The sequence below is a fragment of the Hippoglossus hippoglossus genome, chromosome 13 (genome assembly GCF_009819705.1).
Source record: "Hippoglossus hippoglossus isolate fHipHip1 chromosome 13, fHipHip1.pri, whole genome shotgun sequence".
Taxonomy (NCBI): Eukaryota; Metazoa; Chordata; class Actinopteri; order Pleuronectiformes; family Pleuronectidae; genus Hippoglossus; species Hippoglossus hippoglossus.
The window spans coordinates 4875039-4983025 of NC_047163.1; the positions used below are offsets into that span (position 1 = coordinate 4875039).

The window sequence follows — 107987 nt, forward strand, 5'->3', positions numbered from 1 at the left end:
CAACGACAGCAGGTTTTCTCCTTGTCATCAGCACATTCGACGACACTTCAGCTCTGCTAACGGCTAACATGTGTCATTGCCCTCTGCAGCCAGTTAACACGTGACTGGACAGTGGAGCAGAAATCAGTTATTTCACCAATCAGACCACCCGGTGCCACAGAGGGAAAAGAAACGCTGCTTTCGAAGGGCTAAAACCCTCAAGCATGTTTCAGCCACAACCCATTCACTGATGTCACCACTTGTTTTTTGTCTTTTCCAGCTGATGGAAAACACCTGCTGTGACATCAGTGTTTGAAACGAGGCCAGATGTGTAACAGGGTTTATCTGCCCAGAGTCCTTTTTGCATAACAAACAAACTTCTACATTTAATCTTTCAAATCTTAAATTTTTCTTACACCTTTAAAATCCATACATACAGTACATGATACACATTTTATATCTAGCGTTTCGTGCAATGTTTATAGCCATTTCTACTTTTATTTTGAAGGCTGTGTGAGTGTGGTTCTCACTACAACACTGTAGAAAAGACACTGAGTGTAACTCTGCTCTGCATAAGCAGCTTATATTGTGTTGATTTTTAGATATTTAGCAGGTACTTAGTTTACACATTCATGAATATTCTTATATGCACCCATGTGTCAATAGTCAGGTGGATTTAAATCATTATTTTCATTGTCTATAGTAATTTAACCTAATACAAAATATCTGGCTTACTTAAACATACACTTAAACTTACAGACTTGGCAAGATGCTAATTTTATGTATCAGAAAATACAAATGCAGAACTGGAAAAAACCACAACAAATATTTATAGATATGAAAATTAGTTGCACTTCATGCATGGACCACAGGTGTAGATTCCCCATTCAGTCCAGGTCTAAATGTGTATGTCTGAAATGGCTCATTTTAGGTGTCCAAAACACAGAGGCACAAGTGAGGTCAAAAACTAAAACACTATGAAAACCAGGTAATTAAACAAACTGACAGAGACAAGAGAGACACACAGGTGAGACAAATAAGAGGGAATGAAGTGAGACAGGAAGTGGAGGCCAACATAAAACAGGAAATGACATAACAGAAGGGATCACAAGAAAATAATGAAACTGAGGCAGAGACACACAAGGAAGAGTAACAATTAAACACAGAATATAAATCCAAAATCGTCAATCAAAACTCCTGGTCTTGGTCAGGACGCCTCCAAGGGGCACAGGAGAGATCCAGAACCCACTGAACTGGGAACACCTCTGGATCCCCAGGAGGTGGAAAGTGTTGCTGGGGAGAGTAATGTGTGGAAACCCCTGCTTAGCCCACTGCCTCTGTGACCTGACCTCAAATAAGTGGAAGAAACGCCTGCAGTTAATGCTTCCCCTCCTACTAGAACCATATGCATGGGAGTATCATTCATATATATATATATATTGCTGCTTCTTCTTTTCCAAACGTGTTAAATTTTGCACACATGAGGACTCTTGCTCACAGCTGGAAAACAGGCCAATGTTACAATTAGCTGCTTTTCAGTGAAGTCTTCGCATGCTGGGTTTCTCATGTGAGGATGAAAGATGTGTGAGCAGCGACCCCGCCGTCCTGCCCGAGGCCTGGAGGAGGAAGAAGAACCAGTCGCTCCGGGAGCTTCGTAATGGTGCGGTTTCTTCACCATCAACCCACCACACAGCTGCAGGAAGAGGAGAGGCTGTTTCTTCTGCTTATTGTTTTCTCCCTTTAGGTTGTTGTGTGCATCTGGTTTTGTTAGTTTTTTTGACAAACAGTCGAAAGCAAGTTGCGATCCAGTTTCACAAGTTTGACATTGACGGAAAAACTGGTTCTTAACAAACACTGTTCATGAACAAACGCAGACCTGCATTAGCCTCCAAATTGCAGGAAGCATTGACTCTTGGAAAGTGTTTTACTAAAAGCTTTAGAAGACGAGGTGATTAGTGCTTTATAAATGAAGATTATTATCATTATTAGGGCCATTAGAGGCTTTTAGAAGGTGCTGCGGGAGATTCTCGTGGTTTATAAAAGGCAAAGACGCACTGGAGGTTTCTCGTCTTACTGTCGCCCGACTGTGAAGAGTGAAATTGATTGATCAGGAGGAGGATTTCGTATTCAGGGTCAGTTTGGGGGAAAGGATTTGATTCAGAGAAGAGGACGGAGAGCAGAGAGAAACGAGAGAGAGACTTTCTAGAGCGACACCCCCTACCGCTAAATAACCTCCATTTTAGCCCAGTCTGCTGTCACCACACGCATGGACCAGCGGCCACAGGGAGCCAAACAGGAAGTGAAAAAGTGTTTGCTGATAATGAGTGGAAATGGAGAAGCTGATAAAGAGTTTCTTACAAGGAGAAGTGAAGCCTTTATCTATCAGGGCAGTGTTTCCATTAGATTAAAAGCCCAGTTTGACATGTTTTTATCACAGGAAATGTTTTAATAGTTATAATTGTAATAATAATTTGTCTGTACACGTGCACGTACATGCACAAGTTTGCTTCTCCTGGTAGCTTTATACTTTGCCTCCCTCCTCTGGTGGAAAAGGACCATTGCACTGAAAGGATGTTGGTGTGTGCAGCTGTGTCATAACAGAAACGTTCACTTCCTAGAGGAGTTACATTTAAACTGCAGCTATGGCTTCAACCTGTGCCGTCCACATGCCGCAGTGTTACCGGATGGCAAATGTTTAAGTATCGTACCAGAAGCTTAAAATGATCGTATTTTAAGGAAATTATCGTACACGACCAGTATAGGATGGACACTTAATACTGGGATGCTGACGTTTCAAAGCTGTGTCCGAAATGTGGTTGAAAACACTCATGTCACGTCACCACGAGCGCCGTCGTGCTCACTATTGGATAAATAGGATGCCATTTTCCAAAACTGAATTGATTCATATTGAGAATAAAGTTGCAATGTTGAGAGTAAAGTTTAAATTTCAAGAGTCAAACTTCTAACAATGTATCAAACTACTAATGTTAGTGCAGAAAACATTTCATTGTTGGACCAACTTAAAACATTACGTCAGCTGGTAACATACAAATGAATTAAGTTTGTTCAAGTTAAAATTAAACTTTGATCTGAAAAAAAGGGAGAAATTGCTCTTTTCCTCAGTTTTAGTAACAGGGAAAATCACGTCAAGCTCATAAACACCGTGCAGCGTCTGTATTAAGTCACTGAACTCGAGCTTTGAAAGTTGGAACAGCTCATATATCTGTCACGCCTTCTTCCAACTGGATTTCTCGAATCAGAGGAGTCAACTTTATTCTCAACATTTCACCTTTGTTCAGGGAAAGAAAACCCTGCTCCTCTCATGTCTGGCCCTGCTGCTCTTCTATGTTTTACAGACCCAATAGAGGTGAGCAGTTTGTTGATGTAGTGGAAGTCATGGCCTTAAAGGAGAAGCAGAGGTGATACAAACAGTATATTTCTGATGCCGAATGTTTTGAGTTGGTGTGAAAAAGGCCCCGGGGAGATGTTGACTCGAGCCGCTCGCACACACTCTCTTCATTATCAGCAAAGAAAATAACCGAGTGAGGTCGAGGTGCTTGTTGATCTTTCCCCAGGTGATGGCAGGACGGTCTGTGGGATGTAAGCTTTTTACATCCCACGTCGCTCCAGCTCATCTGGCAGAGACAGAACGGTTCAGTTAAAAAAAAAAAAACTGTCATGGGGATGAGTCAGCCCAGAGCGACTTTGTCTCTTTGTATCTGTGCAAAACCAAGGCCTGATGATTCACGGGCAGCATCATGACAGTTCCTTTTAAAGAGCAAGATGGATGGTCGACAGAAACCTGGTAAAGTCTGGGTTTATTTTGGGATTAGACATTGTTCAGGGTTACAATTACATAACTTTCCTTGTGCAGAGGTGCATGAGGTACGAGGACGTGTACAACTTTCTCATTCAAAATGCAACACCGACAGAAGAGTTGTAGAATCAATATTATGCAAGTGTAGGACAATAAAAGCAATAACCTCCGCCGCAGCTGACAACCTAATATCTTTTTTTCCTCTTTGAAATACACTTAGAGCGGCCATTACTCTGAATATGGAGATGCAGGGACGTCGTCTGCCGGTGTAAATCCAATTCAGAGCCCTGGTAATAAAATAACCACGTCAGATTACATGTGACGGCCGGCACGTAAGCAAAACCTCAGGGCTCAGGTGGCCTCTGGAACACACACACACACACAGACACAAACACACACATGCACACCACAGAGCGCGAGAGAGAGAGAGACAACAACTGCCCCATTTTCATACTAATCTGCTTTTATCAAGTCATGTTCCATCTATTCCCTGGAGAGATTGCACACAGCCCTGCAAAAAAACCACACACACACACACACACACACACACACACACACACACACACACACACACACACACACACACACACACACACACACACACACAAACACAAACACACACACACACACACACACACACACAAACACACACACACAAACACACATAGGAATACCCCATCTCACATCTGCACAACTAATGGCCCACGGCTGATAGGTTATTTACTTGTTTTCTTTCCTTTGATTTATGATGACAACAAACAGCACGATAACAGTTGTTCGACATGCATTAAACAAATTCAATCACACAACAGAGAGGAGCCGAGGCCACAATTAAACATAACAAATGAACAGTCGCATGTGGCAAAACATCATCTGTCAGCAACGAAGCCGGATCGCGCATTAATCCGTGCACGTGTTCAACAAGTGTTGACGCCGAGCAAGAAAAACAAGAAGCAGCGCACAACGTAGAGGTAAATACTCTTGCATTAGGTGCATAACACTGAAACAGGAGAATATAAATGATATTTTTTGCTTGGAATCTAACATATTAGTATTTTTTCTGGACATAAAAACTATATGTGACATGGGTGATATGGTCCCTGTGAACAAAACGCTGCAGGTGTTGCACTGAGGAGCTGCAGGTCTCAGCCCTGAATTCCCACTCAGACCTTTCCCCTCTGCACATGTTCAACGGGTTTCCTCTTCAGCTCAAGTCGAGCAGCTCAGGGCGCCTCAGACGCCGGTCAGGCTCTCGTTCAGGGTGGAGATGTGGCTGGTCACGCACAGCTGTCTCGGGCCGTGGTGGGCTTGTCTGGGCCGCTGGTGCAGCAGGAAGAGGCGCTTGGCCGCGGCCCTGTACTTCCGGGACATGAGGTTGTAGACGACAGGGTTGATGGAGGCGCTGAGGTAGCACAGCACCATGGAGGCCATGTTGAAGTTCTGGCTCAGCATGGCCGTCTCGTAGTCGTCCACCTGCGCGAAGAGGTTCCTGCCGATGTGGTACGGCAGCCAGCAGATGATGAAGGCCAGCACCACCACCACTGAGAGCAGAGGACGAGATAGACAGGGGATCAGTTTCATTAAAGGAATCGTTCGACCTACTACTCACTGCTCATTTACTCACTGCTGTAATTTACCAGCTCTGCCATTCACGTGCAGGGAACCCTGTTGTACAGCGACAGACGACAGGCCGATCTGCATTAATCAAATTTTAATCATGATGCATCCATCAGGTCGTTCATTAGTTGAGCACAAACGGCACAGAGCTCATGCTGTCAGACTCGCTGCCATTTGTATCCACGGTGGTTGAATCCTGAAATTAACAGACGCCTCCATAAATCAACATTAATAGAAATCTACATGCTTTTTAAGTCCTGGTCGTATTCAGCTGCTGTCGCTCAACGATCGTTGGTCCCGTATGACTAGACGTTGTCCCTCTGCAGATCTACAATATTTCTTTATTTCATAAATAACTCTTACTGCTAATTATGCAATAACTGGGTTCCCGTAGGCCGCATATTCCCCTCTTTAATTTTTAATTTGACATTTATTATCTTCAGTGAAATTGATTGTACTTTAGTCTGCAGGGTCTTTTCGATCGATAACGGTGACTCAGCGATTACCTCAGCCAGCACCGACATGTCAGGAAGCTTTCAATACCTAAAATAAAGCTTTGTTCTTCTTCCTTTTTCTGTTTTTAGATTTATGGCGTCATGCTGTGTCCTCGCTGGATGTTTTTCTGCTGCTTACTGTGTATTAGCTCTAATTAGCTCGCTGCTCCCCTGCATCGTACAAAACGTGACCGTGTTGTTGGAGCCAATCACAGGCCGCCATCACTCAGGGGGACATGACATGATTACTGGTTGTTTTCCGTTTTTGTTCACAAATTATGAAAAGAGTCTGTTCAACCAAAACATATTTTTGTAGCTATTTCTAGTCATATGTTTGTAATATGCAGTGTACTGTGTTCTGCAGGCAGAAAACATATAAAACCAATATCTGAAAACCTACACAAGTAACTCCCTGTATCTAGATACTGTTTCAGGTAATATGATAATATGTCATATTTTGTTGTTCGTCTTCTAAGTTAAGAGGCATTGAATGCACCAATTTGACATTTTAGGAAGAATTAGCCAGAGATAAATGAGAAGATTCATACTTTAAGGTAAATAAAGAAAATATGGTAAATATGAGAATGTGGATATTTTTAAATGCAAACTCTAGACGTACCTTTTTAGTGGAGCTTTTACTTGAGTTTAAGTTATTTATCTGTGTATTACTCTGAGTCAGAATACAAGAGACAATACATGTGTCTGCAGAGATTATATCTACTATCTCTCACCCAGTATCTTGACAGTTTGCCTGTGGGATCTCTCCCGGGCCAAGGTGCTGGGGCCTTGCAGGTCATTTTTGCTCTTCCACAACTTGCACCCGATGGAGCCGTAGAGGAAGATGAGGCAGAGCATCGGGCAGAAGAAGTAGGTGGTGGACACCCACAGCATGATGTGCAGCTGCCCGGAGATGATGGCGTAGTTGGTGTGCTTGCACTGGCCCGTGTTGTAGTCCGGGTGCGTGTCATTGTCGTACTCCACGCCGATCAGGAAGAGCGTGGGAGCCGCAGAGACCAGGGCGAAACCCCACAAGGCGAAGATGATGTACTGCACCCTGCGCCTGGTCACCACCACCTTGGTCTTGAGGGGGAAGCTGATGGCCAGGTAGCGCTCGATGCTCAGGGCCGTGATGTGGAGGATGGTGGCCGAGGTGCAGCCTTCGAAGATGTAGTGGTAGAGGCGGCACACGGTCTCGCCAAACAGCCAGGGCACGTACTTCCACAGGCGGTAGAGGTCAAAGGGCAGGCAGAGGAAGATGATGAGGTCGGACACCGCCATGCTGGACAGGTAGAGGTTGGTGGTGGTCTTCATGTCCTTGAAGTGCTGGATGATGAGGATGGTCATAGTGTTGCCGGTCACCCCGACGATGAAGATGAGGATGCAGATGACGGTGACGGGGATGAGGGTGGAGGTGGGGAACAGGGAGCCCTCGTAGTGGTGGTCGTCTGCGCTGTAGTGGTCCATGACCTCTGCTACAGCGGCGTGAGGGTCCACCTGGGACCTGGTCCAGGGCATGACGACCTCCAGGGGTGCGGTTATGTATGAAATGAAGACGCAACAGGCGGCTGAGGAGAGAAAATGAGACGTCTAAGGATCAAACCTGTGTTTTTAGCTCCTCAACTACAAATGATTGAGTTTAGATTTTTGTTAGTTGAGGTTTACTTCAGACTCGTGGGTTATTTCAGTCTGAAAGTAGGATGAAAATAGAAAAATTACAAAATACAGCATAAACATAGAATGCAAGCATTGCACATTATAGTGTTTCCACTTAGTGTCGCCTCGGTTTAGACAAGTATGATCACATTTTTTGAGGCAGTTAATCTGATCAAAATTCTGAATGCATCATTATATCATATGCCACATGAGGCTTTGTCAGTTTTGCATGACTGTAGATGCACCACAAGTTACTGTGTACAGTGGTGTACAGTCGGCTCCTAAAATTATATTTTAACACCATCTGTGCACATAGAACATGTCCGTGCCAACCTGTCGGCTTGTGCAAACAGTTTACAGCACTGACGCTGCACATCGTCATCACTGCACAAATCGTTCCTAATGATGTGACCCAGATATTTGCTCATTACATTCAGATTCATTCTGATCATCCTTGGTTCTAACAATCTTTTCAGTGTCATAGTGTCGCACCATAACTTAAACATACTGGAAACAGCTGCTGTAAACCAGCACCGTGAGGAGAAAACTAAATCCTCAGCATGATGGTTAATAAGACCACCCCCCACCGTACAGCTCTGACTTAAACTCTCTATCATCTTCTTAGAAAGACCTTGAGTCTGTAGACTGAAGAGAATTCGTGACCAATTTCCACCTAGTCGGACCCAAAATTTTGAACTATATTTACTTAAATTGTGTATTTATTTGAATTTTGAAGTGTATTCACCTAAATTTTGTATTTATTTGAATTTTGAAGTGTATTATTATTGAATTCTAAAGATCCATTGGTTTACATCAATCGTGAAAACCTATTAGCAGAATGGTAAATTATAAAAAACAGTATTTATATAGAACCTATCGATTCCTCAAAGCACTTTACAGCATCATCATTCACACACTGATGGAACAGACATCAGGGGGGTTCAGCGTTTCATGCAGACTGGAGGAGCCTGGGATCGAACCACCGACCCTCTGAACCACAGCCGCACAGATACATCTGTGTTAAACCCACTCTAGTTCCTTGCAGCAACAATGAAAACTAAACTAGATAACTATCAGTGAATAACTGACTTGAACTATGTGCAATGACAATAAAGCAGAATTTAATCTGATCTAATCTAGTATTTAAAAATGCAAATTTAATTTTCACTTGGTGCAGAAAAATATATTAAAAACTGTGAAACCAACATGATTTTGGTAAAAGTAGAATATAGTAAACACGTAAACTCACTTTCATCCTGAAAACTTTAAACTCTAAAAGCATAACTAAAAAAAGGAAATACTTGACGTTACCTTTTTTCAAATGAGCTGGATTTTCAATTTTCCAACTTCCTCTTGGTCTCAGTTTGTGTCGATGGAGCAGCAGCAGGAGAGTCACATGAAGTGGCAGAGCTGGTTCCTGTGGAGCTCTGGTGAGAGACGAGGAAGAAAAGAGCACCTCCTCCTCTTCCTCCTCAGCACCCTGAGGAGTCAGGGTGTGTGTGTGTGTGTGTGTAGGTGTGTGTGTGTGTGTGTGTGTGTGTGTGTAATCTGCGTAATCAAATGATGACAGGATGGATGGATGACTTTAACAGGCGTAAGAAGAAGGAGGGAATGAAAATGGAGGGAACCCCAACACCATCAACACCAACAACACCACATAAGAAATCTGATTACACGTAATAAAATATACATATGAATAATACACGACTTCATTAATGAACTCATCCATCAGGGAAACACCAGCTTGTTTGTGGAGTCACTTCTGTGTTTGCTCGATCTTCCAGGAGCCTCATCTGTCTCCATCACTCCACACCCACCAACTTCATCACCTCACCCTCCTCCTTCTCCTCACCCTCCTCCTTCTCCTCACCCTCCTCCTCTTCCTCACCTGTCACGCTTCTTATAACAAACTCTACATCAACAACAGAGCGAGGACGAGGCCTGAAAAGGTCAAATTTAATTTAATCTGTGGAATCTGTCAAATCTGAGCTGATTTGTGGATTTTTTAGATTCTTGTGTCAGTTTAAGGTTTAAAATCTGGTTTTCAATATAAAGCTACAACATTTAATCTAATGTTTAAGGTTTATGGGGTTTTGTTCATTTTCATTCATGGAATATGTTTAAGTATTATTTTATTGCTAAAATAAGCTAAGATAAACTAAGATAAACTCAGCTAATCCAAACTAAACTAAATCAAGCTAAGCTTAGCTAAACCAAGCTGAGGTAAACCAAGCTAATCTAAATCAAACCAAGCTAAACTACGATAGGTTAAACTAAGATTAGCTAAAATAAAACAAGCCACGCAAAGCTAAATATAACTAAAGATAAAACTAAAACTAAGATTAATTTAGCTGAACGAAACAAAACTAAGCTTAGAAAAAGCTGAACTAAACAAAACGATAAGATAAAAATAAGCTAAACTAAACTAATCTTAGACAAGTAAAATAAGCTCAACTAAAATAAACTAAGATAAGTTAAAATAAGCTCATCTAAACTATGTAAGTTAGACTAAACTAAACTATTGGGACTTATTGTGAGTCAGAGCACAAAGTTCTTGAATTAACATATAGAAGTAGATCAAGATTAAAAATGGAAACATGTGGTCGCTCCCTGACTAAAGCATCGTGAGTAGAGGTTTTTAATTCTTCCCTTCCTGATCGGATCCAGATCGACAGGTTTTCAGGTTGGGTCCAGACCAGCATTCATCTGGAGGCCTGGTCGACCTGCTGAACGACTGCTGTGCTCTGTTGGTTCAGAGCCACCAGCTCCATTAGATCTGAATGAACCTTTACAGGAGTCACGCTGACATCAGGGCGAGTCTGTGTGTTTACTCTGAGCTGACCCGCGGCCGGATGCAGCGCTCGGACCTGACGGGGCCACAGGATCGTCCCTCCTCTGTTTACTGCTGTCAGCCACCAGGAGAGCTTGTTTGTTCTGCTCTTTGTGTTTGAGACCAGCAGGTCCACTTTCCCCCTCGTCCATCATGGCTCTTACACCACTCAGGCGTGTTTGTCTTTTTGTACGACAGCATCACTTACATTGATTTCCTGGAGACTTACTCTCACCTTAACCACAGTTACTACATGCCTAACCCAAACCCTAAACTCAACCTGAACACAACCTCAACCCAAACCTTTTCATTAACCAAACCCTAAGCTAAACTTAACCCAAACTAAACCAAACCCAGCCTAAACATAAACTAAACCCTTAACCTAAACCCAATCCTTAACCTAACCCTGACCTAAACCTAATCTAAACGTTAGCTAAACCTAAACCAAACCCTTTATCTAAAACCTTACCTAACCCCTAACCTAAACCCATAACTTAACCTAACCTTAGAATATGTCTTCACCTGTAAATGTAAGGTTACGTTATGGGGACTTGTTTCTTGTCCCCATTATGAAAACAAGTCCCCATACTGTGAGTGTGTAAACAGATGTAAGGTCCCCACAACCTGAGTAATACCTGGACCACACACACACAGAACAGCAGCGTTGGACTGTTCCAACGTTAGACCAGATTACTACCACTCCATCATATAGATGTATTTTTATCTAGACTAACAGTCACTTGTGTTTTTGTGTGTGGTTTTATATTGTGTACTTCTTCTACTACAGCTGCACATGCTGTCAACCATTATTCCCTGTGATTGATTCTGATGAGCAGTGGAATAAAAACCTAAAACCTCAGTTCTGAGTGTTTTAGTCTGTTAATACTACAGCCACTAACCACCTTCTAGTTAGTTTTTATTTCTAAGTTTATTCAGTAAAAGTTGGAAAAAGGTCTGAAATGTGTGTATGTGCAGTTTAATGTCTCTCCCACTGATTTACAGCAGGATATCGAACTGTTTGGAACCACGTTGTCCTTGTACAGTGCCATTAGAACCATGTTATAACCAGACACACACAAATACCCAAACGATTAAGAATTATAAATCTTTTATTGTGCATGGATCCTTTGTAGATATCATGGCTATACAGATACACTTTAGATACATACCTATGATTATACATTTTTCCCATAACGAACATTTTAAAGTGATATGTCTGGTAGTATGTATAGTATAACAAATTTCTCATTTTGGAATGTACGGTGTATGAGGTAACTGCAAACATTAAAATTACATAAAAATGGTCTATTTTTGTGCATATTTTACTCATTTTTGTAGCATTTTGTTGACCCCCCCGCCCCCCAGCCAGAGGTGGTGAGCCCCCGGGTGAAGAGGTGTTAAAATGGCACACGTTGCAATCGCTATCAAAAATAGGAATTTGACTTCTTTAAATGACAAAGAGAAGACATTTGCAGAATGTCTCAAAGACCAAATCATGTAATTATCCAAGACGTTTTGCAAGGTACCTGTATTTCATTTTTCTTTTTTTTTTTAAACGGTGCTCAGCGGCAGGAATCTGCCACCGAGACCAAACGACACTAGACCCCTACAGCCAGATTACCAGTGAGAACTCCGCGTTAGCAATCTGTTACGAATACTTAAACACACAGAGAGAGAAAGGCAAATTTTTTGATTCACAGGAAGTACATGATATTTTTGTATCTGCCATTTGCGTTCCATGATTCATGAGTACTCAGGATTTATTATTTTCTCTGGAGAGTATTAACTTATATTACTTCAATATTATAAAAAAATATACTTCACAAATGTATGACCTGACAAAAAACAAAAAAGACAAAATCAAAACCAAATCATAGGTTATACATATAACTACTTTCAATATCTCGCACAATTACGTAGGTTTACTAACGTCAAATAAATGATGCAAAAAATAAAAGGAAATAAAACACAGCTTAGTGTTTTCTAACACTAAAAGAAAAACATTGAAAACTTAAGAGAAATAAAGAAATTCTCCCGAGATTTTTTTCCCTCTCCAATTAAGGCCTCTGAAACAACTGGTTCATACTTATTTCAATTAATAATTTTTTTTACATTTTTTATAGTTTTAAATTTAATTGATTATTTTTTTTTTGGCTGAGACAGATCAGCTGTTTCAGTGACATAATAATGTGGTAGTACAACTTTTAAAACACCCAAAACACAAGTAGGGCTCGGACAATCTCAAAGTGTGTTCTATAAAATGCATCACATGACCAAGACGCTGTCAGTCGAGGTTTTTCCTTCCACTAAGGTGCAAAATCAATTACTGGGGGGGAAAAAAAAAAACAAAAGAACAAAATAAAAGAAAACATACAGTTAAGCATACATTTTTTTGTGCTGAACAACAATATTTTGGAGTAAAGCAGCTGCATGATTGTAAAAACAAGCTACAGTATAACTATATGATAGTAAAAATAATTAGAATTCACTGTTAGTTTGGTTTTTGTTGGTTTTTCTAAACTTTATACCGAGCATTTGTTTTTCCTCAAACTTACAGGTCCTTTGCGTCTTCACTGTACAAAAATATACTAACATTTCTCCAGTCATTTTTGCATCCTTAAACATTCTGAACATCTAAAAGGATGGAAAGTGCTAAATGAACGTGAGCGAGATTTTTTTCGTTTGCGGTTCTTCTCTCACTAGATCCCCTTAAACTCCAGCAGGGGCTCGAGTCCCTTCATCTGGCCCTGGAGCTTCCCAGCCGTGTACCTCGGTGGCACGAACTACAAACAATACACACATCTGGACACACACACCTTCACTGTGCAAACACTGGCCCACCAGGTCCCAGGATCAAATAGCAGATAGGCTAATGACACACCTACGTACTATCTTAGGAACACACCTATCAAAAAAACAGTTTCATACTGGACACATAAATGGAAATATAAATAATGACTATATATACTGTAATCAACAAGTACATGAGTCGAAGCGCCCCCTTCCCCCCTTGACCCTCTCCCCCAAAATAAACCATTTCCCTGCTCTTTTCGGAGTTCCTTACGCACAGGAAGCTTATCGTAATTCAACAGAAATCAGAACTGAACGACAGATATCACACAAAGTTGGGGGCGGGGCTGACGAAGGCAGGAGTGTCAGGACGATATCGCAGGGGCCAAATAAGGTGTTACATCCTTGACTCATATCTGCTATTCAGCTGTCACTCACCGGCCCTTCCTCTCCCCACACACACCACAGTGAGTAATGCGATTACTCTGTCGACGACGGAAAACAAATACGTATAAAATGAAGGATACAAAACAATAGAGACCGGGAGGGGGTGGGGGGGAAGAATAAAGCTATAACCCTGCAGCTGGGTGGCGCAAAACCGCTCATTTAATGACAAAGTACTGGATGACAAAAGCGATGAGGATGGCGATGACGGCGAAAACCATGAGGAGGAGGAAAGCGCACTGCTCGTCCGTCAGGCTCCGTCTGGCTCGGTTGGACTCGGTGCCGGCTCTGGATCCCGAGCCGGTCGCGCCGCCGCCCACCGCCACTTCGTTCCTCTGAGGGGAGAGGGTCACTGTGGGGCTGTAGGAGCCGTTCAGCTCAGGGGCGTCCTGGCACTGCCTGATAGCACACACCCGGAAACGGTAGTCGCTGCTGGGCTGCATGTTCTGCACGTGGAAGGATGTGGCGGAGCCTTTGTAGGCCTGAGGAGGAGAGGAGACGAAGAGAAGACGTGAGGAGACAAGGAGAGGAAACATACATTTGAACTTAAATGTAAACATAAGAGCACAACTTTTCTGAATTGTTTATTCTGTAGAAATAAAAGTTTTTATATCAGCAAACCGATTTGTCTTTGAAAGGCTCATGTTGGCTGATCATAAAATCCGTCAGGCTCTATTTTCCTTCCATATAATCCTCATGTTCACTGAGATAATTCTTGAAAGAAACTTGATAAACTGAACCTGACTCATATCAGTGAAATGAAGTTGTTTGTATTGACCATGTACTGAACTCTGAAAGTGACAAACTTCCTCTCGTGTCACCTTTTAGCTCCGTGTCAGGAATAATGGATGAACAGTTTGTCTTCCTCTTTTAGCTCCAACTATTTTCAAATTTATTTTTGTTAGAGTTATTTAGTTTGTTGGCAGAAGTTTGGAAACCATCTGCCTCCGCTCTTCACCCAGCCGACACACCCACGAGTTTTTGGAGAGCCTTGATTTGTTCGGTTGCTAGAGTGACACTTTTTTGATTTTCCATTTTCTGAGTGAACCAACTTTTCATGTGAATTATAAAAGTGGGTGTAAATGAAAAAAAATAACAGTCTCCTCGTTTCTTGTTTATAATTTGGCAGGATAAAAACCACAGGCAACCGGAGGAGGGTACAAACCTTTTAGAATATATATTCGGACTGATAATAACCATGGAAACAAACTTGCGCTGAATGGCAGCCACATATTTCACCTCCCTGATTCGATTGCCATGTATCATGTGGTGAGATTAGCATAAACCGGCAGTAGCCATTATTCCACATTAACGTGGTGGAGGCCACAGAGCGATGGATGTGCAGGCAGGGGCTCGACACCTGGGAAACCTCGAGGATCAATGACGTTTGCATAATGGGCAATTTAAAGCCAGCAGTGACTGATGCAGGACGCTGCAGTGCCACACAGTGAAAACGTTAAGACCCCCGGTACCATCTGCATCCCGGTCTGCGACAAAAGGCCACCGTGATGAATGGGGGGTCACCCACAGGTAACAAGGGAAGGACACAACACACGAAGAACCTTCACACGACGACGCCAGTACCTGTTTGAACTCAGAGTTTCCCATCATGGACTGCAAGGTGTAGGTGATGGGGTCCCCCTTCATGGGCGGTAGGGCCTCCCATGTGACCTCACAGGAGTTGTCATCGAGACGCTCCACTTTAGGGGCTGGAGGGAGAGCATGAGAAAATAAATATGAATAAAACTTAGACTTAAAATCAACAAGAACTAAAATAAATTACACTATAACAATCAGATCAGACCTTTGACCACTGAAATCGAATCAGTCTCAGTGAACATTTGTGCCAAATTTGAAAGGATTCTCTTGAAGCGTTTTAACACGCACATTTTCTCAAGTTTCTGTTTGAATCAAAGCTTTGAGATATTTTTAAAAAATGGTTGCTGCTAAAGAAAGTGTTTGTTTTAATACAAAAGAACTTGCTTTGATATGTGAAGTGACTCAGCTGAACTAAAGAGTGAATTTCAGACATGCAACATCTAACTTTTTCGCCATGAGCACAGAGTCGTCAGTGTGAGTCATGCTCTTCTTTAGGTAGGTGGCATTTTAAGTAAAACAATAAAAAATACGTGGTTGTACTGAACTGGTGAGGTCATGATACACGATTGTGTGTGTGTGTGCGTGTGTGGGCGGGGTTTCATCCTTTGTATCATATTGATATTAAGCTTTAGACCCGATGTTCAAATTGGTCTGCATTCAAACAGTTGAGAGTCCACTTCACTGAGTGGAGACCAATTGTTGAGTAACACTGACAAACTGGCACATAAGAGCCAATCAGGGATCAAAAGAGAAACTGCAGAAACGACTCGACACGTGAGGACGACGTGAATCTCTTCCACACGAGTCTTAATCAAACACAAATCAATTACCAGAGGTTAGAAACCTTGAGAAAAGTTTGTTGAGGAAACAAGCGCTGAGAGAGAGAGAGGGAGAGAGAGGGACAAAGAAAGAGTAAATCAAGAAAGAAAGAGTAAAAAAGAAGAAAGAGTGAAAGGGAGAAAAAGTATATAAAGAAATAGTGAGAGAAAGAAAGAGTGGATAAGTAATAAAAGAGAAAGACGAATGAGAGAGAGAAAAGAGAAAGAGTGAATAAAGAAATAAAGGTCAGAGAGAGGGAAAAGAGGGAGAGAGGAAAGGTAAGAGAGAAGAGAGGGAGAGAGAGAAAGAGAAAGAAAGGATATTAAAAAAAAGAGCGAAAGAAAGACAGATATAAAAAGAGAGAGAGAAGTGTGTCTCTGTACCTTTGACAGGAGCTGGAGGAGAGCGTGGGGTGGTGAATGTGTAAACATTGGAGAAGGGCCCTTCGCCCGCCTCATTAAAGGCCTGGATGCGGAACATATAAGAGGTAGACTCATTAAGCCTCTGGACTTTGTGTGTGTGGAGGGGTCCTTTATACAAGGATATAAATCTGAGGGAGGGAGAGAGAGAGAGAGAGAGAATTTAATGAGCAAAAGGGTAAAGATGACAAAAGGCAAACAAGAGGAGCAACTCCTCTGCCAGGAAATATACAGTAAATCATCAGTTCTCCTTATAAAGCTCTTTCTGGTGCGTTATGGTCCACGTGCCCCACCCTACTCTGCCCTGATCACACCTGGTACTAACACCTCCTGTGTGATCAGGTCACCAGTGGACAGCTTGAAGTAAAACATCCAATCGGTCAGACTACATTCACAGTCCTTTCAGCACATGAACGTGCAACTGAACCACTAACATGCGCCGCCGTTAAATGGCGTCCTCTCCGTCAGCGGGAGTGCATAATTATTCTGCTTTGTTCACTATGTCTGAACATTTTTGAAAAAGCAACGGCGATATAGAATTTCACGAGTGAGTCAAACATCTAACGTGATTTGTTTTTTCCTGGAACACACCAAGAAATAGACTGAGTCTGTGTTGACACAGACGAAACACAGAAAATTGCATTGCTGCCTCCTGCTTGTTAACAACGTGAGCAAACAAGCAACATCTGATCCTCGCAAACGTAAATGATATAAGTGTTTATTTGCTTTTAGAGCAAAGAAGTGAGATCCGATCACAACTCAGCCGTAACCTAGACGTTATAATCATATCACCTAGGAAACATCTTAATCTTAATAATCAGGTATGATCAGGACCCTTAATACTTGAGGTTTATCAGTATGGAGGGGGGGGGGGCACCGACCTGCCGCTCTTGTCTCCACTCTGCAGCTGATACTGGAGGGCGTCTGAGGTGGCGGCTTTGGCTGGGCCATCGCCCCACTTGAGCCTGAGGGTCTGGTGGCTGAAGGCAGTGCACTCCAGGCGGGGTGGCTGCGGGGGCAGGGGCTTGGTCTTCAGCTTGAAGGTGTGACTAAAGGGGCCGGCTCCCAGGCTGTTCAGGGCCTGGATTCGGATCCTGAGGAGGAAGAAGAGAAGAGATGTCAACGTCAGAGGCTACATCCACATTAATGCATCCCTGTTGCTGTGTTTAAGCCTCGACACTCTTCAGTAGTTTTCTGGTGCATTAACCTGCAGTTACCCACATTCACTCCTTGATTGGCCCCTTATCAGCCACAACTCGACTACCAGAGGAGAATGCAAAGCGATGCCCACACTTCCTGTCGGTAACAGTTTCACCTTGTTGTCGGTCAAAGAAAATTAAATCCCAAATCGTACTTTTCACCACTGCTGCTCCTCGTTTATAATATTTTCTGCTACTAAGCAACCAAGACAATCTGCTTCCTGTTAACATCGAAACGTGATGTAGGTTTTCAGCGTGTTAGTATGGATCATGGAGATAATTTTTGATAAGGAGCTAAAACACTCGTCTGGACAGAGATCGTTTAAAACTGTTTTTTAAATTAGCCTTGATATGAATGTAGCCTGAGCCGACCTGAGCTGAGACCCTGCAGTGCCTGTCATCATGGTATCAACAGTATTTCATCTCACTGACAGGTGTTTACGTTCAGCCTCTGTTAATGCACAGTCTGAGTGACATTTGATATTGTTTTGACTCTGCGTCTCCTGAGAGCTAAAAGTCGGCACTTTAATTCAACCTCTGTGTTTCAGTACAAATCAAATGTGTGGGGCCAAGTCAACGGAGAACACGTCACCGTCAGACTTCACCGTGATTCTGCCACAGAGCTGTGTGGGCTTGAGACAAACAGCATGTAATTGTACATCCTGTGCAGATGACTTTTGAGATAAAAATAAATAAATTGACGAACGGGATTTTATTTCATGCAACGATGCACGAGTGTAGTTTCCCCGTAAAAATAAACCTCTTTTATAATCATGAATCAAAAACAAGCCGCTTTCATTTCGGCTTTGATGGTAAAGGAGGTAAAGTCCAAAGTCTAGTTAAGTCTAAATGTTGCCTGTCCTGGATAAACCAGACTTTACAAATGTATTGAATCATATTTGGTTTTCCTCTTTTATGCCCAGAATTAAAATTGTGTGTGTAATTTGATTTGTATCACATGTTATGCTCTAAAAGTTTCTTATCTGTTCGCTCTTGTTGACGTCTGAAAGTTGACATGTTGCGTGGTACAAATTTCGTAACCCTTTGACCTTACGACGAGGAGGAAGTTTCTACCTGTAGCTGGTGTCCGGCTGCAGATGCTGAATGATGTGTTTGCTGACGGGGCCGATGGAGACGGGCTGGCGCTCTCCGAGGTCAATCAGGTAGGAGGTAATCTCAGAGCCGTGGTCACATGGGCTGTCCCAGGAAATGCCCAGGCAGGTGGACGGCGAGTAGAGCGGCGGCGGCGGCCGGGAATCGCTTTCCTCCTCTTCCTCGTCTTCATCTGCATCCACCGGGGTCTCGTACCTCTGCAGATCGGACTCCTTCAGCGCGTAGATGTTGCTGACGGCAGCAGGCACAGAGCAGGGGGTCTGGCACAGCACTGCCTCGCTGAAGGGCCCCACACCGGCCACGTTCACAGCCTGCACAACAACAACATCAACAACACCCGAGTCAACGCCAACTCATACGTGTCATGTGAAACAACACGTGTAACACCCATATTTGACCACAAGGTGGAGTGCCAATGTAAACAGCTGGTAAGATTCAACAGGTGTAAGGTTTTAAATTTCTAAAAGGATTATGTTATGTTTTTAAACAACTTCTACAATGAAAGTCTGGATCTATAGCCTGACTAAAGTGTAATATTTAGGGATGGCACTGCCTGTACTGAGGACTGTGTGTGAGGAGGGAAACCACAGTGTGTGAGGGCTCATAAGCAGCCACTGTTCCTTCCTTCATCCCCCGTTGAACCACAAAAGAGGCTGCGAGAGAAAGAACAGCATGGTCTGAAATTTCAGCCTGCACCAGACCCGAAGGACAAAGCCGAAGTTTTAATGCCAGCCTCTAACGTCTCCTCTAGTAGACAAGTGCTGGATTCATTGGTGACCGTTGAGAAATTCATTCAGTGCAACAGCACAACTGAGATGTGGTTTAACTCAGTGTATTCATCTTGATGAGATCAAAAAATCCATTGCACAGGGTATCTACACTTTCAAAAAGACAAAATCTTTTAATACCTCCCCCTCCTTTGACCGGCTGATCTTTGCTTGAACGTAGCTGATCAAAGCGGCGAAACAAAACTGAAAGCATCAGTAGTGTGACGTTTCAGAAATTGAAGTTAAAATATACTGTATTCAACTTCCTCCATTTAAAGGAGGTGTGAATTTCCATATTTTATACTGATGTTGTTAAAATGATCTCAAACCTGTGAGAGGAACAAACTCGCTCATCTGATCAGATTAGTTTCCACAGACCCACACAGGAAATTATTTTGTTGAATTAGTGACCTTATTCTGGAAATTCCTGTATTCTATTGAATGCCCCTGAATTCTTAATACGTTCTCACTCAATATTTAAACTGAAATTACTCAAACAGGGTTTGTAAGATGAGATTTTAATGATCTTAATGTTTAATGAAGAAGCTTCACAGGACAAATCAAGCATTTGTTATTGCTCACCTGCACCCGGCAGAAGTAGTTGGTTGCAGGCAGCAGCCCCTTCATTTCATGGCCGAGCCCCGGTCCACTGTAGGACACCTGCATGCTTCCTTCAGCAGCCCCCCACTCCAGGCGAAACTCTGTCACCACTGCTCCGTTGCATGAAGGAGCCTCGAAGACAAAATCAGACAAATTACACATCAGCACTTACAGAGGAGACTGTGATGTCTTTTTAATAATGTAACCTATATGGTTCTCAGAATGATTTATGTGAAATGATCATTTGTGTGCATCTGAGGGGGAAACAGTGGAATGGAGTTGGTTTTACCTCCCAGGTCACGACAACACAGCTGGGGGACTTGCATGTGGTGGAGGGAGTTCGACACGGCTCCGGCGCCCCGGGGCCGGTTGTGACTTCACAGCGCTCTGAGAGAGGTCCGAACTATCCACACGAGAGAAGGAATAACATTTTCATACAGCTGAAGAATCTAATATTAGACGTTTCAAATCAAATTTAGTGAGAGAGGGTTGAAAGCATGAATCAGAAAAAAAAAAAAAACTCTTCCTGTTATTGATAGATCAGCTTTGACAGACGTTCTCACCCCAGCTTTATTCGCTGCCTTGAGCCGGAAGCTGTAGGTTTTTCCAGGCATTAATCCTCCCACAGAGCAGTCCAGCTCTGGACCCTGGTAAACCTCCCTGCTGTCCTCAGACTGCAGCCCACTCACTTCCACACTGTAGCAGGACACTGGGCTGCCTCCGTCTACCTGAGGGGCGCCTGGAAAATTTGTGAAACCAGTGGTTATAAACCTATATCCTTTAAAAGTGCTGTCAGATACAGTATATTTACAAAGATAATCTTACAAACTGCAAATAACTTCAAAGCTTGCAGCTTTGAAGTTATTTGCTAGACAAATAAATGCATCAACAGAAGCTACATCCCACACAGATTTGAGTTGGAGAGGAATGACTCACCCCAGCGCAGTTGCACCTCCCTGGCTTTGGGCTTGCCCACCAGCCGAGGGGGCTGGCAGGGCCCTGGGGGCACTGCGGGAGTCTGGACCTGCAGGGTCTCCGACAGCTTGCAAGGGAAGACAACACACCAATTAGGACCAAGAGAAAAAAAAAAAATCAACAATCGCACATCCTGCGTCTTTATCTCTCGCACAACACAAAGTCGATGCGTACATATTGTCATTTTCACCAGCTTATCGGATTCAGGCTAAAGCACACGAGCGAGGAGGCAAATGTGAACGCAGCATTCAGAGGTGCGTTCTGTGTTCCTTACAGAGCCGTGGGTAAAGTTAGGCAGATTTTCTGGGGTTTATTTTATTTTGCAAACTGAACTACTGTGACAAAAGGCAAACATGTGAGTGTTATGTCACATTGTGCTGCACGGAAAGGCAGGAGCTCGCCACCGTGAGTCATGTTTCTTTAGAGGCCCCATCATGAATAAATGCATGCACTAACAGCTGATGAAGAAATTAATGAAAAGGGTCTGTGAACTGAACTAATTAAGAAAAACATCCTCTGACACATGCAAGGAGGGTTAATCGATGAGAGGGCTTTGCCTTGTACTTGCACACCAGGAAGCACTGTCTCATCTCCCAACATAGGAGACTGTGAGAATGACAATTTCCTATTAAAACTCACCATAAATAGAGAAGCATATCTTGACTCATGTAAAATTGATCAGATCAACCACGGGACGTGACGTGGTGAGATTCAGAGCTTCCTGGCCTAACAACTGCAGTGTATTTAACAGCCAAGAAATGCATCAGCAATAAGGAAGCCAACAGAAAAACAGTACACAATAATCAGGGGTACTACATTGTTTAGTGGGCTGTGGTAACCAATATTAGGAGAGTGTTAGGAGAGGATGTAGATTCATTTTTTAAATAAAAATGGCTGATTTATGATCAATGTACTGATCAGCAACCTTTTTGAATTCCTGTGGCGAGACACAAGACCCATGTGTGCGGCTGTGTCTGTGCACGTGTGCTGATGCTGAGTGACTCACCGGGCTCTGCCCCCCCTCGCTCATGCAGTAAACTCGCGTCTGGTAGGAGCAGCCCGGCTTCAAACCCTCACACACGTGCTCCATCGCTGGGCCCGAGTACACCAGCTCCCATGACATGCCTGAGTGCAAAACATTTCAAATAAATTGCAATTATTTCAATGTTTTCAAAGTGCAAAACATAATTTGAATATTTCATTTTTTAAATGTAGAACTCACCACTTAAGCCCTCAGACAGCTCCACAACGAATTTAGTGACTTCTGCTCCACCATTTTCTTTTGGTGGCTCTGAATTTCAAAACAAACAAATACAAACATTTTTTTTAAAACTGCATTAACCAAATCCCTCACCTAGGTAAAGCCTCTGAATAAGAGTAAGCTGAGTTCTCGCTATGTCTGGACATCAACTCGAGAATCGATTATTTCCAGCAAAAATGTGCTTGAGTGCCTTCGAGGTAGCAGAATTCCCAATAATTCCCCCAAATCATAAACAAAAGGGAAAATATAACTGTAGATGAAGCACTGTTTTTCCAATGATCTGCAAACATTACTTTTCCCCCCCTTCAGAAAACTGGAGGCAGTGAGTGACGCGTGTGTCCAGTGAGAAGGAAGAACTCATGCTGACGTCTGAATGACAGAGACTGTCACTTCATCTTTTATACCGACTACAAGGAACGTCATCCGTCTCCAGTAGAATTATCTCTGATCAGGCAGAGCTCAATGAGAACTGTGAGCGTAACTGTGCCTCGCCATGTAAGACTTGAGTGTCTTTATATAAGAAAGGACACATGATAAGTAAAACGCTCACCCCAGGCCATCTTGAAACTGTTGGGCAGGACTCTTCCTCTGATGACAGGCCTGCAGGGACCACTGGGTCTGTCTGGGTTCGTGATGAACTCAACCACCTGGCTGGGGTTGCTCTTCCCTTCTGAGTTGTATGCCGCCACCTGGAGAAAGTACATTAATACAGGCCGTGAGAAGTCATATCACTGATGTCAGTCAGTGCATAGTGAGTGCATAAAAGGTCATTATGTTTCCTGATAACAAGCACTGACTAGACTCAGAGAAGGGTAATGAAGGGATCTGAGACACAGAGTGAGTGTAACATCTAAAATGGCCTCGGAAAAACACCACATCATCAGAAAGATTCAGCTCCTTAAATCTACAGGGTCGTTTCAACAAAACAGTTTCTGCACCACAAGCACTGCAATTGAAAAAATGAGGCAATAAGCTTTAGTGGCATTTGCATTTCAGCACGGCACATCTGCAGTTATGTGAAAATCTCTGTGGGCCTGCTGAGTGCAGCTCATATCCATACTGTACCAAGACAAACGTGCACAGCACCCAGCCTCTGCTCACACTGCACAGCTGGATAATTGGACATGAGGGAGAGAGTGAAAGGGGGAGAGGGGGGGGTGGGGGGGGTCTCGAGGGTGACTAATGAACCTTTCATTTGGGCATATGGTGGTTTGTTTGGGTAACAATAACTTTCTGTGAGTATTGTCTGAGAATGCTGTGGTGTGGGTTTTTCTGGCTATGTGAGTAAAGCCTTCTAATTCTCAGTCTTTACATTGGGCTCTAAGCAACATACCTACCAGGTTTGAAGTGGATGGGACAGTTTTTCGAGAAAGGTGAATTACATATGTACAGACAGAGATTCGACTCATTATAGTGAGATTACATGAGCAATGTAATGAAACTGAATTTATATGAGTTAGTTTAAATGTTTATATTCTTTCTTCATCTTTATTATTGTCAACAAGTCCCATAAAAAGCCCAAAACCAACAATGAATTAAACTGTGACACAACTTTCTAACTTCCCTGTATCACTCACTCTCAAGCCTGTTGGTTCTTCTTGCTAAAGAGAGTTGATCTAAAAATAGGATTACAAATGTACACTGATCACAACACAACATGAAAATCAGTTACTGGTTTTATTTTTGGGAGTAATCGATGTATAGATTCATTTCTAGTAGTAAATTAAGTATGTTGGGCAGTATTTTTCTGTACATTAATACACACAGCTGAGTACTTGCAGAAGTAAGATGGTATATGTGAGATCATCTCAAAATACAGCAGTGGTTTTCACTGGAACAAAATCACCCAGTGCGACAGAGTGCCTCATTGAAAATATTGAAATGTTTTTGGACAACAGCGACATTTGGCACAGGAGCTACACACTCGGAAATTATATAAATTGACTGTTTGTTCTGGTCTTTCCATGGGCTTTGCTAACAATAAGAAAAACTGTGAACGTTACGAGCCAAATCATTTAAAAGGCAATAATGTTTATGTTTTTTTAAGTTGTTATACATAATTATATTACAGGCCCCAGCCCTGGTTTGAACAAGTTGGCTCACGCTCAGTCTGAATGCCCTGTGGGGCTGCCAGCCGCAGGCAGAGCTGAAAACCTCAAGATACATTTATCTTAAGAGCCTTAGAGAATTATGGCTGCATATGTATTTAGCATGAATGGCCCGAATGGGGATTGAACCACTAATCCCAGCAGTGTTGGAATCACATTTGAGTCGGTTTGGTCCTCTTCAAAAATTTGCCTCAGCCCTTAAATTCATTAACACACTCTTCATTCATGTGTTGTGAGCGAGAAGCGAAACGTCTCATTCTGACACACGTTGCCGACACATTGCACAGAAAACCTGCAGCTTTTACAATGAGAAATTTAAGATTTTCGACACCTTTTACAAATCTGCCCGGAGCAGATTCTATGAGTTATTCAAAAACCAAGGGAACGAGTAAAGCTGTCAAAACCAGCTGATTTTTATATCTAATATAAGCAGTGTTAAAAAAGATATGTTGTAAAAAAAAAAAAAAGACAAAGAACTATAAATCAATCCCAAAAAATGTTTAGATGTTTAATACTGACCCTTCCTGTCAGTTGCCCCCCACCCTGTTGACACAATCCTGCACATGGATGAGTCATAGGGCCACTGTGGGCGTCTGCACTCTCCCTGGCTGAAGCCTGTCCCCCCTGCCCATACACACTAAACTGCGGTTCAAATTAAAGCCGTGGATCAACAGCTTTGACTGCAAAACATCACGGTGCTGTTTTCTTACCCTAAACTTGTACTTGGTGCTCCTGTGGAGACTCCTGACGGTGCAGGATAGCTCGTCGCCGTCGTAGCTTGGCTGGAAGCCATATCCCTGGGACACAGACAAACGACAGTGGGAGAAAGAAAACAACCAGGTGAGCAATGACTTACAAGACAACCATTGTAGCACAGAAAACAAAGTGGTCTGCTGGAGACAAACAGCTACAGGGGATAGAGGAGCCTTTTTTTGGTGATTTCCCTGGGAGGCCCTATATCTGCAGGTAGAGGTGACAGTAGGTATAAATGACATGTAACTTTAAGAGGAAACTGTGAAAGTATCGCAAGAAATAATGCGGCGTTCCATTACACCTCGGAGCCCGGCCCGTGGCATGACGTCACATTAACCTGAGTTGATGGCGCTCCAGTTGCACAGGAACAATGTTTACATTAGCCAGCGAGCAATTGTTAGCAAAAACAGTTCATAATAAAGCATTACGCTGCATTTTACACATACTAACACCGTAGTACAACGTCCACAGACAGTAATTGGACAGTACTATGTGATCAACATATTTAATGACATAAGTGCTAATAAACTGTAAAAACTACAGCTTTCACTACTGTTGATATATGGAGGGGCCATCTTGGTTTTTGAAGTCAGGGTGGTGAGTTTCCTCTGACTTTTCGAGTTGAAAATCCGACTTGAGGGGACTTCCAGTTGCAACTTCTGACTCAGGGTCGGAAATTCCGAGCTGCGAGGTTGTAACGCGGCATAAGAGGCGAGTTAGATTTTCTTCATTTGGCTGGGTTGAAATGAATAAACTAAGAAGCTGTGAGAGGATGCATGAACCAGGGACATTGATTTTGATCATTCTTTGATTATAATTGTGAAAACTGTAAGTGTACTTTGTTAATGCTGTAAATATTTAATGCAGTCAGACAATCAAAGAGAAACACTTGGCAGTTCCAGCCTCTAAACAGTAATGACTCTTCAACTGCAGAAAGCACTTTACACAGAGCGGAAACAATACGTTTAGTATTTTGCAGATGTTGCCAAGTCATTTGTGCATTTCAATCCGTTTTTTTAAACTTGTAAGAAACAAACTATGCAAGACATACCGAGCCTTCCTCCTCCATCTCCAATATATAGTAGATGTCATCCTCCTTGGGCGAGCTGGTGGGTCTCTGCCACTTCAGACACAGCCAGGTCACCCCCGCCTTCTCCAGCTCTGGAGGGAAGGGTGGCAATGGCACACTGCATGAAGTGAACAGGTCCACCACTTCACTGAACTCGCTGGGGAGGGCAGAGAGAGAGAGAGAGAGAGAGAGAGAGAGAGAGCGAGAGACAGAGGATGGGAGAGAATGGGAGAAAAGAGACAGGAGAGACAGAGTGAGAGAGAGACACACACACAGATGGAGACAACGAATGGAAGGAACGGTAACAGAAAAATGGACAAAATGGGGGATCCAGGGAGTAAACTAGTAGCGGGGGGGGGGCCTACCTTCCTCCCATGTCGTTTTTGGCTGCGAGGCAGAAAGAGTATCTGGAAGCCGGTGAAAGCTTGGTCACTCTGTACTGCTTCTGAGGTCCATAGTAGCACTGTTCATAAATCCCAGTGCCCTTCCCCTTCAGAGAGAAAGTCTTTAGTTTAACTCGAAATAGAAAAAAAGAGTTTCGTTCTATGTTTTTTTTCGTGATAAATAAAGAAAATTACCTCATCCCATTGAAGAATGTAGTTTTGGATTTTGGAACCATTGTCACATGGAGCCTGAACATAAACCGTGAACAGGTGGATCAGATAAATATACAAACAGGCATTCAGAGTGAAACGTCTTGTAAGAAGTCTTATTTCAAAATCTGATGCTAAATATTTCCTATAACTGCGACTCATCTCTGTGAAACCACTTTCACTTTACTGCTTGCAACTTTGTGACTTAAATGGAGCCACACTGACGGGGATCTTAGCAACAGTTGTCAAGGAAGGGGATATTTATCTCCGCCAAGGTGGTTATGGTTTGTTTGTTTGTTTGTTGGTTGGTTGGTTGGTTGGTTGATTTGTTTGTCAGCATGATTAAAGCAAAAACTTCTGAAACTGAAACTTGGTGGGTGGAAGGATGGGAAATGGGCTTTTTTTTTTATTGCGAGATTTGGGCCGTTTTTGTGGTTTTCCCAGGAAATTCAGGGACCTTGATTAAAAAAATAAATAAAAAAAAACCCAGACATATTTGGGGGACTGGTAACAATGATTGCCAATTGATGCCGATCCAAATCAAAAATCTCGATCTAGTAAATTCAAATGTGGTTTCATAAAGAGGGCTGTTGGGCCTCGATGAAGATATGCACTTTACTGTGTAAAGTACATCTTGTAAACCTACTTCATGTTTTTTACTCTTAGTAAAACAGTACTTTGATGTCAAATAAATGCCTGAATAAAAGTCCTGAATCCATTTATCATGTCCCCCCTGTTTTTACCTTCCACTGGAGAACGAGTGTGTTCTTGGTCCCACTGGCCTTCCTGGGAGGATTGGGAGGTTCCGGCTCACAGCTTGAAGTGGTGAAGCTCACAGCCTCCGACGGGCTTCCCTGTAAACAGTTGCACATGGCCTGCACCCTGAGGGAAGGAGAAGAAGGTAGTTGCAAAATGTTCCTCTGTGAATTAACACTGTAGTTAAAACCAAGGCAGCTGGAGGGCGAGGCCAACCTGACGTGATAGTCTGTAGCTGGTCGAAGGTCTTCTAAAGTTGCACTTATTTCTTCCCCACTGCATTGGAAGAAGAAACAGAAACATCTTTAAGTTGGTGTTGAACTTCATGGCATCCTACCGCTTGTGCTCATCCTACTGCTTGTGCTCACCAATACATGCTCTTGTATTTCCCATCTTTGCCGCTAAACGAGATGGAGACTTCGTAGCTGAGGGCCTCCGGAGGGCTGCAGTCGTCCTCCGCACTGCTGCTGTTGCTCTCTGGCCTGGAGGGCGCACTCCAGCTCACTACCACTCCTCTGGCCTGGATGTCTGACACCTATCATGTAAAAGTGGATCATTATCAAGTCTATGTAACACTTAAACTGTGTGTCTATCAAACCAAGTCATGGAAAGAAAGATCGTATTCCTCCAGCTGCAAAATCTGCCACACTTTTCCTACACTAAACCCAAAGGGCCATGTCAGGTCAATATTAATGTTTCAGGTTTCTAATTCTTATTTTTAAATATCTAAAAATATCACAAAAATCCAACTGCTTGCAAATAACAGAGGATCAAAATATTCCAGCTGATGCAACTTCTAGAGTTTTGCGCACTTGGTGGGGTTGTGCTGAGCAATCCTAGGATTTTTTATTCTGTTTTGAGGAGGTTTAAAAATAGCCTGAGCTACGCTGCAGGGGGGATTCATATGTGGAAGAACTCAATCAGGTCAAGTCTGCACCTCCTCCTCCCCTCTGCCCTAGGGAGAGGGAAGAAGGTGCTGCCCTGGTAAAGAGGGCCTTACGACTTCACTTCCTACAGTTCAATTGTAAGACCTTTAACAAACCAACGTGGCAGAGAGAATGACTTTCCATTGAAGCAGAACCTTCCGTGTATTAGACGTCCACCCTTAACCGTAACCATCAAGTCTTCAATAGACTTGTTTTTCTAGTTTTACAAGGTGGTCTGACCTTCCTGACTGTGTGTGACAAATCCATCTTATATTAGGTCAAGGATATTCTATTTCCAATTGTACTGCTTCCCACTCGGCGGCTGGTGAAACAGCAATTTCATTTATGTACACGGCTGCTGCCATTAAAGGAGACATCTTCTTTTTCAGTATTTCTTTCCTTTAATGTGGCACATATGTTTCGATGGTCGATACTTCCTGGTAATTGTGACATCACGATGCCCCACATTTGCATAATGCATAGTTTTCTAACCATCGGAGAATGTACACCTTTTCAAGTAATAACACAAAGTAAAATTAGGAACCGAAATATAAGCATAATATGTGTCCTTTAAAACTATTTGAAAAGGTGTGTCAATGGTTATTTTAAAGAAGGAACTATCTTTTGCATTTATGTATATTCTTATATTGTATTTTGGGAATAAACAAATAGTGGTCTACGTGCCGCAAAGCACAAAGCAGATGTGACAGCTTAGAATGTGCTCAGTTAAAAGTCAGTGCTTCTTTCTAAGCAAAGCTCAGACCTTTTAGTAACTGCCAGCACAGTTGTTTAGAGGCAAATTTGGGAATAGGAATTCCCACATGGATGCTAGTCAGCAGGACTGACTCCATTAGCAGGTTGTCAGCAAGAATTCATCATGGATGTTAATAGAATGTTTAATGATGCACTACATTTGCATCATTACAAGTTTTCATGAACGCAGCACTAATAGTCACATAAAATCATGCAAATTACATTAATTAGATGAAAGAAGGCGAATTGAATACTAACCACTGGTTTACTGATGGTGCTGAGCAGTGCCTGCAGGGCCTGGGCTTCCTTGTCCAGCTCTGAGAAGAGAAACAAACAGAAATGTTGACAGCAAATAAAACCCTGTTTATGAAATGAAGACAAAATTAATCATTTTGAAAAGAAATACTTCAGACATGTGACAAGCCACGTCAGCTATAGATAATACTGACTTAGTCTTTGGTTATAATTATATCTGCTTTATATTGTGAGCACTTTAAAAGCCGTTGCGTTACTTTAACACCTGTACACATGTAGTGTGGTAACTGGTGTTACTTTGCACCATCTATCCAAAATGTTATCTGGTGGTACATGTGAGAATACAGTATTTCAATGAACCTGTAGTGCAATGACAAATGTCAGTTGCTCTTAAATGAAGATTAGAAATTTCTTTCTAAATCCGTCGTTACAAATACTTTTTGAAAAAAGTTGTGGTAAGAAGTTCTCTGTTACCACCAACCTCAACGGACCTGATTCCAATGAATTGTGACTAAAAGAATGATGTGACAATAAGAGGGTTGAAGTCACAGACAATTGTTTTTTGATTTGTGTTTCGTTTTACTGAAACTTCATCTACCTTCTTTAGGAATTATCAAAAGTAAGAAAGACAGTTAGGGTTCATGGTGGTATGTTTTTCACTTTACATTTTACACAATCTTTCCTCCTTAAATTTCTGCCATCTTCATGAGGTCATGAGGTGAAATATCCCCCCACTCTCAAAATTGACAGTAATTCCTTAATTATGCACTGGTGTCGCCAGGAAGCAGTGTTAAATTCTGTGATTAATGAGCAGTCAGAGTTCTTGTAATCAAGAATAATGTTGGCCGTGTTGCTGATCCTTTGCTGCCACCGGCTGCTGCAGTTAATGAGGCAATTCTGTGTCAACCCAAACTATGAATTTTCACAAACCTCCACCCTTTAAAACATCCTTACCTCCCGACTCGCCATTTTTTCCTCTGCCTGCCGCCTTGTCAGGGCTGGCCACTGCATGACTGAGCTGCTCCTGCTCCACGTCCAGCCCTTTCCCTCCAACGCCATTGTGAATGTCCGCCGTGGGAGGGCTATTGCAAGACTTCTGCGGCGAAAGGGGAGGGCTGTCCTTCACCTGCCCTCCTCCTCCACATCCCTGACGGTCCTTCAGTTTCTTCTGCAGACGCTCGTATGTTTTGCTAGTTCTGTCGTCTCTGTGAACAAACGGCTGGCGTCCATGTTGGGAGTGAGAATCTGCAGAGACTGGAGGAACAAAATGACAAGACTTGTGAGTTTGTACGGACACAAACAAAAAAGCCAGAGCAAGAACCTGAAAATGGACACACAAATAAACAGGCCAATAGTGAGGTAAAGTCACTATTATTGAGAAACTGAAGTCTTGCAAATGAGGTGGTGAGAACAAATAAAATACATCTTAATATGATGATACAGTCCAATCACTGACGGTTCAAACTCACCCTGCTCTGAGTAGATATGAGCTGGATGGTACTGGGAGTTGTATTGAGAACTCATGTCGCCCATGCCTGTGTACAGGTGGGGTGGTGGGGGCATCATGGCAGGATGCGGGATGAAGGCAGGCAGGTGGGCGTGGGGTGGAGGTGGAGGGTGGTGAAGAGGGGAGTGCCCCCCTGGGTGGAACTCTGGCTGCTGAGGTAAAACCAGAACCCGCCGCACTCCGTTCTCTTCTATGATCTAAGAGGGAACAGGCAAAGAGCACAGGATGCAGAAATCAAATAGAATCTGGGTTAAACAAGATGCCGGTCAGATACACTGGACCGGAGGTAGGGTAGAGTGAATACCTGTGAAACGTATCCAGGAGGCACATAGATTGGAGGCACTGAACCATTTGGAGACATCATGGGAACCTGAGCAGGACCTGAGTAGAAGCAGGAGGAAGAGAGATCAGTTTTCCCTGAGGTTAAACAGCTGTTTCATCTGCAGTACATTTGACTGGAATTTCACCCGACTCCGACCAGATTCATCAAAGCCCAAACCTGAGCTCCACAGAGGAAACGTGTGTTCATACAAAACCCAATTTACAATCTACCTACACCAGAGAATGTCTCTCACATACAAATGCATAAACATGAAGTGAGCTTTGTTTATAACACCCACCAACATTAGAAAGTTTGGTTCACATGATGAGTATTTGCTTGAATAATTTCAGTTACAATACGTTAAAGGCATCAGTTGTAAGTTTGGTACAGCAATTGACTCTAAATACTACAGTTCCAAGGCTGTTTACATAAGAAATATTAATATTTTCTTCATTCAAGTTTTATATATTTGGTTGTATTTGTGTTACCCTTTTATGTTTATTTTTTTTACAATAAAGTTTTTGATAATAACACCACAGTCCATAATTATCCCAGAAACACATATTTGAAGAATTAAGAGTTTTTTAACAGTAGTACTGTGCATCCAAGCCATGATAAAGACTTTTAGTCACAGAGAGAAGACTTCTGCCTAGAAAATACTAATGATAACAACCCAGCTTGCCACATTTAGCATATGACACTTGGCAGGTTTTCACCCGCGGCCACCCTAAAATGTTATCTCTGTAAGGGGGGTGAAAATCCCCAAACAACCTGCCTTTTGACTATTGCATTTTTTTAAATATCTGAGAAAGAAATGGCAGAAAAAACACATTTAAAAAACTGGCAAATACAAGAAGACCACTTCACAAAAGTGCTGAGGGAACAACAAAGTTTCCTGCGTGGCTCTGTTTTAGGGGCCAGTGCAGCAGCTTAGCTCAGCTCAGAGAAGTGACAACTCAGCAGAAAGAGAGAGGGACCTCTGTGCCAAGTTTGCACATTCACAGATTTCTCTTGTTACAAACCTAAGACATAAGCACCGTGTGCAGAACAACATGTGTCATGCAGGAGAACAAAAGAGATCCACAACACACACTGACCTCCCCGCAGCCTGCTTGAGGAAGAGTTTCCTTCATTTTTTTTGTTAAAGTTGGTGTACGCAGAGAGGAGCTTCTAAATAAACGTCCATAATGGGCCTGGACTACAGGAGCTGGCTTGTGCAATGAGTGACTGAAACCTCCCACTTCTAACCCTCAGCACCACCCCTTCAGGTGCTGAAGTCCAGACTCCACCTCTCAGGGGGAGACAGTAAGTGAGCGCTGGTGCGGACAGCAACCTAATTCACTGAAAGTTATTGATAATTTTCTGCTACACCTGACTCTTCAACTACAACAAACAAAAAATAGAAGACAGAAGATGCACCCGCAATTTATCACACTCTCGTTCTCTTGGTTTAAAAATCATTGGGAACATACTGCATTAGTCTACCTGCTAATAAACTTCACTGGACAAGACAGATTGCAGGTACTGCTCTTAAACTGAAATCAAAAGGGCAAAGAGCCAGCAGAGTAATAGGCAGTGAGTCATTTCCCTACCTAGCTGTGAAATTCCCTCCCCTTTTTATTCCCGCACTCAGGGAACACTGGGAGAGCTCAGTCTGAATCAAGGCAGCCACACAGGCTCAGAACCCATTGATTTCAGATTACAATGTCATCTGAGTGGGAGTTCAAAGTGTGTATTGTTAGCTCCACTCACTTTTAAGACTAATAAAGTCTGTCAAGCTAATAGGCAGGTGCTGCTGTGCACCGAAGTGGTGACCGATTAAGGGGGACGTTCAAATGTAGCTACATTTGCGCACGTGCATTCACTTCGCCATCATGTGCACCTGAGAGAACTCAATGCTGGTCACTGCAACGTGCCCAGCCAAAGAGGAATATAGCAATGTTATGCCAATTCTACTGCCTGCAGAGGATGGTAATAGGTTTACGCAATGTTTTGATGGGCCATTGACACTGTGAGAGAGACAGCACATGCAAAAGGGGAGAAAAAGGATTCTGCACAATTCCAAAATTAAGTGGCAGCGCAAAACAGACATTTTCTAGGTTATGTTAATATCAGATAATTATGAATAGGGCCTGACTGATGTGGGCAACAGATATTTGGGAGTAAAACACATGTAAAAACAATAGCTTTCATATTGGCACGTATCGGGAAACGGTGATACCAATATGTCTGTGAAAGGCTCAAACCAGCCATTTTATCTGCCAGCTGATAAATTGGTCAGGCTCAAATTATGAAACATGTGGGACAAATAATACTATGTTGTTTTTTTTTTATACTCAGACCAACCTTTCACAGAGGACGGTCAAAATGGTCTTTATCAATTCTGAAATAAGCTTTGACCTCCCAATGTGGAAATGAAGCTCCTGTTTCAGTTTGCTTAAAGGGCAGGTGCAGCCAATAACCTTGGATGAAAGGGGTATTGCTGGCGTTTTCCACGTGTTTTTAGCCACACAACATATGAATGGTCCCTCGGGCAACTCCGGTTATTGCAGCTGATGCTGACTAACTAGGAAATCTGATGAATCACAATCTTTTTTACTCTCCACTACTATATATATATCGCTGTTTTTCCACTTAGAATGAAAGGCATTGTGTGTTCTTACTTGGAGGACATAGGGAGAAGAGGACCAGCAGAAAGCATAGGGTGAGGGAGGTCACACAAACACACACACAGTCACGCAACCACACACACATCTAAGAGAGTGAGAAAGAGAAGGAAAAAGAGAGAAGAGAGGTTGGGCGGAGAATCGGGAAGGGGGGGACATCCACTCTTTTACATCAGACTGACGCACGAGTGCTGACAGAGATCAGATAGAAAAGGCCACATCCCTCTCCCCCTCCCCCTTCCCCTCCCCCTTGAGTCAACTGGAGCATTGGTTGTGCTGACGTGGCTGTGGAGTACCAACCTTCCAGAGGAAGCCGCCACGGGAAAAACATCAGTCCTCCTCCACAAAACAGCAGGCTGCCACTGAGCCCAAGAATAGCCACAAACAAGCTGCCCATTCTAGCAGTGTAAAATAGAGGCTAGGTAACACTTTGGGAGCACCATCATCTCCTGTCAACATCCACACAACCCTGTTTCGCCTCTCCGCCCCCCCTGGCAGGCCAACAGGATCTTAACTCATAACTGGTGCACTCGCTTTTGAGTCAAGTGGGGGCTGGAGGTTATGGCAGGGAGATGGGGATAATTGTTTGGGTTGGGTGAACAAGCAGGGGGAGAGACTCGTGAAAAGGACACGTGTCCACACACAAAAACACACTCACACAGATGTGCGAGGGTGGTAAGACTCCCACCTGCTTCCTCTGCAAATGGATAGAGATCACAACAAAGAAAGATTTAAGTGGGACTTCACACAGGTCTTATAAGGCATACCACAAATGGAGGGAACTTGGCAGCATCAATCCAAGCAAACTGCCAGCTTTAATCAGATGTACAAATAAACCCTCAATTAGATACGGAGAATAAAAAGAAGCGGGGAAGACAGGCTAGACAGCGGCTGGCTGGATTAAGATGAGAGCGGGGGGGGAGATGAAAAAGCACACAGCTGGAGAAGGCAGGAGTAAGACAGGCAGAAGGAGAGATGGTGTGGTGTCATATGGGAGCTCTCAATAAGCTGTGAATGGCAACATGATGAACTGTGAGCCTATAAAGCAGGCTTGATTATTAATCAGAGCTAATAAATTGTCTCCATCCACTTAAAGAATAGGCGAGGGAGGGCAAGCAGGTTGACTGACAGGGTTTCATAATTACAACCAAGCAAGGGAAACGGGCTGCATTAAATTACAGACAACAAATTCCAAGATTAAAGCCTTAACCTTGATTTTTTTTTTTTTTTTGTGATGACTCCGTAGCAAATTGTTCTCTTTCTGCACGGCACATCCTTCTTGGAAGAAGGTAAGATCTTCCAGCAGTTAATTGGGTAGTAATTTGCAATAAGTGTAACATTCAATTAGTAGATTGTGGAGCCATGACGAGGCTGCCAGTCCAACCACCACCACTGATCCAGGCAGAACGAGGAGGGACGCAAAAGGGAAAAAGAGAAAACAGCCCGGCGCTATTGATCACTGTGCAAACCAGAGCCTGGGGAAGAAAGCTGTACAGTAAACAATGGAACAATTTAATTAGATTGGCTATTTTCTTTTTAGTTGTGAGAAAACTTTGTCTAAATTCCTGATATTTCAAGGCTCCTGTGTGGCTCTTATAATCCCAGCAGCGTGAGTGACGTTTTAGAGGAGGGGAGGAAATCAGTAACCTTCATGCCTAAGCTTATTACAGAACATCAGACGCTGCTGCTCTCAGCCAGACGGACCCAGAACAAGAGAAGAGCCATGACCACAGGGGCAGGGATTTTTTTTTTTCTGTTTCAATAACGAGTTATTTGGCTCAGTTCTGAACATGACGATAACACTCTCAAATGACTGTCTCCTGCTACAACACGATGTATACTTCACAAACCCAGTGGCGTTCGTGATTTTAAAGAAATTATACGATATGAGTGGGTATGAATCACCCTGCGTTGGACTTTCCACCCCTGACTAAACTTTGGCGAAAAAACAAAAAAAGGTTTTTTTTTGGAACAGCCCTCCCTCTCATCATCCTCTATGATCCTCTTTAGGCGCTCTCCCTCTCCCCTGGTATCAACGCAGCAATGGGAGAATGAGTCACAAGCTCAGTCATTCATAGAGCTACTCGCTGCAGAAGCTCTGAATGAACAGTGCCTGTGTGTGCGTCTACACTCACATGTTTGTGTACATGTCCTTGAGTTGGGTACGGGGAGGGCGGCGAGTATAAAAATAATGTGCTAATGTGGCCATTGTGTCTGATGTTGGCAGCGCAATTATGTGAACCATATGTCATGAGTTCTGTTGGAAGACGGCACTGGGGGTGAGGAAACATGCAGCCATACCATAACTGTGCACATGGGGCTAGTCAGATTAGGATATGATCATGCGAGCCCATGTAATTTATGTACTGGTGTTCCCAGTTAAAATAATTGACTGACTGCACTGGAAGCACAATTTGTGCGCCACTTGTCCCCCAGTGGAAACCACTGTTTCATGATGGTTATGAGTATATTATCTGTTCTCTCCCTTAAAAGACTATTCAACTGTATCTTGATATTTGGGCAAAGATAAAATTCTGGGATGGATTCGATTAGGTGCCAAGGATTCTATAGAATTCTATAAAAGCATTGCTTATCGTCAAATAGATATTTCATGAAAGATCAGGGAACACCAAGTATTTTCCTGTCAAACGTTTGTTTTAAAATTAACGGGGCACTGCAAAACCGTGTGGGTGTTGTCAGACATTTTAACTCACAGACAACGCTGCCCTGCTAAAGTTACTTTAACAAGTCTCGCACTGAACTTTCAAAAGGTTTGAAGGCGCGATGCAGCACAGCAGCTTCAGTCAACCGATTCATAATTGTTTGTAGATACTGAACGTTTAGCTCCATCTATGAGTATCAATGTAAAAACGTCAATACAGTGGTAGAGATTTCTAAAGGTAACTTCCAGTTGACGATACCAAGTGTATCGACAGTATGGATACCAACTCACCACAGAGTCAGATGTTCAACAGTGCACATCCTGCCTGCTCAGTTTCAGACACAGGGTACATGACAGCTCTAAGTCCCTCCGATAGAAAATAGACTGAGCATATCTGCTACACTATCAGGAATGACATGAGGTATTTCACAGCTATGGTATCAGTGATGAGGGACAAGTAGGCAGATGAGCTGGCTGACCAACCAGTATCTAACAGGGAGAAAAGCCAGAGGACACTGGAACCAGGGCCACAAACTGAGCCAGGTGTATGCATGCAGACACACGCGCACACACAAGCAGTATTGAGCTTCCTGTTGAGATGCCAGAATGGCTGCCTCGTCTTTTGTGGGAGAAAGCACATCTCTATCAGGCTCAATAAACCCAGTGAAACTAGACGGTGCTGTCAGCCATCAACTAGAGACTGAATCATCCAAAGTGATGTGAATCACCGGCATGATAAGTCAGATAAAGAAGTGGATCTAATCAACCCAATGGTCCTGATGCAGACCTGCGTCATCAGTCACCAAGCCTATTAGGTGGTCCAATGCTTGGTGCCAGAGATATAGCCTTCAAATCTACAGTGGCAGATGCTGAGAAGGCCGACCCTGGTTGAAGCTATGAGGGACTGTCCACTCACGTACAGAACTCCCATTATGGCAAGGAGGATAGCGAGCAAGAAGTTGCTTAATGGCCACTCTAATTAGCCGCCCTCGCTAAAGGCCCCTCCTCCAAGGCAGATAGAAATAATATATATATATATATATATATATATATAAAAAAGCCTCATAAACTGCATTTTACAAGAATGTCTCTTTCTATTAAACAGGCTGTCATGCACTAATACGAAGCTGTTACGCACATTAAACTGCTAAAAATACATGATTGAATAAACAAATTGTTGTGGGATGGAGCACATCCAGAAGGAAATGAATGTAAACCAGATCATCCTGGTTTTGTAACTGTGTCATGATGTACCTGTCAGTATATACTACATTTAAAAAGGTGAAAGCATGCATATGCACAACAGACAAGTGAACAGGGATAGTCTGTTGTTGCAAACACCAACAAATCAAACCAACCACCACCACATGCGCATACATGCATGCATGCTCACCCGCCCGCACGCACACTCTTCTTCCTCCTCCTTGCACCGCAAGCGGTGAGTCATCCCTCTATCACGTCACAGGGAGATGAGCGCACCCTGTGACAGGCCAGTTAGTAGCAGTCACACTGATCTATGTGGCACCTCTCAGCTCTTTGTTTCTCCTCTGATGGAAGAGACTATGTATGGCTCGCTCCCTATTAAGAGGGTTTACTCAGCTCGTAATGGGGGGCCGGTGTGGGAGCTCAGTCAAACAGGAGTAAGAAGAAGAGCCCCGGTGTGAGCAAGCGGTATGATGGCTTCTTGCCTGAGGCAGCATCACTTTATATTTCTGCTTTGGCTCCTTTGTTAGCTAAACATGGATGCCTGAGGCCTATTGTCCTGTTATTCATATACACATCACAAGCACGGTCAAAGTCTGCAAGACAAGAAATATCAGAGTCTCGACAGTGAGCACTAGTCTATACATGGGTCATTGGATTTATGCTAGAATGTTGAGCACCTGCCTGCTGCGAGTATCAAACATTATTCACACAAACCTTTTATTACACTGACATCCTTTATTTTTCTTTATCAGAAAATAAACAGTGGCTGTGAGCTCACAGAACGCGTCTGTGGAGTAAGCCATAAAAATAAATTATTTTCAGATCAATGTTTTCCAGGGCAACTGCATTTGATCATAATCATTTAAATACGAAGCGAACAGCTCTACCTCCTACAACTACTCCAGCTGTCTTCTGTTCACAATGTCAGCGACATGTTGGAGCCAGACGGCATTGTTGCCGTCACAAAGACAAACAGAATCACCAACAATCGAGAAAAGGGAAATGACAGCCGTCAGGACAAATAAGACGTGTAACACATCTTTACTCTAACACCATCGTTACTCCCCACAACAACACACACTGTAATTACAGTATGTTTAATTTACATTGTGATGGTATATCAGGTGCACAATTAATTTGTATCACCTGTCAAACAAAACAGGATATGCAGAAAAACATAGGGTTGATTGACACAAGAGTATAAGATTCCTGGGGGGGAAATGTTGCTGTGAAAAAAGTAAACGTTTGTTTACTTAAAAGAATGAAGGTGATGGTACATTTTGTGCATTTTCTGGAGTCTAGCAGCATTTTGCACTTCTGTTATTAGAGGTGTGGAAATTTCTCGATGCGAAGATGCTCCTCTTTGAGAGATTGAAAGCTGGTAGGTGGCGATAAAGTCTACGTCAACCTTCGGTCAAATACCAGAGAAGAACGCTGTGGTCCAAGTGAGAGTGGGCAAGGCAGATGTCTGTGAATGCCGGTAATGTGGAGCGATTATTTTTAAATGTAGTTGCACACTTGTAATTAGACCTATCAGTTCTAACAAAACCGGTATAAACATTGTTGTTGACTAGGGTCGGGCATTCAGTAAAACACGCTACACCCACACACATTAAGACAGCAGGGCAGAGAGGCCTCAGTGGAGCCAGTGAACCAGGTAAACTTAAGGTAACATCAAACCCGAGCTGATGTCAGCTGGGTAAAAAGCAGAAAAAGTAGAGCAGCGATGCGCAGTCTGCAGCGTACTTGTTAAGCTAATAGCAATCTGTTATGGAGAAGATAAAACGAAAGCTGTTTTTATGTAGCCTCAGTCTGTTCATCTTAGTTTCCCATGAATATTAAAATTCTTGTAAACTAGCTATTGCAGCCCCTCGCCCGCCCCCTTCCCGTCTCTACCAGCTGTACCTGCAGACAGTGAATCACACCAGCAGCAAACGGAGGAGGACAGAGCACAGACTAATACTCACGGACGTCTGCATTCTTCATTCTTTCTAAACTCAACTCAGTATTTAGATGTCAGGAATATAACTGGCATTTTAAATTTGTTTCCACTGAGATATTGCATGCAGGCTATAAAGTGATTTTGCTGATATAGAATTTACTGCTGCTGCTCTAGAAACATTAAGTTTAGTTAAACTGAAATCTAAAATCATTCTAATCCTGTTGTGAGTGAAAAAAAAAAAATCATAAAAAAAAGGGGGTATGCATCAAGATGAGTCAATAATCATTTGAGAATCACACTAACGCTTTAAATCAGAATTTAATCGAATCGTGAGGTGCCTCGTGATTCACACCCCTGGTTGCTGTAGCAGCTGTACTATTCATATTATTGGCTGGAACCATATGATGCAATTATGTCATTAAGCAACCTGGAAGCTATGAGACATGACCAACATCCTGTTGTCATTTCAATAAAAATGCATCAATGCTTTCTGGTCAACCCCTCCCCTCATTTCTCACTGCAAACACCAGGGGAAAAGAACGAGTGAATGTGGGTGAAGGTGACGCTGTATATTAGATTATACGTACACCTATTATTATTTTACACTTCACGATTCTCGATACGCAACACACACCTATATTTAAAAAAAAACAGTGTAATAAAGTAATAAAAGAAAAGACTATTAACATAAAACAGAACACAGACACACACATGAACTAGAGTGCAAAGCTGCAAGCTGTAGCTTAATGAAGTAATAGTGACAGACCATTAAAATACATATTTAAGGTGCTAATGTTATCAGTGTTTCTTCTAGGAGTTTTTTTTTTTTAGCAGCGGGAGCACCCCCCCCCCCCCGAATGAGACGCAGCACACTGTGCCAGTCAACAAGCTCCTCTCCAATCACCCACACGCAGGACCCATCTCCACAATAACCCACTGAACTCACTTCCCTGTTCCTGGATGAACATCGTCAATGTGTAAAGTTGTATCAATTACATTAATTACTTCACATGATCAAACTTGTATAACCGGTGTGACGGTAAACATCTTGAATCTTGGTAACATGTGAAGAGTTGTCGGATTCGAACAACTTATTGCACTGAACATAAGTTTTATAATCTTTATATGTGATTTTGCTTGATTGTTGATTTGCGTATTATGTGATATACATCAATATTAGGAAAAAGTGATGTTCACCTCAACTGTATGACCCATCTCTATATATTTTCTATATTTACTGTATTAATGAATATCTCCGCTTTCCATAGATGACAGGGTACAAGTTAAATACTAAGCATTTGGAACGAGCCACACATTATACAGGAGATCTGTGAAGATTGCTGCCGGGGGGGGGGGGGGGGGGGGGGGGGGGGGGGGGGGGGGGGGGGGGGGGGGGGGGGGGGGGGGGGGGCTGCTTGTCTTACCGTCACAATGCCCGGAAACTATATATGTGCGTCTCCTCTCATTGAAGTTCTTTCTGCTTTGTGAAGAGGTTTGCCTACTGAATACAGTGTTCCTCATTTCACAGTCTTCATATTGGGGACATGCCCTTGAATGAAACTTAGATAAAACTATTTCATTCGTTTCTTTCTTTTGTGTTTGCAATATGACTCACAATTTTAGAGGGAGTGGTCATTTTTGCATTTCATTTTCAATGCAAAATAAAATGATGCGAGTTAGATTTTTACATGAGTCTGTGCCATGCAAGCTTCTCTAATTCTCTAAAGACTAATGGCATCTCTTTCACATCACAACACTTAATTCATAGCTGTGAGTTGTGACATAACTTCTTTTGTATATAATGCAACTCCTGAATTTGGCTATGTTGTTATTTTAGTAATTTTTCCACAGTAAAAAACAGAAATGCTTAAACCAATGATCAATAAATATTTAAAAATGTTGTGGGAACAGCGCACACACATGATTATATAAACTTGTAAAGATATATATAAATTCGGGAGTTATTGAATGAACATGGGTGCAAACATACCTCAGATTTTGTGATCCACTGATCTTTTTACAACTGGATCATTAGACAACATGCATTTAAATCAAGAATATAACGACAGAGTAGCTTTCTCACCTGTGATACACTGAAACTGACCATCCTCTCGTCGAATAGTGAAGGCCTCACCTGGGTTTACCTGCACCAGGATTACCTGTGGAAAAACAAAAGAGACATAAGTTCATTCCTTCTGAAGAGAGAGAGAGAGAGAGAAAGAGAGAGAGAGAGAAAGAGAGAAAGAGAGAGAGAGAGAGAGAATGTGACAACTTGAACAGAAACAACTTCCACACAACTTCTCCAAAACCTGATAGTGACCACAGCAACCAGTAAACACCACATAGGGAATGCGTGTTTCTGCAAATGCAACCACTGTATATAAAGATGGTCAATTTGTGGATAGTGGGAGGAAGTGGAGACGTATTGTCCATCTTCATATACAATCTAAATATGACAACGTTATTTGTGTAAATATTCCCTATTGGCCCTTTAAAACTGAAGCCTCGTTAGTACATGGATAATTACATGTTAGCAAATTTCCTCCACAGCTATAGTGTGAATAAAAGCAGCATCATTCCTTAGAGAAACACCCAGTTCATCTTAACAACAGTAGTCTGCGTTGCACTGACGGTGTTAAAACACTGACAATACAGTCACCAGAAAGTAGTACGAGGAAAAAATTGCTTTCCATCCATCATTTGGAGCCTTTCTGCAATGATGTGTAGGTGACGCAGGCAGAGGCAGGTACAAGCAGCAGAAATATTACAGTATCAATAACGACCAAAACTCACAAAGCTGTCTGCTCTTGCTACAAGTGCTTCAACATGCTTGAAATATGTGCGGCAGACTGTGCAGCTGGAGGGATAAACAGGAATTAAACTGAAAAATCAGCAGATAGATTTTTTCATATGGGAGACTTAATGGGAATACCAATAATCTCTGAGATACCTGGATAATTTAATCTATGAATAGTAGTGTAAATACATGCATGTCTGAGAGGGGGTGTTTAATACGACACAATTTCAGGATCAATCGATAATAGACTGTGAAGAAGTCTCATAATAAATTTAATGTAAGATCAAATATGTATTATCAATTACTTTTGGTCATGTAAATCACACTACGGAACTGATGAATGGTTTAAATGAGCCAATAAATGGAACAAGACGACAAATGGGGGAAAATAGTCCATTTGGGATGTAACCATTGTATACAGGTAATATAGTAATACAGTTAATGGTTAAAAAAAACAACCTCAAACCTCAACCCATGGGATTTTGGTTTTGTTGTTTTCCACAACAATAAAACAGCTGCACAGTTTTAAATGAATCTCATAAAGAGGGATAAATCCGAACTGACACTTGACGTAAACATACTTTTATCTTTTCCAAACGTAATTAGTGACACAAGTCTGTAAGCTGTATTTAATGTGTATATTCCAGGAACATTGAACAGATGTTGCCTAAAGGCAGCAAAAGATGCGAATTCAGTCGTCTTTTAAAAAAGGGCAAAAAAGAAAAAAACTATTTGTCTGCAAGTTTTAAATAATTGATTATGTTTATAACATTTAACACAATTTATAGTTTTTAATACTATCTCAACTGAATAATGACTTAAAACTTGACAGTTTTTGCTTATACCTGATGTTTATTTACAGAAAAAAAAAAAATCGGTCCTCTTTAGTTATTGGGCTAAACATGCATATAAAAGCTTCAACCATTAACCTTAATCCTCTAAACCTAATGATTATGGATTCAAAGTCAGTAACCTGTATATTCCTGGAACATTCAACAGCTGTTGGCTACAGACAAAACAAGCAAACCCCAGGCAGCAAATGACAGCAAAAAAAAGGTCAATATGTCAAATTAAAATTGTCAAAGGAATCATGTTTGATAGGTCGACTGTTTCTGTCCATACCTGATATTAATGTGCAGGAAAAAATAACCTAAACTTTCTAAACCAAGTAACTATTACTACAAGAGTCTGTAATCCTTTGACACTGAGACTAATTGTTATGTTTTGCTGTTTTAGAAAAAGGTTTAAATCACATTTTTTTGCTGGAAAACAATAGTATTGCTTGGGAAGATATTTTAAATAAAAACTGTGAAAGGAATCATGATTAAAAACTTGACAATTTGTGCTCATATCTAGTATTGGAGTACAGAAATAAAGTGCCTCTAGTTACCAGACTGTACATGCATTTTTAAGCTAAAACCATTAACCTAAACTAACCCTAACCCCTTAACTATTTTTATCTCACACCATTCAGAGAGTTCGTCGCTGCTACCGAACACCTGCTTCTTTAATCATTACAACCCACCCGAGCTTCAGAACTGAATAAGAGGAAGCCTCATGAAAAACGTCCAACTTTTCAAACCATTAAACGCCTCTCACAATGACACCTGTTTTAATAATGAGCAAATAACATGAAAATTATAAAACAGACCTGGAGACAAACACTTTATCAACCAGTCAGATGATGTCAATGAAAATCCTCCTAATCATCTCCAATCCATCAGTTTCCTCAACCTGATAAAACGCCAAGAGAACCCACGTATAATGTGTGTGAGCGCCGGTTACCTCGCTCTTGTGGAAGTCGCCGTCATAGAATCTACACTCCCCCGGCACGGGGCTTTGGACACGGCTTGCTTCAAGCACAGAAATCATCACAGCCTCCATCTCTGACACTGCTCCCATTCATGTGCTCGGCAGGGAGAGGAAAGAGCCCTTTGACTGCCACACACAGAAGCTCATATGTTCATACACACCCACACAAGCAGCGTCAGCAGCAAGTGTAGATGGTGGTGGTGGTGGGGGAGGGCTGGAAGGGGGTGGGGGTGTTCAGGGGCAAGGGAGGTCTGATTGAATCAAAGTCTCGGCACTTCACAGTCGGGTGCGTGTATACGTTTGTTGTCCACCACCTTCAGTGTGAGGAAAACACCCTTCCCTAAATTTATTTCTCTCTTTTCCAATCTGATCTTTATGGTGAAAGTTACATTCAAAATATACACATGACACAGTGCCATTCACTGCATGTTAATGAAATCAAAGGAAGGAAATCTTGCTTGCAAAGATCCGACTGCTACTTACTGTTGCCCGCATTGCTTGTCTCATTCAGAGCGTCGCTATTCACGCAGTCACAGCAAAAGAAAATGATGCTCCAGGGTCTACCAGACCCTCCACCACTTTAACCAACCCTCATGAGAAATCACATGACCGGCGTAGCTAACACATCTGGCTGGGCTGATCCTTTACACCCTCCGCTTCCGTCAACTCTCGTGCAAAATCCAGGAAGAAGCTGGCAAGAGGCGTGGAGTGCAGCAGGAGCTTTGTAAGCAGATGGGGCTCGGTCTCTTGTGCTGGATGTAGCCTTCACAGAAAGTGTGGCGTGAATCTCATGTTTGCTTCGCCTGGTTCAGCCTCATCTGCTCCATAGCGGCACTCTCTGCAGCAGGCGGCTCGCTCACTCTATCCTCTAGCTCCGGTGCTGCCTCCCCACCGTCAGTATCCACAGCAACCCCTTCAACAAATAAGCCACGGCGATGTCCGCACCAAACCTTCAGAGAAGGCACTGAAACCTTATCAGCAGTGGCCACTCTCCGGAAAAAAGGAGGCGAATGGACCAAGGAAAACAGGACCAAAAAGGAGAAGGACTTTGGATGATGCCTCAGTTTGCTTCTTGCCTCAGTCACTGACTGTGTGCCGGTGCCAGCTCTGTTAATGCCTGCTGTGCTCCTTAATGCTTAATTTCAATAGCATTCCATCAGGGTGTGATCATAGCACAGCTGAGCCGGCAATGGTATAAGGGTTCCATAGCGTGGGGAGTCCTTTGTTCTGCCTTTTTTCAAAACAACAACAATGGCGTGAGGGAGCAGAGCGACCCACGCAGCTTCTGAGGCTGACATACACGACTACGCTACAGTCCCTCCCTCCTTCCTTTTCTCTCCCTCCCCCTCATACTCTCCCCTGGCTCTCTCTCCCATTCACAGAGCGACATGCCATACACCCTCTCTTAATACTCCGATCGATGCGAGAGGAGATGAGGTTGTGGGAGTTCAATTGCGGAGCTCCAATGCTGCCGACAATTGCAGCCTCGAGTTCTCCACCGTCTCCAAAGATCACAAAGCAGCCCGCTGACAGTCAAAACAGAGACACTATTTGTGCAGCGACACAATAAACAGGGCTTCTGTAACATCTGTCCTCATTCATTTTAACAAATGGTCCTTAAAGCGACAGCGTTGATCACTCGATCAGCATGTGCCAAGTTAACAGATACTGTGCATCACTGATACTACTGCGCAGGGGGTACATCAAAATCCTCCACAATATGAAAACCTTCTGTTTAATTCATTCTGTAAAATGATTGAAGCTGAATTTAAGGATTCTGATGAATATGGCGAGGAGAAGAAAAGATCAGGTGCCAAAATACACGAGGGTTCTGAAGTGAACTGTATTTTATAAAAATGCAAAGTAAATGTTAACAATTTTACATTGATCCAATCAACAATCAATTGTTTTGATTATGTTGGACTCGTGAATTAAGGATTTTTTTAAACAACTACAGACCAGAAGTTATAGATTAAAGCACCTATATCTATATCCAATACCTGTGGCAAAATTTCAGTGTGTCCAAAACGAGAGTGGAGAGGTGCTGTCGAAGTCGATAGTGACGGACAGTTCAGATAGCATTCAGCAAATGAACAACAAAACCCACTAAAATATACAAAACCCACTAAAATACACAAAACAAGAAGCCCCATGCTGTGGCTTTGGAAGAGAAAGCACCTTTTTCTAATTACTTGCTCTCATTTCTCCTCATACTTACTGCAACAATGGAGGCTGGTATTTAAGAAAAATTTGCATAAACAGTCTGGTACTGAAATGGGGTCTTGGCCAAAATGTTCAGATTTGTCCCCTTTTAAAAAGTTACTGCTACATAATGGGTTTGCTGTATTGTGCTGTGATAGTTGTTTTGGATTAAGAATATGGACAACCAAAAAAAGATAGTGAAGCATGTTCATACATTTTACTGGTAACACTGTCTTCACTGTTTCTCTTTAATAAGAATTGACTCAAAATGTTACAAAACATATTGTATAGACATAGAGAAAAACATAATTGCCAGGAAAATGTGCCACAATGAAAAATAAGCAAATTTTGAGATTAGTCAGGTTCCTCTTCTGATAACTCCACTTGCCTGAGGCAACTGTCAGTCACAGTTAACCTTACACCACATTTTCAGACAGACACTTGCTCAGTGCTAAAACAGTTCAAGGGCCTGCGTTGGTGCGAGTGTGTTGTTTCATGTACCAGTGACACAGTGAAATAGCAACCGCTGAGTCCAGTTGAGGGAACAGGCTTGCTTGCCACTCGCATACGTGTGATTGGTCAACACGGTGCCTTTACACATGACATCACACTGCGTTGCAGCAAAAGCTGAACCTGGTTGGACTTTTTTTTTGCCAAGTGCCGCAGCACTGGAAAGACTTGGAAACATTGCCAGGATACTGCAAAGGTTACTTTTCGCACAGATGACTAAGCACTGCAACGTGCGATGTTTTCCTGGTCACATTCTCAACAAAGATGATCTTTTGAGCAGAGCACCGGATGGAGGTATTCGTGCATTAAGAGAACAGGAACATGGAAAATCACCTGCACTTCTACAAATTTATAGGAGGGGATGTTTATATATATCTTGTTCCCACCACTGTAAAGATTTATGTCCATGCGGGAGCCATGTGCAAAGAGATTGCAGATCAATTAGTACACACTGTCACACAGGTGGCCACTGCTGTGTTTTATTACCCAGGAGAATGGATCCACTGTGTGTGTTCATGGCTGTTAGCTCTGACATTTCTTGGCCGTTGGTGACTCAGAGTTCAGGTTTCTCACTATTTGTTCCTCTTAATTGTTTACTGTGCGTTGATGTGATACAGCAGCTGCGTGGACAGGAAACTGGAGGCAAATGACGGAGAAAATCCTGCCACTGTCGGAACTAGCCAGGCACTAACGCAGTCTCCCCGCAGCTGATGGCATATGCTTAACTAACAATTTGATGATCCTCTCCCCACCAGATTCTCTTGGAAATATTGCATGATGGGATAGCAGGATAGAAACAGGCAGGGACGTCCATGTAAATATTAATTATCTTTTTAGCAATATTAATTCACAGAGGAGATAATCTGTTATTTGTATTAATCCGGGGCAAACCACAAAATGTTATCTAAGCACATACTCAGAGTCTGGGTGCACGGTTTCGATTACTGTCCTGCTTAATACCAGTCAGCATCCAAATAAATAAGGATTTTACTCAAGCCTTATTTCTTTCTTCTCTGTGGACTTTGATTTCTTTCGTCTGATGCCAACATCGCCAGGCTTCACAGTGGAGCTGGTGCAAGAGGTGATGGACTGAGGTGGTCCTGACACAGAGCTCTCCACTACAGCTGATCTATTAATTTTTGTCAAAGCAGACCACAGTATCTTTTGCCTCAGGCCTTTGGCAAACTTCACATTAATTTCTGCAACCTCCGGACATGCTGTCATGTGCTTTTCTTCTCTTCAGGAGCACCTTCCATCTGGCTCCTCTACCGCAGAGACAAGACTTGTGAAGTGCTGCACTTGGTGTAACTGTTCCAGAGCGATCTCTCATCAAAGTGAGGACACTTTGTACTCGTGTTAAGAGTCGTCCTTGGGTTCCAGGTCAGCTTCCTGGCTAAGGTTCTTGTTTGGTTAGTCAACGTGCTCGGGGCAAAGTCCAGGTAGTCTTGCATTTTAGTCATTTTTTAGTGATGATGTCTTATGTGCTCCTCTTGGATATACATGTATAAATATACACACTTGGATAAATGTTGATATTTGATGGTTTTTAGCTTTCAGCAGAATATGTTGATCACCTGCAATATTGGTTTCTGTAAAGCTGTTTTCAGACATGAACTCTGGAAAATGTGGGTCAGGATGTTTGTGTTGTCACATACAGTCTCTCGAGAACATTTCAGGAGAACGTCCGGAATTCAGTCCATGTCTGAAAGCAGATTAAATGTTTCAATAGGCCATTCAGTCAGAAATGAATGGTAACTGAGTGGTGCTCAGATCGATAAACTGATTTACTTGGACAGCACTTGTATCTATTCTGTAAATTTGTATGGTTTGTCTCACTGGCTTAGAAGAAAGTGTCCTAAACACTGCTGAGTCACGCTCTGTCCACCTCCTCACAATAGCTGACAAATAGTGGGCTCACCCCCATCTTCACAGATGAATCAGTGGCTGACGAGGAGAGAAAATGAGTGGGCTGCATTTTTGTCACAACATCTCAGGCCCTCTGGCAACTTATAAGGGGCACGGGTCCAGGGCCCTGTCTCCTGTGTCTGGCTATAGCTTACAAGGCCAGCACGAAAGACGGCTGAGTCGGGAGTGAGGTCTCACTATCCCACAGTAACATTAGCCCACGCATGGCAAGAAGCCACAAGCAGACCACACACTCATGGCTGTGTGCTCCCTGTTCAATTCATGTTGTTACTATTCATTGCCGGGTGTTCTCACACACGACCGGAGTAAACATCAGATCTATAAATCCCACAGAAGACTTCAAATCTGGCAGGAATAAGAACATGTCAGAATAAAGAAGTACTTCGTTAACTTTTTATATTTTGTCATTATACATATTTCCCCAAAAGGTTTGACGTTTCCTATTAAAATGTTTCTTACTGAAACTGCTAAGCAGCAAGCCTGTACCAAGGAGCAGTGCTTTCCAATTGAGCATTTATACTAAAGGCTTATCGAATATTTTTTTCTCCAAAGTGTTTTTATCACTTACACGCTGTCAGGTTACAGACACAGACTTTAAAACCCTCAAAGCAGTGGAACATAAAAACAAGCACAAAGAGCACAGGAACATTAAATGACAGGTCTAATGAAAAGCAGTAATGAACAAAATGGAAGAATATATACATAACCATCAGCGCAGACAACAGCTAAGTACATAAGCCATTAGCGAGGCTTAAACATTGACAGAAACAGACTGATTCATCTGTTACCAATTTAGCTTCAAACCAAATGGCAAGAGCAGGAAGAACTTCGGGATGAGAGGGGCTTAAATGGATGGAAGCAGTGAATCATACTGTACCCAAAGTCATCTCTAAAAAGGAATCATCTCAGGTAATGACCCCAAGACAACAGCTTCCTCTGTGACTCAGAATAATTGGTCCAACAGAGCGTTAATATCAAGCCGAGACCGGGATAGAGAAACAGAGAACAAAGAATGAGGTGTCCTTGTAGCTTCTCCACCTAAAAAGGTCAAAATCAGAGGGGTCAGACATCGCTGTGAATCCTCTTCACTGTCACCGCAGCCCCGCCTCGCTCTGTCAGGGCCCACGCAGACCCCTCCAGTGGTTCCTGCTCCTCACTCTGCAGCTGTCATGATATTTACACACCTCCTCAGACACACAGCGCACACACAAGCTACATCTTAGTCGAAGGAACGCTTAAACCACAAACGCAAAAAAGATGTGCATCAAGCTTTTTTTGCCTCGGAGGTGATCTTGAGTCAGACCGAAATGATTAAAAAGGTACTAAAACCTTCCAATAAGCAAACTAATACAGCTTAAAGATTAACAGAAATCAAAAGGTTAATATTCATTTCAGAACCAAAGATCAATCAATACAGATGTCAGAAACCTAGTTAGGACAAATTACAGTCCTAGTCTCTGTGCTCCCGAGACTCTGGTATATGCGCTTGTTTATGAGCCACCACACCTCTTCTAAAAAATTAATGAATACCAAACAGGAGACATCAGTCTTAACCTTGCAAACCCTGGCAATCAAATACTCAATCTCATCTCCTCAAAAGGTAATAAAAGAAGTAAGAAACCATGTTTTTGTAAGGACATGCACCAACACGGCATTGTTTAAAAATCATAGATGGATTATAATGACCCTGAAACTGCAATGCATAACATCTAGTACTGACAGGATTTCTTTGAAACAAAAGCAGAAGAGGCACTGCCTATTGACTGGATCCTTACTAGAGATGTTCTGATACCATTTTCCCTTCAAGGTTCTGATTCAGAAACCTGAACTTTGCATACTGATACCAAGTACCTATCTGAAACTAGTGCATTTAAAAAGAAAACCTTATGTAACAGATGTTAACAGCTGTACGCAACAAACTTTGTATGGAAGTAATGAAGCCATAATTGAAAGAATCTATGCTATACAACCTCTTTTATCATTTAGTTTGACAGCCAGAAGTGAAAAAGAACACAAAATCATTGATAAAATTGGCAACACTAGTGTTATCCCTCAATACTGAAGTCTTGAATACAGTACATAGGATCGTGTACTCACTTATGCCCAACCCAGTATCGGTAAATCTCTAATCCTTAATCAATAGCTAGCTACTGAGATTCAAGCTTCATACATTCAATTTAAAATCAATAGATATCAAATCTCAGCTCAGTAAAAATACATTGTTTTTGTATCCAGCTGAAGATTTTGCATGCGAGTATTCATACGTCTAAGACCGAGACACAAACACCCTGACTGCAAAAACAAAATCATCATGCAGTAGTTCAAAAACAATATAAAACATAGATACTGCTGTGTTATCTGATACTTGTTATTCTTCTTCATGGGAACACATTTCAGTGTGTTTCAGTGATCATGAACATGCAGTGTCTCAAATTGGTCTGAGCAGCAGGGTGGTAATGATGTCAGCCAGGAAGCAACAGCCACATTTTATTCCTCTAGCTCTCACAAAACAGCGTAAACACAGACACTGGACATGTTCCAAAAATCAGGTAACCTTTGCGGGACGTGGTAAGGTAACTGAATTGCATGAGAACGACACCCTCACACAACAACACAGCCAGAAAAATTTGATCCCTACGTGAACAAAGCCTGATTCAGATGTGGGATTTTCCACTGCGGAAAAATGACGGTTGGAAAGGCCTGTTATAGGGCAGTGCTAATATTAGCTGGTCTTATCTGGACAAGGCTGAGGAAATGACGGAAAAGATATCACTGTGGGTTCAAGCTATCCCCCAGGAAGTCACGGAAACTTAGGCAAATCGAACTGATGACCATCAAAATGACAGGGAAATCACCCAGGCTTGTCAGGGCCACTCAATCTCACTCTGATATAGTTAAGAGACGCTGGGCACTATCACTCCATATCCTGTACCCATTCAGCAGAGGCTGCTATCAAAACTGAGAGAGATGTGGTTCATAACCATCAAGCACCTGTTGCCTGTGAAATATGTGACATGAGAAACTGAAGGCAGGACAGCAAATCCATTTTGGGTTGTTTCACTACTTGACTGAGTAAGAACCATATCTACATATCTCGTCAATCATCTAAAACAAGCCACCAAATGCTGTTAAGTTTCACAAGCGGTAGGTACTACACGCTGCTGTCAATGAACATGTAACAGAGAACAGTTTTTGAACTATGACATTAAATAAGATTGAGTTTCTTGTAATCTTTTTGGACTTTTAGCAAGGCAAGAGGTAAATATACAATAAATTAGTTAATATAAAAAGGTAAAATTCACATTGTATTGCAGGCTTTTGTAGTCAAGGCTCCTCAGCTCAGGAACTCATGCTTGCAGAATAAGTGACGTCCTTTAAATCATGTCTGCAACCCTGCATGCAGGGTTGCAGACACCTTTTGGATTTATTATTGCCTGACACACATAACCCCTGCTCCACATAACAGGCCGAATACCACTTAGTGTTTCCCTGCTGCTAGTGCTGGTCCAACCATATACTAAGTCACTGCCTTTAGTGTTACTGTTACTTCTTGAGTAAGTGCACAAGTGCTGTGCATCAATATTTCTGTATTTGCAAAGCAGTCAATTTTCACACACACACACACACACACACACACACACACACACACACACACACACACACACACACACACACACACACACACACACACACACACACACACACACACACACACACACACACACACACACACACACACACACACACACACACAAATATTGGACATTTTCTCACAAAAAAGCTGACACACACCATCATGACTTTGTTTTCAACATGGTAGGCTCAGCTGCACAGAGACAAACACAAACAGTTTGACAACAGCACACTTGATGCCATTAACTGACTAAATAAGAGAGGCACCACAAAAAAATCCCCTCAACTGTGATTATGAAGTCCATTTGGGCAAAACAGACTTTGATGCAGTGAGTGTGACTAATAGCAGAGAGAGACATGAGGGTGGAGAGGTCTGAGTGTACCTGCTGGGGGCCATCCCCGTTGACCATGGTTGGAGGTGGTGGTGAAGGAAGCATTGGGAGTTCAGAGCTGAGAAGCTGGCCGGACTCCAGAGGTGGGGTGTGGTCTGCCATGTCTCCCTCATTCACACTACTGAAGAGGTTGTCCTGCAACAAAAGACACAGCAATCAATAGAGTGCTGCAGGGATGACGTACTTTGTACGCCAACCCGGAAGTAAGCAGCACACTGGTTCCCTTGACGAATGCCAATGGGATTTTTATGTTGGCTTTTTGATTCCCTTGATTCTAAGCTTAAGATACATGTTTTTTGTGTTTATGGTGATTATATTTAATGTCCCGGACAACCTTTGTAGTCTCACTAAACCGCTTGTTAGCAGACACATAATGCTGTAAAAGATATGTAACTAGTATTTTATGTCGTGGAAATTACATGACAATGTCTTGAGCTTGATGAATAGATTAAAGGGATGGATGTGGATATTGCGCTTGACTAATACAAAATTATAATATTACATTGCTCACTGCTGATTTTTTTTTAACATGCTGCCTGCAAGCATTTCTCTATTAATATTAAAACCAAGGGACACATCCTGAATTCAATAAGAATTTAATAGTTTTAGGATATGACTGTTTGGGAAACAGGATGAACACATCTGCTATCAGGCATGAGGCAGATAGTCTCTAACTGTGCTGTTGTTTCCAGTAAGGAGATAGTGACAAGCTGAATCACACTGAGTGGGAATTTGATTCACATCCAAATTAATCTTCAAACACATCAATTGCTTTTCCGCTGCAGATCATTTTGTGGCAAAGGAGCCCAATTGCTTACTCTGAAAGATATTTACTGGTGGCAGCCAGGTTAGACCATCTGATCCATCTCAACTAAAGAGGCCTGATCACAGACCACAGGGAGGGTATAAGTGATTGGAAACTCTCATCTGTGCTCCTTGTGATAGTCTATGTTGTCCATCACTCCTGTAATGTCTTGTCAACAGTACATGTTGCATGCTTTGTTTGCATGGAACTTGTACAGTCGATATAGAACCATAAAATCAAATGGCAACACATGAGCCAAGATGAGCTTGTCGACAACAGTCAGGAAGAGTTTATCAATAAATATCAGAAGATGTCTCCTCTCAAGGGTGATGTAAAACAAGATACTTTATTAACAACAATAAATCACAGTAATATTCTCAAACAGTGTACTCACATCCTGCTGAGCATTGTGATGTATTAGGTCTATTGAATTCAAGCAATCAACAAATGCAGACCAAGAGGGATTATACATAAGCTCATGTCAAGTCAAACTCTTTGAGAGTATGGAGAGAGGATAGATAAGGTGCCTTTTAAGACACTACTATGCAGTTAGAAAACAGGGCCACAATGAGGACAGGCCACTTGTGATAAAAAAAGTTGAAGCAGGATGACATGGCAAACAACAATTCTGCCAGAAAACAACAGAACAGCATGAGGGAAATGTAACATGTGTCCTTGAACCTAATTACAATCTCACGCATGCGCCCCGTTGCCAGACAGTGATCTGGCTTATCTGCTGGCTTTAGCCCCTCCCCTCCTTGAGCTTAGACAACAAAGTCAGTTTACAGTGTGATGGTCAATGAACTGGATTTGAGGAACTATTGCTGCGGTAGAGGACTGCCATGGGATTAGCCCAGTATTATCAGCAAGCTTCGGATGATGGCAGGCTTCTTCAGCAGCCTTTCGACCTCCGGCACACTGCAATAAGTTTGTTTATTACTCACAGCCTATTTTAAACCGATCCATGTTACATCTTAAGGTTGTTTACTCTGAACAAACTTCCAAAACAGCTCCATGGGGTCAGGGAGGGAGCAAATTGTAAGAAGAGAACCTCCTGTGATTAGTGACCCACCTGGGTGGGTCACTAATCACAGGAGGTTCTCTTCTTACAATTCGCCCCCGAGCACCCACCTTTGACACAGTAAAGAAAACCCACTTTGGAGGGATATTCTCACACAAGAAATTAAGATATTCCTTAATTTCAGCTATGATATTATTTGATTGGGGAGAATGGGTAACTTATACTCCAGTTATTGAATGCTTGGAGGTTGTCAGTGGATCTGCATGAGTGCCAGGTTACCTACAATAAAATATGACATGTACTCCTACTCTACAGAAATAAGGTTGATGTGTACATCATCTCATATTAAACATTACTTCTTTATAGAAACTGTGGCAGTGTCCGATTTCATTCCGTATTTGACTGTGGCCAAGAGAGCAGCTGTTTCTCTGTTGCAGTTTTGGTGACACCAGGGAAAACACCCTGAAAGGTTAGTATCACAGGCCACTGCGTCTTCTGCTTATTCTTCATTAGACCAAAGAATAGATGAGGAACTCATGTGAACTAGAGTGTACAAAGAACACACCTTTTGTGTGAAAACCTGCTCGGCAATAAACCCGAGAGTGAAATGTTTGGTTGTCAGCTAACACCACAAACATATTGTGATTTCCAAACAACACTTGAACTTGGGACGTTAAGCTGAAACACCTGGAGGCATGTTTTTCCACTCATCAGGGTCCAGTTTAACAGCTGGCTTTCCATTCAGTGCATGTACGTGACTTGGCACTGATGTTGACTTAGCATTACTGTTAGCAGGACTGACACTTATGTTAAACATGTCACATTATTGAATATAGGAATAAAAGTCAATGTTCAAATTAAGAGTTCCTTATTTGCCATATTTATGCTAACACTTGTTGTTAGCACCCTTAGCTAACCCTGCTACCTAGCATTACTCTTAGCAGGTCTGACACTTGTGTTTAACATGTCACATTATTGAATACAAGAATAAAAGTCAATGTTCAGATTAAGAGTTCCTTATTGGCCATATTTATGATAGCACTTGTTGTTAGCCACTTAGCTAACCCTGCTACTTAGCATTACTGTTAGCAGGACTGACACGTATGTTTAACATGTCTCACTATTGCAAGTCAATGTTGTGGTGCAGTGTTCCCTGTTTGCCATATTAATGCTAACCAGGTTAGCCGGCTCGCAGCCAGGACAACTGTTTACTCTAGCTACAGGTGTGTGTGTAGGTGTGTGTGTGTGTGTGTGTGTGTGTGTGTTTGCTCCGCGTTATGTCACAGCTCTCGGGTTTTTATCTAACTGCGGAATAAAACGTAACAACATTGACGGCTCGTGAACAAACGTAACAACCACATTTGACGTGTGTGTGCTCCCCGACGTTTTTTTCCACCCAGAAACACGGTGTGAAACACGTCGCGCACACAAGTCGGCAGCACCAGAGACTTATCATTACCAGCGGCTAACGTTACTCACTCTGTCAGTCGACACGGCGGCGGCAGGAGTCCCGGACACACACGCCGATGCACGGGGATGATTCCGCTCCCTCCGCCCCCCCCAACAAAAAAAAGAAAAATGTCTTCACGTCAGCGAGCTCCGGTGACCGGCTACTGTCTGCAACGCCTGACACGGAGAGAGCTAGCTGGCTACCTAGATAAACACACGACAAGGCAGGGGATGTGACATGCTAGCGCTAGCCCCCCCTCCTCTTCCTCCTCCTCTCTAATGCTACCCAGCTTATAGTTAGCAAGATGAAGATGCGCTCTTCCTCGTGAGTGCGAACGATGATCGCGTGCGCCGGCTGCACCCAGAACAACTAGAGAGAGCTGGCGGTGCGAAGTGTCGATGCCTTTGTCCTAATCGCCACTTTTATCGAGATAACTTTCCATCCAACCCTGCTCCGCGCATAAAAGGCAGGAATTTCGCCATCGCTCACAGGGCCGTGTGCGCATGCGCGTCACGGCAGATCATGACGAGTCCCAAATTCTGCGATAAAGTGCAGAGAAACATTTGTCGCGGTGAGTTTAAGTTTCGGTGAATATCGCGGACGTGACCGATATCCGGTTGATTTATAGTGAAACTTCCTGCGTTGCCGTCCCTTTTGAAGAGGAGGTTAAGATTGACGTGTCTGTGGTTGGTTCGTGCATCGAGTCAGACGCGGAGAAATACGTGCACTGTGTGGTGGGGCCAGAAAAATCACCTTTGATTTGCTTTAACTGTGACATTTTCACTATCAGTCTCGATCTGCGTGGATTTAAATGGACTGACACACCGTTGACTCGTTGCCAATGTAGTAGTGGTGTGTTGTCACGGTATATTATGAACAGGGTCATAGGAAATTCCCACATGGATTGAAGTACAGACTGTTATTTTGAAAATATGCAGATCACCACTTCCGTTGTCACGGTTATTTTGTTTCCTTACTATTGTTGAAATCTCATTAGTATCTTCTTTTATAGTTTTGTAAATAAGTAGGTTGGGCATTATATTAAGGGCACGTGTCTTATTAAAGGTCCAGTGTGTAGGATTTAGTGACATCTAGTGGTGAAGTTACATGTTGCAGCTGAATTACCCCTCACCTCACCTGTCCCTTCCGAACATGAGAGAGAACCTGTGGAAACCTTCAGTTTTCATAAAAACTCAAAAGGTGTTTAGTTTGTCCAGTTTGGACGACTGTAAAAAAAAAACAATGGCGGCCTCCGTAGAGAGGATCCGCTCCTGATGTAAATATAAAGGGCTCATTCTAGTGAGGAAAACAACAATTCCTACAATTTAAATGAAACACACTAATGAAAACATCACTGGGATTATTTTATATTCAATATATCCAAGGAGCCCCTCAAATATGGCATAGTCGCTTCATACTTGACTGCTTTTCTGCGTGACCAGCAGGCCGCTCTGAACAACCTTCACAAGCAGACTGGTTGTTGAATTATGAATACGGTAGAGTGTCAGCACGTATCATCATCACAAGGGATGTCAGAAGGAGCATTGTCGACCTGGTTATTGCCACAGATGAGGGTTAGGCTGGAACGTGGTGTCCACCAGGGCTCCAATCTTAGCACAGACCTTGTGTTGAGCCGAAGTGGTAATTTTCGTATCCCTACTTGCTTTATAAAAGAAGTGTGGCCCTGATGCGCCGTACATTAAGTTCCTCGGTTCAGGCTGTGCCGGGACTTTCAGTCCCGATAGGTTCCGGACTCTTCATCAGTTTGCAGTTAGAGTCGCAACGGTCAAGGGGGCTGCAGGCTTATGTATCCAGCGGAAATCTGTGCACAATCTCAGCTGACCCTTTTTCTTGTAGTAAGAAAACTGCAGTTGTACCTGTAGACGCTGTATGGAAAAAAAGAAAATTATATATTTTTTTGCTGTACATTTATATTCTGTGGGTAATTGGGGTCATGTTCATCATATAGCTTGCGAATCATTTGATAACATGTCTGGCATTGTCAGGATTTAATGAGTGATTCAAATGTATAATAATAATGATAAACTGTGTTGATGTAGCACTCGAATCTCTGTAAGAACCAATTAGTAAACTGTCATTGTCTTAAATATTTTTGAACTAAATAAAACAATCCGAAATCCCCAAAATGTCTCAAGTCTCAAGAATATTTTTGATAGTTTGACTTTATGTCTGTCATTGTCAAAAATATATTCAGTTGTGTAATAATAATAACAGTGTTAGAAACTGTATTTCTATAGCAGTTTTCTATAGCATAAAGTGAAGCTCAATGTTCTTTGTTAAGCTATGAAAAGTTCCATATAAATAAAACATTGTGTACACAGCGTACTGTTTGTACAGTTCAGTTATGTATACTGTGTTTCCTGTTTGACTAGATCACTAGAATAACTGTAAGAACCATTATGTAAATTGTCACTGCCTTAAATATTACTGAATTGAAACAAATAATCCAAAACCACTCCCACAATATTCAAGGTCTCAAGAATCTTTTAGGACTTCGACAACATATCTGTCACTGTCAAAATGATATGACAGAAATCTAAATGTACAATGCTAATAATTAACTTTATTTATATAATATAGCAGTTTTTGTAGCATAGGTGCTTTTTTAATCAATGGAAAGTGCTATTTATAGATCAGGCCTTTAAATATGAGACGGTAGAGAAAAGACAAAGTATTCGAAATGCTACCTCACAATGTATTTATATGGCACAAAGGACCGACCAATACATATGATTTATTTTCCAAATAAAATATTAGCTTTCTAAATTATTGTCTTAAAAAATCATATGCATATTTAATACACATGTACCTGTCTGTAGCTCTCCACTGCCCCCCCTGCTGGACTCTATTGAGGAGTTCAATGTTGCCTCTGCCACTAAAGTGAGTAAAACACTTTCTTCTTCAATAGAACGCATTTAAAAATAAAATGTGAATGAATGTCTATGACCATTGATAGCTGGTTTCTGGCCTTGTGCACGTGTCTTCCTCTTATCATTATTAAATATGTGCAGTACTCATGGCTTAGACCACACCCACCACCTGTGACCTGGGCCTTTATTGTAACATCAGTTGTAAAGTTTTGTCACTGTGACTAAATCTGTCTGCGCAAATATGCCAGATTTTGCCATGATGGCACCATGGAGGATGAGGCAAGTTTGCACAGCTATGCTTGTAAGGATTTTGCGTTGACCATTAGTAAATGTGGACAACTTAACCAAAACCTTAACCAATTAACCTCAGACCAATTCATGCCTAACCCCTAACCTTAACCAGGACCTCAGAAATGACATCTTGCCACATTACGACTGAGTTTTGGAAACTATGAAGTGTACTGGTCCTAACAAGGTCAGTGTGATAGTGGAAAAAGTCCTAAAGAGTTTACAAAAATAAATATGCACACGCACTTACACTCACAGTCTAACTTCAGGGGACTTTACATTGTTACTTTCACAAATTTGCTGGAGACTTACTCTAGCCTTACCCTTACCCTAACCTTAAACGTAATCCTAATCTTTAACTAAACGTAACCTTGACCTTATCTAAACCTAATCCTAACCTAAACCCAATCTTAACCTAACCTTAACCTTAACCTTAACCTAATCTTAATCTGAACCTAACTTTAACCTTAACCTAATTTTAATCCAAACCTAAACCTAATTTTAACCTAAACCTAACCCTAATCCTAACCTAAACCTAAACCTAAACCTAATACATGTCTTCACTTTAAAATTTCTAATCATTTTTGGCCTTTATTTTTGTCCCCATAAGTAAGACAAGACACCATAGTAATAAGTAATAGTAATACCGAGACTACACACACGCACACACACACAGTGAAAACACCAGACATACATATGAAACCAGTTAGGAAAAAATTATCAGAAGCTCAGATCTCCGACTGTCAGTGAACGCAGCAGCCAACTACAGGAAGTGAGGAGGTGCGGTTGTTTTTCAGTCGGCGGCGGTGTAGCGGCTAAAGCTAAAGCTAAAGCTAGCGACACCAGGGCGCAACAACCACACGACCACCACTGACGTGAAGTTATGACACACGAGACAACCGACACGATTTCACCAGCAACTTGATTCCGCCAAACATGTTGGCTGCCGACTTGTCAGCGTCACTGTCGAGTAGGAAGCGACGCCGCGGACGAGACGCTAGCTAAAGCCAACTGTAAAGGTAACGGCAGCACTTTGAAGCGAGCGAGCAACAACAACACGTTAATTAGCTCTGACGTTAATTAGCTTTGTTGTTTTGTCGCCGTTGCGTTGAACTGGTTCTCGTGGTTAATGACATCGCCACATTCACTTGTTGTGCTGTTAGCATTGTTTAGCTACAATGCAAACACGCCCTAGCATCTTTGGCGTCGTTGGTTTGCAACCCTTCTTATTGGAAGTGTTGTGGGCTCGTGCTAAGTGCAACTTCGTGTTAGTGACTCAGTGAGGTGCAACCGCTGCAGGGTTTACAGGTTAAACGGGGACACAACCCGAGCAGGAAACGTTGGGCAAAGATGCTGTAATATTCATAACTACTCAGAGAATTGCTGCATAATGTTATTAAATACGTTGTTGTCCTTCTGTGGCTTTTCCATTTTAAAGTGCCATTCACAGTCTTGAGTTTTGCAGGAAGTCAACTGTATTCCAAGAGACGAGTAGGTTTTTATGAGCATATATTGATTTTTGGAAAAAAGAACCTGAGCCAAGCAGATAAACCCTCTCCATTAAACACAGACTGTATATGTCAAATAACTTTATGTATATCTGGTAACAGCCAGATTGTGAATTAAAAAAGGAGTTTGATCTGGACAGAAATGTTGCATTAGGCTTCAGATATGGTGGAGGAAAGAACTCAGTCAACACAGTTTAATGGGTTTATCCCAGTCAACACTGGTGCATGTTTTAATCTGTCTGTGAAGCTGGACTCTGTGCCCAGTTGCTCTCTGTGCCCCTGAGTGCCTTTTTGAGATATGGAAAACCCAGTGGATAATTTACCCACCTAGTTTTAACTTCATGCATTTGTTGCTGCAGACTCGACAGCACTTAATTTCCAATTTCTTTCATGTCTTTTTTATTAAAATCTACTTCGACCTTCCTTTTGGTCTGATTTTGCCAGACTTTATTGTAATCACTGCATTATTTAATAAAGAAGAATGATTTGTATGCAGTCAAGGATTTATTAACTGGAGTGGGAATGGCTTTTAACATAACGACTTCAGCATATTTCTGTTTGGCCGTGACTCAGCATTTTGCTTTCCAGCATAAATCACTAATTCTTTCAAAGAATATCCCAAAGGACAACGCTTCAAAGAATTCCGCAGACAACACACAACACAACTTTTCCGGCATGTTTTAATTCGTATCTTCTCACTATGACGACTTGTTTCCTCATTTCTAGCTTCAGTACATTACACTTTCTAAATCAAATGATCTCGATGACTCATAGTAACATCTGTTGAACTTTGTTTTCGCTTCCCTTTCACAGCTGAGTAGCATGCTGGACGTGGGGAAGTGGCCAGTGTTTGCACTCCTTCCTCCCGAGGAACTGCGGCTTATCCGGCAGGCCTGTGTCTTTGGCAGCGCTGCCAACGAAGCCCTCTATGTCACCGTTAACGATGAGGTAACACTCGGACCTTAAGCCAGGTTTTCTTTTAATCTTTTTGTTTACATTCAGACAATTAGCAAGACTCGACTTAAAATCCTTTTTTAAAACACCAGTTTGATTATTTTCTGTCTGCAGGTGGTTAGAAAATAGCCTCAGTTCTCTCTGGTTCTCACCGGCTGATACAAGATGCAGATCCAAGCCTAGGGATAAGCAGATAGAATGAGGCTATCTTTAGCCATATAGGCCTAATGCCTGAGCTCCATTTTTATCCTGTGGGAAGGTGCCTCATCTTTCCACCCTTGCTCATATGTTTTTCCCCTTTAGTCCAAATAGTTTATCTTTCACAGTAGATGATTGTGGTGTAGAAATGAATGTTGGTTGAACTGATTATTTAATTTATCAGTTTGTCATTTGGAAAGATATTACTTACAAAAATCTCTGCTCTGGCACTGGGACGGTATGATGGACATGTTTCTCTATTTTCTGACATTAAAGAGACTGAACAGACAATTAAGATGAATAGACCAATTAATTGATAATTATTTGTAATTGATTCACATACCAGTTTACTTTCCTATTTAGTCCCCTCCATTTGTCATCTCACCAAATTTGTCATCTCACCAAATTTGTCCCGGGGTGTCAGTGAACACCTGAATGTCACATTCACGTATAATTTATAAATATCAGAAGCATCTCAGCAGTGATGTGTGTTGGTATTTGCAGGTCTTTGCGCTGGGCACCAACTGCAGCGGCTGTTTAGGGCTCGGAGATCTTCAAAGCACTATTGAGCCGCGCAGGATTGATGTCTTGTGCGGAAAGAAAATTGTGTCCCTGAGCTATGGAACGGGACCACATGTGGCTATCGCTACTGCAGGTAATCCAGTTCAGATGACTTGTATTTGTCCCAGAGGGCAATTTTCCTCAGAATGCAAAGGAAAGGCATCACAGAGAAATAACATCACAGACAAACAAAGATGACATATGTAGAGGTCTCAAGTCTGATTTTATTATGTTGCTGTTTCTTTACTGTCACGGTCAGGGTTATTTTATTTAACAAGCACCTGTATAAACAGTTTAAATGTTAACGTTAAAATATTTAATGATTTAATTAACATATTTTGATAAATAAATATAAAAGTTCAGGCTGTACACGAGAATTTAACTGTTCACTGTGATGTGGAACAAAAGGGACTCTCTCGACTGCGAAGCTTCAAAGTTAATTTGATGGCAACTGGACTTGGTTGTAGATGTTTCACCTCATCAAGAAGCTTCTTCAGTATCTACAACCAAGTCCAGTTGCCCTCAATTCAACTTTTCTTGGCACATGTCAAGTGGCCCTGGTGCTACTCAATAATATATAAACACAGTTTTGAATCAAAAAGTAGATAGGATGTATTTATTGGAATCCTTAATGGCTCAATCAGTGTTTTCCTATTATGTAAGGTAGATGTTTATTCACATACACTATATTATAGATGAACAGCAGCATTTTGTTTCTCAAGAATCCAATTGCCAAAATGCTATTTTACTCCAGTTACTGATATAAATTACAATTGTTATTCTTACTGCTAAATTTACTTGATGGTGAGTGTCAAAGTGACTTTATCTTTTGGTATCTTTGGAAATGGGGCTTCTCTTGTGCAGGATCAATAAGAGCCTCATTCCACTGCCCCTCTTGACCATCTTCCTCTCCCTTCATGCTATTCCCAGAGCTGTGAGATTCCTCCACACAGACTTGTGGAAACCTATGCATTCATCTGGAAATAGCCAGCCCTACCACCCTTACATTCACTGCATTGTTGTATCAGGTCCTGGTACTTGGTGGCCTTCCTTTCTTTGCATCCCTTTTCCCACGGGGCCATCATTTCAATCATGATGATCCTCTAGCCTCCTCAGACCATATGGCTATATCAGCCCTTAGGTATGTTTGAACAACCACAGAAAAGTGCAGTTTTCCCCCCAGTTTCTTAATCCTCTGTCTTCTCGTATCTTATGTTTTCTTTTCCATCTGTCCTGCTCCAAGATGTCAGCCAGCGCTCTGAGGACTTTGTCGTGTCGCCATCTGTATCCCCCCTGGCAAAGTGCAGTCTTGAACCTTGTCAATATGTGCGCCAACGTGTTTCTCTTTCCACATGACTCGCACGGTGAAGCCTTCTCATTCCACTCTGGTGTTGGAAGAGTTTAGCTCATCCATCAAACCAGGACAGCGATATGGAAGTTCTCCAGTCTCCAAAGTTCAGGACACGTCATCTTTTGCTTTGATCCCACATGGTCCAAACTTCTTGTGATCCACATTCCACAGGCCTTTTACCGTAACCCTCCCTCCTCCAGGTGTCAGACCTCGGCTTGGATCAGATCTTTCATCTGCCTTCAGTCTTCTTTCTCCCTTTTGCTGGAAGTGGGTGGGTCTAACTCCTTGTCTGTCTGTTCCTGACAATGCCCTTCAACCTCAGCCTGTTGTCTGCCAGTGCCACTGTGTGACTGAGCTGTCCACTTGTGTCCTGAACTTGTGGTGACACGTCTGGCATTTTCATGATTGGTGTCTCTGTGCATCATCTGAAACCTGCACTTTGCCACCTTGAACTCTTTGATTAGTGATGATGGGGGCAGCTGTAACTGTCCAGACTTAATGTTTAACCCTAATGACAGGAAGTTCGGTGGAATTCAGAGACACACGCTAAGGTGTTCAATCGCCCGTGAACTCCTTCCACTGACGTCATAGATACTTCACCATGGTTCCTTTGTTGTAACTTCAGAATCCACCGTGCTCGTAGATGGGATGACGTTGTTATGGGTTTGTTCATCCATTAAGCCTCTTATCGAAGGTTTGGAGGTAGCTGGATATAATTAGTGGCCATCTGGATTCTTTTCCTGCGGCTGTGAGCAGATTCATTCCCATGATAAACCAGTTAGGGGCCTGTTTTATTTACTTTTCCAGGTCCTGCCACTGGGTTATGAAGTGGGCATTATTTTTAACCAACTCCTCCTCAGTGTAGTACGTCACATTGGACATAATGTTATAATATTTTCTGATATATTCTTTCTGCAAGTACATTTAAGTTTCATGAATGCCAATTAAAGAAAATTTGGATCTCTTGTAATTTCTACTAAAGGTTGTACTGAGGCTTTGCTGTAATTTATGTGAAGTCGACTGGTTCTTATATGTTCATGTTGTCACAGTGGTTAATATTTTATTAGTAAGAGTTTGCCTCCTGCTGTGTAGATGGAGAGGTGTTTGCGTGGGGCCACAATGGCTACAGCCAACTTGGCAATGGCACCACCAACCATGGACTGACCCCTGCCCTGGTGTCCACCAACCTCCTGAGCAAGAGGGTGACAGAGGTGGCCTGTGGCTCCCACCACACCATTGCCCGGACAACTGATGGAGAGGTGAATTATCCTCACTTTTTTTTCCTGCTTAATCTGTGTGTTTCTTTGGACTGTGATAATATTTATCTCCGTGTTAAGGTCTATGCATGGGGTTACAACAACTCGGGCCAAGTCGGTTCAGGCTCCACCGCCAACCAGCCGACACCACGGAGGGTCAGCAGCTGCCTGCAGAACAAAGTGGTGGTTAACGTAGCCTGTGGGCAGCTCTGCTCCATGGCTGTTCTGGACAACGGAGAGGTAATGTGTCACATCAGTCTGCAGATGTTTAACATGAATAGGTGAATCACTGCTCTCAGCAAGTCAATTTTGTGGCAGTCAGCAACTCGTAACTATTTTTTTAAGTGGTTGGCCAATAAAAATGTTTATTGCAGCTTAGCATAAGATAATCATGAGCTTAGCAGTTTGTACATTAGAGGCCTGGCTCATCATTTTATGAAAGATATGGATTAATTTCGTCCGATTTAATGCTCTCATTCATGCATGAAGACAGTGTTCGTCATAGTTTACAGTGAAATGAGTTTCTTGCAAATAGGGACATTTCAGACAAACAGTATTTAAATATATCCACCAAAAGAAAGTGAAGAGAAAAGTTGAGAGAAAATGTGAATGATGTATTTAAACTTTGAACTAGAACTGCGCTCAGTAGGGCGCATACTTCCTCCAAGGCCCAACAGTCTCATTACATTTAATCAAGCTGCACCATATTATACACTGATATGTATTTGACAAATCAGTGAAAATGTCAAATATGATCTCAGAGGGTTAAAGAAAGGTTAGAAAAATCCTGGATCCTCCCCTTTTTATTCGGATCTACCCCAAAGTATTATGGTTTCTTACTTGGCCCATGTCCCATCTTTCCACCAAGTTTCTGTTAAGTAGTTTTCACTTAATCCTGCTGAAAACAAACCAATGGACGGGGGTGAAAACCTCATTGGCGAAGGTAACAATGCCTTGATCTGAATTTGTCCCGTTTGTAGATCTATGGTTGGGGCTACAACTGCAATGGACAGCTCGGTTTGGGCAACAATGGAAATCAGCAGACACCGTGCAGGATCGCTGCTCTTCAGGGTGTCAACATCGTCCAGGTAAGAATCAAAAACAGAGCTTCATAATAATACTTTCTATTTCTGTCTTCCTATTTTTTTTAGACTATTTATCTTAGTTAACATTCACAGTAATTTCTCTCCTCCTATGTGCAGGTTGCCTGTGGATATGCACATACATTGGCACTTACAGATGAGGGGTTGGTTTACGCCTGGGGTGCCAACTCGTATGGGCAGTTGGGAACAGGCAATAAGAGTAACCAAGCTCTTCCCACTCAAATAAACACAGACAAGGAGAGGTTAGTATTCGTTTTTTACCCCAGCCTAAAAATAGCCCTGACACGTTCCTGCCACCACAACACGTCACCAAGGGCTACATGACAGCGTCCTTCATGACATATGTCAACACACAGTCTGCATGATAAACCTTAGCAGCACTTCAGAGTTTGAATTCTATCGTTGTCACTAGGATGGTGGAGGTGGCTGCGTGTCACACCAGCCACACGTCAGCTGCCAAGACCCAGAGTGGGCAGGTTCTGATGTGGGGTCAGTGTCGAGGTCAAGCTGTTGCCAGTCCCCACGTCACCCACTTCAGCGGCACAGACGATGTGTTCGCGTGCTTTGCCACACCTGCTGTCACGTGGCATCTCCTCTCAGTAGGTACGTGTCGAGTACGAATATAAAGGAAAACTAAAGGGCCCCAGAACTCAGACATCCTCAGTAATGGAGGTTTTTGTTTAGCATTATACATTGTTTGTTCAAAGGTAATCATCCCTTCTAATGGGCACATGTTATAGTTAGAATGTCCTGGAACTAAACAGGAAAATATGTTTCCTCTCCACTTCAAACAATCATACATGGTAGTGATTGATCTCAGCTCAACCTGACATACTGTACAGGTCACTTTGAGATGTTGTTTTTTCGACTGCTTCATAATTGACATGCTCCAGAAAAATCTGTTTATCAAACAAGCCACTGAAATCACCAGCACTCTCTTACCTGCTATAGTTTTCTGTTGTTGCCTTTTCAACTGAAGTGTTTGAGGAACAAGGAGCGATTTAGATTCATGATTGCCTTCAATTTCCTTTTCAAAATATCAAGAGTCTTATCTTTTCATCAATTCAGCATCAATGCCAGATCTGTACAGAGAAGTGCACCAGTTGTTAAAGGCCTGCCAAAAAGACGTAACACACAATAAAGCGAAGGTTTCTTTTTTCCCCTTCTTTGAAAAAACAAAACAAAACCTGTTTTCTTTGTTTTTGTCAGATGGTGACGACTACCTGACTGTGGCTCAGTCTTTGAAGAAGGAGTTTGACAGCCCGGAGATTTCAGACATGAAGTTCTTGGTCGACGGGAAGTGTATCCATGTTCACAAAGCTCTGTTGAAAATCAGGTACAGAAACCAAACACCCTGTCGAGTCACAAGGGAAAATGTTGAACCAGTGCTTTTTGTTTTTTGTGATCAAATTGCAATGTTTAAAAATTTAGGTCTAGAAAAATTTACCGAAAAAACACATTCAATCACATGGACTTTTAGAGTAGCTATTGTGTCTCTGGTTTTGAGGTGTATTCACAAAAAAACCCCTGGGTGCACATAATGATCCTTGTATAGCATCAGAAACTGTGTCTGTGATGTTGTGCTGCTCATCTCTGTGTGACTTTGTTTTCCCTTTTGATCACATGAGTGTATTTATCACTTTCAGCGGTTGTGTGTGATCATGGGTGATGAAGGTGCTCTGTATAGAACACACGGGGGCGGGGGGTTTCAGGGTAACGGAAAACCAATAGTGACCTATTAACTACAGAAACATGAAAGCAAGAGAAACAAACAAATAATTGGGTTAAAATTTTGCAAGCATCATGAATATTTTGCTACTGAATTTACCATACATATACATACACCCCATAAACCGACTGTCCTGTGTTGCCATCTGTTGAACAGTGTTTCCTTGTCTTTCTTGTTAATGTCACAGGGAAGTGAAGACAGACCTATTGTTTCCCAGTTTTCTTTTTATAACCACACTTGGACACAAAGTATCTGCATTCCAGTCGCTTGCTCTTTTGCACCGTCAGTAGGAAGGAGTCAGACTGTCTGCGACATCAACCACGGTGCACATGATCACACAAATACGCAGCAGTGAGGGGAAAAAACACAACCTGCTCTGGCTAAATCACATGCAAGTGATATGTTTGAGATGCTCTTAGAAGGAAAAATTAAAATATTGCGTAGCAGTTTGAGCAAGTAGACGTCAGCAGCAACGATATTCAAGAGCTTTGGGTGATAAGGGCTGATGCTGGTGTTTTAGTGCTGTAAACATTAATACTCTACATGATTTCTTTAGTGGAATTTATACATTATGGCCTTCCTCCTGCTGCTCTACCCAGACACCACCTCTCACCCCAACACTGACCTGATTATCTCCAGCCGCGTGCTTCATATGTAAAAGACAAACACTAGAAAATATCCGGACCAGATTTTCTGGATGTTTTCCGGGGTTCATGTCTGCAAATAGCTTAACTGACCAACATTTTTGGCTATTTTATTTTTGATCATACTCTATCCAAACAGTATATAAATTAATTAGGCTCTTAAAACCAATCAAACTCAACAAGTCTCATACATTTGTTTCCCTTAAAGTGGTAAAAAAAAAGTAGCAGAACTGTAAAACAGGCAGCGTTTGTAATTGTTATTGATGACATCCTTTTATTATGTCTGCTTTCCTTCCCGCTGTAGGTGTGAGCATTTCCGTGCACTGCTGAATGAAACAGACGAGGACTCCATAGAAATCCATCAGTTCTCATACCTGGTGTACAGAGCCTTTCTGGAGTACCTCTACACAGACACTATCAACCTGCCACCAGAGGATGCTATTGGTAAGGCCCGAGCTGAGTCACAGTCGCTCTGAGAGCACCAGGAATGGAGTCAGTGCATAAGCCTTGAATACACTCACTTGTGTGTCGCGTGTTGTTTTCACAGGGCTGCTAGACTTGGCCACATTCTACCGAGAGACGAGGCTGAAGAGGTTGTGCCAGGAAACGATCAAGAGAGGCATCTCCGAGGAGAACGCCATCACCCTGCTCTCTGCTGCTGTCAAGTATGAGGCGCGGGTAAGCTCATAGCCACTGACACACAGTCAGACACCATGGTGGTGGGTGCCTTGCCTTCACAGTAGCTAGTCGGTTATACCCCTCAGCATTGACAAGACGGCCCTCTTCATTTTTAGGACCTGGAGGAGTTCTGCTTCAAGTTTTGCGTCAACCACCTCACAGCTGTCACGCAGACCCAGGCCTTTGTGGACATGGACCACGACCTGCTCAAGAACTTCATTAGCAAAGCCAGCCGCTACGGGGCCTTCAAAAACTGACTAGACTGCCCCTGTAGTGACTAGTTGAAGCTCACCCGGGTCTGGAGGGTCGACCCTAGACCAAAGTAAACACGAGGCTGATCAGTGCTTCAAAGCCTTGTGGCTGGGGGTGTAAACACTGGAGGGGCAAAGGGTTTAAGGGTTTCCCCCTCTAGCTGATGCTTCTGTGTGACTGGCCTAACCTCGGCCAAACACAGCGGCTGCTCGCTGGGTAAATACTCACCTCAGTACCGAGCAGACAGTGTGGTCGTCCTTATGTCACCTTTGTGTTATTGACTAAACGCTCGGCTGATTCAGTATCTGATATGTTTTTGATCAAACCTGTCACCAGCCTGATGTGGTGCAGCTCAGACAGGACACGTGAAGTCACTGCATCAATCTTTGCAACACCAAGGTTTGTTGTTTTGTAGATCACAGCCCTGCGACAGGAAGTAAAGCGAATGATCAATAGATAGTTAAGTGCACGCAATGTGTGATCAGTAGCGACAGGAAGTGATCAGAAACAAACACGTCAGCCAGGACTTGACCTTTCACATTGTGCTGCTTTTCTTTGAAGCCTTTTTTCCAGATTGAGGAGTAGATTTTAATGAGGGGAAAACAAGCTGTTGTTCTGTTTTTACAAACTGCAACTTGTTTTTTTTGTTTAGTTTTTTCTTCCTGAAAAATTATAATTTGCATCTGATCAACAAAACCAGTTCCTTGTGTAGGTCACTGTTAAATCTTGCCACGTTGTTTTGTATCGTAGTTTTTCACCCTTGCCATACGAACTTTCGGTTACCGTTTGATTTATGTATTGACATTTGCACTGTTTGCTCTGGCGACCGTCAGAGGACTGATAGAAGAAGGTGTAGTCAGTTACACTTCACCAGAGATAAGGACGTCCTACTGCGTGTTTACTTGTTTTCAGATTAACCCTTTGTGTGCAGCTGGATACTGTGTGACTTACACAAGCTTTATTGTGTAGCCTGTCGATGATGCCACACTGTAGATGCAACTGATGTGTTTACAGTTGTGTTTCACTGCTATTTGGTTTGTTTACGGAAGTTTGGTTGGCATTGTTCTCAATTTTTTTTTTTAAATCTTTAATATGTTAGCAGCAAACTTCTGCTTCTTTTTACGAGAGGTTTCTTGATATCTGTCGCCTGGTAGCACTTTGTGGAAATTAGTTTATTTTTAAATGCCAACTGTGACTGTGTTGAATATAGCCCAGTATATACCAGGTATGTAGTTACCACATAATTCCATATTAAATTCCTAAATGTGTCTAAATATAGTAACAAAATGCTTTTTCTCTAACAAACAAACTATTATTATTTTTTATTTGGAATATTTTGATAATTTGTAAAAAAAATAAAAAGCCTACGCTGTCATTTTGTATGAAACATTCTGTACACTGCTGTCAGCACTAACTTCAACATGTGACGGTCTAAAAGGTAATAAAATGAAAAACTGCATAATTTGATGTATGTGTTATTTTTTTTTATTGGTCTGTTTATTGAATCATGACCTTGACCTGAATGTATACACACTTTAAACTGGTGAAGAAAAAATATCCTGGCAGAAGAAGATTTTGTTAACAAAACGCAAACTGTGATAAGTCTTTTTACCGATTGCATATCTAATCCAGACAGAGCGTATAGTCCGATTTTTTTAATTTGGGTTTTCCATTGAATTTAATTGAATGAAAAATACAACAAAGATCTGAAATCAAACAATAAGGGGCTGAATGACTCGTTAAAAATAACAGACTTTAATTCATAAAGTTTGTTATTTGGTGACAAATAACAAACTTTTGGACCTTTTTGGAAGTTTTTTTCCCCAAAGACAACTTTGTTGCGTCCTTATTAAAACCATCCATCAATGCATTACTCCATAAAGACATCTATGTACGTGCATTCTTCTGCTTCACATTAACAACATAAACAACATGTGTGATTAGTCTCACTTTCATTGAGTCTTGTTGGAGTTAAATTAGTGAGTATTTTATTTTGAATAAAACTGCCTCTGGCTTTTCTCGATCTAGTCGTTGTTGGAAAGGATTCCTCTCCCATGTCTCTCCATCAAATTTATAGCCCATATTCTTTTAGATGCCAGTCATATAAACCCAAAGGCATTTCCCACCACTTTGATGCCTTATGACAGATTGTTGGCAGTTGTAAGTTGTAGTCTACTGTTAGTTTCTTTCTTTTTTTATTCATTATCTAATATGCAAAATATTTCCAGATATGACCTTAAACATACAGGTAGAATTTTCCCCTCAATGAAAATACATTTACCGATTTTCCTTTTCTTAACCACAGAGCTCAATAAATAGTCGATATTTTAGCATATTTTTGCTTATTTAAGATCTTACATTATTTATTTATTTTAATTTAAATTTGTATTGTATTTATCTTCTTTTTAAGGGGGAAGTAAGTTCCTGTTGAATCAGGTTCAGAGTTAGTTTCCTGCAAGTGTGTGTTCAGCTCAAGAAATCCGGAGATAATGCTGTTTGATTGTGATCAGCTCTGTCTCATGCAGCTGGGCTTCAATCTAACCAAAGGGTTTCATCATATTGAGTTATCTTAGCAGAAATTACTGTGGAATTTATCATGATAGGATTCCAGTTACGTAATTTATCTGTGGGAATATGGTCATGTTTGTTTTCCGCTGTAACGTCAAGGGTAACTTAGAGCACTGATTCTCAAACTTTTGCACCTCAAGGATCCTTTAACTGACACTAGAACACGGACCCCGTTTGACACAAAAAAATGTTTTTTTCTTGTTTATGAAATTCAAGACCAAAATAGTCAAAACATTCTGTCAGTGTGTATAGTGAAAATAAAGGGTCCCCTTTTTCCAGGGACCCCCTGCAACCCCTCAAGGACCCTTGGAAACCCCTGACTTAGAGTGTGTAGCATTTGAATTAGTTTTCGTACTCGTGCATCTCTGTGCTGAACTCCTGCAGAGCACGCGTTGTGGTTTTCACACCTGCCTCCGGTTATCTGATGCCCTCACTAAAACATTAACTCAGCGCTCGTCTGCAACCATGCATATCCAATGGAAAGAAACACTTGATATTCGTTAACCGCAGGCAAATGAAACTTGCAAAATCTCCTGTTTTAAAAAACGTGTGTAATAGTGTTGTCTAATTTAAATGGAACAAACGTGAACATGTGAAAAACGTCATATATAGTTTGAACACCTTCCTGGAAGCTGTAACTCTCGTAATTCTACGTTTGTTTCCTGATGTGCAACTTTACAGTTTCACATCATTAGGTGTGATTTCGGTCGCAGGCAGTTCAAGGATGTTGTCAGAACAAATTCACAGTCAACATACAAGATAAGTCTCACAGAAAACAGATTTGTATATCTTGATAGAGGCTCAACTGAAACTAAACATTAGAGGCCTTGTGAGGGTCAGGCACATTGTGATGAAAGCCAGATCAGCAGCTCGCAGACGATAATTCACTTACTGGGCTCCAGCTAATGGCTACTCCCAAAAACAAATGATGTCGGATTCACGAGCGTATGGCTTCGGTGTAATGTTCCCTGGTGACTGAGCTTCCAATTGAGGAAATGGTAACGTCTTGTACACAAATACATCAAGGGAAACAAACAGGTCATTTTATTGCCTTTATCACACAAATGCTATATGACATAAGAGAACTGATATATTTCATTTCTCCTGATAAGGTTTCCCCTGCAGCCGTACGGGGCCTTATATTGGTATATGCAGAATTAGGCAGCCAGTCAAGATAAGACATTATTTGGAGAAAAGTTTTAGTCTAAACAGAGTTGACACATATGGCAAACCGGTTCACGTGGAAATGAGGAAATGCACACAGCTGCCAACGGCAACTGGCGCTCTGCCACATGCGAATCCTCCCGCCGCCATTTCCCAAAAATATATGATCGAAATTACAAATGAATTTGGTCACAATGAAGCCCTTTGATCCTCCTTGTAAAAGGGACGGGGAGTAAAAGCTGTGTGCAAGATGCGTTTACATGTTGCAGCAGGTCGGGAGGGGAGGGGGCAAATTGGGCAGCTAATAATCTTCTATAACCTGATTATACATTATAGTCCATCTGCAAACATGCCAAAGTCATCTTGAGTAACTCTTCCTTATTGTCTGCCAGCTTTATTTTCTAGTTTATCGGAGCTAAGAAACCAAGCACCAGCCTCTGAGTTGATGTTTCAGTTGTGGACAGTAAGTTGTTGGCTTAGTAGCAGAGAGCTGTACTTTGTGTATTTTTAAATTTTGCTGCGACAGGTGTCTCAGGTGGCTGCACCAGCTTGTGGCTTCCGTGGAGTTGTCTCTGCTGCTCATTGGTCTCCAGACCAGATTAATGTGATTGAACCACATCCTGTCATCGGGCCCGTCGCTTGCCGCAATAACGTGCAACGCTATACTTCACCTTTTTGAGTTTCCTGCCTCCAAATTTCTGTGGAACCCGTCAGGGCTGGATTGCCTTTGCCTCAGAAATAACTTGAAGCACGCAGCTTAGCTTCTTACTTTTAAATAATCCTCAGGACAAAATCAGATCAGTGGACTCATGGTCTGCTCTTCCGGGATTTTAGACCGTAGTACTAACATGTAGTTAAATGGTGAAATGGGAAAATGCAATGTATTCATATCAAATTCAGCTTAAACCAGAGAAGGGGAATGAAAGCAGAGGTTTTTTACCTTTAGCTGTTTGTTGCTTGGTTTGTATATTTGTTTGTAAGCAAGATTACGTCAAAAACTACTGGACGGATTTCCACAAATTTTGGAGGAAGGATGTGATATAAGTCAGAGAAAAACCCTTTAAAGTTTGGTGCAGATCCAGGATTTTTTTTGCTATCGCTTTCTTTTACAGAGTGAGATACGGCGTTATTTGGGTTATAGGGATATAACCCAAATAACACCGATATGAGTGTGTGAAATTTAAGTGTATGCGCTCGACTCAGTGTCTTTCTGGTGAACCTCGGTGTTCAGGCCTTTGATGCCAGAAACCTGGACAACCTCCCTCGTACTTATTTTGAGTTTTCAGTGTCTGCTTGTTAACGGTCACAGATACTGTTGGTACTGAGTCACACAAACACACAAATCTCAACACTTTGATCATTCAATTGATAGTTGAAGTCTTTTAATCAATCAAAGGCTTGTGGTTTGATTCCATTAAACTGCCTGAGCAGGCTGCGGGGGCTTCGGCTCAACACTGTTGACACTGAGTTGATAAAACCTGCAGTTAAAAGGTCTTTTTTTTTTTTAAATGACGGTACATTCAGTCCGTTGTTGGGAGGGTGAAGGGTTTGTGGGTGGGCACTGTTTGTTTTACAAAGCCTTCAGTTGATAAGGCCATGTGGGGGAGCACACACACACACATATACAGACTTTCAAATACCCACAGCAGAGATTCGTGTTTTTCTTATTTTAAATGTCAAGACTCTATTTTAGTTTTCATTTTCAGATTAAACTGTATGTGCACTAAGGTTTAAAATAGAGACGTGAGATAATAAAGTTTGTATTCTCGTTGCTCATTCAGACATGAGCTTCTCTGTCGTTTTCCTCTTGCATAAAACCCTGTATCTTATATTTCCCATGTTGTTATTCTCACAGAAAGTTGTGTGTGGTTTGAGTCGGGCCTCTGGTCTCCACTCCCTGAGAGTTTTTGAAGCTGTGGCAGCTCTGGAACGCTTCCTGAGCCTCAGGGCTTCATGTGCTGCTCTGCAGGGTTCTGCTGCCTCCACTTGTTTTTATTAATGTTGGTTTGTATGTTGCTGCCAGAACAACATTCATAAAGTCTCTTCTGTTTCCACGGTGAACGTCAGAGAATCAGGCCTCGAAGGCTCTTCAACACAGTGTCATTCTGCCAAGTCACACATTCCATCCATCCATCTATCTATCTATCTATCTATCTATCTATCTATCTGTCTGTCTGTCTGTCTGTCTGTCTGTCTGTCTGTCTGTCTGTCTATCTATCTATCTATCTATCTATCTGACCGTCTGTCTGTCTGTCTGTCTATCCATCACTACTCAGTATGCCCAGTTAGTTGAGGTCAGTCTTTGTCTCTTACAGTAAGTTTCGCAAGTTTAAATCCACATTAAGTCACATTTACAACACAAATTGCAAAATCCTGACTCGTCATCACATTTGTAATCCGTCTCCGTCCATTGACGATCGCCACACAGCAGCGTGACGTCACCTTCTATCCTTCTCCTGCATTTCACTCTGGTATTCGAAAAACCTTCGCTCTCGGCCTTGGGGGGTGCCAGACTGCTTCCTGTCATTGTGAGAAATGTAACAGTCCAGGGATTTCAAGGCACATGTTTTTTGTTTAGTAACCACATACTTGCATGTGAAGAGCTTGTTTTTATGTGCTGCATGGAACTATTTTGCGAGTCAAAGACAATAGCACAGGTTTTTCTGTTTTCTCCAACGCTTCGCCCCAGCCTTGATGGTGTTTGCTTTGTGATGGACTGACAAAGAGAGGCGCACTGGCTGTTAAACACCCACTGTCTCTTTGATTCCCAGCAAAGATTTTTCCTTCATTTGTTTGGCTATTGTTGGGATCTCTGTGAAGTCGTGAAAAATCAACCATCTCTGGATTAGTGTCATGTTGCTAGACGAGAACGCACATGTTTGTATCAGTAGAGTCTCGTCCAAATGGCAAAAGCAACTTGGCAAATGCTCTTAATTTGCATGACTGTTTTCAAATGTGAGCTTCAAAGGGACAATCTGGCAGAAAAACACCTAATCTGCCAAACAAGCATCTGTTCGCTGCCGGGAAACCCCATCTACGTGGTGCACTTCCTATCTGAAACGGTGACAACCACCCAACACAAATACATTCACACACATTTCGGTATTCCCTCGCCAAACTGCCGATCAAAAGGCCGAGAGATCTTTCAAGTTGTCTCAGATTAATTATTTATAAACTTCACATTCCTCCCTGCTAAGCTACTTCACCCTCGACAAAAGCCCCAGTGTGTTATTTTTTTTTTTTACTGACCGCCAAGTGAAGTGTTTCTATTAAAGGAGAAGTTGAATGCGACTCTCACACGGCGCTGCGAGGAGAAAGCTTGGGGCCACGCACTGACAAGCGCAGCTGAGAAACCGCTGAAAAGAGAAAGTGCTCTGTTCTGTCTCATTTCCAATGTCCTGTTCAGAAGAAAACGCCGTTCTTCTCTGTAGCGGAGCGGCGGCCCACGCAAGGAGTCAAAAACAATCAGGAGACAGTTCAATTCCCCCTGCACCTCCCAGCAGACCTGCTGAGGCCGTCACCTCAGGCCACTGCAGGGTTTTATTGACCTCCTCAGGCACTTTTGACCTCCTACGTCTTCGGTGACATCTTGACTGATGAAGGCAAAACAAGTCGACCAGCAACTCATTAAAAAAAACTGGTTTACCTCAATTTGTGGAATCATTTTTCATCTGTCAGGCTGTACAGTAGCACAACAATCTCACTAAAGTCAAAGTACATGAGCATGAGCAGTAAAACGATCGTAAGATATCGAAGGTAAAAGCAGCTGCGATGGAAATAAAATGGCCTGTGTCAGTTTTAGAACACAAGTTAGGTATTGTGAGGAAGATACAACCTACAGCAGTTTACTGTATTTAGATGATAGGTTTTTTATAAAGTTTCATAACTTGATCTGCAAAGTAACTAGAATAAATAAAATAAATATAAATTCTAGAATGTCACTCAGTAGAGCATATACCTCCAACAAGGCCAAACAGTATGAAACCAAAATATTTCTGGTTCATCAAGATCCATGAATTATTTGCGGGGGGGGGGGGGGGGGGGGGGGGGGGGGGGGGGGATCCTGGATCTACCCCTGTGTACCGATCTGTGCCAAAATGTAATGGGTCCTTCCTCGACCCATGTCCCAGCCTTCCCCCAAGTTTGGTGTAAATCTGTTCAGTAGTTTTTGCGTAGTTCTGTTCACAAACAAACAAACACGTGGAAAACCCGTAACGACCTTGGGGAAGCTTAAAATGTAAATGTTTATTTTCCTCCAACAAGGAGGTAACTTTTTGTCAGCCGGGTCACGCAAAAAATACTCAATTGAATCAAATGGAATTGTGTGGAGGTGTGGGACATGACTCACAGGAGAAATAAAGTGGAATTTCTTTCCCCCACTTTCTGTAACGTTGTGATATAGTTTTTTTTTAAAGCTTTTTTTAACATCAAGTCAAGTCAACTTTATTGTCATTCATCCACATATGCAGTATAAACACAAATACACAACATATAAACACAGGAAAGAGCTGTAAGGGTTTAAAAATGTATTTCAAAAGGTACACATAGTATACATAAAGGTAAATAAATAGGATATTACTATAATGTGATTTTCACATTTCAGCTGATGGATAAAAATCAGGCTGTTTTAGGAAACTGCATTTCTATGAGTATGTGCAATATTAAAAGGTGTTAAACAGTGTTTGAGAAGAACTCTGAACACTAAATACTCCTTTTGAGGCCTGTGAACTTTATTCATCGCATCACACAGCAAAATAAAAAGGTCATAAAGATGTTTATTTTAGTTTTGAACCTTCAGTAAGTTGTCACCTCATGATGCAACCTGAAGCACTTGTCACTATTCTTATATAATGTTTGGCTTCACTCAGACTCATGTTTGCTCACTTGCTGCTGAAATGAGATCATTTCAAACTGTTTATTTTAAATGCATCAGGATCTGCTGAGCACATTGTGAAGACTTGATGAATTGTTTGTTTGATTCGTTAACTGTGAGGCCAGACAAAGGAGTAGGAGGAGTTGGACCCGGGGCAGAGGGAGGAGTTACCACTGCTGCTCTCCAAACTCAAAGCACAAAAACTGTCTGCCACAGAGGCACAAAGGAGAAGTAGGAACTGTGTCTGAGCGAGATGCGTGCAGAGCAAAATCCCTGAGGCTGTCAGAGAGAGAGAGAGAGAGCTGTAGATAGTGAGTGACTCAGCCGGTCAGACAAACAGAGAGAGAGAGAGAGAGAGGAGGGGAAACAGGAAACAGACTCTGAAGACTCACCCAAGCAGGAGTTCAACTGCAGCTTCACTTCAACTCCTGGGGGGGGGGGAAGCCTTGTGGATGGTGGTCAGGGCGCGAGGCAGACAGCTGAGGACAAGGAGCTGAAAAGGACAAAAAGAAACCCCCCAGATTGAGTGCTGACAAAGAGGAGGAACAATGCCATGAAGATATTTCCATCACCATCATCGCTCCCTCAGCTTGTGGTGGCTGGAGACTCCCTGACTGAGCTGTGAACATTTGTTTGGCTGATTCCTCTGAGTAAGTAAAGCTCAGTCTTCAACTCGTGGGGTGAAGCCTGGTGGAGAGATAAAGCAGGGGGAGGGGAGGACGCACCAGCCTGGAGCTCTGTCCCCAGGGAGGGGTCTCTTCGACATGAGGTTACCCCCAAAATAACTACATCAAGACGAGGGAGGGGATCATGTGGTTGATTTGGAGGGGAAATCTTTGTGCCGACGGCCTGAGTGTCTTTCTGTTCTGAGACTGTCCTGTGCCTTTCTCTCCATTCATGGTGGATTCACCTTGTGGGGCGGCCTTTTCATTATAAAGCCATTACATAACAGACACCCCTCATCCCTCCACTCTTTGAGAATGTACAACTCTACGACACTCCCCACTGACAGCTTTACCTCGTCGTGGGCTGGGAATCACTCGGCCAACTGCAGCAGGAACGATGAGTTCAAATACCCTCTGTACAGTGCGGTGTTCAGCATCGTGTTCGTGGTGGGACTCATCACCAACGCCGTGGCCATCTACATATTCACCTGCACCCTGAAGCTGAGGAATGAGACCACCACCTACATGATGAACCTGGTGGTGTCGGACCTGCTGTTCGTCTTCACGCTGCCGCTGAGGGTCTTCTACTTCAACAACCAGAACTGGCCTTTTGGGAGCACGCTGTGCAAGGTGTCCGTCTCGCTGTTCTACACCAACATGTACGGCAGCATGCTCTTTCTCACCTGCATCAGTGTGGATCGCTTCCTAGCCATCGTGCACCCCTTTCGCTCAAGGACGCTCAGGACTAAACGCAACGCAAAGATAGTGTGCGTCGCCGTGTGGGTGCTGGTGCTGTCGGGGAGCCTCCCCACGGGGTTCCTGCTGGATTCAACCTCGGAGGTGGACAACAAGACCGCCTGCTTCGAGAACTTCTCGTCCAAGCAGTGGAAAGCTCATCTGTCCAAGATGGTGATATTCATAGAGACAGTGGGCTTCATCATCCCGCTGCTTCTCAACATCTGCTGCTCCATCATGGTGTTGCAGACGTTGCGTCAGCCCGACACCATCAGCCGCGGGGGGAAGCTGAACAAAACAAAGATCCTGCGCATGATAATTGTTCACCTCTGTATCTTTTGTTTCTGCTTCATCCCTTATAATGTAAACTTGGTTTTCTATTCTCTGGTCCGGACCAAAACTTTAAAAGGCTGCTGGGTGGAGTCCGTGGTTCGGACCATCTACCCGGTGGCCCTCTGCATCGCTGTGTCCAACTGCTGCTTCGACCCCATTGTTTACTACTTCACCTCAGAGACCATCCAGAACTCCATCAAGAGGAAGTCTCTGGTCGGGCGCACGTATGACGCCAAGTTCTCCGAGGCGCTGCATTCAGAAACCAGCTCCAACCTGCAGCACAGCCTGAGGAATCTAAAAGCTAAAGTCTTTCACAATGAGTCTTCTGTGTGATGGGGCGTTGTTATACTCAGGTATTAAAAAAAAACTTTTCCAGAGAAAGAAACAAACCCACACAAGACCACAGGAATGGATAAGTGATTTATCAAGCACCTGCCAAAGAAGTATTATCTTATTTCTCATCTCAGGGCAAATATTCGGACCTGTCACTGACAGACCCTGCTCTGCAGTGTTACTGCTACGTGACCCTTTGTTTCGCATCTGTGGATTTAATACTTATTTATTACTACTTATTAATTCCCCTTTTCCTGTGGAAATTGTGTTAAGCGCAATTACTCTGCCGGTGACCTGGAAGGGAATGTGATCACTGGACAGCAGGAGAGTTATGATACTGAAAGCTACATGTGCCTGTTTATCTGTACACTTCCATGTTGAGCTGTGGTGCTAACTTTAGAGTAGTGTCTTATTAAATTAACAGAAAAGATATATCAAGCTTTTAAGTGTACAGGGCTGTGTTGTGTTTTTTTTTTTTTGTGAATTACAAGTAGGTCACAGAAGTGCCCTCTTTGCATTTCATTGTAGACTGTTGATTGCCATTAAATGCACTGACATGGATTTCCAGATACTGCACTCATGCCACAGTGATGAATAAAGGTCATGTACTGTCTAAAACGAATGAAACATGTTGTCTTTTGAATGAGGGAAAGGCCAGTTTGTCACAGGGACATAAATACGTTGACTTGTACAAAGCACGTGAAGACTGTGATTTCAACACAATACAACAAAGAGTCAAGAGTTCTCGCTGTTGACTGCCTGCGTTTGTCCTGCGTGTAAATGAGGAGGTAAAGAAGTGGAAGTAGAAAGTCCGCCTGCTTGAGCTTCCTGTGTGGCAACCAGCGATGGAGAAGAGGAAGTCTTTGTTAATGGAAGTGAGAGGAACAGACTCTTCACAGTTTAAACCGTTAAATAGATGGTTTGGATGTAAACGTGGCCGGAAAAGAAACCCCCACGTCCATTTCTGCCGCAGTGATTTGTTTTAAAACAAAGAGAGCAGCTTTGACACAGCGTCATGTCTGTTTAACTTTAACTGAGATAGGAATTCCTTTTTTTTTTTATCATCCTGTTAAATTTTGTTTTCTCCCCCCACAAGGACATGGTGTTTTAATAACTGACAGTCTGGTCAGTGCAGCTGCACGAAGCATCACAGCTCTGTCCGACAGGGAGGATTTCATCTGCGTTTGTTTGTTAGTTAGCAGGATTACGCAAAAACTACTCAACTGATTTACATGGGATTTCATAGAGGGGGGGCATGACCCAAGGACAACGTCATTACATTTTTGTGTGGATCTGGATCATGGGGCAGAGTTAGGGAGAGATAGGGGTTTTCAACATTTTCTTTGTATTTAAGGTATTGATATTTAATTGTGTGCAATTTGCTGCACATCCGAATAAAAATATGGATCTACTCAATTTAAATGTCTCCCATGGGGACTCTTTGTCCTTCCTATACCCTAAGAACAGCACTGAAGTGAAATCTCAGTTGTAAAAAAAAAAATCCTTTTTGCGGTTTACAGGAAAAACAGATGTGTGAAATATTCCCCCCGCTGTGGACAAATATATACATAATACATCCAAGTGATGTGGCATCAGTGAGGAGTCAGCACAGCGTGAGGGCGAATAACAGAAAGCACATGGCGCTCTTGACTTTGTTGACATAACCTGAGAGTCAGGCGGCGGCGCTTTGTTCACACACTCCACCTATAACTCTGCTTCTGAGGCCGTGTGAGTGAGTCGAGGACGGGGGTTAAAGAGCCGGGCTGGTATGAAAACAAACAAGTATGATTGAGACGCCGACGCGGTTCACGCCATCTTGAAGTGGCGTCTTCCTCTGTGTAGTTGCAACAAGATGACATTTAGTAAACATCGTGAAGTAGAACTGAGTAATAGTAATAGTAATGACTCATTTCAAGAGGATAACCACACATCACTGATGACAAGGCGTAACTGTATGGATTTTGTCATCTGGGTGAAAGGTCAGTAAAAGATGGAAATCCCATTTTGATTTCACGCTTTTTACATTTTTTGCTGTCGTGTTCCCATGCTGTGCGTTTGCTTAATGTCAAGAACACAAAGCTGTGTACACACCGAATGGTTGTATAAGAACATGGTGTCAGGGGTCGGACCCCCTCACCTGAGCCCAGCAGGCTCCACTGCATACACAACAGTTATCTAATCAGCCTGACCTCTGCGGCCCAGCAGCCTGCGTGGTGAGAAAACACAGACGCAGCACTGGTCCTCAATGCAAACATTCTACACTCTGCATTGCTCGGGTAATCTCAGATGCAGAAGCGATTGGTTTTGTTGGTCGGTTTGTTTACGAGCAAATATTACATTAAAACGAGCTGATTACCATGAAACTTAGTGGCAGGAAATGGTATCGGTTGCGGGGAGAACCTCAAACATTCTTTTAATCACTTCCTAACATTTCCATGATGAAAGTAATCCGGTATTTATAGGGAAATAACATCTGAGTGTGTGAAATGTGGTGCAGCTTGACTGAATTTAAGGGATTTTAAGGTTTGTGCTCCACTAAGTCCCACAGTTGTGAAAATTGAACATGGAGAAAATACCACATTTTCACACGAGTAAACTATTAACTATTAAAGATTCAGGTTTGAAATTCAACTGTTTAATCTGCTTAATTTGCGCGAATCAACCTTTAGGGACATATAATATAAATAAGTAATTTTCACATGACTGCTGGAACCCTCCGAGGTCGCACAAAACAACAACAACAGCGTTTTGTCTGTTTTGTCGTGATCCGGGCCGTCACAGTCGGTGCGATCCTCAGACAAACACGAGCCTTGAACTCATAGCTTCAGGTTCCTGTTTCCCTCGGGGTAAATAGAGCATGTTTTCTCCAATGAACCTCTTAATGGCTGCTTTGAAGTTCTGTCAGTCGCAACTGACTGGCGATCCTCTGGCGTGTTGAGAACACTTTCTGCCGGGGCATTGACAGGGACCTCAGTGTGTGTGTGTGTGTGTGTGTGTGTGTGTGTGTGTGTGTGTGTGTGTGTGTGTGTGTGTGTGTGTGTGTGTGTGTGTGTGTGTGTGTGTGTGTGTGTGTGTGTGCTTTCAGGGAAAGAGGAGAGTGGGTGGGGTGAGATTGGGGTGAGGCCCTCACCCTAGGATTGATGATATATAACCAAGGGAGCTGCTAAATGGATCCACTGGGGGGGGGGAGGATAATCAACCATTTTTTTCTCCGCTCGGCTCACAGGATAAAGGAAATAGCTGTTATTACACTAATGTAGTCAGGGCCCATTTTCATATCTGCTCTATTTTCCCACAGAATCACTCTCCACATCTCCGGTATTTACAGTCCCGCCTTGGTTTTTAGGGTAAACAGGTATTATTATCGCTCTATAAAAAAAAACCCTGCTGCCACTCTCCGGGAGGGGGGCGGGGTAGGAAAGATTACTTGCTTAGAAGACAACTATTCTTACTGGGGGAAAAGGAGGAGGCAATAAAAGTAATCATTTCGCAGGATGTGGTTTGACAAAAAAAGAAAAAGAGAGACGCCCGTGTTAGCACAACAGCCTCACTCATCCTAAAATCAGAGGCAGCACTGAACTAATAACCAGCGATGGAATGAGCTCAGCGTCTGCATGGAGGGAGGTAAACTAAATAACCGCACCAACGGTCACATGTAATCCTCCCCAACTCTCTGTCGCCTCAGACCGTAAACAGGCCTTATCAGTCCGTGGAGGGAGGTGGGGGGGGGGGGTTGTTTGACCAGATCAGCTCGTGGTTGCATAACGTGTGTGGAATCAAACGGGAAGCATAAGCAGTCGTGTTGATAAAACACTTCGTCCATTGGGGTCATGTTTATAAAAATCCAGTGTGCGGGCATGTGAAGCGTCCGGCGTGTTCCGGAGGACAGAAAGGGAAAGGTCACGCTGATCTCGTCCTATCAACAGCCGTCAAATGGAATGGGGACATTTTGACCAGATTCGACAAAGAGTGCGTGGACAGCGACCGCCATTGTTCTTCTCTCCCCTGACCAGATGCTACTTTACCTTGAGGTAAGAAATCGAACATTGTTTGTGCATTATTATGGTAGACGGAGTAAATGTGTGTGAGGACATCAATGAAAATGTTGAAATGCTTGGGAAACGCATCCCAGGTCCACAAGTTCCAGCACGACCTGGGAAGTTGGGGTGGGGTGGGCAGTTCTTACTAAATCCAATCTCTGAATCCTGCCGGGAATTCCGATGAATACTCACATGCTTATGCACAGTGACACATACTGTTGTGTATCTTGTGTTTTCAGGACAACAGATGTATCACCCAGAAACGCCCCTCTTTACTAATGCACTGTACACAACAGGTCGTCTCTAACCCCCCCAATACAATACGCTGCAGACACACACACACACACACACACACTCTGCTGCCTCTGAGAGTTTCACCTCAGTGAGCATGTGGCCTATTACAGCCAGCCCTTTATGATGAGGCGTGTTCTGCTTGATGGGACGGGTTGGGGTTTCCTCAGCTTCCTCTGGAGGCTCCTGATGGTTCAAACAATGTCCGAGCAGCCTCTGTGAAGACATTAATCCTCTGTTGTAGCTACAGCTTCTAACAGGAGAGGACGACCCACTGGTGTGACTGACAGTCTCATGAGAGAAAAGAGAGATCATGGGTCACCGGGTTCTGAGCAGCAACATGTCCTACATGCATCGACAAATATTCCCTGAAGCCACAGACAAACATGTCTCTTTGAAAGATGTAATCTAGATTCTGTGGAAAATATGTGGATTCTTTAAAGAAGACTAAAGATCTTAATCAGGAAAAGTGAGTCTGATGCGGATCAGGTTTAACACAGCGGCTCCACTAAGGACATGGTGGTATAAGTGATACCCGGGCCCCGCTTAGTACTACGGCGCAGACTTATGAACAAATGCCCGTAGCACACTCCACAGCACAACCACACATAAAAGCTGACGCTCACAGGTCAGCCTTTAGGTCAGCGTTCTCCCCATGAGGAAATTCCAGCGTCCACACAATACCTCTCTTCTTCTGCGTCTCCTCCTCCGCAGAATCCGGTCTCCTTTAAATCACTGTTCAATTCCAGGGAGACGAGACGTCCTCATCTGCTCAACCCAACCCTTGTCCGAAAAGAACCACAGCTGCGAGACAAATTCAATAATCTTTCCTGTTTACTCTATACAACATTGCAAGTTCCTACTCAAATGTAAAGATGGTGAAATCTGACCTCCACATCCTGTTGGATCAGGGTCACGGAGAGAAACCTAATTCCTTGATAGCGTCGCCTCAGGGTGTGAAGGATGTGGCTCATTGATACCACGGAGGTTTATCTCCAGAAAACAAACCACACAATTAGCTTCGTGCAGACAGATAAGACCAAGATAATTCCAACGGTGGGACCATCGAGCAGGAGAAGCTTGCTGATCAGTTAAAGGGGCGATGTGTAAGAATAGACCGACTGTTGAATTCATACACGATATAAACATGAGGGAGCATATACTCCCTGTGCTATAGTCAGACTGGCCACCAGGGGGTAATCCCTCTGAGACGTTGGTCGGTCAAACGATACTTACATTTTCACCCCATTTTTACAGCATCATGTAAATAATTAAGAAACTTGAACACACATCAGTGGGTTAAGAACTACAGAAAATACCAAAAAACACTTTTAGGGTGACCCCTGTCCAATCTGCTAACATGGAGGAGGCAGTTTACAACCTGCACTTCAGCCAGCCACCAGGGGGCGCTCAAGATGTTTTGGCTTCACTTTTGGGGAGCTGCCACGTCTTTCATCTTCTCATCTTCTCATACGCTCACAGGGCAGCTGTCGACATGTTGCCAAACCTGCGTGGATGTGGAAATCGTGTTTTCCACACAGGTTTACCCTGCAACCTGATTATGTAAGTGGCCGCATGTAAGAGATATTTCACACCCAGTCAGAGAGAAAGATGTGGTGGAGGCAGGAGGAGCGGCCCTCTCTCCTCTCGTCTCTCTGCCGCGAGTGCAATGCATGATGGTACACATTGCTCGGTTAGTGACCATCGGCTGTACACTATTTCTAAAGATGCATTCCGGAAAACAAAGAGTGCCGTATATAGGGAATGAAGAAATTCACTAAATGGCGATCTAGTGATTGGTGAATGATTTCGGACAAAGCCCAAGCGTGCAACACATGATTAGTTACTGTGTCTTTACCCACTCATCTTAGACTGCATGCTACAGATGCTATCACCCTTATCACTGTTGCCAGGCAACGGAGCTGAAGTTGGACACGGCAGGAAAGCTTTATTGAATATAGATTTTTTGACGCTTGCTGCTGTTCAGTTTAGTTGAAGCGTGATGCTCAAGCATTGGACGTCTTGTCGATTGCCGGCCCCATCACCTCTTTGAATAACGGTTCGTCACTGAAGCGCAATGAATCCTGGGATAGCCTTCGATTCTCGTAGGTGGAAGGACGCTTCGTCAGCCTGAATTTGAAGGAGCAATCAAAATGAGACAATGTAGTCGTGCCACTGTGACGCATTTGGTCTTAAAATGATTTCGATTCCACGTGTGGATGAATTGAAGCTGGTGGCCTTGATGAAAATAAATGAGAACATCTGAAACACTGCAGCATTGTTGGCAACAATCAAATAAAGTGTGTGATTTTGTAACTGGCTCAGAGCATGAAGCCTCATTACTACGGTCCTTTAACACGTCTCAGACACTCACACACCAACACACAACAGCATCTGTGCTCAGAGTCCAAGTGGCTGATAAAGACATTAACCATTAACTTGTTATCGATCGATGGAGGTTAGACTCTCTAGTGTCTTTTTCAAGCTTGAATGAAATAGTTTCATTTGGTGAATTAACAAAAATTAATTAGGCTACATTTTTAATAGATTTGATTTGAAACACACCAGGATCAGAGAGCTTTATTGTCATTGCACAAAATAGAGCAACGAAAAACAATCCATACATACACATATTTGTCCATATTCATAAATTATAAATGATAGTAAAAAAGACAAACCAGCACAATAAGAGCATCATGTCAGGAGGATCCTAATCGGCAAAAAATATTGAAAAAACAACGCTGATTTTAAGGCAGATCAAAAATGTTGCTTTTAGCTACATAACCACTTAGTTTTGAGGATACAACAGCTTTTTTTTATCTTTATAAAACTCTATCCTTCATCGATATACAAAAATCTAAAATCTTTTCCTGCTATTATTTTTCTAACTAAACCTTCTGTTTCTAAATCCTGGCATCAAGTGTGTGCAGCCGTTGCAACAACTAACACTCACTTAAAAACCACAACTCTATTTTTTGAGATGATTCATAGAAAAGAGGAACAAAAATAAACAACGTCTGTCAAGTATCTCTCTAAGATCAGTGTGCACAATATAAGAGATGAGAAATCAGGACCGAGCTGAATTCATAACATTTAAAACTACGCCCAAGATGAAAAACGATAATTATGACATTTAAATGCACTTGTGTGGAACAATGTCATTCTTGCGTCAATCAAAACAAATGTGCAGCAGCTGACTTCAGGTCCAGGTCCACGAGAGGAAAGATCTTCGACTCTCGCCTGCTATTGATCTATTATTGGCTCCGAAGGGAGGACGGCAAGTGGACAGGCCGGCAGAGCCCTGGATCCTGTGTGAAGGTGGAGCGGCCTGTCACCACGTGAGCCACAAACAATGGCAGCCCTTTTTTAAAAAGTGCACGATGACCGCCACTGTCCCAGATGAGGCAGGATCCAAATTTAACCGTTCCTGACCTTTTTCACTTTGAAGCGGCTGATGAATTGTGCAGTTCCACGACAAAAAACCCTGCTCGGCCACACCAGTCTCCATTGTCTGATACAGAGCAACATAACCCTGGCAGCAGACAATGGAGGGTCACCACAGAGGGCCTGAAATAATCATAACAATGACAGCTCCCATATTTATAGTTGCAAAGAGACTCTCGACCACAGAGTGTTTTGTTATTAACAGGAAGAGCTGCTCCCCATGATACACTTCTCTTTAGTGGGCGAGTCAGAGTGGCAGGTTTCATTGTTTTCTCCAGCGAGGCCGTAAACCGCCACTAAAAAAACCCGTGATGAAACTTTAGCTGATAGTTGAGGTGGAAATGTGAAAAGCTAAAGTTCCACCTTTCAGAGCAGATCGGACTGAGCATCGGTGGCCAGGCAGAGATCGCTGGGTCATCTCACATCTGCACGGCTCTTCCTGACTGCAGCTCAGAAAGCAGCCCTCCAAAACAGGCCCTGCGACACACACACACACACACACACACACACACACACACACACACACACACACACACACAAAGGGGAATGGAGATAGTTGATGTTACATACAGGGGGATGACAGGAGGGTCGAGGTGTGCGGGCCAATTTCCCAGAAAGACAAAAACGAAAGGACCTCTGTGAATCACTTGATAAGACGGGGAAGTCACTTGATTGTTTGCTATCAGGTCCCCAAGTTGAGCAGGATGAAGAAAATCAATGAAGTGGGTCAGATTAGATGTGCAAGCTGCGGCCTGCAGATGCAACCCTCGCTGTGACTCCGAGCAGATACCGAAGGTGTGACACGTTGTGGTTTGGCTCACGCTCGTCAACAAAAACCCAGCTGCATGGTAACACAGGAACTATCACCTTTGAGAGTGAAGGTTGGCGTTACTGCACATGACACACAATCACGCTCCTCAGAGGACTAATCTTAAATGTGATTTAGCATAAAAGTTTAATCTCCACTTTGACCTCACGACCTCTAAACACAGTGTGAGACTGTTCCACACTAATTCATCCAAAGGGATATTTCTTCCTTGACCCATTTATAGCCATTGAGATACAGCAGACACGACTTCACATCCTTCCTGCAAGAGGAAGCCCCTGTTCATCTGCCTCGATAGTTTCTGAGGTGCGACGGCATAAAACTGTTCAGTCAGGTTTTTTTTTTTTACTCCCCCCCCCGACCCTTGACCCAGCAGTTACGGGAACAGCTGCACAAGTTGATGCACAGCACGCCCTGCAAAAAAATGTTTCAAAACAGTTCACTCATTCAGACATTGATACAAACATAAAAAGACAAATACATATGAGAGCAATAAATACAATAAAATGAGCCTGTGGTAGTAAACATGAGATAAATTATTTGTTTATTAAAATGTATAAAACAGAGGATATTGATTTAGTTAATGTAGTTGTTATTTTGTACCACCCCTGTACATCAGCTGTGCCTGTTGTCTGTGACCTACATGCACAGGGTGATTCATTATATTCAGCCCAGACTCAAAACCATAAACAAACCAAGCTTTTCCCAGTCCAGCTGTCACCAGGGTTACTCATTCAAAGATAAAAAAAATAAATAAAGCAAATTACATTTGAACATCAGCTCACAAATAGAACTGGAGCAGGTTTCAAAGGATTTCAAATTGGTGCCAAGACGATACCAGAGAAGCTAAATATATGAATTTTCTGATATCTTAACTAGGGGAATATGAGCGTGACACATATCCCTTTAATTCATATGAAAAAATGCAGCAAATAGCTCAATACAGATCAAATATTCTATAAAGTATAATCATAAAATATGAGAAACATGTCTTGATTTCGATCAGGATATATTAAACATCAAAGAATAAGTAAACAAACCAATTCTGATCATGTTTTTGATTTCAACTTATATATTTTCATCATGTTTTAATACTTTAGCCTCGGCACACTGATGCTTCAAAGCCTCTGTGACACGCACTTAAAATAACTCCCCCAGACTCCCCGGTGTCCATCAGCTGCCGGAGCTGTTAAGACATCATGGACGCTGATGGCTGACCCTCCTATCTGCAGGGCACACATGACGCTGCTGTAGCTCAGCGTCGCTACACAACTTTATCTGTATCTTTCCTGAACTTGAACATGGCGGTTCAAGGGGAAACACTGTAATAATAACACTAATAATAATACATTGAAAAAAGCAGGAGGCAGGGGAGCCCTGAGGACAGAGAGGGGAGGGGGGGGGGGGGTTCAGTGCACCCTGAAGATAAGGGCCGAGCTGCCGCCATGAGCTTCCTCAATAAAACTCATCATGGGCAGATACAATATCTATCCAGCCTCTCGCTCAGCGGAGGCCTCCTGTCAGCCAATGGGAGTTCCTCTCCCAGTGGAGGGAACTGTGGCAGCGGGATTAATCCACGGCTGGCGCGACTGTTGGTGAATCAGCACCACTGTGGTTTTGTTGACTCAAGGGTTTGTAGTATCTATATCCTGTCCATCCCAAACTGTCATGGGCGAGGCTGTTGGTCTCACTGGTGTCACACGGGGTTAAACCCGGCTCTTATTTCACACTGTCAAGATCTTCCACGACTCGGACAGGCTCTGCTGGTTCCATCACATTCAATGTCACTGTGTGCTCTCTTTCATTCACATGTAATTAGGCTGGGCACTCGGATTCTTTGACATGTTGCATTTTCTATGTAAACCTGAATGCAGGTTTTCTCAATGTTTCCAGCGCCACCCAGTGGTGAAAGACTCGCACTGCTTCCATTTCTCTGCGTCCGCACCACTATGGTCAGAACAACTTGGAGTGGGACCCAGAGAGCACACCCCTCCACCAAGGTCCCACCACAAACCACATTTAAATTCACTTGATTCAGATTTGTATTTGGATCTGCAGCAAATTGCACACACTCGTAAACATCAGGCCCCTAAAACATCAAGATCCATTCATTATTCTTTGAGAAATGAACGAAAATGTTGAAAAACACCATAATCTCGCAATAATAAAGAAAGTGAAATACAAAAATCCTTGATCCGCCCCCCTGATCTGAACGGTTTCTTCCCTGGGTGATGCCCCACCCCTCCACAAAATGAATACATTAATACATTCAGTAGAGTTCAAACCTTCACCAATAGTCCCCTTATGAAATCACACTTCAATTCACTGGATCCAGATTTTTATTTGGATCTGCACCAAAGTCCCCTCAACATCAAGATCCATTCATTATTTTGAGAACTCCATGAAAATGTTAAAAGAAATTGAAATGATAAAGAAAGTGACATCTTTATTTTTACTGGTTCTTCGTCAGATCATGCCCCACCCCAACACGAAAAGGTGTTGATTAGTTTTTGCACAATTCTGCTAACAAACAAACAAACAAACAAACACACAAACAAACACAGCTGAAAATACAACCTGGTGTATAAATCTTTGTGAGTTCTCTCCAAAGAGAATAAAAAAAAAACCAAAATACCAGTGACCAAACATGTTTACTCTACTTTTGATATTACTGAGAGGGAAATGGACATCAAAAGGTGTGGGTGGGCTTCAAAAACGTGTGACCCCCCCCCCCCATCAAGACCCAGCTGCTCCGGGTCCATCATTTCCTGCTTCCCACCCGACGAGCCAAACAGGAGCCTCCAGACGGACTCAATCTGCCGGGAATGTTTTCACTGGTAACTCGAACAAGTAGACGGCAGATGTTCAAATCAAACGAGAGACAGAGCCTCAGACGCGTCTCCAGGATTTTTATGTAAAAGAAACAGTGAGAGGAAGTTGCACAATATTCAATTAAAATGTTTATGTTTTATCAAAAGGGATCAAGAGCAAAAAATCAGCTTGAAACATACAAACATCCCCCAAAAGAAACACGGTGTCTCACTGTTGCTGCCTGAGATTAACTGGATTCTTGTAAACTTAATAAATTAAAACTTGATAACAACCTTTGTAGGCAGTAATAATGTGCTGTGATCGTGTGAGCCGAGGAAGGAGCGAGGCTTCAGTGCTCGGAAAACATTCTTTCAACTTCGTCGATCCAGTTACACGGAGATTCTTCCTCGAAGTCTCTGCGGAGGGAGAAGCACAGTACAACACGTTTCAACACTGTTTTCATACAAGAGGTCACATGTATAAATGATAATAAATACTAGCTCGGCACATTCTGTTAGTTCAACTACAGATCCGACACATATCAGATGTTCCTACAGCACTAACTCTAATCTGCACACACACACACTTTAATATTAACACAGGTTTTAATGTGAACATCAATGTTACATTGGCTACTTACATCCTCTTATTTATTTAGTATTATATTTGATTTTCTTTTTCTTTATTTAAATGTACTTTATATATATTTCTCTCTTGTTCTTACTTTATATTCTCTGACATTGCTCTTATAACGCATTGCTGAGCTGACCTGACACTTTTCATTATACCTGTTGACCCTGTCTTAACCAACAGACGACAAATTAACTCGAGACTTGAACTTGGAATCACAGAAAAGGGCAGAAACAAGGTAACTCACGTGTCCTCGTCATCGGAGCGCGGCTCCAGTCGCTCCTCGTCTTCGGCCTCTTCCGCCTCGGGACCGTCGGTGTCGTCCCCCTGCGGCTCGGAGAGGGGGCCCATCAGCAGGTTGTCATCTGTAAGTGAAGACAACACCACAGACGTTTATTTTTTGTTTATCATCTACTTACACTGATTGTTTGCAGGATTACATAAAACATTTTTCTGTGGAAGGGTGGGGTGTGACCCAAGGAAGAATTCATACAGTTTTTGTGCAGATCCAGGATTTGTCCTTTCACTTTCTTTAACATTATGTGAAAAAGCGTTTTTTTCAACATTTTCCTTGATTTCTCAGAGAATAACTCATGGCTCTTGATAAAAAAGTAAGAATAAATCATGCACATGATATTTACGAGTGTGTGCAATTTGGTGCTAGTGAATTTAAGTGTAGTTTCCTGTTAAACAAAGACATCCTCTAATTTCTGTTTATTTGTTGTGCTCCACAGCAAATGTTCTTCTTTTCTAAATAACATGGAATGGATTTGGTTACTTGAACAGACCTCCTCTGTTAATTATAAAAGTGCTGAAGGCTCTGCTCAGCTCGGCCTTCTCCAACACTTTCAGGAGCCTTTCTGGAGGATCCTTTACCCACTGTCTCCTCTTCCTGGTGTCCTCTGCAACCTCCGACACACCTGAAGGAAAGAGAACAATGTGTCGTAATATAATGAGAATAAAGAAAAACAATAAAGAAATAAGCAGCAAGGAGAAATCACAATAAAAATATGTAAAATTACGACTTTAGTCTCATAAAATGAAGTCTTTATTCTTTAAATCTTGTTTACTCTGTCGTAGTATTTCCTTCTTCAGACTTATTTAACTTTTTTGTACAATTTCAGCAAGTGAAAATGTCGACAGTCCGATTTTACCTTCGTGACTGGCTCCTCCGAGGCTCCGGCTGGTTGATGCCATGCTGTCAGATGAGATGAGGCTGGCGTTGGCCAACACCTGCAGCACGGTGTCTGACGGCTCAGTGGCCCACTGCTTTCTGTGGCCGGGCCTTGTGCTTCCACCATGTTCCTCTGACATCTCACAGCCTGAGGGGGAAGTGTTATCTAGGACATTATTGCTTATTTTCTCACATGGGAGTTCACAAACACATCAGTAGCACACAGTTGATCTCCCAGAATCCTTTGACTCGGACCCTACCTTCAAATGTTGACGTTCTTATTAAACTTTTCTCCCCCAGAAGTTGAGCCGCCTTCTTCCCCTCCTCTCTGTTCCATCGACACGACCGCCTCCCCTGCTCCTCCGCCTCCATCACCTGTAGAACATCCAGAGCAGTAAATCAAACGCACAACAAGAGCACCGCGGCCATCTGAACCAACAGCAACGTGTCAGAGGTCAGATTCCACATAGGGTCCCCACAGCTTGGGGGAAGCGTGAGTCTAAATTCTCCCTTTGACACCACGTCCTGATAATATGTCTTTGTGATGGACAGGCAGCGATAAAGTCACGTCAGAGTGACTGTCACCGTGCAGGAAGCTCAAACTGTGATTTTTATACCTGGGAGGGGAAATGTGAGCGCAGGAGTTTGGAGACCCGGTGGGAGGTCAGGATGGTTTGCAGGGACGGCCGGTCCTTTGGGTTGGTCTTGAACATTTGCTTGACCAAATACTGCAGCTCGTAGGGCAGGTGCCCGGGGAGGGGAGGGTACGCGCCCCGGCACACCTTCAGAATCAGACTCTTCCAGCTGGTTGCCTGGAACTGGACGTCAACAGAGAGGGTGTGAGGAACATCTGAGCCACGAAAAAATACACAGAGGATAATCTGACTCAGCTGAAGATACCGGCCCCGCCATCATTCCACAACAAGCACCTCGCTGCGCCGTAAGATTGCCAGCAAGTATTTCATACAATGATTCATTAGCAGTATTTGGAGAGAGGCCCAGAGTCAAACAGAGGGAGCAGGGAGGAAGAGGAGGAGGAGGAGGAGGAGTACCGGGTGTCGCAGGGTGCAGAGCTCGTAGAGAACACAGCCCAGAGACCACACATCACTGCAGGACACATAAAACAGAAGAGAGGGTTATTCATTCACAGCAGACATTCGTCATGTGCTGGCAAAGAGATACAGGAGCGGCTGACACACACACACACAAGCTGCATATTCAGTGCTGAGCCACAGCTGTTTTCAAAATGCCTCATTGTTGGTGCATTGACTGACATTCAACAGTGTCCACACAACACAGAGCTGCATGCTGCTATTTAATTCATAAGTTTGCTCCGACTTTGGTTGTTCATGGGTTGATTTTTAGATTAGTAACAAAACAGAGTCAATAGGAAGATTTTTTCTAAATCACACAATTCTCAATGGGCTACAGAGGGGAAGCTGAATTATAAATAATAAGTTACTATATTTAAAGAAACTGAATCTAATGTTACAGCGAACACATCGAGTTAGTTGTGTTCAGCTGAGAACAGAAATTCTTCCTCTGGTCCTTAAAGTCAGTGACTTAAAAACGTCCCTGAGGACGACAGGTTGTGGGAATTCAGAGAGGTTGAGTTTTTCTTCTGTGTTTCCTTTATTATGACGAGTTTGGGAAATCTACATTACTTTAACATTACAAATTAAAAAATGTTCTGTTGCACTGATGATGACGACACAATAAAATGGTTGTTTGATCTTAATGCTTATAAGTTGGCTTCCTTTGTTTGTAACGTTCCGTGTAGTTATTGAAGTTGCTTCTCTGGATTCTTTCTATTTTGTTCGTTTTCTTTTCTTGTTGATTGTTGTCTTCTAAGACTGTTTGATGCTGGACACATTCATTTATTAATTCAGTTTATTTTGGTCCACATATAAAACATTTTACTGTAGAAATTGGTACAAAACCATAAAGAAATAGGTTAAAAAAAAGAGCTAAAAATAAATATATATATGTATAGACCAAGAACGAGTAGGTAGAAGCAATACTAAGTAAAAGACAGAACCAAAGACAAAATGTATTATAATGTGCTTGACACAATAATAAAAATCAATCAAAAACAAATTGGCTAATGATCATTTAATCTTGTGAAGAAACACTACAGCTCAGACCGACGCAGCACCGTACCTCTTATTGTTGTATGGCTTATTGTCCCAGATTTCAGGAGCCACGTAATATGGAGTCCCAACGTAAGTATGAGCGTAAGCCTTCGAGCTGCAACACAAAAAAAACAACAGCGAAGGTTAAAGTGCAGCAGCGAGCAAATCAAAAAAGTACTTTAATTTTAAAATGGCAAAACTCTAAACTGCTGCCACTCTGGTTTCTCTCCTCTACCTGTTCAGAATACACGCCGAGCCAAAGTCCCCGAGCTTGATTGTCCCATTATCTGTCAGGAAAATGTTCTGGGTGAGGAAATGACAAGCTGCGATTTAACATAAAATCCCGAACAAGGGCAGCCGAGCGTGGAGAAATGATGACATTATGCAGAAATGCGAGATAATGTAGCGATCGCATCTCGATCAGCAGTTTTATCATTGTTCATTTCACTCCACAGCGCTCACGCTGATTAGATTCTATCAGCACGCAACCAACCAATAAACAAAGTTATTGACTTTGGATTCAGACGGCAAATATGAGCAAAGTCTGATCCTCCTCATGAGTCCGTAATGCATGCTCCAAGTATGAAAACAAATGTTTTATGCATAGCCTGAAATCTATTCATATATATATATATACACAGTAATTTGAATGTCTAGAGGCGGCTGTACCTTGGATTTCAGATCTCTGTGCAGAACCCGTTTATCGTGGATATGCTTTGCGCCCGCACACATTTGAGCAAACCACCTCAAGATCTGGGAAAATAAAAAAGTTAAAATTGTTAAATAAATAAAGTTCAATTGTGAGAATAGGTAAATGTATTTGAGGCCTTACATCATCGAGACAGAACTGCATAGTTTTCTGCAGCCGGATCCTCTGCAGCAGGTCTCCTCCGCTGCAGAACTCCATCACAATACACAGGAGGTCATCAGCTGAAATCAGAAAAAACCAACCACGTTGTTTATTGTGCAATCAAAATGATAATAACTGTGTCACAAATATCTCGTAGAGGGTTTTAAAGGGTTACGTGTGTGATTACCCTCGAAGGCCTCCCTGAAGGCCACGATGTTCGGATGTTTCATTCCGGACAGCAGCACGGCTTCTCGCCTCGAATTCTCCATTTTGGACCGGTTCTATAAAAATGCAAATACAATCCAATTATGCAAAACAAGCAGCCTCCATGTTTGCGTGCAGGCGGGAGTCGGGTTATCGGGACTTGGCAAATAACATTTATTTCCATAGCCGATCCCAGAATATAGAAAGTCTGAATGCAAATATGATTGGCGTGTAGAGCCTGTATGGTTTTCCCATATATGTGGTAATGAAGATACAGCTGTTTATTGTTTTATTATTACATCCACAGAGGAGGTTATGTTTTCACCCCTGTCTGGTTGTTTGTTTGATTGTAAGCAGGATTACAGAAAAACTACGAGACGGTTTAACCATGAAACTTGGTGGAAGGATGTAGTATGAGTTTTCAACATTATCTCTGAATGCCCAGCGAATAATTCATGGATCATGATGAAAAAAATAATCTGGCATCTTTAGAGGACTGATATCTGAGTGTGTTTAATTTGGTGCAGCGCTTGATTGAATTCACTGGGCCTGGAGGTATGTGCTGTATGTGCTTTATTTATATGGCACCTTTCCTAACAATTAGAAGGGGTTTACTTGTACAGCTCTTTTCAAAACAAAAGTCACAACGTGTTTCACAATAAAAGCACGAGCAGAATATTAAAAGGAACAGTATGGTGCAGCATACCTTTGAGAGCTGGATTTCTTTGAGCACATATTTCTCCTGAGTGTTTTTACAGCAGACTAACACCGCCCGGCCGAAAGATCCCTCCCCGATCACCCGCAGGAGTGAATACGTCTCCATGGACAACACAATCAAAGACAACATCAAAGGCACCTCGCCAGGGGAGGGGCCATTTTATATCTGCAGGTCTTGTTGTCTCGGTCCCAAGTGTCCTCGACTGTTCGAGAAGAAGGACTAACGCACCAGGTACAGAGAATCTACCTGTCCTCGTACTGTTCTGTTTGCCCGCTACTTCCTTGTTGTCGTGTGACGTAGGAGGCGGCGCGCCCGTACTGCGCAGCGTCACCGCCAGATGTCAGTAGAGCACAGCGTCTAAATACAAAATCCATGACCGAAAATAGACCAAGACAATGTTTACAATAACGTGTCCTGTCAATCAAATGGTTTCATATCACAGTATTTCTGTTTTTTTGTTATGTAGTAAATTCCCCTTTTATGTGATGCACGTTATGTAACGTTATTATGTCAACAGCACTGCAGGATCTGTGCATAGTGTTGTTAATTATTTTAGGTTGTGTGGGAAAAGTAATCAGACTTTTGATCTGAGGGTCCAGGGTTCAAGTCCCTGTGCTTTTTGTCTTCATATTGAATTGGTGCGAGGTGAATTCACCACTTGATTGAGTTTTTTACAGCGGTGACACAAAAAACTCAAACATTTGAATCTCTTGTTACAAACTTCTGGTTAACTGATCTCGTTATAACTGAAATGGCGACATGTTAGCAGAGAACTGATAAACTGGAGAACATGTCTCATTCAACCAATCTGTACAGAACTTAATCAGATTGTTTCAATGAGACATATGTGTTTTCCACATTCACACACAAGTAACTAATAATGCGAAAAGTTATAACGTGAGAGACAACTTAATATAACAATTACCTTTTGCATTATAACATGATACTTGTGTTTTTTCATTCTGAACCAATTAGTTCCATATATAAAGTTTTATTTATGTATTAAAAATAATGTGTAAAGTTTTTTTTAACTTGTTTATTCTTTACAATATTTTCGAAATCAAGTTAATTCATTTTCATTATTAAATTAATTAATGCATGCAGTCAAAGTTTAATGTAAATATAAATCCAGAGAAGCCCATCCCTCTGGTAAAAGCTCCAGATTCTCAGAGGACAGTACTGGAGACATGAGGGTGGAGCTATGACTCTGTTTTAATGTGAACTCTTCCAATCATCCTTTAGTTTCCTTTTATTTCCATATGAAAATCTAATTATGAGATAAAGCCGTGCAGACTTTTATGATGTTTTACCGACGAAAAAACAAAAATAATGCAGACTTAACATGATGGATTACAACTTCCAAGAGTCTGCTCATAGATTTTCATCTCACAAAGCAGTGAGTGGGAGCCTCTGGCTGATTGGAGCAGGAGAAATGCATCGAAAATAATGTATAACATGCATTTTGAATACGGTCAGCACAAATGTAAAGTGTATGTGATTTATAGTTATGGAGCTGAAACCTGAGCACACACCTTTAATTTTCAACAGAATTCCCAGAACATCTTGCGCTGCATAAACCAAGCGCTCCACAGCCAAGTGAGTGCGTCACGGCTCCAAATGTCTAATATTTGCCCCATTACCTCGTGTGTTCCGCTCCCTGACAGGGCTCTGGTCTCACCTAACAGCAAGTTGTCTTCCTCAGGAGGAAAATAAAAGCCGTAATGAGGTAAATATTGGGCATCGGTGCAACAGTTTGTCCGCAGCTCCTGGATTATGCTACTCAAGCTGTTCGGGGAGACGTGATGGACATTTCTGCTTCTCTCTGAGCTACAGTAAAAGATATCTTCCTTAACGTGGTCAGGGAAGATGCTTCGTACAAACAGCTGAGCTTCTGCTGGACTTTAGAATAAGAAGAATAAAGACTAAGATAAGGCAGCAATTAGCTCTTTGTCTTTGCATTACAAACTTAAAACCAATTTGGAGGTAAATTAGAAAGCGGAAAATCTACAACCTCCTGGTGGATTTCAATCAGGCAATGCTAAATTTTAAAGATTGTAATAATACCATTTCATAATGACATGACATCATTACAAGATGGCAGTAAAACATCATTATCCTATCATACCATGACATTTTCTTTTTCAGCTTTATATCTTATAAAGTCCTATAGGAGGAAGAGATACCAGGAAATGTGCATTTTTGAACTATAGCATAATTTTCTGACTTCATTCTGACTTCTTCATCACATCATATGATGATATGATCACTTTATGCCTAAATTAACTCTCCAGCCCTAGTATTTGCAAAGCTATCTTAGAGAACCGGTATTTCGGACCATATTTTGGTTGAGTTTGACCTTTGACCAATCAGCTTCAAAAGTTCTGGGGATACTCTCCGAAGTAATACCTCCACCAACTTTAGTTAAAAATCCATCCATGCCTTTTCCAGTTATTTTAGACGTACACACACCGATGGGGTGAAAGCAACACTCTGCAGAGGGTAATGGTTTTATTTTCAGACAAGAAAATGTAAAAACATTTTCTTAATGATAAGATCTTGACTCTGAGCGGCACAGAGCTCGATTCTCACTACTCAATATTCAAGGGTGAGAAAATCGGCAGCGGAAACAAGTTTAAAATCCTGTCATGTTTTTGATTTTTTTTGTTATCTTCTACCTCAAATTACAGGCTCTACCCTTCAGTGAAGTCTAACAAGACAGTGTTTATGGCTAAAGTATGACAGTGTCAGGCTGTTGGTTCTGCTCTGCTCTGAAGTGACGACTTCGCACATGGCCAACCGGCTAATCATTAATCACCGGTTATTAAAGATGGAGACCGAAGCACCAAAGCCGAACGAGCGTGTGCATATGTGAGAGAGAGAGAATTAAATGAACAGAGCTTTTATCACAGTTTAAAAATGATAAATTTGTGAAGTGATTGCAGTGAGAAGGCGATTGTGCTGCTGTGCTGCATTTAAATGTACGATATGGAATCAGTTACACGCTGTGACACATCTTTTCTAGTTTGTGCTGCTTTAACAATGACATACGACCGACATGAAGCAGCTGTGGGGCAATAAAAATCCAGACTGAGTGACAATAAGAGCCTCCGGTGTGGAGGTTCCTCAGTCCTCAGACCTGCCTGACGCACGGATCGGAGCATTTATTGATATCTGTGAGAATTTGCACCAGTTTTGAAGCTGTCCCCACTTCTATATAATGCAATCAGGGCTGCAGTTGTGCAGTTGTGACTACAAGAGTTTGGCTCATTAACATGGCAGCTCGATCACTCTCCAATGACAAGTTCTGGACCGAATAACGGAGTCAAGTGCCAGAAAGAGGAAGTGAAACTCTGCATGAACGATCGTCTGCAATGTCAAAATGTGTTCAGAGAAATCTGCCAGTGTCATTAAATCCGTCATTTTGAAGCTTCATTCGAATTTTTATGTTTGGGGCCATCGGTGAAATATATCTCTCGCAAAATTAAAAAAGAAAGTCTTTTCATTTCTCATACACACAGAAATCCACAGTGTGATTCAGGGTGAAAACTTAAGTCTATCAGACAGCCATTAAAAACCTGATATGATATTTAACTGTTAAATGAAATGAAATAATATGCAGATCTGCTACAATAAACCATGACAATAACTCGTTAACCAACATAATTAAGAGGGCAGCGTTAAATCTTCAAATGTACGGCCTGCGAGAAATTAGATAATGAAAACAGAAAACTATGAAGAACCAGAATTTGCTCTCAGGTTGATTTGATAATAATAATAATAAAAAAAAGAAGCTTTTAGTGGCAACATTAAAGTTGTTGCCTCGCTCTAAACTTCAGATAATAACAGAGGTTATCGCACGGTGCTTTCCAGCAAGTCTAGACCGTTTGTTCTGTATTTAATGACAGTGAAAGGAAAGTAGAAACGTCAAATAGAGAAAAACGAATATAACACAGAGCAGGTGCCATATAAAGATGCATTATAATAATCATCATCATTATTATAAGTCTAATTATAATAATAATGACACCAATAATAGTAATTGCAACAGCAGGTACAAGGACATGCAGACTAAGTAGTGTCCTGACCTCAGGGCAGGACCATTATGCAACGCCCCTGCCTAAAGGTCAAGGGTCATTTCACTCTGATTATCAGACTATTGAAGATGGTCATCAAAGCAAACAGAACATCAATCTGTTGTGTTGAGTCAGCAAAGTGGTTTTGTGGACAGGGAAGGTGACTTTTTGGTGCAGTCCAGAGTTTATCTGAATTTCAACGTCCATTCAAGCGTCGTAAATAAAGGGGTTTTATCCCTAATCCTTAACCTCAGAGCTTATGCCGATCCCAAGATAAATGTCTTGGATACTGTCACCTTGTCCCTGTTTGTTCAGTTCGTTGTCTTCGGGGCCGTTTCTCCTTTACAGACCTTGGGGATGGATCAGGCCGTCAATGGAAACCTGCTCGATTTAAGGCGTCCATTCTGGATGTTTAGAGCTTCAAAAGCAGTTTTAGAAACCTTGACAGCACATATATAAGACTTTTCTAGAGGGAGTGGAAAAACACCTCACAGTATGATTTTCAGTTTTAAGGATATTTGCGTTCCAACATACGGCCCCTTCGGAAAATTACAGGACAATGTGCAGCGGTCAGTGCACGTCTGACAGCAGCTGAAGAAACAATGAAGGATTTCACAGGTTAGAGGTGAGACGTGTGAACTTATCAAACGTGGCCACTAGAAGTCAGAGGAGGGCGAAAACAAGCCGTCACACAAGCCCTGACGTCACCTCAAAAAGACGAAACGTGCCGGATCCCACTGCAGTCACGTTTCTGGTCACACAGTCATTGTGAGTACAATTGCATTACGAGTAGCTTCTGAGCTCAAAGCGTATAATTCCAGGACTCAGGACACTTGTGCTGTATTTTTGGGACATGCACCACAGGATTGTACCAGCGAACATGTGGTGAATTACAACAGGACCCGTGGCACAGTCCTGTGGTGGACGTCCCAAAATACCAAAACAAATCTCTGGGATAATATAAGCAGAGGAAAACGTCTCAGGAAAAACAAAAAGGAAGTTACCTCAAAAACCCGATGGGCAGAACATATGGTATTTTTCCACTTGCAACACTTTGCAGGGATGTTTTGGACTGTTGAGAGAAATGAGACTTGGCATTCATCAATATAAGAACACAGATGCGAACGATTCTGCAGTTTAACAACACGTCATGAATGTAGAGTTTTCTTAAAAAACGTAAAGGTTCAGTGTGTAGAAATTAATGACATCTAGTGGTGAGGTTGCATGTTGCAGCTGAACACCCCTCACCTTACCCTCCACCTCTAAACATGAAAGAGAACCTGTGGTAGACTTTAGTTTTCATAAAAACTCAAAAGGTGTTTAGTTTGTCCAGTTTGAGCTTCTGTAAAAAACATGGTGGCCTCCGTAGAGAGGACCCGCTCCCGATGTAAATATAAAGTAATTAAATATAAAGGGCTCATTCTAGGGTAAAGAAAACAATAATTCATACAATTAAGATGAAACACACTAGTGAAAACATCACTAGGATCATTTTATAATCAATTTCTGCCAATAGATCCCTTTCACCTATAATCTTACACACTGAACCGTTAAGAACAAGCTTAAGAAAATTCTTAAGACGATATAGTTCAATGAGGCCAAATGTGTCTGGACCTCTAAAATATGGAATTTCTCATTATTAGTACGAGTTGACTCAGACTAAGTTCACAGAAGCAGCAGTTGAAAGTTCGTCCTGTAGTTACTCGGGATTGAGGGATCAATGCTGGATTTTTAAATATGGGAGCCTGCACTGCTGTTGGCTTGAAACTGGATAAATACCAGTAGCCAGAGAACTGTTTGTGACTGATAAAATGTTGGGATTAACTTTATCAAAAACCTTCTGAGAGAAGCTCAGCAGACACAACATTTCAGGGACAGGTGATTCACTCTGTAAGACGAAAAATATTCTAAACTAGAAAATACCACCCTGAGGTTGTATTCCTCAACCAGCCGGTGCAGTTTCAGTCCTTTCACATGTTCCTCGCCGTCTTTATAATATGAGGTCACCGCAACCTTTTCCTTTGATCACTGAATTATCTGGTCATAATTGGAAGAAATTCCCTAAAGGCAGACTTGAGACATCATGTTCAAGAGTCCAAAAACGTGTTTTGTGAGTCCACTGTTATCCCCTTGAAAGGATTCCTTCCAGGCGTTCTTAAGAGAACACATTCACAAAGAAAAAAGGGTTTGTGAGGTCCCTGTGATCTCGACCTTTGACCACCAAAATCTAATCAGTTCATCCTTGACTCCAACTGAATGTTGGTACCAAATTTTAAGAAATTCCCTCGAGGCGATCCTGAGATATCGTGTTAAAAAATAATGTAGGGATCGGCGGATATCCTGAAAACACAACGCCTTGCAGCCTCCGAGGCAAAGAAACGTGATCATCAAATGGTCTGAAAACAATATTAAACAGCTTTAACACAGCAGCAGATTGGGAATGCGGTGCACACAGGCTTCCGGGGGAGGATAAAAGAGTCGGTGTGTTTTCTCCTGGAAGCGTCTGTGCTGCAGATGTCTGTGCTCTATCTTCCCCGCTGCATGTGTGACATCCGGCCTGCACTCGCTCTGCCCTCTGCCCAGATCCGACCCGTGCCGGCCTCACCTCCCTGTAAGCCTTTTGTTTGACTTTGTGTAATAAAGCTGAACCTCATCCGTCGGCCTTGTGTCTGCATTCGTGGGTCCTGCCTCTGCCTGCGCTGCTTCCATCAGCTAATTATAACCGCGGAGGGTTGATAGCAGAGTTTATCATAATGAACAGAACCTCGGTGATGTGAGAGTTTCTAGATAGGGAGCAGCTCTTGGATCTTCTCTGCATATCCAGTATCTCATATACGTTCCTGAAATGCTTGCACGCTCCTCATTGTCTGTTATGTTCGGTATCTATAGGGTTTTATGTCCCTGAAGTAAAGTGGAGGCTGTGAAGTTTTTTAACTTTTAAATTGTGCAACAGAACTCCATTCGGGGACTCCACTCAGGCACTGAATGAAAACTGTGCCATCTGCGCAAGCTTTGAAAAGCTCACAATGTTTTCCTTCTTTTTTTGTTTTTGACGCTTTGAGACAGTGCCCAAAGGTATGATTTCAGTTCTCTAGAAATTTGTGAAGCGTTATACTTTCCGACTTTGGGGAACTACAAAGTTGCTACAGCCAGGTCTCACCCCGGCTTGGAAATAATCCCACTGCCTGACATTGAGCTTTTACTGAAGTAGCTTGAGAGGCAGCCTGCATTCTGCTGTTTTCATTCTCCAGACTCTAAACTGCACGACGCAGATGTCTCATCTGTGGGAGGAAACCAAAGTTGTTGTTTTTTCCTGCTGCTCTTTTCCTGTCATCCCCCGGTGCCACTCTAGCAGGAAAAAACCTGGAGGAGGCGACAGAATGAAATGGTTTGAAGGAGGGAATTCGGAGGCCATGTGGGATTTGAGAGTTTATTACTTCTCTATCCTGGAAAAATGACATCTGCTATTGATGAGATGGTCCAGACACACAGAGCCTGCAGGTTTAGTTTTCATTACTGATGTCGAGGAAGGTAGGAAGCAAATAGAAAACACCTGAGGTGTGCTACTGAGGTACGCTTTTAACACTAGGGGGCAGCACTGAGTGATTGTATTTAAATAAATAGAGTTGTCCTGCATGCAGAAGACTTGAACCACAGCCTTCAGTTAAAGATGGACGACATGACAGCTCCCAAAGGTGAAGACAAACATCCTGAATGCCCCCCCCCCGATGGCTGGCTGCAACATAGGTCATAAACCCCCCCTCCTCCATGTTAGCAGATGGAACACAGCCCAAATTTAAAAAGGTCAAAGCACACGTGAAATAAACTTTTTCCAAAGTTGATCTCTTTCATTTTAGGTATTTCTAATCACACTGATGTGTGTTCTAGTGTTACTATTGATTTTAATTAGTTATTTAATGCTATAAAAACGGGTTGAAATGTCATGATTGACAGCTGAGCCTTATCACCAAAACCACTCGAATCCTGTCGGATTTCCAAGTGGACATTATCGTTAGTGTCGTCTACTAGCATGACGTCTTTTTCATCCTGAGATATTTGTATTTTTTCCACGTTCCTCGTGTATTAGGAACGTTCAGGAAAACGACTCGGACATTTGTATTCTCACATACAACCCCTCCCGAACATTTCAGGAAAATGTCGGTACTTCTGTGAATGTTTGAGACCAACTTAGTTTGTTATTGTGCTGCAGTACTTGTAGTTTTTAAACTTGATATATTTACAACACTGCCAGTATATTAATATTAATAATAAGTAACTTTTGTGGGTTACTCAGGCGACAGACTTTATTTTGCTGTAATTTGTATGTGGTCACAGTCATGGCTGCCTCTCATGTTATCCTGCATCAATAATGCACCATCTTTACGGAGATTGGTGTTAGAGTAGCACAAAACCTTTTTTCAGGCAGCGTTGCTCTTGAGGGCAGTAATTATCTCGCCGGGGTTCTGCTGGGGAAAAATTAATTAGAAAGAATTAATTGATGTGGAAGCGTTTTCCTGGCTGCCAAGGCTGAACTCTCCAAAGGTGATTCGGCGCTTTTTTCCCCTTAAATAATCCCCCCCGCTCCATCAGCATAAAAAAAAAGAAGAAATCACTGCATGGCTGTTTAAAACTGATGCCATACTGTAAATTCAGCGGTGTTCACTTAGTGGTTTGATTGTCTTTGCTGTATTTCCCTTCAGGCATAAAGAAAATTAATGAGGATAAAAAAGAAAATATAAATTTGATGTATCTTCCTAAGGTGTTTAAATAAGCCTGATTTAAGCTGAACTCCCAAGATTAAGTTAAACTCTGAAATGCTGATTCACTGTTAATCCTGCTGGTCTTCCCACATCCTAACTGCTGTGAATGAATGAATTCAGCTGGAGATCAACAAAGTACATCCGTCTATCTACAGGAAAATGAATGAATAGATATTTAGCCTTTAAGGGTCTTTGAATGGGCAGTTTGCATGTTCTCCACGTGTTTGCGTGTGTTTCCTGTGTTTTTGTTGAGAGGTGGGACATGACTCAACAACAAACCCGTTAAAATTTGGAGGAGAGATCTGCTTTTGTCCTTCTTTAACGTGGCGAGATTGAGCGTGAACCTTGGCGAAGGTATGTGCTCTCACGTTTGTGTTTCTTGACTCTTCCCATTCAAGAGATACTCCAACCCAAAAAGCTTTTCTATCAAATCCTCAAACCCTCATCGATTCAAACTGTGCTCCTAAAGGGTCGGTCCACCCAAAACGGCTTCTTTCTTCAAACCACGCTGACTCCCTCGGGCTTTATTTTTTCCAGGTGTCGACTCAAAGGTCAAAGATTTCTTCCTCTACCTGCAGCGCAGTGAAGGTGAGTATAGATCAGTGCGTGGTGCAGCATCACAAAATCAAACTCCTCACAGAGAACAGCGGCTCTGGGTCGGTCTTTATAAAACAGATGTTACTCAGCGGCAGAGCGTCCGTACGTCCCAGATACGTCACGTTCGACATTTGGGATGTTTTAAGACAATCAGCCGCCGCCGAGTAACAAGACCTCAGACTGCACAGGGTGCTGCTCCCGTCAGTTTGAGGGGTTTTACTGATTCAACGGCGGCAGCGCTCCGACTTGACCCCAATGTGTCACAGCCTGAGCTGATGAGGCATCTGTTTGACACTGTAACAATCACTGGTGATATCAGTCAGATCAGAGAGAGAGAGAGAGAGAGAGAGAGAGAGAGAGAGAGAGAGAGAGAGAGAGAGAGAGCTATTCTAACAGATTAAACAGAGCAAGTACTGAAAGAGAGATTTCTCAAGTGAGTACGGAGGTGAGGAGGAGGAGGAGGAGGAGGAGGAAGAGGAGGAGGAGGGAGCGAGGTGCCATTATCTGGGGGATGCCGCACATTGTGTGAAAACGGGCATGCTAATGAGGGCCAAATACATTCAGAACAGCTGCATTGTAAATGAGCTGACTTCGTACACTCGGGCAGGGACGAATCTCTGAAGTGTTGTTTGTTAATCAAAGGAGGAAAAACAGAGAGCGGAGAAGACGAAGATGGGAAAAAAACCAAAACCCGACTAAAAATAGTGAGCAAGGAGCTGCAGAGCTTTCATGACACACACAGCGCGGTTGGTAATTGCTGTGAAAAGGTTACCGTTATTGTTATGCACACTAAGAAGGCAGAGTGCAGGAACCCTGAGACACCTCTTGACATTAAGCTGATGGTTGCACCGCTCCGCAGAGTCCCAGGGTGTGATTGCATCTCGGGGGCATTGTCTCGAAAGACGACCCCT

The 107987-nt window shown here is 42.5% G+C and overlaps 5 protein-coding genes across 8 annotated transcripts; 2 read left to right on the forward strand and 3 right to left on the reverse strand.

Moving 5' to 3' along the window:
- Positions 1 to 5000: 5000 nt before the first annotated feature.
- On the reverse strand, positions 5001 to 7438 carry mlnr (motilin receptor). Its single transcript, XM_034604232.1, has 2 exons — positions 6639 to 7438; positions 5001 to 5337 (listed from the first exon to the last, which is right to left on the reverse strand). Exons 1-2 carry the CDS (start codon positions 7420 to 7422, stop codon positions 5030 to 5032), a joined length of 1092 nt encoding a protein of 363 aa, XP_034460123.1. The 5' UTR covers positions 7423 to 7438; the 3' UTR covers positions 5001 to 5029.
- A 4277-nt stretch (positions 7439 to 11715) lies between these two features.
- Positions 11716 to 57063, reverse strand: fndc3a (fibronectin type III domain containing 3A). Of its 3 annotated transcripts, XM_034604058.1 has the most exons (26): positions 56472 to 57063; positions 53158 to 53301; positions 41978 to 42053; positions 31401 to 31477; positions 31059 to 31293; positions 30544 to 30843; positions 29593 to 29651; positions 28024 to 28190; positions 27872 to 27931; positions 27643 to 27781; positions 26885 to 26938; positions 26672 to 26796; positions 26289 to 26463; positions 25195 to 25281; positions 22927 to 23065; positions 22338 to 22406; positions 22122 to 22240; positions 21077 to 21182; positions 20704 to 20879; positions 20430 to 20543; positions 20123 to 20272; positions 18735 to 19084; positions 17343 to 17555; positions 16426 to 16592; positions 15209 to 15333; positions 11716 to 14106 (listed from the first exon to the last, which is right to left on the reverse strand). In XM_034604058.1, exons 2-26 carry the CDS (start codon positions 53266 to 53268, stop codon positions 13783 to 13785), a joined length of 3717 nt encoding a protein of 1238 aa, XP_034459949.1. In that variant the 5' UTR covers positions 53269 to 53301; positions 56472 to 57063; the 3' UTR covers positions 11716 to 13782. The 3 variants fall into 3 exon arrangements, with proteins under 3 accessions (XP_034459949.1, XP_034459950.1, XP_034459948.1); XM_034604059.1 differs by lacking the exons at positions 53158 to 53301; positions 56472 to 57063 and adding an exon at positions 44987 to 45776 and having other exon boundaries at positions 13765 to 14106; XM_034604057.1 differs by lacking the exons at positions 53158 to 53301; positions 56472 to 57063 and adding an exon at positions 44477 to 44616 and having other exon boundaries at positions 13765 to 14106.
- Positions 57064 to 60344: 3281 nt separating this feature from the next.
- Positions 60345 to 71312, forward strand: rcbtb2 (regulator of chromosome condensation (RCC1) and BTB (POZ) domain containing protein 2). Its single transcript, XM_034604206.1, has 12 exons — positions 60345 to 60640; positions 61943 to 62077; positions 62786 to 62936; positions 65286 to 65452; positions 65531 to 65689; positions 66430 to 66537; positions 66652 to 66794; positions 66965 to 67155; positions 67762 to 67888; positions 69230 to 69369; positions 69473 to 69603; positions 69720 to 71312. The coding sequence occupies exons 2-12, from the start codon at positions 61952 to 61954 to the stop codon at positions 69858 to 69860; spliced, it is 1584 nt and encodes a 527-aa protein (XP_034460097.1). The 5' UTR covers positions 60345 to 60640; positions 61943 to 61951; the 3' UTR covers positions 69861 to 71312.
- Positions 71313 to 78688: 7376 nt separating this feature from the next.
- Positions 78689 to 81145, forward strand: lpar6a (lysophosphatidic acid receptor 6a). The gene is made up of 2 exons (XM_034604207.1): positions 78689 to 79110; positions 79440 to 81145. Exon 2 carries the CDS (start codon positions 79441 to 79443, stop codon positions 80524 to 80526), a length of 1086 nt encoding a protein of 361 aa, XP_034460098.1. The 5' UTR covers positions 78689 to 79110; position 79440; the 3' UTR covers positions 80527 to 81145.
- A 10924-nt stretch (positions 81146 to 92069) lies between these two features.
- Positions 92070 to 97907, reverse strand: nek3 (NIMA related kinase 3). Of its 2 annotated transcripts, none has more exons than XM_034604446.1 (13): positions 97635 to 97907; positions 96912 to 97005; positions 96707 to 96804; positions 96544 to 96627; positions 96110 to 96177; positions 95903 to 95989; positions 94795 to 94849; positions 94360 to 94560; positions 94003 to 94117; positions 93723 to 93890; positions 93357 to 93488; positions 92816 to 92933; positions 92070 to 92354 (listed from the first exon to the last, which is right to left on the reverse strand). In XM_034604446.1, the coding sequence occupies exons 1-13, from the start codon at positions 97773 to 97775 to the stop codon at positions 92288 to 92290; spliced, it is 1428 nt and encodes a 475-aa protein (XP_034460337.1). In that variant the 5' UTR covers positions 97776 to 97907; the 3' UTR covers positions 92070 to 92287. The 2 variants fall into 2 exon arrangements, with proteins under 2 accessions (XP_034460337.1, XP_034460335.1); XM_034604444.1 differs by having other exon boundaries at positions 93723 to 93908.
- Positions 97908 to 107987: the final 10080 nt, after the last annotated feature.

Coding starts and splice junctions, on each gene's coding strand:
- rcbtb2 (XM_034604206.1), top strand. CDS start 61,952: ATGCTGGACGTGGGGAAGTGGCCAGTGTTTGCACTCCTTCCTCCCGAG. Junction 67,156..67,761: donor GTGGCATCTCCTCTCAGTAG/GTACGTGTCGAG, acceptor TGTTTTTGTCAG/ATGGTGACGACTACCTGACT. Junction 69,604..69,719: donor CTGTCAAGTATGAGGCGCGG/GTAAGCTCATAG, acceptor CTTCATTTTTAG/GACCTGGAGGAGTTCTGCTT.
- lpar6a (XM_034604207.1), top strand. CDS start 79,441: ATGTACAACTCTACGACACTCCCCACTGACAGCTTTACCTCGTCGTGG.
- mlnr (XM_034604232.1), bottom strand. CDS start 7,422: ATGCCCTGGACCAGGTCCCAGGTGGACCCTCACGCCGCTGTAGCAGAG. Junction 5,338..6,638: donor GCAAACTGTCAAGATACTGG/GTGAGAGATAGT, acceptor CTCTGCTCTCAG/TGGTGGTGGTGCTGGCCTTC.
- fndc3a (XM_034604057.1), bottom strand. CDS start 44,593: ATGGGAGCAGTGTCAGAGATGGAGGCTGTGATGATTTCTGTGCTTGAA. Junction 31,478..41,977: donor TCAGTTTCAGTGTATCACAG/GTGAGAAAGCTA, acceptor GCTTCTACTCAG/GTCCTGCTCAGGTTCCCATG. Junction 17,556..18,734: donor CAGCCGGACACCAGCTACAG/GTAGAAACTTCC, acceptor CTTCCTCCTCAG/GATCCGAATCCAGGCCCTGA.
- nek3 (XM_034604444.1), bottom strand. CDS start 97,775: ATGTTGTCTTTGATTGTGTTGTCCATGGAGACGTATTCACTCCTGCGG. Junction 96,628..96,706: donor TGCAGTTCTGTCTCGATGAT/GTAAGGCCTCAA, acceptor TTATTTTCCCAG/ATCTTGAGGTGGTTTGCTCA. Junction 96,178..96,543: donor ACAGAGATCTGAAATCCAAG/GTACAGCCGCCT, acceptor TTCCTCACCCAG/AACATTTTCCTGACAGATAA.